General features: G+C 44.9%; 1 protein-coding gene across 1 annotated transcript; it reads right to left on the bottom strand.

Moving 5' to 3' along the window:
- Positions 1-82,776: 82,776 nt before the first annotated feature.
- dthd1 (death domain containing 1) lies at positions 82,777-133,975 on the bottom strand. The gene is made up of 13 exons (XM_041182825.1): positions 133,908-133,975; positions 120,110-120,440; positions 119,798-119,977; positions 113,708-113,949; positions 113,331-113,495; positions 111,985-112,274; positions 103,210-103,230; positions 99,602-99,816; positions 98,364-98,445; positions 97,446-97,601; positions 94,846-94,928; positions 93,074-93,185; positions 82,777-83,057 (listed from the first exon to the last, which is right to left on the bottom strand). The coding sequence occupies exons 1-13, from the start codon at positions 133,973-133,975 to the stop codon at positions 82,777-82,779; spliced, it is 2,226 nt and encodes a 741-aa protein (XP_041038759.1).
- Positions 133,976-144,179: the final 10,204 nt, after the last annotated feature.

Raw genomic sequence — 144,179 nt, 5'->3', positions numbered from 1 at the left:
GTCCAACATCAGTGGCAGCCTTTGGACAGCTGCCTGTGTCGTTTTTGAATAGGCCGCTGGGTCGCCATTGGCCTCCCACCGCCTCCTTCCCCTTCCCGCTGGTCTTGGGAGTCACGATTCATGTGGTTGGGCTTTAATTGGCCCACTGTGCTAAATGGCAGTGTGGAACTGATCACAGGTGGTGATGGGCTCTGCACCTGCCCATGTCCACTTCCACCCAGCTCACCCACCATAATTAAAATCCTGGCCCTGACCTCTGATCTCTCTGACTTGGTAAACCTAATGTGCTTACAGTCAAAGGCATCTTGTACCCAGAGATCTTTGTTCAACACAAGACTTTACATGGCAAAAAATGTACCTCAAGACCAGCCAACTACTCCCTATAATAATATTCAAACTTTAGCCAAGTACAGCACAGTTCTAAAAATGCAAACAATTACTCCAGCAGCCAAAAGTAATTAAGCAACTAACCTGTTAGCACTGTTATAAGGATGTGCTTCTTTTAAAAAAGAAGATACAATTTCTAATTGTTCTTTTTCCATCTGGATTTTAAAAGAAAACAATAAACTGTACTCCTATTAAGACAATGGAGGATAGCCAGCCAGCTACAATGTACAAACACCAAGTCGATGAAAAGGAATAGACACTCAAACCCACTGGAGAGCATGAAATATGCCATATCTGTTGGTTTTTACACTATCCTGAAACTTTTCAAAAGTTTCTGAGATAAGACATCAAAATGCAATTACCTGTTCTAAAATATAATGACACAGGCAAGCATGGATTAATCAAATTCCTCTGGAATAAACAGTCAGCAGGACTTTTAAAACTGTTTACAAGCCAGAGAGATCAGAGACCAGAGATCAGAATGCTGTACTGAGAGGCTGCAAAGATGCTGTTTCCTCTCTCTTTCTCTCTAGAAAGTACTGTGCCTGGGTTTGCAAAGTAACCATCCTGAGAAGAGAAATCTACTGCAAACCAAGATCTTTTGGGAATAAAATTTGGAAATCTGCTCCATACAACGACACCCAGGAAGACAACTGAACAAAATGACCACAACAAGGAATCACCACATCGAGCCAAAGGACAGCTAACCAAATATGGCTTTGTTTTATCTTCTTCACAAAATGTTTAAAGTCTTTAAGCATATTCTCTTATTTTACCATCAGTACTAGTTTGTGTATGTGTATGTGGGTCCAGTTTGTGATGTATGAACAGTGGTTATGATTTACCAAGTTTTTTTTAAATTTGGGGTATTAGTTTCAATAAACTTGTCTTATTCTTTGTTTAATCCCAGAAAACTTGTCTAACTCTTTACAATCTGAAACTGTAAGTAGTGGGATTTCTGCAGTATTGAAAAAGTACATCCTCTCTAAATTCACAAAAAAACCCTGTTACGGTTAGACCTGGAGTGGTACAATAGCGGAGTCATTTTTACCCTTTCTCATGTGATCAGAACAGTGTTTCAAGATTCTTCTAAACGTTCGTTGGGGTGCGGGGGGTGGTGGTGGGTGGGGGGGCGGCGGTGGTAGTGGTGGGCCTTCATTTGTATAACAGGCCAGAATATTACACTCATCGGGCAGGTGTTTGCCCGACCCGAACGAGCGTAAAATGGCGCATAATGATGTTGGACAAGCACCGCAAAGTCACGCACACTCACGTGATACTTCAGTCGGCAGGCGAGCATGGGAATCAGCAACGCACCTGCCAACAAAGAAAAGGCCTATTAAGGCCATTTAAATCATAGTTGAAAGAAATTTTTTCGCTGCCATCCAACCTTATGCGTGAAATCGCGGTCCAGCCCCAATCACAGGCCACAGCCAGCTTCCCAACTGCTTCCACCCACCGCCTGCTGAGCTCGCCCGACAAGAGCAAAATCCTGGCCATAGTGTTCAGCTGTATGAGGTTGGAATGTGGAGACCAAAAATAACATTACTGGCATCAAGTCAGCATTGCACACTGTTTCATGTAATCATCTTGATATTCTGCTTGATGCCAGTAGTTGTCAGGATGTACTCACACAGCCCCTTTACCAGGATGATACCCTGCATACTTTCCATCAGAAGTGTATCTGTGCATCTCAAACTCCACTCTCCTACTGTAAGCCCAGATGGGGCCCACTTACATCCCTGTAATGAATGAGAAGCTACTTTTTATAGAGGAGGTCCACCTCTATTGTCCTGCCAAGCTAGGGGTGAAGAAACTTTTGACCAGAGAGTATCTTAGAAGCTTTTTCCCAGGGTGGAAGAGCCAATTACTAGGGGACATAGATTTAAGGTGAGAGGAGAAAACTATAAAGGTGATGTGCGGGGCAAGTTTTTTACACAGAGGGTAGTGAGTGTCTGGAAAATCCGTTTTTAAGAGGAGCTGGTGGAAGCAGGTACGATAGTGGTGTTTAAGAGGCAGCTTGAGAAACACATGAATAGGATGGGAATAGAGGGATACGGACCCCGGAAGTGCAATATGATCGGCGCAAGCTTGGAGGGCCGAAGGGCCTGTTCCTGTGCTGTACTTTTCTTTGTTCTTTGTTCTTTGTTCTATCCTCCTTTATCCATGACTACTCTGACATGGGTGACCTTGTTTAGGGTTTTTGTGCATCCCTGATTTTAATCACTCTACTTTTGGTGATTGTGCCCTGAGCTGCTGAAGCCCTAATTTTTGGAATTTTCTCTCTAAACCTTTCTGCCTCTCAATCTCTTTTCCTTCATTTAAGATGCTCTTTAAAACCTGCATCTTAGACCAAGCTTTCAGTCACCTTCCCTAATATCTACTTATGCGGCTCAATGCCAAATTCTGTCTGATAACATTCCTGTGAAATGCCTTGGGACATTTTCATACATTAAAGGTGCTATATAAATAAAAAATTCTGTTGCTGTTGATGCACTCATTTTTCAGGCAAATATATCTGTGCATGATTTTGGGGCTCCTTTTCACTTTAGGCAGCTCAATTAAGTAAAGTAACCCCTAGCACCTATTAAAGAGCCCCATCAAGAAATTTGTTAGTGATGATCCCATCTCCAAGAGAGGAAGGGAGAGACTGGTAAGATGAAAGCTATGTTGGTGGATGTTAAACACAACTTTCAAAAATAAGTTATTTAAGTCATATTTTTTCTTCAAGAAAACATCATTGTTTAGTGGTTAATTTCTTTGCTAATAGATACTCCTAACATGACCGTCACTAACAGCATTATTAACGAAACACTTGAACAATCTTTAGATAAAGTGTTTTTCCTACTTAATTTTATTAAATCAGGAGTGAATTTTATAGTTTATGGAAAGATATCCATTTTTAAGTGCTGTAGCTTTGTAGCACGCATCAGAAAGTCAATCATATATAGTATGCTTGTCAAGGTGGCCATAACAACACCATGTAGAAAATAGAATTTCATGTTCAATTAGAACTCTCTACTTGAAAAGCAATGTACAGGAAATCTGCTTATTTATGTAAGCTTTTAGGTTTCATGCATTTCCCCATGGTATAGGATTCCCAGATGTGCTAAATATTTCACAGCATATGATACAATTTTACCGAGGACATAAAAAGCAGATTGTTAATTATCAGAACAACGTCCACAATTTGTCTTGTGAAAGTTATTTTGTTTCTGAAACCACTTAAAACTGAATCATTGGTATGTTTTGCATGCTTCCAAAATGTACAACTAAACAAATTGAGCTCAAGATTTGATTAGTGCAAAACTAACCAAATAGTCCTCATCAGGTTGGGTGTGTCTGTTCTTAATGATGTTACATAAATTAGTTAGCAGACATCTTGAAGTAAAAAAAGAAAAGAAAAAAATTCTGATCAAGGCTTCTGTCCACAGAAATCCGACCCTACTGGCTGTTTCCAACATTTTTTGCTTCTCCTGGTCCCACAAAAACAGTTTTGCACTTACCTTTTAGGAGCCTCATTCTCTTCACTACCTGGTACAACTGGGCAGAGTGTACATGGCACATTGGAATTCCATTTAAAACATAGGCCTGAATTTTTCAGTCGTTGAGCATATGCGATCGGCGGGCCCAAGAGCAGATGGGAAATGGACCATCGGCCGTGATCGGTCCCTGACCATGATTTCACGCTGGGTGACCAATTAACAGGCAGCCAGCATGAAATGTGCGTGGAAATGCTCAGTGCTGCTGCGGTGGGGGTGGGAAGAGGATGGACGCCGATGTAACCGAGGGTGTGGATGAGCGCTGCAAGCAAGTTCCCTGAAGGCAGACAGCTGCCTAGGTAGCTGCAGACCTCCACAGGCTAAAGGACACGACAAGGATGCTGCAAAATATGTCCATGCAGCACAATCAAGCACCTGAATGCAAACCTCATAAAAAAACCAGTACCCAGGTATCTCTTTTTATGTTATTTCCCGCCCTGGATTGAGGTTTGAGCAAAAATGTGAATGCCACATGAGAGAATGGCCCGTTTGCCAACAGTAAATGTGGACAGGCTATGTAAAATCACTGTTGATTGCATAGTTAATAGGCTTAATTGCCCGCTTTTTTGTCGGCGGGCACACTTTCAACTGCCACACAGACCCGCCGAGCGAAATAGCGTGTGAGCGCGTGATGATGTCAGGACGCTCGCCCAATGTCATCTTGCACTATTTCATGTCTATTTGGGTCAGCACACACTCGCCATGGGTCACAAAAATTCTGGCCATTGGACCCTGATTTGCAGAGTAATGAGACTCTCACCTGATTCAGGCCTGTGCCAGCTAGTGGAACACTTTCATTAATATGGAGGCGAAGTGGGAGCCGGCAGTACGTTTACTATGTCTAGCTAGTTAAAATTGGTCCTACAAAGCATGTTAAAGACCAAAATTATTAAAAAGTGTTGTAAAACTCTTCTAAAGTGAAATGTTTCCACAAAATCCTTGGAGGCTGAATTCTAGCCTAAGTGCTGGGATGTATCAATTTGGAACGGCTAGCATTGCAACTCTTGGAATGTGCAGGATCAGGAGAAGACTCTGTTATTGAAGTCTCAGGTCTTTAAATTACTGGGGACATATTTCAGGCATTTGCCAATTAAGGAAGGTGCAAGGCTATCTGCTCCGCCAAACCATATCTTCTTGTTGTAAAGGCTGGACACTGAAAGGAGAAGGGCACTTTCATCAAACACAAACATAGAAACGTAGAAACTAGGAGCAGGAGTAGGCCATTCGGCCCTTTGAGCCTGCTTTGCCATTCATTATGATCATGGCTGATCATCCAATTCAAAAGCCTGGTCCCGCTTTCTCCCCGTACCCTTTGATCCCTTTTGCCCCAATAGCTATATCTAACTTCTTCTTGAAAATATACAATGTTTTGGCCTCAACACTTTCTGTGGTAGCGAATTCAACAGGCTCATCACTCTCTGGTTGAAGAAATTTCTCCTAACCTCAGTTCTAAATGGTCTACCCTGTAACTTCAGACTGTGATCCCTGGTTCTGGACTCCCCCACCATTGGGAACATCCTTCCTGCATCTACCCTCTCTAGTCCTTTTAGAATTTTATAGGTTTCTATGAGATCCCCCCTCGTTCTTCTGATCTCCAGCGAGTATAATCCTAACCAACTAACTCTCTCATCATATGTCAAATGAGTTGGTCTGTGTGGATGAAATGTACAGAATCCAAAAGAAAAAAAATAGTTTCTCTTGGGTGAATTGTTCATTTGATGGGCAGATATAGAATTTGTACTGCACTGAACTGTCTGAGGGTTTTTTGTGAGGCAAAGCCTCTTTGAGGATTCCTACTTTTCTATTTTTCCAATTTTCTTTGCTACTCATTTGTTCCACTATGAACTGGAATAAGAGGAAATATGTTAAGGCAGAGATTAATCAAGTTAATTAAATGGGATAAATAAAAGAACAGAGCTGGAAATGCTGTAAATCTGAAATAAAATTGAATACACTTGAAGTTTATGGCAGTTGATAACTGTAATGAGAATAGACAGGTTCTCATGAAGGGTCGAAATGTAAAACGTGACACTTTGTAGATGCTGACTGGCCTACAGTGCCTTTCCAGAATTTTCCGTCTTTATTTTACATAAATGACTTACTGTTTGACTGAACACTGCAGGGAAGATTTTGATGCAAGGACCTTAATTACTCCCACCAGATGTTAACCATCAGATAATTTCCCCAGTGGTTATTAAGGAAGAAAAATTAATGAACTGAAGATAATTTTATGGGATTGATAAGATTCGGCAACATGGTGAGATATTCTTCATACAGAGAAGTGGACGCATGAAGTAAACTTAAGGCAAAATTATTGGGCAAGATTTTCTGGGCGTTGGATGGGCACGACAGGCAGGCCCAGGAGCAGCCGCAAAACGGCCCATCACCCGTGATCAGCCCCTGACTGCAATTTCACGCTAGCTGGCCAAGTAATGGCCAGCCAGCGTGAAAGGTTGTTGAGGAGCTCAGCACTGCTGGGGAGTCGAGAGGAGGGTGAGCACGAAGTCTGGACATGTGCAGGGGAGCGCACACCAAAAGCCCCCTGAAGGCAGGGAGCTGAAGATTTGTAAAAACAGAGATAAAGATTTTAAAAGTGAGAGAAACATGTCCCACATATGACTCAGTTACATGAACAAACACATATTAAAAGTGATGTCTAAAAATTTTTACTTTCTTCTAAATTACTGCTGGGAACCTCATCCCACCTTTGGATGAAGTTTCATAAAAAATCCAATGGCCGCCTGGCCGATTTGCCCTCCCGCCAAACAAAGGGTTGGACAGGCAGCAAAAAATTGCCTTTAATGAATTGATTAAGTGCCTTAACAGGCCTCTTAATTGTCAGGTGGCACGCTGCCCACTCTCGCACATGCCCGCCGACCAAAATATTGCATGTTATTTTATAACCAATCGTGTTGGGCACATGCCCACCCACGGGAGGTAAATCCTTCCCAATATTTCTGTTCTGATTTATCTTTTCAGCTCCACAACAAATGTCCTTGGCTACAGCTCAGATCTCTTTTCTGCAGAAGAGCAGGACTTGTCTGACAAATTGGGCAAATCGTGTCTGACTGACCTCCCTCACCCTGCCAACTGCCCAATTGCTCCCATAATGCCCACTGCTCCACTTTCCATGATGTCCGATGCCCATGTGATTTGCAATGCCTCCCACCACAATTTCAGTGTACCCCCCAACTCCAATCGCACCACACTGATGTTTGATTCCTCCACGATGTCTGATCACCACAGCCAGCAATGTCTGTGTTATGTCTTCTGATTCCCATAAGTTAGAAATAATCACTCTTTTAGACTCAAAATGTTGGAGCTTCATCAAGTGCAATTCTTGCAGCTCTCCAGGTGGCTGATGGACTGACACGTGGCTGCTCAGCACGTGGCTGCAGTGCGACATTGAACGTGGCACTCTGGACATTCATTTACACAACAATTACCATAGATATTGGCATATAAGTCGGCCTTTGAAGCCTCAAAAAATCATTCCAAAAAGCAGGCTGGTCGGGATGGGATGTGTCAACTTACATACAAGTATAATAACATAGGAACTTAGAAAATAGGGGCAGGAGTAGGTCATTCAGCCTCTCAAGCCTGCTCCACCATTTAATATGATCATGGCTGATCCTTTATCTCAACTCCGTACTCCCGCTCTCTCCCCATACCCCTTTATGCCTTTAGAGTTTAGAAATCTATTGACTTACTTCTTAAATATATTTAGTGACTTGGCCTCGACAACCCTCTGTGGAAGAGAATTTCAAAGGTTTGCCATCCTCTAAGTGAAGACATTTCTCCTCATCTCAGTCTTCAGTGGCCTACCCTGTATCCTGAGATTGTGACCTCTTGTTCTAGGCTCCCCAGCCAGAGGAAATATCATCCCTCCATCCAGTCTGTCCAGCCCTGTCAAAATTTTATACATTTCAATGAGATCCCCTCTCATTCTTCTAAACTCTAGTGAATATAGGCCTGGTTGACCCAACCTCTCCTCATACGATAATCCTGCCATCCCAGGAATCAGTCTGGTTAACCTTCACTGCACCTCCTCTATGGCAAATACATCCTTTCTTAGGTAAGGCAACCAAAACAGCATGCAATACTCCAGGTATGGTCTCACCAAGGCCCTGTACAGCTGCAGTAAGACATCCTTGCTTCTGTCCTCTTGCAATGAAGGCCAATATACCATTTGCCTTCTTAACTGCTTGCTGCTCCTGCATGCTTGCTTTCAGTGCTTGGTGTTCAAGGACAACCAGGTCCCTTTGTACATCAACATTTCCCATTCTATCACAATTTAAATAATACTCTGCCAATCTGTTTTTCCTATTGAAGTGGATAGCTTCACAATTATCCATGTTATACAGCATCTGCCACGTATTTCCCTCATTAAAAGGCACGTCATGCATCATGGTCGCCCTGGACACTAGAAGTTTCCCTGACTTCCCACATCGCACAGGAGGAGCATTTCATTTGGCTGAGCTGCCCTGCCATGACTTACCCTTAAACTATTTTTATTTCCTCTACTTTAGAGAATATTAAGGACAGAAGAAATTCTTGCCAGGTCCTACTTACCAATGCCAGTGCTCTTCTTTCTGAGGAAAGATGGAAAATGAAAGAATCACCTCCTTCTCTCTTCACCGAACTCCCTCTCTCACCAAGCTCTAACTTAAGCACTCTAAAGCAGCCCAAAGCAGTACTCCATGACAGACAAAAGCAGCACAGTAGATGGCCCACTTTTATGCTCTTTCAATCTAGGTTCTGAATACTTATTTAAATCAGTTATCTAATTAACTAGCTGCAGCTGCAAGCAGGTCCTGTATAACCCTTATTTTATAGCTGGACTAAAACTCACCTTCTCCCAACCCTAAAAGCAACTTTTAGTTAATAGCTAAATTAAAGAAAGACTAGACTTTATAAATAAATTAACCCTTAAAAGTCTGCCTCATACCAAATTCCAACTTAAGCACTCTAAGCAGCCCTGAGCAGTGCTCCAATGCAGAGGTCAGCACTCCAGTGCAGACTGTGAGCTAATAGTGTGGGTGATTGCATTTAGAACTGTGAACAAAGGCACTGTTAATGTTGCAATCCTGTCATAATGACGTGCATGCTCTAGTTGTAAGTGGAAGCAGCTGATCCTAATTGGGGAAGGTTAGGGTATTATTCTTAAGTATATATAAGAATCAGTTACGATGAAGGATTGCTAAATTAACTGATGTCAGAAAGGTAGGTAGTGTTTGTGTTTTGATATGCAATATTACTACATGTCCTATCTAACTTGTTGTAGGCATGTGACTGCTGCCATTTTACAATCAGTTCAGTGAAGACTTTCCTCTTAGAAGCACTGCAGTCTTTGAGCTCGAAACAGGTGTCAAAATAGAGCTAACTTAGAGTCTGAAAGCCTGGAAAAGCTGAAGAGAAGCCACAGCTACTAAAAAATGGAACACAGAGAGGCTCAAGTCTGCTAAAAGCTGCTGAAAAGGGATAGGGAAAAGCAAACAAAACCAAAGACTGCAAGTAAAATACTAGGTGAGTTAAAACAGCTGTAAACTTTCAACTCCCTGCTCCTGTAGAAGTGAAAGAGAATGTGTGACAGCACTGGCAGTTTTCCCACTTGCAATAGCAAAACTATAAGTTTGCAACTGATTTAATTAATAATCCAGAGCCAATACAATTAGCCATATTTCTGAAACTGCTGGGGAGAGGCTGTTACAAATTGTATTCCACTCTAAACCTATAAAACGAACATAGGAAATAGAAAACAGAAATTTTGAAAGCCTTGCACACATACTTTGAAAGTGAAAGTAACTTATGAATGCTATGTTTTAAATACTAGAGCTCAAGGTGAAAAGGAACCAATTGATCAATACACGACTGCCTCTGTTGGTTAGTCGATAAGTTTCTAATACTTGCTTATAGTCAATCAACTTCAATAATATTTACTGATGTGGTGTCTGAGTCTTTGCCTGATGGTTATATCTCTGTCAAATTCACATAGCTTGAAAGGGAAATTTGGGTTCCAGTGTTAGGCAGTGCACAGCTAAATTGGAACAGTCTGAAATAACAAAGATCCCTTTTATACTTGTAACCGTGTTTACAGGTTGGGACGTCTACCTGGGGAATATCATCTCGAAGTAGATGAGAGTGTAAGATCAATTCAGCATTTGCTGAGAAGAGTTCCAACTGCCCTCAAGTTAAGCCTATAAGACAAGATAGAAGAACTGGAAAAGAAGGGAATAATCAAGAAAGTGACAGCTCCTACAATCTGCATTAGTAGCATGGTAGCAGTGAAACAACCTGGGAAGCTGGGAGTATGCCTAGACCCAAAGGATCTAAATGAAGCTCTGAAGAGATCTTGCTACCCCATGCTAACCATTGAAGGAATTTTGCCACAACTTGCCAAGGCAACGATCTTAACTACCCTAGATGCAAACAATGGTTAATGGCAAGTGAAATTGGATGAAAACAGTAGTTTCCTAACTACATTCTGGATGCCGATTGGGAAATACAGATGTTTGCACCTGGCTTTTGCCATTTCCACATCTCCAGAAGAATATTAATGCAAACAGCATGAGATAGCCAGGGATCTTCTTGAAGTGTAAACCATTGTAGATGACCTAATAGTCTGTGGATATGGAGACATGATGGAAGAAGCCACAGCTGATCATGTTCAGAATTTAATATGACAGCTAGAGAGAGATTGAAGCTGAACAAGAATAACTTGCCGTTGAAAGTGCCTGAAGTCAAGAACATAGGTCATGTACTGACAGCAAATATCTTCACCTGGATCCTGACAAGGTGAGAGCTGTAGAAGCAATGCAGCAACCAAAAGATGCAAAAGCAGTGCAACGATTTGTTGGATTCGTGAACTATTTACCAAAATTTTTGCCTAATTTGTCATCTGATCATGAACTATTATGCAAGTTCACTGCCAAGGGTGTGCAGTGGCATTGGGGCACAGAACAAGAAGCAATGTTCACTAAAAGCAACAACTAATGACAACAACGCCAGTGCTGAAGTATTATGGTGTCAATGATGAAGTCACCTTGCACTGCGATAACAGTGAGACAGGTCTTGGAGTAACCCTAATGCAGCAAGGACAACCAGTCACATTTGTATCCAGGGCACTAATACAAATGGAACTTCACTACACTCAGATCGAGAAAGAGTGCCTGGCTATTGTTTTTGCTTGCGAGCATTTTCATCAATACCCGCTTGGGAGAGACAGAGTAACAGTGGAGTCCAACCACAAGCCGCTTCAAAGCATTTTTCTCAAGCCACTACTATCTGCTCCAAAACGTCTGTAAAGAATGCTACTTTGTTGACAAAGATATCATCTGGACATGACATATAAGCAAGAGAAACAGATGTATATCTGTCAAGAGAAGTGCTTCAAATGAAGAAAGTTGAGGATGCTACAACAGAATGTGAAATCTTCCAGATTCAAAGTGAAGCAGCAGCTTGCCATGATCTGAGAGTCAACAACCCAGCAGAAACATTGAATCTGACAGTCAAAACATTGTTTTAGCCTCTGGCTGCAATGGCAGATTTTCATGCTGTATCAACCCAAACTCCTCACATTAATTATACATTCGCGGGAAACGTTTCCATGGCACTCATTTGCCCACCACACCATCAACTCGCTGCTTCATCATGCCAGGTGCCATAATTAGGGTGCAGCCACACAACACCTCTCTGTGCTTCCAGCCCATGACTGTTGCATGGAAGACATAGCCCCAAAAGGCAAAAAGACTGCAGGAACTAGGTTCAATGACGCATCCCTCGAGCGCTTGTTGGACATAGTAGAGGCTCGTGGTGATGTCCTCTACCCCCACTCTGGCTGCAGGAGGGACAGCATCGTCACCAATCCAGCTTGGGAGGTGGTGGCAGTGGTGGTCAGAGCCAACATCATGAAAAAGAGGACAACCACCCAGTGCCGCTAGAGGATGAATGATCTCTGCTGTTCTGCCAGTGTAAGTCACTCTTCTCATCACTCTCAACTCACAAACTCACAAACCCATCACACATCCACATGGCTGTCACTCATTGCCAATGCAAGGGACATCACCATTCACTCTCTCATACACACATTCATTGTCCTCATCCCATCCATGGAACCATCACTACCCACACATGCCAGGCATACTTATCACTTGGCCTGGCAGGTGTCCTGCTTACACTTTCTCCATCTCTCTTTAAGCAGGATAAGCTGGCACACAACAAGAGGGAGAGGTTGCAGACTGGTGAAGGAATGCATGAAATCAAGGTCCTCACAGACTTTGAAAACAGAGCCATCCAGCTGGCTGGTGAGGATTTGGACTGTTCCTATGCTGATGGTGAAGTCGGCGGTACTGTACCAAGTGAGGATCCAGCAGTGTAACATCCATCAGACAACAATGCTATGAGTGATATGTCCTGTTTCACAGGCCACTGCCTTTGTTTTCGCAGGCACAGCTGGGAAACTGCCAAGACAGTGCATGACCTAGGACCTCCAATCAAGCCCTGAGGGAAGCTCAGAAGAGCAACCCACTAAAATCTTCCCTGAAGACCCATCACTGTGCTCATCCACACCCTCCACCAATGCGAAGACACACACTTCGGTGGGACCTAGCTTTAGAGTAGCCTCAAGATCACAATCTGGTGAGCATGTTGCACGTTCTGATACACAACAGGCGACAGCAGGAACCTTCCAGTTATCCGGTGCTTGGAGGACTGCTGGAGACCAGGAATTTGCTGAGTCTGAGTCAGAAGATGAGCCTCTGGACTTGGTCATGTCACAGTTGCTGGAGCTGCAAAGGCAAGCTCGGGAAAAGCAGGAAGGGGTGTCCACTGCACTTCTCAGATTGCAAGGCACAGTGGAGGAGTCCATCAGCCTTCAGCCTGAGGTGATAGCACCGGCATGCCAACCCACCAAGGTCAACGCTGGCAGGATGGCGGCTGCCATGCAGACCTTGGTCCAGGACGTCACTCCTGCACTGCTGCATGAGCTGAACTCCATTGCCAGTGCCATAGTTGGCCTCCAACAGTGAGTATGAAAAAGTGGGTCCAGGGCAGCTTGATCTCACTCCAGCTACCCCTTCTACTCAAGGAGCCAGCCAGGAGCCCTTGGGCATCCATAGAGAGGAGGATCAGCAGGTGCACACCCAGCAGCCATCTTTCCAGGTGATTCAGGAAGTAACTGGTGTGTCCCCTCTTCCTGTGACCTCAGCAGCTCCAGCTTCACAGTTCAAGGAGGGTGCCACTACCACATAGCAGGATCCCAAAAGCAGGCCGGGGCCCTCCAGGTCTCAGCCCTCCAGAGGACACCAGCCAAGGTCATCACAGACAACAGGACGTAGCAGTCAGCAGGCTGCCTCCCACCTCCGCTGTGGATGTCCAGGGAACACCAAGACATGGCAGCAGGGTTAGGAAAGTTAAGAAGATGTAGTTACACAGCCTGGGCATGGATCTTAATCACATGTAGATAATGTTCACTATTGGAAATAAACTCCCAAGAATGTCTCCCTGCCTAAGGCTCCTTGTTTTGATGAGCAGTGTTCATGTCACTCAGATGAGAAACCTTTCTGCACAAGATTAAGACAGGTATCTCAGTCCAGGGCCTCTTCCCTGTGCTTTGTGCAGCCTTCAGACTAAAGTGGTGGTCCAGCCTCACACTCCCTGGAGATATTAGAGACGCCTGCACCTTAATGATGCTTGTCATTGCTGCCAGGATGTAATGGGCAGGCGCCACAGAGTTCCGTCATTCTCTCTGTGTGCTCTCAGCACCTTTAAGGTGGGGCTAGCACCCAACTCTCTTCAGCATCTGTGACCAGTGATGCTGTGCTCCAGAAGGGGTCAGGTGCTGAAGATGACAAAGGATCAGATGATTTAAAGTTTCATGGCTGCGTCCCCATGATATTACCCTGACCACACAGAGCACAAGCCAGCTGCCCTTGGCCAAACAGAAGCCAGACATTCAGACAATGTGAAGATCTATGGAGTCTCCCCAATGCATGTTGTCATTCTCCTCCTGCAACTGAGTGACTATTAGGCCCTCAACTGCATCTCTATGACAGGAACATTAACATAGAGGGTACGTGCTCTGCCAGAAGCCAGACTGGAGTAAAACATTCACAGATGCAATGTGAGGGTCTACAGTGTCTCCTCACTGCATGTCGTCATCATCCTCCACATATCTAGCAGCTATAAGGGCCTTCCGAGCGCACCTGCCTGGTCTAGCCAATACAAGAGCCTCATCACCATCATCATCGCCTTCGAGGACCTCCTCACCCTCATCACCATCGACATCCTCCTCATCAGAGGAGACGTACAACTCCTCTATCACCTCCTCAGCCAGCTCCTCTCCCCTTTGCAATGCCAGGTTGTAAAGGGCGCAGCAATCGATGACAATGCGTGACACCCTCTGTGGACTGTATTGCAGGACTCCACCAGCATCGGAACCTCAGTTCCAGCATCTCGATGGTCTGCTCCACCAAGTTACGAGTTGCTGCATGAGCCTTGTTATACCATCTCTCTGCTGCAGTCTGAGGCCGCCGCATGGGCATCAGCCACACCCTCTGCGGGTAGCCCCTGTCCCCTTGGAGCCAACCCTGCAGCCTCCACTGACCCTGGAAGATGTCAGGGATCTGTGAGTGACTGAGAATGTAGAAGTCATGGAGACTCCCTGGAAACCATGTGCAGGCCTGCAGGTTGCGTTTGTGGTCACACACCAGCTGCACATTCAGAGAACAGAAGCCTTTGCAGTTGACATAGTTGATCCCTTGCTGAGACAGAGATTTGAATGCCACGTGAGTGCGGTCGCACACACCCTGCACCTGTGGGAAACCCGAGATCTGGGCGAACCTAATCGCTCTTGCTTCCTGGCTGTCCCAGTCCCGGGCGAAATGCACAAAGTTGTGAGCCCTCGCAAAGATGTCATCTGTGACCTCAAGGATGCATTTGTGGATAGTGGTTTGTGAGATCCCACAGAGGCTACCTGTGGAGCCCAGAAAGGAGCCACTGGCGTAAAAAGTGAGCGCCACTGTCACTTTCACAGCCACGTGCAGTTGATGCGCTCCATGTCCCATGGCACTAAATCCCACAGGTGTGACCAACTAGTTCTCCAGATATGCGCAGCCTTTGGCGACACTGGTTCTTGGTCATCTGCAGGAAAAAAGGTGGCATCTGTAGATCCTGAGTCCAGCTAGGTGTCGACCAATAATGGGCTCATTGTGGCTCTTCGGTGGCATGTGTGTGAGCCCTAGCCGCCCCTTCTTCCTGAGGGTGCTGCTCCTCCCTCTGCTCAGCCAGGTGCCTCCATTGCTCTCTTTCTTTGTCATCTCCGCTTTCTGTACACCACAAGGCATGCAGCTAATTCACCAGCCTCCATGCTCCTGATGTATTCCTCCTGCAGGACCCCTGGGATTGATAGTAGCTCTGTACATGTGGGTTAGCTTGGGTGTATTAAGAACCTCTCTTGGGTAAGGCCTCTTAACACATCCTGGAGAGTGCTAGCCACCACTTGGATGGCCAGAGTTTAATGCACTGCATGGCTGCGTGAAACGCCAACCACCTCCACCCGACTCCACCTGACCAACTGGCAGCAGATTTGCCCACTGGACTACATGCTGTGCTCTCAGCTCAGGCACAGGCATTCTCCTAACCCGCACTGCAAGGCTGCACTGTTAGCTTGAACCATGGGGGAGACTGGTTCAAACAGGGATGGTGACATTGCAAGGGGCAGTGAGCGCCTCCAGCAGTGACTGCTCCATGGCCAACTTTAACAAGGAGATTGTATAACATGCTCAGTCATCCAACTGTACTCCACTAAAACAGTCATTAGTTCGCAGTCTGTGCCAAAGGGGTGAAAAGTTCTGGAGCACTTGGTGGTACTTTCATGCCTGTCCGTTACTCGAGGAGGCAGGTAGAGGCCTGACTCCATACATGTCAATCTGGCTGTGCCTGAACTGTCTCAGCTGCAAAGGAATGGTCACTTTATACAAGGTTTCCCTAATGTGTGGCCACCTCCCCCAACCACCCATATACTTGTGCACTACTTTCAACTGCAGTGCAGTCCTTGCCTCCACCCCCAAGTCGCCTCAACTACAGGGCAGCCCCTGTCTTCACTCCTCTATATATATATATATGCTATTGTGAAACACGTCAGCATGCTGACTTGGGTGGACGACCCAGCGTGGGGAGATGATCCCGGCAGGCTGGCCTTATAATAATATGCAGATGTATTACAATGAGGTTCCCAATGTCCAATGGCAGGAAACGCAATCCACCATGAAACCGATTCTTGGCCTTCTTGCCATATTGTTCACTCACGCCACCAAGCACGCCCAACTCCAGCAAGCATGGATAATTCCACCCTATGTGTGCAGTGCAGGCACAGATATTGAATAGTAGAACAAACTGTTCTTAATGCATGAGAAGAGTTAGTGTATAGTGGGTAACTTGTGTAACTCACAGTTATACATGATCGTGCATGCAAATATGTCTGTGTTCATTAGGAAAAGGGATGCTTGGATCTTTTGTTTATTAGAAAAAAAGGGACATTTGTGTATTTTATTCATTATGAAAAGGGGGATGTTTAGGTGTTGAAATGCAACATTACTACATGTCCTAGCAGGCTTGCTGTAGTCATGTGACCTCTGCTATGAGAAAATCTCTGTAAGCAGCCAGTTTACAGTCAGTTGAATGAAGACTTTCCTCTGAGAAGCACTGTAGTCTTTGAGCTCGAAACAGGTAGGATAAAAAGGTGTGAAGAGCACACAAGTAGGCTACAAAGGGATATAAGTAAGTTAAGTGAGTGGGAAAAGATCTGACAAATGGAGTATATTGTGGAAAAATGCAAAATTAGCCATGTTGGCAGGAAAAATAAGAAAAAAGCATGTTATCTAAATGATGAGAGATTGTGAAGCTGTGAGATGCAGAGGGACTAGATGTCCTTGTGCATGAATCGCAAAAGGCTTGTCTGCAGGTACAGCAAGTGTTTAGGAAAGCTACTGGAATGTTATCATTTATTGTGAGAGGAATTTAATACAAAAGTAGAGAGATTATGCTTCAGTTATACAGGACATTGGGGAGAACACATCTGGAGCATTGTGTACATTATCGGTCACCTTATTTAAGGAAGAATGTAGATGTGTTGGAAACAGTGTAGAGAAGGTTTAGAGCCATAGAGCCATAGAAAAGTTACAGCACAGAAGGAAGCCATTCAGCCCATCTTGTTAATGCCAGCCCAAGGACATCAGGTGCCCTTTCTAATCCCACCTTCCTGCAGCCTGCCCATAGCCCTGCAGTTTACAGCACTTTAGGTGCAGATCCAGGTACTTTTTAAAAGAGTTTAAAGTTTCTGCCTCCACCACCAACGTGGGCAGCGAATTCCAGACAACCACTACCCTCTGCGTAAAAATGTTTTTCCTCATGTCCCCCCTACACCTTCTGCCATTTATCTTGAATCTATGTTCCCTGGTTCTAGAATTCTCCATCAAGGGAAACAATTTTATCCTGTCCACTCTATCTATCCCCCTCATAATTGTGTGCACCTCAATCAAGTCACCTCTCAGCCTTCTTTGTTCTAAGGAAAATAACCCCAACCTATCCAATCTCTCCTTGTAGCTACACTTTTCTAACCTTGGCAACATTCTTGTAAACCTCCTCTGCACTCTCTACAGAGTTATTACGTCCTTCCTGTAATGTGGCGACCAGAACTGCACACAATACTCCAGTTGTGGCCTCACCAGTGTTTTATACAATTCTAACATTATATCCTTACTTTTATATTCTATACCTCTGCCAATGAAGGAGAGCATTCCATATGCCCTCTTTACAACCTTGTCCACTTGAACTGCTGCCTTCAGGGACCTGTGTACTTGTACGCCAAGATCCCTCACTTCATCTACCCCTGTTGGTATATTCCCATTTATTGTGTAATCCCTGTAACTGACCTCCCTAAATGTATGACCTCACACTTCTCTATGTTACAATCGATCTGCCACTTTACCAACCCATCTATATTGTTTTGGAGATTATGGCTATCCTCTACACTATCCAATACTCGGCCCATCTTTGTGTCATCTGCAAATTTCTCAATTGTGCCCCCCACATTCACATCCCAATGGTTAATATATAACACAAACAGCAAGGGTCCCAACACCAAGGCCTGTGGAACGCTACTTGAGACAACATTCCATTCCAAAGGGCATCCACCGACCATTACCCTTTGTTTCCTGTTACAAAGCCAAACTTTTATCCAGTTTGCCACATTACCTTGAATCCCATGGGCTTTTACTTTCCTGACCAATCTGCCACGTGGGACTTTGTCAAATGCCTTGCTAAAATCCATGTACACAACATCCACTGCACTACCTTCATCAATCCTTCTTGTCACTTCCTCAAAGAATTCAATCAAATTTGTGAGGCAAGACCTTCCTTTACTAGGCTATTACCTAGAATGGTGGGTTGTCTTATGAGGAAAGTTTGGACAGGCTAGGCTTGTATTCACAGACGTTTAGAAGAGTAAGATGTGACTTGATTGAAACATATAAAGTCCTGAAGTGTCTTTATAGGGTGAATGTGGAGAGGATGTTTCCTATTGTAGGAGAACCTAGTACTGAGGCCACTGTTTAAAAATAAGGGGTTGCCCATTTCGGACAAAGATGAGGAGAATATTTTTCTCTCAGAGGGTCATGAGCATTTGGAACTCTCTTCCTCAAAAGGTGTTGGAAACAGAGCCTTTGAATATTAATCAGGCAGAGGCAGATAGATTCTTAATAAGCAAGGGGGTAAAATGTAAGCGGGGGTTGGGCAGGAGTGTAGGGTTGAGGTTACAGTCAGATCAGCGATGATCTTGTTGAATAGTTGAACAGGCTTGAAGCACTGAGTGGCCTACTCCTGCTCCTAACTCGTATCTTCATATGTGTGCTGGTTTCCACCTGTGTGGAGAGAGGGAAAGGAGGTCTGTGTCTGCGTTCTCTGGGTTTTGTGAATAAACTTATGTTAAGGGAAAACTGGTTCCAGATTCTTTGTTGTTCTGCGAATAAGCAGCAAATTATAACATTAGTAATTCATATTGAAATAATGTGGCACGAATAAATAAATTATAGAAAGATATTTCTAACCATAGTGAAAATGTTATAAAACCTGTCAAATTCATTGTCTTTGGCACCCGACGCAGAGTTCATCAAATTCATTCTAATTCACTTTGGCTGTGGTGGGATTGTAAAGATCCCACTCTGGTTCAGATGCAGGGCTTTCGGTTTCAGAATCATCCCTCTACAATAAGTCATCTTCCTCTCCATCCATTGAACTGGATATTCCATATTTTTGAGTGATTTGTTGATATTTGATGCGCTAATAGCATCCCACAATTTGATAATGAAAGCACACAAAACATTGAATGGGGCAGCGCACATATGTCCACTTTTTGTGAAGGCTTTTTTTTCCATCAATCATCCACCTATTCCATCTGGCATGAACATGATCTTTGATTGGCTTGTTGAGGCACACAGCCAAAGTTTGAACTACAGTTGTTAGACCCCCTGTATAACTGCAATGTGGTGTAAACAATTGAGGGGTTTTGAGGTATAAAACCATTTTAGTTCAAATATCTAGGTTCCAAATTCTTAATTTATAACAATGGGATCCTCAGTTGTGCCTGATCTAGTACAGTACAATTGGTCATTATTCATAAATCTAGTAGAATTTATTAAGCAAGTTATTATATATACTTAACAAAAGCAATGAAAACAGCATGTAAATTTCTTATCCCTCAATGTCCAGGCTTCCTTGTATTCTCCCAATATAGATTGTGTCTTTCTTCTTTTCTGAAGTGACGCTACATTGAACTGTGCCACTGAAGAATTACACCAGAGAAACAATGGTGAAATGTGCTGAAGAAGACTCTGGGTTTTTAACTTTTATCTCTAATTCTGAATGTTCCTCTTTCCTAAATAGGAAATAATCTGAAGGAACCCCTTTCATTGGGTAAGGATGAGGGCCACTAGTGCCAACCCACCTCTGTAACAAAAGTCATGCAGGTAAAAGTCAAATATCCATCTCTTATTTCCTGGGGCCCAAGAGTTGCATTCCATTATGAACAAATGATACTCCTTTTTAGATATAGATTGCTGTTAAATAAATAATCTTTTTATCATTAATACAAACAGTTGTAAACAATTCACATAAACATATTAACCCCTTCCCACAGCTACTAAGAAAAATAGGAACAAATGCTAGTAGTGACTCCTAGCAAGATATGTTCATGAAATATATGTATTCTCAAACTGTAGATATGGTTAATAGATCAAGGTGTTAGCAAACCTAAGTCTAATTCAAAAAAGGGTTTTGTCTAACAAATATCAAGATAACGAAGCCACGTTGAGTTTAAACTGTTGAGTTCAAAATGTACTTATTTCTTTAAGGCTTTAAATTTCCTAGACATTTTGGCACCTTTTAAGATCATTAAGTTATCAAGAAAAATAGCAATTCTCACATACACAGCTGCTTTCTTGTTCTCAGTATGCTCTTAACTGTTTAATTATCTTACTCAGCAGACAGAAATTCAAACTGAACTATTTAAAAGGTGGTTAAAATAAATTCCATAGAATTTTTATGACTGTTACTTCAAATCAATATAAAACTTCTAAGAATTGAATGTTATTATCAAAGTCTTACAGGAGGTGTTATTTCTTCACAGGTACCTCTTGATCTCATCAGTTGTATAGGATATGATCGTGTCCAACACTAATAAGCTGCATTCTTTGGGCAGGTCACACATTATCGATCCAGAACATCACTCCAACTTCATCCATCCAACCATTGTCATGGACATGCACAAAAACTGCTGCAGGCAACTTGATTTTTGGCATGGTTTACTTTCATTCCATTGACCATGCAGGGCTAGCGCCACTGTGACCCTTGTCTGCTCATGTCCTGGGATTTTCACAAGAACTGTTTTCAAATCTTTCCACTCCTCAATTTGGTTGCTAGGCATATTGAAATTCATGGGCGTTTTACCCATATTGCTGATGTGGGATAATGGATACTTGTATTTATACCACTGGCCGCTGTCTGATAATGAATCACTGGAAACCAGGAATTTTGACATCAAGGTATTTTGGCAGTCTGAGCAATCTTGCCCTTCTGCCACAACCAGCCAATTTTGGTCCATAAAGTAGCTACATCAATTAGCAGTTGAATCTGCTGGAATCGCTTAAATCTTTGCTGGTCTCAGGTTTTGATTTGACTCACTTTAATAGATATATATGCCTAGCTTTTCTTGCGACTAAGTAACCTTTCAGAGATTTTTGAGGACACACTCCTATACACGCTTCTCAAGATCAGGCCAGTGGCTGGTCCCTGTTCTCATGGTGCATTTGGTCTTGAGCATCTTCTTCAGGGCATATTCTTTCTTCAACCATTCTTGCACCCGTTTTTCACTGACATCAAATTTCCTTGCCGTAGCACAGTTATTTGACAATTTAGCAAATGTTACAACATTTAACTTGAAACCAGTTCATTTGTTTAGTTGGAAGGCTTAGTTCTATTTGTTCACCATATGGGGTCTGCTCTGTGTGGGTAAAGCTTAAACTCCCACCCATCTTGCAACACAAGTTATATTGTAGTATAAAGGAATAACAGATGGGGTATGCTAATATATGATGTAGATAATAATGTACTACTGACACTACTCAGTCATATGTTAGACTCTTGACAGAGATGTTGGAGTCATGCCTAAGATGTATGTGCCTACTCTGTAACCTACTTAAAAGTAGTGCTAATAAACAAGTGTTAAGCAGATACTAGAGTGCGTCTACTGCCGGTCTAAGAACCAAGGCCCATGCCATGAGTCCAAGACAAGAAGGACCAATCTAAGAAACATATCGCTTGCTTGATTCTTTGCACCCAGTTATAAGGTAAGTAAAATATGCATTTATGAAGCAAAAAATTGAGGCTGACTACTAATGAGAGTGTAGCATGTTGTGGTTCAAAAGGGGTAGGAGTGTTGACATATATGTCAAGTATATGCAAAAACACGATATTTGGGACTGGAAAAATAAAGATATCTTATACATTGCAATCCATGGCACTTCCTATCTCTTTATGAATGTGACAATATAACATTCTTCTTTCTTTAAAAAATATAATGTCTCTATGTCAACATAACTATTCCAATTGTTAAGTTTTTTTTAATATCTAAACTAAATTTAACAATTGACTTTTATAATTAAACTGTAAACATTAACATTCTTTTGTAGCATGTTCTCTTTTTTCAAAAACATTATCCGCTGTATTACTTAGGAGGCAGGATGTTGTGCCTCCATCTTGTAAATTTGGCATTCAGTGCTCTCAGTGATGAGTTGGCATGCTGCACAGATAATGTGTGTATTGTTCCACAATTCTGTCTAACTATTAGTATATTTTAAACCTCTCTAAATTCACCAAGTTTGTTCTTACCCACCTACATATTTATTTCTAACAGTCAATCCCTCTGCACGTATTCACATTCCAGCTTCCACTCTGCCCAATGCACTGAAACGGCCTAATTCAAAGTCACCAATGACAACCTTTGTGTCTGCGACCATAATGTGCCACCCTTTCCCAATTCACTTTGCCTGATGATGGTTATTAAGGTAATTGATCCATTAAAAAGCTACCACATTAAATTACATGTCCAATTCATCTGTGAGAAATTAAACAACCCTACTTAAACTAATTGACCTTCAGAAAAAACAAATGATGCATTTACTATGAAAAAGTTGTATTTTCATTTTAGACAAATTTACTCAGACAAGATGCTCAGAATTCAATTTAACTGATTAAGATCTAATAGAGCAGATGTGTAATAATTGGTCATGACTCTTGCAAACTGAGTTGAGACATATAGTGGAGTCTGCTTAATGGGGTAATGTCCAATCTTCCTGATAAGCTGCACACGTGTGCTGCTGTGCAGCAACCAGGAAGGTACTGCGCAGGCCATGTTCTGTGTTCAACACCATGGTTCATGGGCATGCAAAAACATTTAAAGGTACCATGCATTTTAAAATTGATTGTGCACAACAACAACATTTGAAAGGGAACATTGGTAATGGCTGAATGAAAAGGTATTTGGTAAACATTTTTCTGTGTATGTAAACATAATCTACATAATTTGTGTTAGAATACATGACAACATAGTTCACATTATAGTGATATCATACTGTGTTGACCACCACCTGCAATTTATCAGCTCATTGCAGGAAGATATCACAATACCCTTCACAAAGGCCTGCACTGGAGACTCCTGAAGCTGGTAGGGCGATTGGGATTGAAGGAAAACCCCTCTGCAGGATTGGATGTGGCTGGAATTGCGGCCTTTCACCCAAGCTGTTCTATCCACGGGGCATGGATCTTCTGCTTCCATTATCCCTGAGGCCTGATGCATAGAGGCTGCATCCAATGAGCTGGCAGTCAGTGCACATAGCAGACAGCTGCTCCACCAGTGAGAAAGTTTATAGGCCTCTGGTCACGGATGGAATGACAGGCCCACCACTGTTGACAGTCCCTCAGTCAACCTCAACTTTTCCTCAATCATTTTCCGCCCTCCGTCAGTCACCGTTGACCTTCCCTCATCACCCTTAGCGCTACATCGGTCACCTTAGACCTTCCCTCAATCACCTGGCCTTCCATTGGATGCTTCTCAGTCTCCTCTCCCCTCTTCCAACAAACTCTCCCAGTGATGACTGACAGCTCCAGATTTCTCACCTTCTGACTTGGAGATTGCCTCATCTGCTTCACACCAGCTTTAACCAATGATCAAAGTGAAGGCCCAAGTTTCCCGTGTGCCTCCAACTTAATCACAAATCACAAAAACTTGTGCTTAATGAGCATTCATTGCATGCAAATCTATGGCAATTAGTTTCCCACTGTGTGCCACTGGCACTGCCATTCCGCTTCCCACCCGCCACCGGGAGAATTCCAAGCTTTTATCCTGACATCTGGAACTTGAATCTTTGCTTCCTGCCTTTCCTATGTACCCTTAGCCAGCATTACATTTTGCCCAATATCTCTTGTTATGATCTCCAGCTGAGGTTACCACTGGACAAGCCTGATCCCAGGGTGGAACCCATCTTGATAGATCCTAAAAAGTTAGGATCTAACTTTTATTTGTTTGTTTAGATACGTGGAGAGGGGCTACTGAACAGAGGCACAGGGGTCAGCTAATAAACTTTTAACAAATATGTTAAACATTTATTAAACAAGAAAGGATGAATTATATTACAATATACCACAACTATACCTTTACAGTTATATATAAATTTGTAAGGATAGTACAAGTTACAAAAATTATCGTATACTCTAATGTTCACTGTAAGTACACAGACTGTGTAAACCAATTACGATCTGTGGTCAGACACACCACACTCTGAAACCAAGCGACAGATGCTACTCCACACAGATGCTATGGATATCTCCTCAACTCACCCCAGACGCTTGTCACACCATGATCCAACCAGTCTCACTGCACTCTGTCTTTCACACAAGGGTTTTCAATCACCACTTTCCAAGAACTCACCTTGGAATCTTATCCCAAATTGACACTTTCTCGCAGATGCCTTCCGCAAGGGTTCACCTCCAGGGTTCTGAACTCTCCTTCTGATGTTCCTCTTCTCTGAGCCACCACTAGTATTCAAGCTGTCTTCCATATACTTTCTCTCACCAACTCAGCCATCAACAGTACCACTACTTTGTCCATAGCAAAGAGTTACAGACCTTCAACCATCTCTTTGGACATTCTAGCCTCTTGCAAGCTGTTCTCACTTTAAATCTGCTTTCTGCAGCTTTTGTCTCTTTAAGTATGAAGCTTGGAGCCTTTCTCTCTACCCCTCACTCTTAACTTCATTTACAGAATCTTTTCCAGGTTCCTGTTCTTCCTTTGACTAGAAGGTCTGCTTGGGGCTTTCCCCTGTTTCTGTCTCACTCCTTTGGCCTTGGGGCCTTCTGGTTCTTTTGGGAAATCTGCTCTCACTCTGCAGTTCCCTCTCTCAGTGTCCATTCTCTCTGGAGAGTTGGCTTCAAACTGAACTCAAAACTGTTGTTTCTTTAGTTTTTCTGTCTGTGGGAGGTACCTGCCACTCTGGGCCCCTTAGGCAACAGCCTGGTTTCTCTACTCTTGTTTAGCTGCAACAGTCATAAACCTCTCATTAGAAATGCTGGCACCTTTTAAAGTGAAATTAAACTCAATCTGACCTTTTCTTAACACACAAATACCGTAATACAAATCAAGCTTAAATTTTAAAACTAAAACTCATTCCTAACACCCATAAAAATACAAATATAGCTTAGGCAAATTGTCTCTATTTCCAAACACCACATTTCTGCCCCACAGATGCTGCCTTCAGCATTTTCTGTTGGTGTTTCACATTTCCAGCATCTGCAGTAGCTATGTCTTCTGTCTCCATGGTTTTATTTTGGTATACAGTATCATGAACTGACCTCTGCAAACCCTAATGAGCTTTGGGACACAACTGACACAATTTATCCTAACATACAAGGACTCTGTTGGCTTGCCTTGGGCTGAATTTGATGACCGCAATAATGGCTCCACCCAACAACTGGAAAGCCAGCAGCAAAACTGCAGCAGCATTTTCAGCACCAGGAGCAGTGGCCACCCCACCCCACCACCCCACCCCACCCCCCAACTTCCCCAATGAGCCCACAGGAAGGCCGTAAGCATTTACTAAGTGGCCTCCTATCATGGTGAACACATCCCACACCACCCACCTCACCCACCCGCAGCTGATACAATGCCACTGTCAGCGGAATGATGCCTCTAAGGGAGTCTGGGCCTTAATTTGCTAACATGCAGGAAGGCCATCCTTAACCTTCACCAGCCCTGACTTAATCGGAGGGAGCTGGGAAGGCGAAGGGCACTCCACCTCACTCTTCTCTTTCGATTCTTTGTGCCCTTCCTGTCTCCCAACCTGCTCCTAGAAAATTATATTCATCCTTTTACAATTAGTCAAGCGAGTTCAGAAATTTTGGTTTTGCACCTTTTTTGAATCTGGTTGAACTATTGTAAGTTATAAACTTACATGCCTTGCTGACAAGCAAAACCATTACTTTGTCCCATTGTTCCTATTAAATGTTAAATGTAAAGAAAATGAAATAGTTTGTGAGGAAAATGCTGCTCTCAAACAAACATGCTAATTTTCAGAGAATTTATTGGATGGCAAACATTGTGCAACTGGATGCCTACTGGGCCATTCAGTCAAAATATATATGACATGCAAACGATTCTGGCACTCAACAAATGCAAAGATTATTAACTCCCCACTGATGATGTTTTTTTCTCTCTATGTTGGAAGTGTACGTGACATTTTATTCAAAGGAATTTTTCTTTTTTCCTCACCACTCTCTTGGCCTCTGAATTGCACTCCCTGCTATCTACAAATGCAAGCAGGTGAATAGCCACACATAGGCTGCTATTCAGAGATAATCCTTCTTCAAATTTCACTTCCTCACATTCAGTTGTGCATACCAGCTCATAATTTCTCCTTGACACTGTAATAATTTTTCTTTAGGTCCCTTATGACTAATCTTCCTATCAGCTTATCTTGCATTTCACAATGACAGCACATAATCATGATAAAGATACATTTTGGGCAGGAAAAATGGGTCATTTGAGGCAATTTAACTTCTTAATTCTGGCTAGTTGATAATAATGGTGAGTTTGTATTTCTACTTACTATTAATTATTCCTGGTATATCTTCATTGTCCATTTTATAACCTGCAGCTGAATTTTTGTGGGGATACAGAGGCAGGACTGGACGCAGGCTTGCTAGCAATTTCCTGCTTCTGGCTTGAGGTAATTAAGGCTTTATTCAGTGTGCAATGTACTTTTAAGAATAATACTTGTTATGGAAGATCATATGATTTGTCGTAACCAATAGGAGAGTAGCGGGGGCTACGTCAGCAGTCAGTGTAGAGACAGAGTTGGAGTTGAAAGCACACATGTAGTTGCTGCTGTGTCTTTTGTAAATAAACTTAATGTTTCCACCCAAGAAGTGTCTGCAGTTCAACTCTATCATTAATAGTACAACTTGGCCACCCTACCACATGGCTGGTGTGCCAGTCTGTCACCATGGTCCCGTCTCAGGCTATTTGTAAGAGGTTGATTCCAGAGGCAGGCAGCTACCCACTACAAGGAGCAGGTGGTCAATTAGGTCACGTAAAGGGCTTATCCAGGCTACTCTCCTGACAGGGCCATTGCTGGGGCTACAAACTGGCCAATGAATGAGGTGGCCCACCCAGTGACAAAATGGGAGGCCAACACTGCAGCATACACCTTAATGCCCACCACCACCCCAATGCCCCCCACAGCCACAATTGCCAGAGAACTATAGCTGCAACCACAGGCCCTCCAGTGCAAAGGCTCCCTCTCCACAATGATGGCGTGACAGCTGTTGACTCTTGTTGTAAGCTTTGAAAAATCATCAGAGGGAGTCTCCATCTTGGCCTTCTGGCCTTAATTGGACAGTGATAATTGTCCATCTTCATGAAAATTATTTCAGGCGTGACTCAATGCAGGGTCAGGACAGGAAAATGCTACCCACATCAAAGCCATGACCCAAAAACAAAACTTCAGTCCCCTGGTCTCAAACTATTGTCCTCCACCATCACACTTTTAGTTTTTCAATGGCTCTAACCAGAGGCTGTTGCTTTGATGCTATCCCTTGTAGGCAGGTGACCCCTCACTGCCCCTCTTATACTCCAACTCTAATGTTCAGCTTGAACCCATCTAGGTGGAGAGAATGGTCAAGGCTCACAATTCTACTTTTTAATAGTTCATTTTAAGATTACCTGGACCAGCCATATAAATACTGTGGCTCAAGAGCTGGTCAGAGGCTAGAGATCCTAAGGTGAGGAACTCACTTACTGATTCCTCAAAGCCTGTCCACTATCTACAAGGCAGAAGTCAGGAGTGTGATGAAATACTCTCCACTTGCCTGGATGAGTATAGCTCTAAAAACATTCAAGAAGCTCAACGCCATCCAGGACAATGCAGCCACTTGATTGGTACCCCACCCACAAACATTCACTCCCTCCACTACTGGTGCACAGTAGCAGCAGTGTGTACCATCTACAAGTTGCACTGCAGAAACTCACCAAGGCTCCTTCAACAGCACCTTCCAAACCAGCAACCTCTACCACCTGGAAGGATAAGGGTAGAAGATATGTGGGAACATCAGCACCTGGAAGTTCCCCTCTAAGCCACACACCATCCTATCTTGGAACTATATCACCATTCCTTCATGGTCACTCAGTCTAACGGCATTGGTGATGAGTCATATTCAGCTCAAAATATTGGGCAGGATTTTACGACTGGGCGAGCGGGGGGGACATGGGATGATGTCGGGGGGAACTCCCGACATCACCGCGCCCGATTTAAATTTTCTGGTAGGTGGAGGCGCAGCAAAATCAGCTGCGCACCCGCCAACCTGTCAATGGCCATTGAGGCCATTGACAGGGTTAATTAAGTAATTAAAGGACCTGCCCATCCAACCTTAAGGTTGTCAGGCAGGCCAGGAGCCCAGGCAGGAACTAGAAAAAACATCCACGGGCAGGATGAGGTGTCATGTAGGCTTTAAAAAATTTTAATAAAGTTTTTGTGAAAATTATGGACATGTCCCAACTCATGTGACATTGTTACATGAGGGGACATGTAAGAAAAGTTTTATTTTTCCATTTTTATCTTTTTTACATGTACAGCCAATCTCCCTGAGGCAACACTTAGCCTCAGGGAGATGAGAGTGCTCTCTCGTGCGCGAAAGAGCGCACTCTCAATTTTGGGATTCCCCCCACCCACACAGGGAGCATGTAGTGCTTCTGTGCAGAAGTCATGCTGAGTGAACCTTAATTGGCCCACCCATGTAAAATGGCAGCACACCTCCGATCGGGGTTGCCGATTGGAAGCGCACCTCTACATGCCCACCCATCAACTTCCCCCCCCCACCAACGGGGGGAAAATTCAGCCCATTAACTTTTGTTTCTCTCTTCACAAATGGTGCCAGTCCTGCTGCGTTTTCCCAGCATTTCCTGTTTTTATTTCAGATTCACAGCATCAGCAGTATTTTGCTTTTATTACAACATCAGTTAAGCTTGCTTATGCACTGATGGCACTATGGATGAGTTATTTATGGGAATATTACTGATGGAATTAATCTGCCTTTTGTCTTTCAGTATGCTAACTAAACTGCTGTGTATTTGCTAGCATTTTCAAATTTCAGATTTCTAGTATTTGTTTTGTTTCCTTGTTTTATTTGTTTGGTCACTGATGGTGTGTGGATGGAAATATCACAGAGATCTATTTTCTTAGAAATTTACCTGTAATGGGTAACGTCCTTCAAAAGGTTGAATGTGTTGTATCTCATCCTTCAACTGATTCTGCTGTGACAGGAGGTCCATATGCAGTCAGTATCCTCAGCTAATAAACAACAGGTAAGGGAATTTTGTACAATTAGCAAAGTAAAACAAAATAGACATATGCAAATGTTAGTGTTAGCGTAGATCATAGAATTAAAATGGAGCTACCACAAAAACATGCAAATATGCTTCATTAAAGAAAAAGTACTCTCAGTAGGAATGTAGCAGAAATTTTGGGCAGAATTTTATGACAGCTGGATTTTACTTTCCCGCTGTCGTCAATGGCATTTATAATGGCCCGCCGCATTTTACGACCCTGTCCATGCCGAAATGGGCTGTAAAATTCTGCCCTTTAAGTTTTAGCTGTGGCTCTTGTCTCTGAGTAACCAGTTCCTTGTTCAATCCCCACACCAACGATTTAAGCACATAAACCAGGCTGAATCTCCAGTGCATAACTGAGGGAGCAATGTACTGTTGGGGATTCCATCTTGCATCTAAAACATTAAAACGAGCTCCCGGCTGCTCCATCAGATGCGTATTGGCCCATCAGCAGTGGTCTGCAAGCAATGTCCTCGAGGCCCTATGGGGAAAAGGAAATGGCAGCTCCTTCAGATAGTTCCCTGAACAGACCGTAAAAGTCATTTGGCAGAATGCCTCATTGCCAGAGCTTTCCTACAGCACCAAGATGTAGTTTGGCTTGAGGTGAGAAAGGCCCTCCCCATCAGATCCTTCCTACATATCCAAAATCTCACCCCCCCTGCATATTTCCCTCAAGGTGCCTGTCATGGGGAAGAGACCATTGTTCACTTCCTTCTGGAATGTGCCTCTGAATAGAAATTTTGAAAAAAAGATGCAATGATTTTTGTCGAGTTTCACCCCAAGCAGTTCTGTGATGGAGGATTCTGTGCTCTGTGGGCTGTTCCCAAGGACGCACACTGAGACAAATATCAGCCATGGCTGGAGGATCATCAACTCAGTGAAAGACAGTCTTTGGCCTGCCCGAAGCTTGCTGGTCTTCCAGTGCAAAGAGATGTCCTCAACCGAGTGTTGCAGACTGGCACATAATGAGGTTGAGGGCTACGTGCTGAGGGATGCACTGAAGGTTTGGGGAAGCGCCACAGAGGCACAATGGGGAAATGTCACTGTTTCATGCCTTTCAGCCATAGAACACTGAGGGGCTGGAAAATTTGTAGAGCCCTTTGGGCTGTATGCCTAACTCTGAATGTGAATACAGAAGTATTGAAATTGTATTGAGGCACCCCAGAGTGGAGGATGTTGTATAAAGAAAAGTTGAATTCTATTGCACTTTTTGCAATTTGTCATTTTGAAATGCTTTGCCCCCAGGCTGTATGCCTGACCTGGATGTTTATTGAAAATATCAAAAGAATTACAATTGTATAGAAGCACCTAAGAGTGGAACAGACTGTATGGAAACAAGTTGAATTTTATGGCACTTTCTGTAATTTTTATGTTGAAAAATTTTGTAATGCATTTTCACAAGTTTTATGAATAAAATATATTTTAAAGATCAGGTGAGCATTAAATATCCTTTGACACATTCAAAGAAGAACAGGGAAGTTGTCCCAGTGTTTGGACAATCTCTCAACAAACACCAAAAATAATTTAATTAATTTAATAGCTATTTAGAGGACCTTCCTGTGCATAAGTTGACTGCCATATTCTATACATTTTTACATTGGCGAGACTTCAGAAGTACTCAGTTGACAAAAGCATTTTGGGACATTTGACATTGTGAAAAGTGGTCTATAAATGAAAGATTTTTGTTAAAGTGAGATTGATTTATACATAAGGCTCATAACATAATTTGTATAGTAAAAGTTAAACATATCTAAATTGATCTTAAATGCTCTAGCTTGTGTACAATATGATCAACCCAGTAACAAGCTGTGGCGAGAAAGAACAAAAGGAGTCTAGCATTTCTTATCTACCATTAATGTTGCTCACTCTTTTCATATTTTGTGATGCAGCCATTTGGCCAAGGATGGATCTTGGCGAAATTTATATGACAGCAATTAAGTTAAATTTATTTTAGAATGGAATTTTGGTTTAAGCCAAAATACTCATGTAAAATGTCTTGAAGGCACTGGTGTTGCCAGAAAGGACTTAATGACAGCTAGCTGCACTTTAACAAAGGGGGGAATTTTCTGTACCCTTTGGTGTTGGGTATCATGGTGGGCATGAGTGCAAAATATGACAGGAAGACCAAAAATCAGTTTCACGACGTCGCGAAACCAGTTTGCGCTCATCGGCTCCACCAATGGGCATCAGGAACTTCATTTTAATATGCCTGCATATCATTATAAGTTCTCCTCATTGGAATTGTTCCCCCACAATGGATAATCCAGGAACGTCATTGTGACTGCATGCTGATATGTTTCACAACTGTACATAAGCAACGTGCACCTGATGAGATGCATTTTGCTGAGGACTTTGAGGTTTATTTGTCTACCTTGCTTCAGGCAGCACCCACAGTAATCAGCACCAGGCTTCGCAGGCAGCACCACATCACTTTTAGGGAGATCACAGGCAGGTGCCATAAGGTGGGGGTGGTTTTTCAATGGCTGCAGGGCTAGGGCTTGCTTGGGGAAGGGGGAGAAGTGGCTTCAGGCAAGGGAAGGGGCTGCAGGGTTAGGGCATTACTGGGAAAGGGGAATATCCCAGGGTCTGCATGGGGACACATGTTGATTTGTACAAGTGGCCTCAAGATGGTGAGGGCTGAGGGGGCAGTCTCCAGAGAAGGTGAGGCCAGGTGGACATGTGAGGGTGTGTATGAGAGAGTGAGCGGTGATGTCCCTTAAGCTGGCAGTGAGTGAAGTGCCAGTGAATGTGTGATGGGCTTGTGGGTGTGTGCATTTAGAATGATGAGATGGTTGCTTTACCATGGTGGCATGGATGAGATCATTCGTCCTCTTTTTGCACTGGATGGCCAACCTCTTCTGTGCAACATTGGCACTGACCATCAGTGCCACTGCATCCCAGCCAGGGTGGTGACACTGATGGACTTCCTGTGGCCAAAGCAGGTGTAGAGGACGTTGCAGTGGGCTCCAATGGTGTACTAAAGGCATTCCAGTGATGTGTCACTGCATCAGGGGGCTACAGTCTTCTTGCGTTTTGGGGCCATGTCTTCTGTGCAGCAGTTCTTGGGCTGGAAACACTGAGAGGTGTGCGTGGGGCTGGACTTTAAATATGGCGCCCGGCATGAGGAAGCGGTGAGGTGACGGCATGGTGGGCAAATCGGAGGCTGCCCACCAGTGAAATGGCATGATCCCTGGGAATGCATAATTAATGAGGCAGGATTGGGACGATACAGCACAAAAACCTGCCATTGTGGCTGTCGGATACAATGTCCTTTTTCCCATCCGCTACCACACTTAATGAAAATCTGGGATCATTCTGCCCAAAGTGTGAACAACTCCTAAATTGTCCAAGATAGCTGGCCTACAACAACAGTTTAAACACTGCCTCTGTATTTGACTTCTCAGAAAATGGCAAACAGTTGGCACCATTTACCTGTATAGCTGACTGTTGAGGATAAACTGAGATAGCATGATTGGTGGAGACTGTAATTCTATACCAGATGGTTTGCTGAGAGGCAAAGTCAAGCAATCCCTAAGATAGAGCTGTTCAAAGAGGGATAGTGTGGTACTTCTGTTATTTTCAATGCTATGAGGAAGTGTACTGAAATAATTCAAAATGAGATAGGATTTAATATTCAACTGTATTTTTCAGTTAATGGGAAGAAATTTATGTTGAAGACATGGTCTGAGGCTCACTGCATGTTGGTTCTCGGGCCTCTTTTCCATAATAGCAACCAGGCACCCTGATGGAGCTCAACAGTTGAGTTCTTGAAAAGATAAACTGATTTGAACTCTGAGCCAGCAATCAAGTAAATTTTCAGTATGGAGTGGTAGAGGTGGGTTGTAGAGAGGTGGGTAGGTACATTGTCATTTGAGTGGGAGGGTGGCAAGTGTGACAATTATTGGTCACCTTTTTTTAAGAAAGATGTAAATGTGTTGGAAGCAGTTCCGAGAATGTTTACCAGACCAATACCTGGAATGGGCAGGTTGTCTTTCGAGGAAAGGTTGGACAGGCTAAACTTGTACCACTGGAGTTTAGAAGAATAAGAGGCGATTTGATTGAAACTTAGGGGAAAATTTTCCCCCTGTCGGAGGGGAGTTGTGTGGTGGCGGGTCGGGGTGGGCATGATCCCGATTGTTGCTCCTGATCAGGGCTGGGCAGCCATTTTATGTGGGCGGGCCAATTAAGGCCCACCCATCGTGATGCTCATCGGGAAGTGCTGAGTGCTCCCTGTGCAGGTGGGGGAGGGGGGATTCCCTGAGTGGTTCCCTGTGCTCTTTCGTGCATGCACGCAAAAGAGCGCAGAAATCTCCCTGAGGCACAATGGTGCCACAGGGAGATCAGTTTGATATTTAAAAACTGAAATAAAGTAATTAAAAACTTTTAAAACATGTCCTCTCATTTGACATGGCCACATGATCCGGGACATGTCAAAGAATTATTTTTAAAAATTTTATTGAATTTTAAAATACTTCATGAAACCTCATCCTGCCCGCAGATGAGGTTTCATGAAAAATGTGAAGGCCGCCTGGGCTCTTTGCCTGCCCGACAACCTTAAGGTTATTTAATTGCTTAAATGAGTTTTTAACAGGTCTTAATAGGCCTTTGACAATTTGCTCGCCGACGTCACCACACGTCATTTTACACATTGGCGAGCGGGCCCCGCCTCCGCTCGCCAACCAAAGAATTCAGCCCATATAAGATCCAGAGGGATTTTGACAGGGTGGATGCTTCTTCTTGTGTAAAAATCTAGGACTAGGAGTCACTGTTAAAAAATAAGGCATCGCCCATTTAAAACAGGGATGAGGTGAATTTTTTTCCCTCAGAGGGTCATGAATCTTTGGAACTCTCTTCCTGAAATGCCATTGGAAGCAGAGCCTTTGAATATTTTTAAGGCAGAGCTGGATAAATTCTTGATAAGCAAGGGGGTGATTGGTTATGGGGGTAAGCTGGATACAGATTTGAGGTTATTATCAGAGCAGCCTTGATCTTATTAAATGGTGGAGCAGGCTTGAGGGGCCGAATGGTGTACTTCTGCTCTTTGTTTGGATGTTCGTATTAGGGCTGGGTATCAAATGCTGGCCTTTCCAGCAACACTCATGTCCCATGAAAGAATGAAAAAAACATATCCAAAGAACCTAACTGCAGCTTTAGACTGGAATATCAGTAGCTTCCAAGTTAAGAGTTAAAGGGTTCTCAAAATTCCCACATTTTTCATATCATCAACAAGGATATGACTTTTGGACTTTTATAGCAGAGGACCCAACTGCTGAATTAAGTGTAGAATCCTACAGACAGGAGGCTGGGCCCATGAAGGCCTGGGACTGGACATGGCCGGGCTTATTGAGTGCAGTTTGGATTGTTGCCTAAACCAGACAATGAGAGGAGACAGAATACGCATTCTTCCCTTTAAAACAATGAACCCAGAGAAAGACTTCATCTTACATGAAACTGAAGCCCATCAAAATCTTGCATAAATCATGGCTACTCACTACTAAGGCAGGAAGGCAGTAATCAATGCAATTATGCGAACCTATCAATATTCCACATATACAATAGCTTGCAGTTCAAGACTAGTTACGGGGGTAGGAAGACAACAATACACATCATGCAAGCCCATTAAAACCAATGAGACAACAATCACCTGAAGAAGCCCACCAAAATCAGACAAAGAACTAACCTTGATCAGATAAGAAATTTGAAAAACAGTATAACTGGGCCACCAGTTACAAAGGAGGAGGGTGAGCAGTTTTGGGGCGGTTGAAGCAGAGTTTAAGCAGGGAGAGGCAGCTGAGCCAAGCGGAGGGAGGAGATCTGGAGGTTTGCAGGTCCGCAGGCGACATCACGGCGAGTGGCATGGGGTCGCAGGCTCAACCGAAGACAACAAGGCCCCAACCTCAGCCCTCCACGAAGATCGACCATCCACATCTGCGCCCTCCACCGAACTGATGAACCTTCACAGATTCCACTGACCAGGACCACATGGGGACAGCAGGCCCCAGAGGACACAAAGAGCATACCCCAAAAGTGCAACCAGCTTACCTGGTTGGATTTCGAACTGTCAAGAAAGCTTTGTTGCTGAGCATGATCCCTGACCTCTCCTAGTTCAATTTAGTTAGGTTTTGGTGGTGGGACAAGGGTAAGGGGATTAGTAGCATGATTTTCCCTCATTATGCCATGTGTTCCCCATTCTTAACTAAGTGTACTTTGTAGGTCTGTATAATCTCAGCGTAATCCTAATGTTATAAGTTCATTTGTGACTTCAATAAACCCAGTTTTTTTTTCTTGTATCAAAACCAGTTGTCTGCTGCACCTAGTCACAACCCCCAAATAAGTCCAAGGTCTAGAACCCAGGGAGTGGGAGCGATTCGGACCGCTCAGAAGTCAGAGGTGAAGCTGGCACACACCACCATCCCCTACAGAGTGGAAGGATTGGATTTAAGGATATCATGCTTGGAAACTGGTCTCTTCAAAATGAATTTCATACTCCATCAGTGCTGCTATGTCATGATCGGTAATTTTCTTGAGCTCATTATTTTCCTTGTATTCTATCCTTTTATGGTATAAATATTTTTATATGCACAAAAGACTAAACCTGTGATAATTTTGCAGGACAGAAAAGAGACAGTGCACCACAGGGAAAGTCAAGTGCCAACTAAAACCACTTTAATCTGGTTTTGGCTATATATACATACATACACACCTGGCCACATGAAGGTGCTATTACACTCCATCCTCCTTAATGAAAAAGTTACACAAAAGTTCAATTTCCATACAAATTCTATATATTTCTTGTTTTTCATTTATTTACAAATCCAGCTTAACTACTGTTTCCTATTCCTAAGGGGAAACATCCTTTCATAACCCAAGCTTTCAGAACTTGGGGAAGGGCCTTGACCCATCTGGGCCTGAGTCTGAGCGGAAATGTTCCGCAACAATGACTGATTTTACCCTTGAACGTCAATTGAAATTTCCATTTTATCAGACATGCCTGTCGGACTCTGATTCAGATCTAACCTAGGTTCAGGAGCAGCTTATGTTGGAGTAACTATTGGTACTCAATTCATATCCCAACTATCCAATTCACCAGACTCATTTGATTCTTCCCAACTCCCTTCTTCTTTGTTAACTTCTGAAGGTAAAACATGATCTATATGTACAAACTTAACCTTTCCACCCCCAAATATCTTCACCAAATATGTGTGATGACAGCATAGGTTCACAACTGTTCCTGGTAGTCACTTCAACCACTTATTATAATGTTCTTCCACCTTATCTTTCTGTTTCAACTTCAGACCCTTTCTCTCACCTCACCCCTATCATGACTCTCTTTCTGCCTGAACTATTTCTCTTCTACTGACTGTGCTAAACCTGGCTTCAGCAATGAAAACCTCATTCTAGGTTGTCTTCAAAGAAACAATTCAGGTGGCAGTCTCCGGAAGTAGTGGAAGGTGTGTTATAATAAATAAACAAGAAAATCGCCAGTTTGTGATTCAAAGACAGATGATATTTCTTCCAATTTATATCCAGCATTTGTTTAACAAAATCATGGCCTGAATTTTTTGGATGGCAGATTCTTACTTCCCACCATCCAAAGAGTCAACTTCGAATGCCCTCCAGTCATGCCACGCTCGAATGACCGTTATGTGGCTGCAGGCGGGACTTTCACCCTCATTCAGGAGGAAGTCCCGCCTTAGAGAGCTGCAAGCCAATCTGATTGGCCGGCAGCTCTCCAGTCCCCGCAGTAGCAAAAGCTGCAGTGGACTGAAGAGGAAGTGCATGAGGATGCCTGAGGCTAAGTCCGGACACCGGAGACCCAGGTAAGTTTACAGTGTTCCAGTGTGGGGAGGGGAGGGAAGACCTGGGTGTTGGGGGGGAGGGGTGCGCGAAGGGGGAATCAGTATCTCAGGGAGAGACAATGGTGGGGAGGGAGGTCCGGAGGTCACTGGACCTTAAAGGGTTGGGCGGCCGACTTCAGAAGGGGCCATCTGATGGAGGCACCCTCCCACCCACCCACCCCCTTCCCAGCCGAGATCTAAGTTAGTTGATTTTCAGGCATGCCCCACGCAAGGTCAATCCTCCTGCCAGCCTAAAAATTGAGACTGGGTGGGAAAGAGTCCTTCAGTGGCCAATAATTGCCCACTTAAGGGCCTCAACTGGGGCAAGAGCAGACTTCCTGTCCAAAGCCTTGACCGGCTCAGCATAAAATCACTGCATGGTCGGGACACACGGGAACGCGGAGGGAATCCCGTTTCTTCAATTTCACACTTCCCCTCGCCTAAAAATCCGCCGACAGGGGAGTGTAAAACTCAGGCCCGTTCTTAATCATTCGTACGGTACATTCTGCTGCTCTATTTGAAGCAATACGATACGGTGGAACTCTAATCAACAAAAATGAGGATCATTGTTAGACACAATTTCCTCAGGAAGCCCATAAGCAGCAAACAAACCAAGCAAAATATAAAGAGCTTTGTTAATCGTTGTTCAATTCATTGGAATCCCCTTGATCCGTTTTTCATGGCAATCTGTCACAATGAACAGCCTCTGCCCATCAAATTCTGAAAAATCTTCGCACAGGCTCTGCCAGACTCTAGCTGGTCACTTCCATTGTTGCAAAGATACTGATGGTGGCTTCTTTTTACAGCTTGACACATTCTACACTGCTTCACTGTATCTTCTATGTCCTTATCTTAACCTGGGTACCAAAGATAGCTTTTCGCTAGACTCTTAGTCAAGCTCATACCTAAGTGTTGATCATGAAGGTCACTGCCTTTCAGGACTTATAACTCTGGCTCCACACATAACACAACATTTATCAATGGACAGCTCATTCTTACGCATAAAAATGGCCTGATTTCTCAATCCTGTATCTGTGTTAGCCACCCATTTGTGATATACTCGTATACCCTTGCCAATACAGGATCCCTACGAGTTGTTCTACTGATGTCATCTGTTGTGAGTGGCAACTCATCTATGTGTGAAAAGAAACATACTTCTTCCCTGTGGGGATCTATCTCTGACGGGGATGATTATCCAGGCATTGTATCGGCATTACAATGATCTTCTGAGCATCTGTACTTAATGTCGTATTGATAAGCAGGCAAAATTGAAGCCCATCTCTGCATTCAGGCTTAAGTAGGTATTGGAAGCTTTGGATTCAATATAGCCGTCAGTGGCTTATAATCAGTTTCGATCATGGAACTACGACCATACGAGTATTTATGAAATCTTCTTGCTCCAAAAATCAAAGGCAATGCTTCACATTCTATCTGAGCATAATTCCTCTCACAGGCACTGAGCGTGTGTGAGCAAATGCAATTGGTCTCGCCTCACAATTACCCAACACATGAGTTATCGCAGCACTTGCTCCATATGGACAGGCATCATGCTAACTTAATCTTTTTGTGCACAGCACAGTGTGCAAGCATTGTACCATCTACGAAATTACTTTTACACAACTGGAATGCCCTGTCTAACTCTCTTGTCCAATTCCACAGAACACACTTCCTGAAGAGCTCATTCAAGGGATGCACAGTAAGATTGCCAGATTGGATATGAATTTATAAATTCACGAAACCCAAAAAGGATCTAAGCTCAGAAATATTCTGAGGGCATGGCATATTTCTTATTGTTTGAACCTTACTCTTGATAGGATGTAACCCATCTTTGTCTGCTCTGTGATCCAAATACTCTATAGAGATTTGCAACATTTTACATTTGTGTGCCTTCTTCTGAACTCCATGCCTCTCCAAATGTTGGAGCACCTTTATCAGCCTTTCATCATGGGTCTGCCCATTTGGAGCTGAAATAAGTATGTCATCCAAATAGCACACTGCTCCCAGAATTCCTTGCAAAATTTGGTTTACTACCCTTTGGAATTTTTTGAGGGCTAAAAAAACACCAAATGGCAGCCCATGAAACTGAAATAGACCCATTGATGCATTAATGGTCAAATATGACTTTGTCTCATGATCTAACTTAGGCATTCGTCAAATCTAACTTTAAAAAAAAATCTGGCCTCCTGACAACACTGTGACCAGATCATCCATATTTGGCAAAGTATCGGCTGGATTACATTCCAGTACATGATGTACAGTTACCTTATAACCCCCCACATATTCTTGTTCCACCTTTTGACTTCGGCGCCACCACTGTGGGAATTACTCTGTTCTAATTTAAAGATAATGTTCTCAGTCTCAAAGTCTTTTCAGTTCTTGTTCTACTTTCTCTGTTATAGTATAAGCTACTGGACGAGGCCTGTAATGTACTGGTCTTACATTCCTCTGAACCCATACATTGGCCTTTGAATTGGTTTGATGGTTTCACTAATCACCTGAAGGTGCTTAGTGATCATGTTGTCTTGCGTTGCTTCTACATGATAAAGCTTGTTCCAATTGAACTTAAGCACTGTTAACCAGTTTCTTACGAACAAGGTTGGTCATCCTTCACCACAATGATGGGTTATTTTGCACATTGCTCCTTGTATGTCACTGGAACTGAAACATAGTCCATTAAGGGAATTTTTTGCATCCATAACTTCATAATTCTATGTCTAATTTCTTCAGTTGATGTTGACTCAACTTTTCACAGTATAGCAATTCAGGAATCATGCTGACTGATGCACCCATGTTAGCCTCCATATTTACCGAAGCTGCATCCAACGCTATTTGGACTACGATGTCTTGCGAATTTCCAATAAACGTTCTTGTGCTTTGGATCATTTGGGTCTCAACTGAGCCCTCATCGACCTGGCGCTATTTAACAATTGTATGCAGTGCCGTTTCCTCCAACTAGCACATTCTTTCCTTGGCAAGATGACCCTTCTTGCAGCTGTAGCACACTGTCTTCACAAATGGACAATTCTTTTCTTATTATTCATTCATGGGACATTGGGCTTTGCTGGCTGGGCCAGCATTTATTGTCCACTCCTACTTGCTCTTGAGAATATGATGGTGAACTGCCTTCTTGAACCGCTGCAGTCCATGTGGTGTAGGTACACTCACAGTGCTGTTAGGAAGGGAGTTCCAGCATTTTGATCCAGTGACAGTAAAGGAACAATGATATTTTTCCAAGTCAGGATGGTGAGTAATTGGAGGGGAACCTCCAGGTAGTGGTGATCCCATCTATCTACTGCCCTTGTCCTTCTAGATGGCAGTGGTCATGGGTTTGGAAGATGTTGTCTAAGGAGCCTTGGTGAATCCCTGCAGTGCATCTTGTAGATGGTGCACACTACTGCCACTGTGTCGGTGCTGGAGGGAGTGAATGTTTGTGCATGTGGTGCCAATCAAGGGGGCTGCTTTGTCCTGGATGGTGTCAAGTTTCTTGAGTGTTGTGGGAGCTGCACTCATCCAGGCAGGTGGGGAGCATTCCATCACACTCCTGACTTGTGCCTTGTGGATGGTGGACAGGCTTGGGGAGTCAGGAGGTGAGTTACACATCACAGGATTCCTAGCCTCTCACCTGCTTTGAGCCACAGTATTTATATGATTAGTCCAGTTCAGTTTCTGGTCAATGTTAACGTCCAGGATGTTGATAGTGGGTGATTTGGTGATGGTGGTGCCATTGAATGTCAAGAGGTGATGGTTAGATTCTCTTTTGTTGTAGATGGCCATTGCCGGCCCTTGTGTGGCATGAATATTACTTGTCACTTGTCAGTTCACTTTTTAAACCGCACACAAATCTGTTCCACAATGTTCTCGAAATTCTTCAAAATTACAATCAATGGACAGCATTTTCAAGGCCACGATAACTTTTCCAATGTCCTCACTGAGCAACTGATTCTTTGTTCCAAACCGATAGCTTTCAGCAATCTCCAATGGCTTGGGATTGTAGTGCTGCTCAAGCTTACACAAAATGTCCAACAGCAGCATGTCTTTTGGCTATACTGGGACAAGCAAATTCTTGAGCATTTCATACATTTCTGGGCCTACTTCCATCACCATATCTCCAAGTTCCTTTCTTCCACTTGCATGATTAACAGCTGGATTATCAGGATCATCAAGGGTATTATTAGCCATGAGATACATCTCTAGTCACTTCACATATGCACCAAAAGACTCTCCATCATGGCTATACTCTTCCAGACACCCAAAAATACGTGTTGATGTAGCCATCTTTGAAGGTCAGCACCCACTTGTACAAACAGCATTTTCTCTAAAGCCAGATTTATAAGCCTAATTCTCAGCAAAAAAAAATCTCAAAATTCCTCTATTGGCTTGCCCGAACCTTCTCCAACCAAATTTGTTTTGCTAGAGAATCCAAAATCCTATTCTCATTGCCAGACTGTGATACCTTTGCAGGACAGAAAAGAGACAGTGTGCCATGTAAAAATAAAGTACCAGCTGAAACTAGTTTAATCCAGCTTTGGCTATATATGCACACATACACAAATGGCCTTAAAGGGTGCTATGACACTTTTAGAAAATCCTCTGAGAAATAATATAGAGATAATTTAACTACTGTACATCCAAACATTTATTTATGTACTCTCAGATGTGTGTGCATTAGACAGTAATTATTTAACAACTTTTACCATTACTTATTACTTCAATATAATACAAATGTGTCTCAGCCTGCGTCCTCCAATGTAACCAATGATTCAAGATGATTTTGGAATCACTGTTATAGAATGATTTCAACAGTGCTCACAACAGCAATGCTAAAAGAGCTGTCTATTATGTAGTTTAGAAGCCAACATGGTTTGTTTCCTGTAAAGTTAAATTATGCTCTCCCCAATCAATATGATAATCCTTTCGGATTTACTTGGCTGTTCTATAAAAGAAACAAAAAAAGAAATGTAACTTTGGGCTAACAAGCTGTTGTGTGAACACAAAGCTAAAACCAGTCTGACAGAAGGCTCATTTGAAACCTCACAGACTGAGAATAGCACTACTCTCAAGGACTAAACCAAATCCAATTTGTTATCTGCAGACTCTGTACACCTTTCATTTGTTTGATTTGCTTTGTCATCCTGCCAGGTATATTTATCTTCTGTGTTTCCAATATTAATGTGCTATGCCTCCTAACACCATAATTCATAATTCATAATCACTTATGGAGGAAATGCACGTTTGACGTTAATGATTTCCAATAAGTTTGCTAATAAGAGTTCAGTATTCATTTTGCTCTACTTTCATGCCTTGTATATACTTGGTGGGCAAGAAGAATATTCTCACAGGAGGTGTTGTTGATAAGTATATCATATTACAAACAGTGCAGCAGTGTTAAGAACAGCACATGATCCTATTGGGGAAAAATGACAGTTTTCTACATCTCACACGAGAGGAAAGGGACCAAAGAGATACAAATGTTATCTATCTACCACCACCAGCTATTAGTTATGAGTTAATGAGTAGGAGAACTTAAAATATCACCAAGTACCTGTCAAAATGCATCAGAGGGACCTATAATAGTAGCATTGCAATAAAATCCAAAGAAGACAATGGGAGCTTTTTTTAAAAAAATAAGAACTGCAAAAAATACCAGAGAGGAAAACAATGCAAAGTGCTTTCAGGATTCTTATACAAATCAGATGCATTTCTTCCTACATTTTGTCATACTCCTCCACCCCTTCAACCCATTTCTTACACTGCAGTTTGAGTTTTCAGGATTGTTCCACTACAAGTACCACTTTGAGGTCAGTGCCTGCTAATAGCTGACTCAAGTTCTACTGCTGGCTTTGTAATTTTCTGTGGCCAGGGAGAATGGATGTCTGTTCTCTGCTAACCTAAAAAAAGATTAATGATTAAATCTGAAAAGCCATGAATCAAAAACAAACTTACATACTACAAACGTATGAATTAGGAGCAGGATTAGAACACTCGGCCCCTCGAGCCTGCTCCATCTTTTAATAAGATCATAACTGATCTGATTGTAACCTCAACACCACATTCCCACTTACCCCCAATAGCCTTTCATCCCCTTGATTATCTAGAATCCATCTATCTATGCCTTAAAGATATTCAAAGACACTGCTTCCACCCCTTTTGAGGAAGAGAGTTCCAAAGACTCACGACCCCCTGAGAGAAAAAAAAATTCTCCTCATCTCTGCCTTAAATGGACAACCCCTTGGACAGAAATTTTCTATTGGCGGGCGGGTGCATGCCTGACCTGCTCGAGTATGAAATGACACTCGTTGATGTCGACCGATTGTGCCGACGTCAATGCGCAGTCGTGTGATAGTTTGGTTGGAAGGCATGCGCCGGAATCAGCAGCGCACCCACCAACAACTCAAAGGCCTATTTAGGCCATTAAGTAATCAATTAACTTAAATTTTTCACTGCCTGTCCAACCTAATAGCTGGCGGGCAGGCGGAAAGGCCAAGCGGCCTTTGCATTTTTTTGGAAACCTCATCCACTGGTGGGATGAGGTTTCCGAGAGCAAATAAAAATAAACTTCAAAAACTTTGATCTTTTATTAAGAAGACAGAGACACTTGAGGGGACATGTTTCCTTACAATTTTATTTATTTTATTATTTTTTTCATATTTCTTCATCTCCCTGAGGTAGCACCGTGCCTCAGGGAGATTATGAAGTACCTCACTCGCATGCATGCACAAAGCCCAAACTTGGCCCGCTTGCACTCCTCTCCCTACCTGCACAGACAGCGCTCAGTGCTTCCACTCCTGTTTCACGCTGGGCAAGCCTTAATTGGCCTACCAGCAAGAAATCGTGGTCCAGTCCCATTCGCTGGTGATGGTCGGCTTCCCACCCACCCTCAGCCACCCCCGCCGAGCCTGCCTGCCAAGGGCAAAACTCTGCCCCTTATTTTTAAACAGTGACCCCAAGTTCTGGGTTCTCTCACAAGATGAAACATCCTCTTCACATCCACCTTGTCATGGCCCCTCAGGATCTTATATGTTTCAATCAAGTCGCATATGGTGCATGTAAGCACTGCCTTCAAATTGGGAACAATATAGTTGTAATTATGCATCTATAGTCAGTACGGGAACTTCTTTGACTACTCCATACAATCAGAAAAGCACATCTTCCTCACAAAAATCCAGCAGTGAAACCAGATCTAGGCTGTACCAAAAGCTCCATCGCTGACCCTGCCAAAGCATGGGGATTATTGACAGATTCCTTCATTTGGAAACCATTGTTGGACCCATTGTTGGTTCTCATGACAGGAGGGACACAACATGGGAACTGAATTTGTTCCTCAAGTGGTGGTATAGATTCCTATACAAAGAAACATAGAAAGATTTTCAGCACAGAAGGAGACCATTGGGACCCTTGAGACCTGCTGGCCAAAAAAGCACTATCCAGCTTAATCCCACTTTCCAGTTCCTGGTTCATAGCTCTGTAGGTCAGGCACCTCAAGTGACTAATTAATTCTTTTTTAAATGTGATGAGAGTTTTTACTTCAACCATCCTTTCAGGCACCGGATTCCAAATTCTCACCACCCTCTGCTTGAAAGAAATTCTCCTCAATTCCTCTCTAAAGCTTGAACCAATTGTGTTAAATTTAAGCCCCTTGGTTATTAACCTCTCAGCTAACAGAAATAGGTCCTTCCTATCCACTTTATCCAGGTTCCTCATAGGTTTATAGACCTCAATTAAACCACCCCTCAGCCTCCTCTGTTCCAAAGAAAACAAAACCATCCTCTTCAATCTTCTCTCAGAGACAGAAGTCTCCATTCCTGGCAGCATCATTGTAATTCTCTTTTGTACCCTTTCTAGTGTGATCTCATTCTTCCTGTAATGTGGTGACCAGTACTGTACGCAGAACTCTATCTGCGTTCTTGTTTATCCTCACCAAATGCATTGCTTCACACTTCACACATTTGCCACTTCTCTGCTGACATGACCAGTCCATTGATATCTTGCTGCAGTCCACAGCTTTCTTCCTCATTATCCACCGCACAGCTAAATTTTGCATCTGTAAAATTCTTAATCTTGCCCTCAATGTTGAAGTCTAAATCATTGTTATGCCATGTACAAGCAAGGGACAAAATACTGAGCCCTGCAGAACCCCATTAGCCAGTCACAAAAATACCCATCAACCATTACCCTTTCTTCCATACCTCTGAGCCAATTTTGGATCCTACTTGCCAATTTCTCTTGAATCCCAAGAGCTTTAAATTTACTGATCAGTATGCCATGTGGGGCCTTGCCCAAAGCCTTGCTAAATTCCATGTAGAATACAGCAGTGACCCTGATCAATCCTCCTTGTTGCCTCCTTAAAATATTTAAGCAAGTTGGTCAGACACGACCTTCCCTTAACAAATCCATGTTGACTGTCCTTGATTAATTGGTGCCTCACTAAATGATACTTTATGCCATCTCTCAGAACCTTTTCCAATAATTTATTCACCAAGGTGAGATTGACTAGCTTGTAATTACTTGGAGCATCCCTTGTTCCCTTTATAAATAACAATAGAATGTCAGCAATCCTCCTGTCCTTGGACACCAGCTTTAAAGCCAGAGAGGATTGGAAAAAAGATGGTCAGAGCCTCTGCTTTTTATTTTTCCAAGCCTCTCCTAGCAGCCTGGGATACATTTCATTTGGGCCTGGTGAATTATCTATTTCCAAGGATGATAAACAACTTAATTGTTAAAATGTATTCATTGGATGTGGGCATCGCTGGCTAGGTTGCATTTATTGTCTATCCCTAGTTGCCCTTGAGAACGTGGTGGTGAGCTGCCTTCTCGAACCGCTGCAGTCCATGTGGTGTAGGTACATCCACAGTCCTGTTAGGGAGGGATTTCCAGGGTTTTGACCCAGCGACAGTGAAGAAACAGCGATATAGTTACAAGTCAAGATGGTGAGTGACTTGGAGGGGAACATCCAGTTGGTCGTGTTCCCATGCCTCTGCTGCCCTTATCTTTCTAGATGGTGGAGGTTGTGGGTTTGGAAGGTGTTGTCCTAGGGGGCTTGATGTGTTCCTGCAGTGCATTTTGTAGATGGCACACATTGCTGCTACTGTGCATCGGTGGTGGAGGGGGTGAATGTTTGTCGATGGGGTGCCAATAAAGTGAGCTGCTTTGTCCTGGATAGTGTCAAGCTTCTTGAGTGTTGTTGGAGCTGCACTCATCCAGGCAAGTGGGGAGTATCCCATCACACCCCTGACTTGTGCCTTGGAGATTGTGGACAGTCTTTAGGGAGTCAGGAGGGAGTTACTCGCCGCAGGGTTCCTAGCCTCTGACCTGTTCTTATAACTCAGTATTTATCTTGTCAGTCCAGTTCACATTCTGGTCAATAGTAAACCACCCCACCCCCGCCACCGCTCCCCAGGATGTTGATAGTGCGAGATTCAAAAGGTAAGGCTGAAGCATTTGCTATAATCTTCATCCAGAAGTGCTGAGTGGATGATCCATCTTGGCCTCCACCTGAGTTCCCCAGCATCCTAGATGCCAATCTTCAGCCATTTCGATTCAGTCCACATGATATCAAGAAATGGCTGGAGGCACTGGATGTAGAACCCAAACTTTTTGTTCTATGGCCAAATTTGGCAAATCTTTACCTGCACGTCAGTCACGTATATTCTTCATCTGCTCCTGTTCTTAAAAGAGCTCATCTCGTACAAATGGAATCTTGGATAGGTGATGGCTTGGATGAGTCATTCAGACTTGCCCCAAACATAAGTTCAACTGGTGAGGGTACACTTGCACTCAATGGTCTTACCCTTAGATGTAACATTACAATCTGGAAATCCTGCTCTGTTTTGTCCAGTTCAAATTTTAATTTGTTTTGGATATGAATGCTACATTTTGTGGAGGGTCTTTAGGGATTGGTGGTTGGTGTATATTGCACTAACCGTTCAAGTTTAAAACAGGCACAATGCTCACAAATTTGGCTCTGGGATAGCCTGTGCTCAGCCTACACATGCATTTGGGCTAAGGCTAAATTGTGCATTTTCACTTTTTTTAGGCATCACAGGTAGCTGCTGAAAACAGGCATTAGGCCTCTTATATGTATTCATTAGGACACAACACCTATTATTGTGTTTCTCGAGATAACTTATTTCAAACTGGTGGTGTAACGTTCCTTTTTTCACCTTGCTCTCTTTTGAAAGAACTTCCTGTGCTACCCAAATTCACAATCATCCCTCCCCCACTCTAACCATCCTCCTAGTACTTACCTTCATGCCTCTGCTGGTGAGGTAAGTGGTCCAACACTTGTAATCTTCAATGAGTAAGCTGCCTATGGAGGCACAATGGGTTCCAGCAGCTCAGTTGTAACATATTAATGAGGCACAAGGACCATTTTGAGGTCAGCCTCAGGCCTCTCATTTAAGGATGTGCACTGCCTGTGCAGAGCCAAGTCTGCTGAACTTCTACTCTAGTATGTTTTAATCAGATAAGATAAAAACACTCTGACCCTGGTAAAATAACACAATTATCTTTGCTACTGGAAAACGAATGCACTTTATGTTCTAAAAAAACACTTGGTTTGATTTTCCAGTGAGGAACAACCCCCAAAGAGAGTGCTGACCAGGAAATGGGAGACTACAGGAATTGATTTTCCGTTAATTAATTGAAATGGATGGAATATCAGTGTTTACATGCCCACAATTTTTCAAACAATCTTCCCAATTAACTCTTTCATTATGGTGAGGAGTATCCCATTGACAAATCAGCTACATAACGGAACGTAACTGCATTACTTTGCTAGAAAAGTAATCAAGAGTGAAATAATACTCTCAAACTGATTGTACTATGTCTCCTAATGAAGGTTCCTTGGACTGGAAAAGTTGCCCAAATACTAATAGCCTTTGATGAGCATGCTGAAAAGATAGGCAGAGCTTTACAATAGCTACCTACCCATGTCCTTGGGCTGAGAAAATCCAGGAAAACTTTCATATGAATATCCTGCCACCCTGTGTCAACTGTGAAGTATTACACATGAGCAACACATTATTGTTAAATTTTTCAAATATTTCATGGTGGACCGCAAAACTCCCCTCCTGCCAAAATAAGCCTATCACAGTAGTTTGAAATTTTCAATATCTTAGATTTGACAACAGTGCTTAAAAGTAACATTGAATGCCTAAAATTCCAATTTGACTCATGACAATCAATACTTCAGTGACCACTTTTGCCTCCCCCAAACCTCGAATAAGTTCCCATGCTTGAAATAGAAATTTTGTCTTTCTACATTTGTATGTGTAAATCTAAGAAGAACTCTAAGTTTTCTAAAATCAAAAGGGTCTGCTCAGAAAACTCAGTTGCACAATCATCACTAGCCCAACCTCTGGCTCGGTGCCCCCTCCATGTGGCCGCCGTGTGGAGTGCAACAAATGGAGAAAAAAAATCAAACACGCAGAAACCCCCGTTTAAACGAAAGCCTGAGTTCCTCACAAAATTTTCCACCTCCCGGCCTGCAAAATGTCTGCCCCCCACCACCCCCCCCCACCAACCTGGATGCAGCCCACAGCAGGTCACTGCCATCCAACTGACCCACTGGTACAACATGACCCACAGCCATTTTGCAGTTTCTTTCTCCTCCCAGCCTGTCACTGCCATTTTAAAGGTCGTGCAAAAAGCCTGAAACGCGCAAAATTCTTTTCTTCGGCAATACCGGCAGCGCAATGTTGAAATCCTTCAATCTCTTAGAGGGACACCCACACTTGAAAATTTTTTCAACCATGATCACAATTGTTCACAATGTGCCTTACCCATAGCCCGGACCAATCTCATATTTGGGGTTATTGGAGGGAAAGGTTCCTCAGATATAGCACAGCAACACAATTAAATAAAACATTGGCAGAACAAGTTAGCATATTACGTCATTCAATTTGGCTGACTGCAGACAATATCATCATCAGGCAAGCCATAGATGCTAAGATTGAAGATTTTCAAAAAATCTTTAGACCTCTTTTTAAACCCGCGATCCAACAAAATCTTAGCATGCATTAAATCTAACAGAAGAACCCAACAGCCTGGAGAGCCTGTCAATTCCTTTATCAATGATCTTTACCGCATGGCAGAAGGATGCGAAAACAGAGATCTGGAATCAGAACTCATTCAAGACAAAATCATCGTGGATGTCACGGACGATTCATTCCCTGGCTTTCCCCAAGTCAACGAAGGCCTCATTCCTGACAAGGCTGTCCAACTCGTCAGGCTGCCTGAGCTGCAAGACCAACAGCAGACCATTCTTAGAGGTGAGGGCACTTCATAGGGCAGAAACCACACCTTGGTCCACAACATCCAGCCACAGAAGCACAGAGACCATCTGGACCAGGGTAAGCCGACCTCCAGCCACCCTGCTAAACGTGCCAGCACTGCAGGGCAAAGTCCTGGAAGGACCAATGTTCGGCCAATGTTGCTTAATGCTTCCACTCTCACAAACGGGGCGGGGCAGTTCAGCAGGCTATGCCAGTCATGCTCCCCGCACCTCACAGACAACCTGAGAGCCATCCATGAAGTCAAGGCCACTGGCCGAGGGACACACAGAAGTTCTTCCTGGGTGACATCAGACAATGTGGCTCCTTCTTCTGGAGTGTGGACATCTCATTAATGGCCACCTGACCAATTTTAAGTTAGGTTCCAGCACTGGAGTGATTGTCTTATTGGATGCAGAACCGCAGCTCCGACGCCGCTGGGTCTGAACCATGGACTCCCCACTTTACAGTGCAAGGGGAGTTCAAATCCTTGTTATTGGAATGATTCAAGAGCTATTATGGTATGGCAACAAACAGATCACCGGAGTTATATACATTGTACAAAATCAGCCCTTTCCACTCCTCAGTAGAGACGCCTACATAGCTCTCGACCAACTTCAACAAGCAGAAGATGTGAAGACAGCCATGGTCCTGTAGGGGGTGGTGGTGTGTGCCAGTTTCACCTCTGACTTCTAAGTGGTCCAAATCGCTCCCACTCCCTTGGTTCTAGACCTTGGACTTATTTGGGGGTTGTGACAAAATGCAGCAGACAACTGGTTTTGGTGCAAGAAACAAAAGTCAGTTTATTGAAGTCACAAATGAACTTATAACATTAGGATTACACTGAGATTATACAGAACAAAAACCTTAAGCCAGCTTATGTTTCAAGTCTTTCTTGGACTCGAACTCAAGTTTTGTCGAAGGGTCATGAGGACTCGAAACGTCAACTCTTTTCTTCTCCGCCGATGCTGCCAGACGTGCTGAGTTTTTCCAGGTAATTCTGTTTTTGTTTTGGATTTCCAGCATCCGCAGTTTTTTGTTTTTATCTCTGAGATTATACAGACCTACTGTAGTTAAGAATAGGGAACACATGGCATAATGAGGGAAAATCACGCTACTAATTCCCTTACCCTTGGCCCACCCCCAAAACCTAACTAAATTGAACAAAGAGGGGTCAGGGATCATGTTCACCAACTAGGGTTCCTTGACCGTTGCAGTTTTGGGGTATGCTCTTTGGGTCCTCTGGGGCCTGCCGTCCCCACATGGTCCTGGTCTGTGGAATCTACGAAGGTTCTTCAGTTGGGTGGAGGGCGCGATGGTGGGTGCTCGATCTTCATGGAGGGCTGCAGTTGTGGCCTTGTTGTCTTCGGTTGAGCCTGCCACCCCCTGTCCCTCGCCGTGATGTTGCCTGCGGGCCTGAAAACCTCCAGATCTCCTTCCTCCGCTTGGCTCAGCTCCCTGCTTAAACTCTGCTTCAACCGTTCCCAACTGCTCACTGCCCAAAAAACAACTGCTCACTTCAGATCTGCTCCCTTTCGTAACTGGTGGCCCAGATATACTGTTTTTTTTCAAATTTCTTATTTCAATCCAAATCAAGGTTAGTTCTTTGTTTGATTTTGGTGGGCTTCCCTAGGTGATTGTTGTCTCGTTGTTTTTAATGGGATTGCATGATGTTTATCGCTGTCCCCATAACTAGTTTTGAAATGAAAGCCATTGTAAATGTGGAGTATTGATGGGTTTGCATAAGTGCATTGATTTTGGCCTTCCTGCCTTAGTAGTTAGTAGCAATTATTTATGCAAGGTTTTGATGGGCTTTAGTTTCATGTAAGATGAAGTCTTTCTCTGGGTTGATTGTTTTAAAGGGAAGAATGCGTATTCTGTCTCCTCTCATCCTAGCCTCCTGTCTGCAGGGTTCTACACTTAACCCAGCAGTTGGGTCCTCTGCCATAGAAGTCCAAAAGTCATATCCTTGTTGATGATATGAAAAATGTGGGAATTTTGAGAACCCTTCAGTGCCCCCTTGTGCTACTTAAGCCTTGCTTCAAGTATCATATGGAAAAAGAGAAACAAAATTCCCGACCCTCCATAGTCAATCTTTCCCTGTAATTATCTATCTAAGACCCCATGACACATACATTCCCCATTCTTTAAAATGTGGTGTATGTAAGCATGCATAGGCAAAGTACAGTTATTTACATACATCCAAACATTTAGGGGGTCCAACACGTAAAAGTCTTTCTCAAAAATAACCGAACACAAAAAAAAGCAACAATCTTTATTCAGGAACATAAAAAAAAATGAAAGGTTCAAACTCTCTCCACCTTAGCATAATGCTTCTTCCAGGTCCTTTTGTTTTGGAACTGTAGGATTTTGCCATTTCACTTGTATTGAGAGCACAACAGGTACAACACTATTCCCAGCTGGCAAACCACGAGGATGTGGGAAGCCATTCTGACCCATGAAGGGACCTCTATGTTTTTGAAAATATCCCACCAGGGTGGAACTGTGATGCCTTGAATCTTTCCTTCTATCTCGTGTGTTTTCTGTTCCAAAGTATAGAAATATTTTTGTGATAACTCTACAGCTTTTATTAGTTTAGTAAGATGTTCTGGTAGAGGAGGAATTTCGTTACCGAAATGTGTGACAGAGCTCTGCAGGTTGGTAATGTTTTCCCTAACAGTGAGGTGAACAGTGGAGGGTACAGGAATGGGGACAATCCGTTCCTGGGACTCTTGAACTTCTGCCTTGGGTTTAAAACAAAAACTGCTGTCACTTACTGGACACCGGATGTGCTGTCCAAGCTGGTAGTGGGGCGCACTTGTGGTGACACAATATGTCCCACCCCCTATAAATGCTACCTGTGGGGGAACATGGCCTTGTGCCATTACCTCCATAGTACAGTTTATAGGCCATGCACCAGCAGTTTTAAACCCGCACTGTGGTCTGGAATAGGCGTTCAAGTGCTGGGGACACAGAACTATGTGTGCACACCGGCTCCGATACCCAGAGTGGTCTGTACCTGTCACCATGTGCTCTCACTTTATGACGTAAGGTGGGACTGTTGAGAAACGGACGTGTGCACCCCTTTGAATGACTCCAATGTTCTCCACCCTATATACCGGTGCAGGTCGGGCTGTCCCACCCATGACCAGCATCCTCACTACTATACCCATGATGGTGTGGTTGGAGAGCCCACAATCTATTGGGATAGGGTAGCTTCAGAGGCTAGGTGGAACTGACACGGGCTTAGTGAATTCTCAAATGGGCGGAGGGCTGCGAGGTGCTTGTTGCTGATCCAGGAGGGAACTAAACTTTGCTTTAAATCCTCCACGTTGCTGCGGCCCTCGCCCACCAACTATGCCCCTTACAGCACGCAAACCTCATTCTGTGCAGCCTGGTCTGATGCATTCCTATCCTCTCGAATGAGTGCATTCAGTGTTTTGGTGTGCCTTTCCAACTCAGCAATAATCTCCTTTAAATGGACAGTCATGGCCTGGTCCTCGTGTAGCTCTGAGCCTATCACTGTGTTCTCCTCTGTTAAGATTTTTCGTAATTGTGTTTTTAAACCGTTTATTTGTGTCTGCAATTCTATGTCATCCAGACTGTTTATCACAGAGGATCCTGTATTATATGCTGTGAAAACATGATTCCAGGTTCCCCTTCTTTGTCTCCCCACATTGCGAAAGTACTCAGTGTGGGGAGTGTACTGTTCTGTTTTGTCTACATTGGCAAAATCGAACTCGTAGAATTCCCTGAACATTTCTCTTAACAGGGCCTGATATAGCTGTTCTGTCTCCTTGGGGCACCACTCAGGTAAGTGTACCTCTGTGAGGTTTAGGATCACAGAAGTTACCGCATAGTGTACCCCCTGGTACAGCACCATTTCGTTCGGCACTAGTACCAGCCCATTCCCTGGTCCCTTGGTGGTGGGAGGGCACTTCTCCATATATGTCCTTACTGTCGGGGCTGTGGGCGGGGGCTTTTGGGCACGTGCCACGAGTTCAGTGGCCTTAACTGAGCTGGAGAGGGTGGGGTTATGCAAGTGTGTAGGTGGGAATCCCATTCCACCCCCTTCCCCTTGTCCAGCCATGCTGCGGAAAAGATAATGGACACACCCGTGGGGCAGGTCTTCCGCGATCTCCACATGAAGACTAGATTCCCTGTTCCGATTTCTACCACTTGTCCCAGCACACACTCACCCTGCCATGGTTCTCGGTAATGGTCCAATGGGTGTCGTTCCCCAGTCGCTCCCAATTGGCTGTACCATCCCCCGTGTCTCTGTTCAGCTTCCTGAGCCACCACCACCTTCCCAGGGGAATCTGTCCTCTGCAGGTCAGGCACACGCGTTTCCCCTCAGTGACCCCGACCCGTGTGGCCACAACCTGTATGCTGGGGCAGGGGAGGGAGGCCTCCCCATAGGGGAACCCGGTCTGACTGGATTATCGGGTGGAGTTAGATCCCAGCCACCCCGGCCATCTTCCCACATGGGAATAGGTAGTGATCTCTTCCACGTTACCTTTGCTACCCCTCGCAGTCACAACCGGTGCTCTCTCCCCTGAGCACCCAAAAATGTGGGAGTCCTCCACGTCACCTCACCTCCCAGTGGCCATTCCTATCAGGGCGAGTAGGAGATTGCCCCCCCATCCTATCGAAGTCCTTTCTGTAGGGAGACATAAGAGCATATAGCCAAGTCCCAAACAGATTCGCTGGCTTGGGTAAAGCATAGTCGAGTCTTGCGACCTCGACTCAATATAAACACTCTTAAACAATAATACTTAAACTACCAACCACCTTATTTAAAATTTAACAAAAACACCCAAAATTAACAATCTCAAAATTAAATAACAGAAGCTACGTACATCCACCTCCCGTCCCCGGGCGGCCAGGTTAATCCCTGTCCGGGCTACAGCACACTACTCCCTTCGGTGTGGCCGCCCTGTCCTGTACCTTTGGTCCCTCGCAGCCTGCAGCTGCTGGCTGGGAACCTCTGTCCTCACATCGATCCCTGACTTGAGGGGCAGCCCTTTTAAACTGAGGAGCCGGTGACCACAGTTTCTTTGGCCGTGGCGATAGCGGGGACCTTCGAGGGACTCTGGCTGGTGGGGGTTTTCTGGCTGGTGAGTCTTCAACCCGAGCCACTGTCCCCTCTTGTCCGGTCTGTGGAATCTCCACTGCCGCTGGCTGGGGATTTCTATCCTCAGGCTGTACCTCTTCTCAACCTGTGTCAGGGGCAGGTAACTCTCTGCCCTCAGGTCCCACCTCGTCTGAGTCCCAGATGAGCGGGGAAGTGTTCCAAATGCTGGGTGGGATGGCCCTTCCCTTAAAACAAGCCACTGCATCTGCTTGTGCAGTCTGTGAGTTTGCTCCTGCTGCAGGCTGAGGATTTTTATCCTCACACCTTGCCCCAACTGGCTGTTCCTTTCTCTCGGTTTTAAACAACTTCCACATTGGTTAATGTGGAACCATTTGGTGCACCGAGGCAGCTTTATGGTGTATACCATGGGACTTGCCTTATCTACAATGCTGTAGGGCCCCATGTATGATGGTTCTAGACTGCCTACCCGAGCAAAATTCCTAACCATAACCTGATCCCCTATCTCCCACTCGTGGTGCGTACGGGGTTCTAGCAGCAGTCGGTTACTCTGATGCTGTTTTTCCATGTTGCCAGCAGCCTGCCACTGAACCTGTGTAAGGTGTTCAAACAGATTCCTGATGAAGCTGCCCCAGTTCACCTCTCTGAGCTGACCCTCCGTGAGCACCGGGGCTGGCACATGGGTGGGGGTCCGCATAACCCTACCAGTCATGAGCTTATGTGGGGAATACACCGTGCTTTTTGATTGGCTGGCTCGGATCCCCATTAGGACCAACGGTAAGACTTCTACCCACTTTCTAGGTGAGTCTACCGTCTCTTTCCTCAGCCTTTCTTTCAAGGTTCTGTTCATCCTCTCAACAATTCCTGAGGACTGTGGGTTGTGTGTAACGTGCCATTTCCCCTCTATGCCTAGTACCATAAGGGTATTCTGCATGACCTGCCCGGTAAAGTGGCTCCCTTGGTCGGACTCCACGTACTGTGGTAGCCCCCATCGTGAGAACACCTCCCTGACCAGGATCTTGGCTGTACTCAGAGCCATGGCTGTTCAGCAGGGGAAGGCTTCTACCTACCTTGTGAACACATCCACCAGGACTAGGCCGTACTTATAGCCTCCCTGGGCGGTGGGTAGGGGCCCGATGTAGTCGACCTGGATTGACTACCATGGTCCATCTACCCTCCTGATGTGTCCCTTACCTTACTTTTGTGCGGGTCAGAATTGTCAGCAGCACACACCAGACAGCTGGCACAAAACTCGCGGACATCTTCCCTGAGCCCTGGCCACCATCCTGCCTGTTCCACCCTCTGCCAGGTGGTCTCAGGCCCGGGGTGCCCCGCTCCTGGACCCTCATGGGCCAGCTGAAGGAATTCCCTCCTGTGCTACTGCGGTACTACCCATTGCTCTCTCTTAAACAGCATGCCTCCCTTTACAGAGAGGTCTGCTGTGCTGTAAGGGCCCTCTACCCTTTTCCCTTCTGCCACTGCACTGAGGACTGCCTTGAGGATGGGGTCTTAGGTTTGGGCCGTCTTAAGGTCTGGGATTAAAGCTACACCTTCACTCCCCTATGTCCCATTCCTACCCGTGACTGCTGCTATAGGATGGGACCCATTTGGGTCCCAGAAGATGCCTGTGCGGACACCCTCCTTAGCTAGCACGTGGGCCTGCCAGTTGCCCTCACTCAGGGGTTCTGCGGAGGAATGGGCTTTCACCTTATGGATGAAAATCTCCCCTTCCTCCCCCACTGCTGCTAAGATTTTCTCCAGCAGGGGTTTCACTGTGAGAGGTCTCCCGTCAGCAGAGGTGTGCCCGCGGCAGGATCAGATGGCCAGGTACTCTGTACACGAATTGCATGTGAACATGCTGTCCGAGCAAATCGTGTATGGGGTGGGGAAGATCTCGGGATGTGTAACCACGTACACTACTGCGGACAGTTCAGCCTGCTGGTCGCTCATGGTGCTGGGGAGCTTAATTGCCAGGGCAAGGTTTGCTGCTGGGTCATAAACTCCACACCCTGTGCTTTGCTCACCAGCAGATACTGTGCTGGAGCCATCCACATAGATTTCACGGCCTGTGGGGTGTATCCCGGCCCATAAACCTATATCTACTTCCCAAGCCCCTTCTATGGAACACCAGTGGGCTGTTCCAGGATATACCAGGTTAGCTGCGAGCTTTGGCTCACAAAGCCCTTTTACTTTTAGGTCCATCTGTGAGAGAAGCAGGGTCCAGCGAGCAATGCGGGCACTACTCACTGTCCCATCCTTGATTCTCCCGTCCAGGAGCATCTGGGTGGCCATGTGATGGGTGAGGAGGGTGATGGGAGAGGTGCCTGTGAAGATCAGCGATCTTTTCACAGCCCAGTGTGTGGCCAAAAGGTGCCTTTCACAATTGGAGTAGCTCTTCTCCACATCTGTGAGTATCCTGGAGGAGTAGACCACCGGTCTCAGCTTGCCATGCCGCTCTTGGAGAAGCACAGCACTCAGGCTGTCCGGCTGGCTGCTGCCTCCAGGAAGAACTCTTTCCCTCTATCTATGGCCCCTAGAGCTGGTGTGGTCTGCAGATCTTTCTTGAGCCTGACAAATGCTGCCTGGCACCCCTCATCCCAAACCCACTCCACCCCCTTATGCTGGAGTCGGAGCCAAGGGGCTGCTGTGGCTGCATAGTCCTCAATGAAGTCTCTGCAGTACCTGGTTAGCCCTAGAAATGATCTCAATCCCATGGCTGTGTTGGGGACTGGCAACTCCTGTACTGCTTCCCATCTAGCTTTATCTATGACCCTTTCCCCAGCGCGTATTGTCAGGCCCAGAAGTTTCACCTCCTGCTGGCCGATCTGCGCTTTCTTTGGGTTCACTTTAAAACCTTCCTGCCCGGGCAGTTCCAGCAGTTCGGCCAGAAGTGGACCATGCTCCTCTCTCGAATCAGTGAATAGGAGCAGGTCATCCATGTATAGTACCAGACGCCTGGGCTGGCTGAAGCCCTTTAAACTGTTTGCCATGCATTGGTGGAAAATGCTGGGGCTATTTTGGAAGTCCTGAGGCAGACAGTTCCAGGTGCCCTGTTGCCCTTTAAAGGTAAAGGCAAACTTGTACTGATCTTCTCTCCTTAAAGGGGTGGACCAAAACCATTGCAAGTATCCAGCACCGTGAAAGTGGTCGTGGATGCTGAGATACTTCCTATAGGTCGGCAACTGCTGCCACCATGTGTGCACAGGCTGGGATGTTACTGTTGAGCACCCAATAGTCCACTGTGGCCCTCCCGGAGATGTCCGGTTTTCTAACCGGCCACAATGAAGTGTTCATGTGAATGGCTATCGTTCTCAGGACCCCCTGTTGCACTAAGGAGGACATGGCTGCTTCCATGTCTGGCTCCGCTTCCCTGGAGAAGTTATATTGCTTTTGTGGTCGGGCCATAGGGTCCCCATCTACACTGACTTCGAACCCTTTGACCCTCCCACAGTCCTGTTTGTGCGTGCAAGGTGGACTCACACAAATGCCTGGAACTCCCTTCGGGTATTACTGACCATGAGTTCGAGGTTATAACCCTCTTTAGGCTTCATGGTACACAAGGTCCCCTTCCCCTGTTTCCCTGGGATAACTACTACTCTGCCTTCCTTTCCTGTTTTTGCCCCCAATGGGCAGTGATTCCTCAAATCCACTAGGATCCCGTGGCCCACAATAAAGTCAGCTCCCAGGATCCCTTTTCCACCCTCCACTTCCCACTTCATTAGGATACAGGTCCACTTAGAGTGGGGTGTTCCTAAATGAATGGTCAGCGGGATGGAAAATAAGCCAGCCTGTTCTTTACCTGAGAATCCCGACAGACTGTATGGGATCCCGTTAGATAGAGGTGAGTTGGTGGTGTTAGCTGAATGGATCAAGGTATATGATGCCCCCCTGTCCAACAGATAGGTCCCCTTTACCTCTTCTACCTCCATCTCAATGAGGTATCCCTTCCATAAGTCGTAGGTAAGGGAACACAGGTAAACAGGCTGCGCTGGCTCTAGTCAGGCTGTGGGTTAGATGGGGCTGATGGGGTCAGCGCGTCGGTGATGGCTGCTACCTTCCCTGGGCCAGTCAATAGGGTTCTCATGGCATCCAAAAATGACTCAGGAGGGATTCCTGTCTCCGCCTTTTGGGCTGGGGTTGAGGAATTCTTTCCCTTGTTATCTTTCCAAGGATTCTTACACTCTTTCCTCCAGTGTCCATTCTTCCCACACCCATAGCAGTTGAGCTTAGTGCTGGAAGGGTTATTCCCGTCCTGATGCCACTCCTTCCTACCTGGCCAGATTTCATTTCATGCACTTTCCCTTTAGGTGGGTGTGCATCGGTTCCTTTACCATTACGGTAAGCTATGATTAATTGTCTGCTCACTGTGAGTTCGGTAGTCAGGGGATTCTTTGGGTCAAACCAGATTCCTGCCGGGGCCCTGACCTGTGACAAGCTGTTTGCCACCAGGCAACGGAGCCAGTGGGCCCGCTGATCCTGGTCCAGGTTAGCCCAGTTAGGCGTCCCACTGCATGCGCTCCTATACATCGGCCACAACCTGTCTGCAAAAGCCTGAAGGGGTTCTCCTACGAGCTGCACTGCTTTTTCCACCCAGGAGAAAGGACTTCCCTCATTCATCCCCTTGGCTCAAGAATGTCCTCCTTGAGCTCCCCATAATCACGCTGTCCCATCTTATATTGGTCAGAGAGGGACTGGAAGAGCTTACTCTCTAGGGAGAATAGCAGCATTTTGGCCTGTTCAGCATCATTGCACACGTTGATGCTTGCTGCTTGTTCCACTTCCCTGAAGTGGACTGAGGGATCCCCATTTGCCGCAAGTTTAGGTAAATGGCTTACCATGGCCCTAAGCTGTTGGGTGCCGTGGGGAACTACGAACTGGTTTTGGAGGGGTCCCTCATCCCCGTTATCAGTGGGCGGGCCGAACCATTGCTGCCGGGCCGGGCACATCGGCCCCAGTCCCAGCCTCTCTTTCTGGAGGTTTTCCTCCTCAGCTTCTGCCCCTAATTCCACCCCCAACTCCCCCACCCCTGCCAGATTTCGCTAAAGCTTGGTGCTACAGTTGGTGGTCATGGGCCCTCCTGCTCCTCAACCGGGTAGACCCTTGGCACGATCTGTGATATCTGAACCGTCCTCCCCAGTTTCCCTGTGAAGTGATCTGGGCTGCCCTAGGGCTTATGAGGCACACCATGCCTTTTGCCGACCTTAGAGCAAGGTTCAGACTCTCTATCTGCTTCTGCCATGGGCCATGGTCTGCATTCTCAAACCCCTGTGCTCTCACTATCTTATAGGCTGCCTGTAAGCCTTTTACTTCCTCCTGCTGCTCTCTTACTTGTCTTGCTAGGTGGCATTCCTTTCCCGCAACCCCAGCTCATTGTTCTTATCCTCAGTGACCTGACAGTATAAATATTCCTGCTGGGTCTTATGCTCCCTCACTAACTGCACCCTTTCCTGGTTCAGACCTGCAATGCTAACAGTAACTTCTCCCCTGCTGGGGCCTTTGTTTGGATTTCCAGGGCTGACTCCTGAATCTCAGCTGCCTGGGCTTCAACAAGCCTGTCCAAAAGCTGCATCTGTTTCTTGAAGCACATCAGCCAGACGGCCTTTTCTATGGATTTTTTATGATCCTTCCCTTCTGTCCATTTAGCTGCAGCATCTACCAGGCGCCCAGATTTTAACAGATTAGTGGTCCATTTTTTTTCCATATTCACCTTACTGAACACATGATTTGAAATAAAAACAAAAAAACTGCGGATGCTGGAAATCCAAAACAAAAACAGAATTACCTGGAAAAACTCAGCAGGTCTGGCAGCATCGGCGGAGAAGAAAAGAGTTGACGTTTCGAGTCCTCATGACCCTTCGACAGAACTTGAGTTCGAGTCCAAGAAAGAGTTGAAATATAAGCTGGTTTAAGGTGTGTGTGTGGGGGGCGGAGAGATAGAGAGACAAAGAGGTGGGGGGGTGGGGGGGGGCGGTGTGGTTGTAGGGACAAACAAGCAGTGATAGAAGCAGATCATCAAAAGATGTCAACGACAATAGTACAATAGAACACATAGGTGTTAAAGTTAAAGTTGGTGATATTATCTAAACGAATGTGCTAATTAAGAATGGATGGTAGGGCACTCAAGGTATAGCTCTAGTGGGTTTTTTTTTATATAATGGAAATAGGTGGGAAAAGGAAAATCTTTATAACTTATTGGAAAAAAAAGGGAAGGGGGAAACAGAAAGGGGGTGGGGATGGGGGAGGGAGCTTACGACCTAAAGTTGTTGAATTCAATATTCAGTCCGGAAGGCTGTAAAGTCCCTAGTCGGAAGATGAGGTGTTGTTCCTCCAGTTTGCGTTGGGCTTCACTGGAACAATGCAGCAAGCCAAGGACAGACATGTGGGCAAGAGAGCAGGGTGGAGTGTTGAAATGGCAAGCGACAGGGAGGTTTGGGTCATTCTTGCGGACAGACCGCAGGTGTTCTGCAAAGCGGTCGCCCAGTTTACGTTTGGTCTCTCCAATGTAGAGGAGACCACATTGGGAGCAACGAATGCAGTAGACTAAGTTGGGGGAAATGCAAGTGAAATGCTGCTTCACTTGAAAGGAGTGTTTGGGTCCTTGGACGGTGAGGAGAGAGGAAGTGAAGGGGCAGGTGTTGCATCTTTTGCGTGGGCATGGGGTGGTGCCATAGGAGGAGGTTGAGGAGTAGGGGGTGATGGAGGAGTGGACCAGGGTGTCCCGGAGGGAGCGATCCCTACGGAATGCCGATAAGGGGGGTGAAGGGAAGATGTGTTTGGTGGTGGCATCATGCTGGAGTTGGCGGAAATGGCGGAGGATGATCCTTTGAATGCGGAGGCTGGTGGGGTGATAAGTGAGGACAAGGGGGACCCTATCATGTTTCTGGGAGGGAGGAGAAGGCGTGAGGGCGGATGCGCGGGAGATGGGCCGGACACGGTTGAGGGCCCTGTCAACGACCGTGGGTGGAAAACCTCGGTTAAGGAAGAAGGAGGACATGTCAGAGGAACTGTTTTTGAATGTAGCATCATCGGAACAGATGCGACGGAGGCGAAGGAACTGAGAAAATGGGATGGAGTCCTTACAGGAAGCGGGGTGTGAGGAGCTGTAGTCGAGATAGCTGTGGGAGTCGGTGGGTTTGTAATGGATATTGGTGGACAGTCTATCACCAGAGATTGAGACAGAGAGGTCAAGGAAGGGAAGGGAAGTGTCAGAGATGGACCACGTGAAAATGATGGAGGGGTGGAGATTGGAAGCAAAATTAATAAATTTTTCCAAGTCCTGACGAGAGCATGAAGCGGCACCGAAGTAATCATCGATGTACCGGAGAAAGAGTTGTGGAAGGGGGCCGGAGTAGGACTGCAACAAGGAATGTTCCACATACCCCATAAAGAGACAGGCATAGCTGGGGCCCATGCGGGTACCCATAGCCACACCTTTTATTTGGAGGAAGTGAGAGGAGTTGAAGGAGAAATTGTTCAGTGTGAGAACAAGTTCAGCCAGACGGAGGAGAGTAGTGGTGGATGGGGATTGTTCGGGCCTCTGTTCGAGGAAGAAGCTAAGGGCCCTCAGACCATCCTGGTGGGGGATGGAGGTGTAGAGGGATTGGACGTCCATGGTGAAGAGGAAGCGGTTGGGGCCAGGGAACTGGAAATTGTTGATGTGACGTAAGGTGTCAGAGGAATCACGGATGTAGGTGGGAAGGGACTGGACAAGGGGAGAGAGAAGGGAGTCAAGATAACGAGAAATGAGTTCTGTGGGGCAGGAACAAGCTGAGACGATCGATCTACCGGGGCAGTTCTGTTTGTGGATTTTGGGTAGGAGATAGAAGCGGGCCATCCGAGGTTGGGAGACTATCAGGTTGGAAGCTGTGGGAGGGAGATCCCCAGAGGAGATGAGGTCAGTGACAGTCCTGGAAACAATGGCTTGATGTTCAGTGGTGGGGTCATGGTCCAGGGAGAGGTAGGAGGAAGTGTCTGCGAGTTGACGCTCAGCCTCCGCGAGGTAGAGGTCAGTGCGCCAGACAACAGCACCACCCTTGTCAGCGGGTTTGATGACAATGTCAGGGTTGGACCTGAGAGAATGGAGTGCAGTAAGTTCAGAGAGAGACAGGTTAGAATGGGTGAGAGGAGCAGAGAAATTGAGACGACTAATGTCGCGCCGACAGTTCTCAATGAAAAGATCAAGAGAAGGTAAGAATCCAGAGGGAGGGGTCCAGGTGGAGGGAGAATATTGGAGATGGGTAAAAGGATCCGTTGAACTGGGAGAGGACTCCTGCCCAAAGAAGTGAGCCCGGAGACGAAGACGGCGGAAGAAGAGTTCAGCATCATGCCGAGCCCGAAATTCATTGAGGTGAGGGCGTAAGGGTATGAAACTATGTCCTTTGCTGAGCACTGAACGTTCAGCATCGGAGAGGGGAAGGTCAGGGGGTATAGTGAATACACGGCTGGGGTTGGGATTGGAAGAAAGGGTGGGGACGGAGGAACAGGCAGGGGTGGAGGGTCCTAGATGGGTGTTGGTGTCAATGAGTTGTTGCAGCTTGCGTTCCTTAGCACTTGAGAGAAAGAGAAAAAGTTTCTTGTTGAGGCGTCGGATGAGCCGAAGGATAAAATGAAACTGGGGGCACGCGCAGCTTTGAAAAAGGGTACGGCGGTGCTGCTGGAGGGAGAGGTCGAGTGTGTTCATATGGCGGCGCATGACACTGAGTGTGGATTTCAGAATGTGACGGGAACAGCAGTCCGAGAAACGTTTTATGTCCCGGAGATACCTGTAATCCTGGGTGGGTTCGAAACATGAGGAGTGGAATTTCAGTTGAAATCCACGTGGGGTAAGTCGGAGACGGAGACAGTCACTGAGAAAGGAGATATGGCTGTGAAAGCGGGTTTGGTGCTGTTGTTGTCTGGCGCACTGACCTCTACCTCGCGGAGGCTGAGCGTCAACTCGCAGACACTTCCTCCTACCTCTCCCTGGACCATGACCCCACCACTGAACATCAAGCCATTGTTTCCAGGACTGTCACTGACCTCATCTCCTCTGGGGATCTCCCTCCCACAGCTTCCAACCTGATAGTCTCCCAACCTCGGATGGCCCGCTTCTATCTCCTACCCAAAATCCACAAACAGAACTGCCCCGGTAGACCGATCGTCTCAGCTTGTTCCTGCCCCACAGAACTCATTTCTCGTTATCTTGACTCCCTTCTCTCTCCCCTTGTCCAGTCCCTTCCCACCTACATCCGTGATTCCTCTGACACCTTACGTCACATCAACAATTTCCAGTTCCCTGGCCCCAACCGCTTCCTCTTCACCATGGACGTCCAATCCCTCTACACCTCCATCCCCCACCAGGATGGTCTGAGGGCCCTTAGCTTCTTCCTTGAACAGAGGCCCGAACAATCCCCATCCACCACTACTCTCCTCCGTCTGGCTGAACTTGTTCTCACACTGAACAATTTCTCCTTCAACTCCTCTCACTTCCTCCAAATAAAAGGTGTGGCTATGGGTACCCGCATGGGCCCCAGCTATGCCTGTCTCTTTATGGGGTATGTGGAACATTCCTTGTTGCAGTCCTACTCCGGCCCCCTTCCACAACTCTTTCTCCGGTACATCGATGATTACTTCGGTGCCGCTTCATGCTCTCGTCAGGACTTGGAAAAATTTATTAATTTTGCTTCCAATCTCCACCCCTCCATCATTTTCACGTGGTCCATCTCTGACACTTCCCTTCCCTTCCTTGACCTCTCTGTCTCAATCTCTGGTGATAGACTGTCCACCAATATCCATTACAAACCCACCGACTCCCACAGCTATCTCGACTACAGCTCCTCACACCCCGCTTCCTGTAAGGACTCCATCCCATTTTCTCAGTTCCTTCGCCTCCGTCGCATCTGTTCCGATGATGCTACATTCAAAAACAGTTCCTCTGACATGTCCTCCTTCTTCCTTAACCGAGGTTTTCCACCCACGGTCGTTGACAGGGCCCTCAACCGTGTCCGGCCCATCTCCCGCGCATCCGCCCTCACGCCTTCTCCTCCCTCCCAGAAACATGATAGGGTCCCCCTTGTCCTCACTTATCACCCCACCAGCCTCCGCATTCAAAGGATCATCCTCCGCCATTTCCGCCAACTCCAGCATGATGCCACCACCAAACACATCTTCCCTTCACCCCCCTTATCGGCATTCCGTAGGGATCGCTCCCTCCGGGACACCCTAGTCCACTCCTCCATCACCCCCTACTCCTCAACCCCCTCCTATGGCACCACCCCATGCCCACGCAAAAGATGCAACACCTGCCCCTTCACTTCCTCTCTCCTCACCGTCCAAGGACCCAAACACTCCTTTCAAGTGAAGCAGCATTTCACTTGCATTTCCCCCAACTTAGTCTACTGCATTCGTTGCTCCCAATGTGGTCTCCTCTACATTGGAGAGACCAAACGTAAACTGGGCGACCGCTTTGCAGAACACCTGCGGTCTGTCCGCAAGAATGACCCAAACCTCCCTGTCGCTTGCCATTTCAACACTCCACCCTGCTCTCTTGCCCACATGTCTGTCCTTGGCTTGCTGCATTGTTCCAGTGAAGCCCAACGCAAACTGGAGGAACAACACCTCATCTTCCGACTAGGGACTTTACAGCCTTCCGGACTGAATATTGAATTCAACAACTTTAGGTCGTAAGCTCCCTCCCCCATCCCCACCGCCTTTCTGTTTCCCCCTTCCCTTTTTTTTCCAATAAGTTATAAAGATTTTCCTTTTCCCACCTATTTCCATTATATAAAAAAAAACCCACTAGAGCTATACCTTGAGTGCCCTACCATCCATTCTTAATTAGCACATTCGTTTAGATAATATCACCAACTTTAATTTCAACACCTATGTGTTCTATTGTACTACTGTCGTTGACATCTTTTGATGATCTGCTTCTATCACTGCTTGTTTGTCCCTACAACCACACCGCCCCCCACCCCCCCACCTCTTTGTCTCTCTATCTCTCCGCCCCCCACACACACACCTTAAACCAGCTTATACTTCAACTCTTTCTTGGACTCGAACGCAAGTTCTGTCGAAGGGTCATGAGGACTCGAAACGTCAACTCTTTTCTTCTCCGCCGATGCTGCCAGACCTGCTGAGTTTTTCCAGGTAATTCTGTTTTTGTACATGATTTGAAATCCTCTCTTCCATTACAGTCCTCTCTTCCAAATCGGTGTCCACGGCATCGCATCCCTTTTGCCAAGGTCCTGCTGCGGTCGCCATTATGTAGGGGGTGGTGTGTGTGTCAGCTTCACCTCTGACTTCTGAATTGCTCCCATTCCCTGGGTTCTAATTGGACTAATTTGGGGGTTGTGACAAAGTGCAGCGGATAACTGGTTTTGGTGCAAGGAACAAAACTGCGTTTATTGAAGTCACAAATGAACTTATAACATTAGGATTACACTGAGATTATACAGACTTACAAAGCACACTTAGTTAAGAAAGGGGAACACATGGCATAACGAGGAAAAATCATGCTACTAATCCCCTTACCCTTGTCCCACCCCCAAAACCAAACTAAATTGAACAAGGAGAGGTCAGGGTTCATGCTCACCAACCAGGGTTCCTTGACAGTTTGAAATCCAGCCAGGTAAGCTGGTTGCAGTTTGGGGGTACGCTTTTTGTGTCTTCTGGGGCCTGCCGTCCCCACGTGGTCCTGGTCTGTGGAATCTGCAAAGGTTCTTCAGTTGGGTGCAGGGCGCGATTGTGGCTGGTCGATCTTCATGGAGGGCTGCAGTTGTGGCCTTGTTGTCTTCGGTTAAGCCTGCCACCCCGTGCCCCTCACCATGATGTTGCCTGCAGGCCTGCAAACCTCCAGATCTCCTTCCTCCGCTTGGCTCAGCTTCCAGCTTAAACTCTGCTTCAACCGCTCCCAACTGCTCACTGCCCCAAAAAAAACTGCTCACTTTAGATCTGCTCCCTTTATGTAAATGGTGGCCCAGTTATACTGTTTGTTTCAAATTTCTTATTTCATTCCAAATCAAGGTTAGTTCTTTGTTTGATTTTGGTGGGCTTCCCCAGGTTATTGTTGTCTCGTTGTTTTTAATGGGCTCACATGATGTTTATTGTTGCCTTCCTGTCCCCGTAACTAGTTTTGAATTGAAAGCCATTGTATATGTGGAGTATTAATGGCTTTGCATCATTGCATTGATTGCAGCCTTTCTGCCTTAGTAGTTACTAGCAATTATTTATGCAAGGTTTTGATGGGCTTTAGTTTCGTGTAAGATGAAGTCTTTCTCTGGGTTGATTGTTTTAAAGGGAAGAATGCGTATTCTGTCTCCTCTCATCCTAGCCTCCTGTCTGCAGGGTTCTACACTTAACTTAGCAGTTGGGTCCTCTGCCATAAAAGTCCAAAAGTCATATCCTTGTTGATGATATGAAAAATGTGGGAATTTTGAGAACCCTTCAGTCCCCATGCAGCCAGAACCCCATCCTCCCGAAAAGCCAACTACAAAGCAGCAACCCAATGTTGAATTTGTTTATTGCCTCTCTTCCCTGTTCACGGAGCAGGTCTATTCTCCTTTTCAGGTCCCTGAACTGAACCAAGGACCAGACCAACCATAGCTCAGGACATCACCACAGCACCCCCAGTGGAGGTGACACCAGAGCCAGAATGACTTCCAGAGAGCCTCTGCCTCCAGCTGCGACCACGGTGCAGTTGGTCAAGGTGACGACCTATTTCCAGCCCCAGCAACTACCAGCCAGTGTGATAAAACCACAGAGTCCACTGGAACCAGGTAGCAGCTTGACACATACACTATTCAATAAAGGTGTGCTGCCTCCACGCTCTTCTTCCATCCACAGGAAGGCTTCCCCTCAAGTCCAGAAGGCTTCCAGACACCAGATATGGAGGAAGAAAAAGGATATAACTAACAGCTGGACAGATACCACTCCCATCCTCCCAGACCACCACTCACAGTGCCAAACCACTACCGCAGCACCCTGACCGACCTGATGTGGTGCAACACTCACCAGTGGAAAAGTTCATGAAGCCATGCCTGCTCCAACCCAGCTCCAACCAACGATCCACCACCAAGATCAACAGCCCCTATATCCCACCACTCTCCCGACCAGACAGCAAATGAGACGTGGCAGAGGTCCAGGACCTCCATACCACCTCAAACCCTGATTCAAAGACTTGAAGAGGGGAGATGTGGTAGCATCAACTCTGTTAAAGCACGTTGTTAATGTTGTAATGTTAATCAGGAAATAGTTTAGAGTTAGAGTAGTTCTGGTTGCAACACTGAAGTTAAGTACACAAGCCTTATGACAACACAAGATTTGAATCAAACTGTAACTATTGTCAGTCTATATCCAGGGAATAAAGACTTGTGAAAAAGTGCCATTAAAGTTCATTAGGGGTGAGCCTGACACTGAGTACAGTGCCACCCACTGCTGATGCAAGAAGGCACATGCCCTAGAGCTTAGGTCAACAGTGTACAGCTAGGTAGCAACATATAAGTACATTCCATGGTGTCCTCCCAATACCTATACCCTCTATTGTAAATATGTACATAGTTCAGTAGTGTTAATAAAGGCTTCTTAGTAACTTCTACAAGACTGCTTAAGCAGTATCTAAGCAGTACACATCAAGGGTAGTGACAACCCAACAAAACATGGTGATACCTGGAGATCAAAATCTACACCCTCTATAAGAACATAAGAACATAAGAAATAGGAACAGGAGTAGACCATTCGGCCCCTCAAGCCTGCTCTGTCATTCAAAGATCATGGCTGATCTTCTTGCGCTTTGATTTCCACATCCCCATCTAACCCCGATAACCTTTGATTCCCTTGCCTAACAAGAATCTATCTAGCTCTGCCTTCTGAGGCAGAGAGTTCCAAAGTCACACAACCCTCTGAGAGAAAAAAATTCTCCTGACCTCTGCCCTAAAAGGGCGACCCCTAATTTTAAAACAGTTCCACCTTGTTCTGAACTCACCCACAAGAGGATATATCTTTCGACGTCCATCTTGTCAAGGCCGTTCAGTATCTTGTACACTTCAATCAAATTACTCCACGCTCTTCTAAACTCCAGTAAAAACAAACCCAGTCTGTCCAACTTTTCCTCATAAAACAACCGACTCATTCCAGGTATCAATCTAGTAAACCTCTTCTGAACCGCCTCCAACACATTTACATCCTTCCTTAAATAAGGAGAGCAAAACTGCACAAAATACTCGAGGTGCGGTCTCACCAATGCCCTGTATAACTGAAGCCTAACATCCCTACTTTTATGTTCAATCCCTCTCATAATAAAGGATAGCATTCCATTAGCTTTCTTAATTTCTTGCAGTATCTGTATACTAACTTTTTGTGACTCATGCACTAGAACATCTAGATCCCTCTGCGCCTCAGAATTAATAAGTAATAAGTAATGCTCTGCTTTTTTGTTCTTTCTGCCAAAATGAAGAATTTCACATTTTCCCATATTAAAACTCTATTTGCTTGATCTTTGCCCACTCACTATGCCTATCAATACCCATCTGCAACCTCCTTATGTCCTCTTCACAACACACTTTGCTACCTATCTTTGTGTCATCTGCAAATTTAGCTACCATGTCTTCACTCCCCTCATCTAAGTTATTGATGTAAATTGTAAAAAGTTGAGGCTCCAGTACAGACCCCTGTGAGATTCCACTCGTCACATCCTGCCAATCCAAAAAAAGACCCATTTATGCATACTCTCTGCTTTCTGCCAGCCAGCCAATCTTCTACCATGCTAATATGTTACCCCCTGCAATATGCGCTTTTATTTTTCATAATAACCTTTGATGTGGCACCTTATCAAATGCCTTCTGGAACTCTAGGTACCATACATCCACAGGCTTCTCTTTATCCACCGCGTAAGTTACTCCTTTAAAAAAAACCCAATAAATTAGTTAAATATGATTTTCTTTTCACAAAACTATGCTGACTCTTCCCGATTGCCTTGAGCTCTTCTGAGAGCCCAGCTAACAACTCCTTAATGACCCATTCTAATAACAGACATCAAGCTAACTGACCTATAGTTTCCTGTTTTCTGCCTCCCTCCCTTCTTGAATAGAGGGGCTATATTTGCTACTTTCCAGTCTGATGGAACCTTTGCACAATCTAGTGAACTTTGGAAAATTAACACCAGCATATCGACCAGCTCATTGGCCATCTCTTGTAAGACCCTAGGGGGAGAATATTCTCCCCATCCGGGAAGGAGGAGGGGCTGAGCGGGAGCAGGTGCGGGTGAGCACGCAGCCGGTCGCTGCCTGCGATTGGCTGCGTGCTGCCATTTTACGTGGATGGCCCAATTAAAGCCCGCCCGGAAACACTGAGCACTCCCTGTGCAGGGTGGGGGGGGAGGGGGTGTTGCTGGAGTTGGGACCTGCAGGCGAAAGAGTGCAGAAATCTCCCTGAGGCACAGAGCCGCCTTAGGAAGATTAGTTTGGTTTTAAGGAATTTCAATAAAGAAAAAAAAATTTAAGTCATGTCACCTCATGTGACAGCGTCACCACGCATCACTTTACACATTGGCGAGTGGGGGCCCCCCCATACGCCAAAGATTCTGGCCTAGGATGTAGTCCATCAGGACGTGGAGACTTGCCAGCCTGCAGCTCCATCAATTTCCTCAGTACCATTTCCCCAGTGATTTCAATTTCACCAAGTTCCTCTCTCCATTTCACCTCCTGATTTGCAGCTATTACAGGAATGTTTTTTGTATCCTCTATCGTGAACACAGAAGCAAAATATTTGTTCATTTCTTCCACCATTTCCTTATTATCTACAATCAACTCCCCACTGTCACTAGAGGACCAACACTCACTTGACTTTTTTTTTCCTTTTTAAATATCTGTAGAAACTCTTGCTATCCGTGTTTACATTTCTAGCTAGCTTCCTCTTTGTTCTTCTAAATTCTAATGATATAAAAAGACTGAAGAAATCAAGAGTACAAATTGGGAAAATGTTTATGTTTTTTTAAGAAAATAGCTTTCACCTATGTACTCAATTACCATATATTCAATTGAGCAGGCTTGTTAACAGCAGGATTGCCTGGCATCAGTGAGACACAAACAATGCAAAATTGCCTGGCGTGGAGCTGCTTGTAGCAGCTTGTAGCAGTGCAACGGAGACGTTGCACCACTTTTCATGTATTGTTCACCCTGCAGCCACTTGCTACATGGGCTGCGTGGTGCTCTTTGAGGATAAGGGTGCACACAGGCACTTCCTGTGTACGAACCAGAAGGCATTCATTTGGTACTTTCCTGATGTCACTCAGCCTGATCGGCTGATGTAACAGCAGGGACAGAATTTTCCTGTTGACGTGTGGGGGCGGGCCCCACACGCTGGTGCATAAAATGACACGCGGTGACGTTGGGCGAGTGTCCCGATGTCACCGCGCGCCATCGCGATATTTTGGTGGGCAGGCACGCGATGATCTCCGATGCGCGCCCACCATTAATTAACGGGCCACTTAAGGCCCTTGGGGCACCAATTGATGGTGATTTTTTGGGGCCCGTGCGATCTTCAGGTCGTCGCACGGGCACAAATGGCAGGCAGGTAGGACACATTTGTATAAACTTCACCTACAGGCGGGACAAGAGGGGTCAGTGGGATTGCAAATGTGCTCAGTCAGATATTTAATTTGGGAAGTTACTGATACTTGCCTGTATGAGCAGAAATACTTCAAAACTCATAAAAGCTCCTTGGATAGGACTCACAACCATCAGGTCAGCTCGCGACAGTGAAGATCTTTTCTGGGGCAGGTATCAGGAAGCCTTCCCTTCCCCTGGGAATGTGAGTTGTGCTCTCTACTGGAGGCACCTCCTCTGAGGAGAAAGAGAAGGCTAGAAGGGAGAGGAGGCCAGGAGTACACATTCAACCTCCAGGTGAGCCACTTTTGGGAGGAGAGGTGCAGGTACAAGGGGTGCAGGGCCAACAAGGCCAAGGAGGAAGGGGCTGCAGAAGGTGCCACTATCCTGCTGCCATGGTATACAGGTGATGAAGCAGCTACCTCAATATGTCTGAAGTGCAGTGCTGAAGGAGGTTCTGTCTCTCAAGGGAGACAGTCAACTCTATCTGTCAGATGATAGGCCCCGAGATCTCCGCAAACTGTATGGGTGGATACCCCATGCCAGTCAAGGTCATAGCTGCCCTCAACTTCTATGCCTCCAGCTTTATCCAGGGTCTGGTGGGTGATCTTTGCGGTGTTTCCCAATTTGCTGACTACATTTGTGTCAAGCAGGTGATAGACGCTCTGTTCAGGCATGCATTGACATTCATTCACTATGGCTAGGACCAGGCAAGCCAGACACAATGAGCCAGAGGCTTTGTGGCTATTTCTGGCTTCCCCCGCGTCCAGGGTGCAATAGACTGCACACATGTGGCCATCAAGGCTCCAGCAGGCGAGCCCGGTGCCTTCGTCAACAGGAAGGGCTTCCACTCCATGAACATGCAGATAGTGTGTGATCACAGGATGCAGATTCTACAAGTCTGTGCAAGGTACCCAGGCAGCCCCCATGACACCTACATCCTCAGACACTCCCAGGAGCCGGGGCTCTTCAGTGCTCCAGCCCAGCTTGATGGATGGCTGCTGGGTGACAAGGGCTATCCCCTCAGCAGATGGCTCATGATGCCTCTCCGCCATCCAAGAACAGAGGTTGAGCAGCGATACAATAGGAGAAACAGCACCACAAGGGCTGTGGTGGAGAGAATTATCGGTCTTCTCAAGATGTGCTTCTGATGCCTGGACCATTCGGGGGTGCACTCCAGTACCCCCCAGGTCATGTGTCACTGATAGTGCTTACATACTGCGCTCTCCACAATCTGGCGCTGGAAAGGGGCGACGCTATGGACGAAGAAGATGTAGACGCAGTGGCTGCAGCTGCACACGATGAGTCCAGCAGTGAGTCCGAGGATGAGCATGCACAGGAAAATTCTGAGGGGGTAAATGCTGAACCGGGCATACTCCAGGGATGCAGGGACCCAGGAGGCTTTAACCCAACAAACCTTTAGCTAGCCCACCACAGATGGACCTTCAACAAAAGCCAGGGCTGCAGGCTCCATACTTGATGCCTGAGTGCTAAATCTGCCTGGATAGGAACATTAACTAAGGGACTTGTTAATAAAGCTCAGTGTGACTCATAACATCATGGCTAACCATCCACCTGCAGAGGAAAAGAGGCTCCCCCAGCAATGGTCGCATGTCTAAATTTAATGATATAATAAATGAACTTAAGGAAACAAAATGACAAAGGTGTCAAACGGCACACCAAATAATCATGACCTCACTGCTGAGTAACACAAAGGCACCAGTGAGAAATCCATGGTGTGCCTAAGGTGCCTTAAACTTACGCTTTCAGGTGCTACATCTAGGTGCTGTTCCCTCACTCGTACCGGTATCTGAGACAGCCTGCTCAATGTGCTGTCCTGTTGGCCACGATGACCTTGGCGGCGGTCCGCTGGCCCGTGGAGCCTTTGGTGGTCCCGCCTGGGATGGAGCAGCTGGTTCCACAGCTGGCATCTCCACAATCATCGCAGCCTCATTCCCAAAAATCAGAGGATTCCAATTTTATGTCCATGGTGCTTTACGTCCATAAAACACACCCATATTTGGGCAAATACTTTATGTTGCCAATGTCATAGTAAAGATACCAGAAGTAGCAGGAGCCAGAGCAGGTCCCAAAGAATTTTTACCTCCATTCCATTTGTGTTATATGCCAGGGAGCTGATATAATAAAAGAAGAAATCTAGGCTGTTTAATCTTGATCCAAATTGGTCAGACAAATGCCAGCTTAGGCTTGAGGGGCTGACTGGCCTACTCCTGTTCCTATGAGCATCTTCCAAGACTGAATGCAAAGAAAGATAGGATTTGGATTGTATCCTTAAATAACTTTGAGCTGGAAAGAAGATAGATCAGCAAAGTCCTACAGCAATTAAAATTGCAGGTCATAGGGCTGATATTCCAATTTCTTGGTTCAGGTGCAGAATGCCTCACACTGGGAGAAAATATTCAAAAATTAGGCACTAATTTGTTTCAATTAACTCCCTCAATTGTGATTTTAAGTTGTGGAGGGCACAATATTTGCATCATTAAATTTGTTTTTATTCCTGAGACGCCTAGATAGGTTAGACAGGAAAGACCTGGTTCCCCTACCTGTCAATTAACAGGAGGCATAGATTTAAGGTCAGTGGTAGAAGGATTAGATGGAATATGAGAAAACTTTTTCACCCAGAGGGTGGTGAGCATTTGAAATTCACTGCCTAAGTTGCTGGTTGAGGCTGAAACACTCAACTCATTTAAAAGGTATCTGGATCTGCACCTGAAGTGCTGTAACCTGCAAGGATACAGGTCAAGTTCTGGAAAGTGGGATAAAAATGAGTGGCTAGTTTCTTTTTTTCTCTTTTTTTTTGGCTGGTGTGGACAGAATGGGCTGAAGTGCCTCTTTCTGTGCTATAACTGTCAATGGTTCTATGGCTTCAGATTTATGCAAGATTTGTCATTGCTGCTGCAAAGGAAACTGCAGCAAATTGCTGAGGACTGGCATTCCTTTGGGGTTTCTATTGTGCTCCATGATTTAGATGAGGAAAAGATGATGTGGGTACAGAAAGGCACAAAACTAGTGAGGTGTTATATTTGTGTCAGTCATTGCCTCAGGACTACAACGTCATACATTCGTAACTAGGTTTTGCCATATCTGCCTCACAGAGAGGCTGTCACTGAACTTTGTCATCTGCTGCAGGCTGATATGCAGACAAATCGAAGAAGATGGAGGATGTTTCCCATGGCTGTGAAGGTTCCCACAGCTTTCAGATTTTATACTGCCGCATCTTTCCAGACTATCGTACATCAGCCATTTATGGCATATCTCCGGGATTTCTGCTGAAGCAAGACCACGTGATCGGTGAGCCCCCACAGAAATCCCAGCATGGCAGTGTTCGCTAAGGGCAACACGTTCACCCACTTTCCATTTGGAATGGAAGCATCAACTTGAAAGGGCACTGAGGTACAGTATCCCAAAAGAAATCGGGATGCATTCTCAATCAACTGTGTTCTCAATGAAGGCCCAGTCGGGTAACCCTTACCTATGAAGCTAAGGGATGCCACAGGCTGAAGGCCTTAGGCCAGTGCATGCTGTTCATCCAGAACCACCTCTTATCAGCTCCTCCTCACTTGTGATTTCTGCTTTACCCATTGCTCCCATTAGTTTGTTAAAAGCATTTGCTTGGCTGCAACTGGCAGGGCATTCGTTTTAAGCCATAGACTATATTCGATAGAGACAGTTAAATAGAGGAAAATGTAATTGTTTTTCCTCATCTTTGATGTTTTCCAGAACTGATTTTACAAACCCTGCTGCACTGTGTAGATAATCAAGGTGCTTCAATTACATGAGGGCACATTTATTAATTTGACACAGCGCAGGCACCAGTAATTAGACAGATAGCATTGTTAATTGTCAAAGCTGAAACAGTGCACACAGCAGGAACTGATCATCTCTCATTGTTTGTTATATTTCCCAAAAGTTTTCATAAATTTCTCTTAAATATGGTGCTTGATCATTTTCCTTTTTTAAAATTTTGCCCGAAGTATATAGTTAGATATAAAAAACTTACCTTTTATTTACAAATTAAAAGAATCTGGTAATAAAGCATAATTGAGCTGCTTTAGCAGAGTTGTTTAACTTATAGAATGGCAGAAATTTCAAATGCATGCAAACCCAGTATTGAAATGGAATCGGACCACTAGAAATCACTGCATGAATATCCACAGTTAATTATCCAGGAAAAATACAACACTTGACTGCATAAGCTGTGTAAATAGATTAACACAATTTGGTGAATTTTATGACATTCCTGAATATTTACAAGATGCTTACATATCTAATTCAAATCTGTGGGTGGAAAACAAGCACATAATATATCAATTTAGCAAACAACCTGCACCCAATCTGTGCAGGTGCTGGTTACACTTCTAGTGTCCAGGGCAATGGCAGTTGGAGGACGGTTAGAGATCAGGGCCATACTGAGTCCAAGGCAGATGCTGAGCCTCTGGAGTCATCCATCAGGCGGCAGATGCTGGATGTCCAGCGGAATGCATGGGAAGATCTGTTAGAGACTCCTGAGGGTCTTTGTGTGATAATTATAGTTTTGGTAAAAATAGCACTGTAGCTTTAAGAATAATGCTGAATTGTATGATCATATGATCTGTGTAAACCAATGGGTGAAAGGCACGGGGAACGTCTACAGGAGAGTTTTTCTTTAGTTATAGAGTTTGATGCACACACGTAGTTCCTGCTGCTGTCTTGTAAATAAAGTTCAATGCTTCCACCAAGAAAAGTTGCCTGGGAAATCAACCATATAACAAACTGGCGATGAGGATAGATCATATTCAATGCTATACCTTGCCCTGCAATTATGAGTACCTAAGTTCATTAAGAATAAAAGATACACTCATACGAAATGCCATAGTTTGAGCCAGCCACAGACAATTGGTATCAATATATAGAACATCTTTAAAGCAAACAAAATCATGGGGAATGAAAAGAGGGGAGCGATTTTCCTGAGTATTTGTGGGAACAAGATCTACATTAGAAGCTTGATGGCCCCTAGTGCCCAGATTCCAAGACTTTCAGTGAATTAGTAAACCTTGTTAAGGGACATCTACAACCCATGCCTTTAGTCACGGAATAGAGCCACAGGGGATACAATTGCTACCTACGTGGTGAAATTAAAACAACTAATGGAATATTGTGATTTCAGTGAAGCCCTGAATGATATGCACAGAGATCATTTAGTAGGTGGCGTGCAGGAAGACAGGACTTAGCAAAGTTTACTGGCTGAAGTGAATCTTGATTTTAAGGAAGTGCGGGTAATGGAAAGCACTGTAGGGGATTCACAAATAACTCAAAGGGTATAAAATGCACTGTTCTCCTCGTCAGGCAGGAACAGTCAGCCGAATGTGGTGCGAAAAGCCGGGACTCCACCACGGAGAGGGAAACTACACCTGTTAACTGAAAAATGAAAGGAAACAGCTTAACAAATAAATCGAAAAATAATTTTCAACAAGGTGGAATTAATCAGTTTCCTAGCGAATGACAATTTTACAAAGTAGGGTGTTATTTTTGCCACAGAAGGAATACTTGGCTAACCAAGAGGAAGGCCTGAAACAAATTTTAAAAGCAGGAGTGCACCCGAAGAAGGAAGAATGCACTTTTCAAGGAAATGAAGTCATTTATTTTGGCCACTGGGTAGATGCCCAAGGGTTACACCTGGTTAAAAAGAAGGTTAAAGCAAGAAGAGAGGCATCTGCACCCAAGAAAACCTTTGAATTTAAATCATTTTTAGGAATGATAAATTATTATGGGCAATTTCTACCAAATTTATCCACAGTTCTATCCCCTCTACATTTATTGCTAAGAAAAAAAATGTTGGTTTTGGGAGGCACCCCAAAAAGAAGTTTTCATGAAAGTAAGACAGCTCTTACACTCTTCCAATCTGTTAATGCATTATGACCAGATGAAGGAATTAGTGCAAACCTGTGATGCATACCCATATGGAGTAGGAGCGGTACTATCTCACAAAATGAACAACGGCACAGAGAGGCCATTAGCCTATGTATCCAGGACACTTACCACAGCTGAAAAAGGATATTCTCAGATCGAAAAGGAAGGCCTGTTGATTATTTTTGGTGTAAAACCCTTCACCAATACGTGCATGGGTGACATTTCACAATAGCATCAGACCACAAATCACTTTTGAGTCTGTTTAGCAAAGAAAAGGCTTCTGCAAGAATACAAAGATGATCCCTAATTTTGGCAGCATATGAATATACCTTTGCGCATAGACCAGGGATTCATTTAGCAAATGCCGATGCCCTAAGTCACGTTCCTTTGCAAGAGAACAATGAACATGTCCCAATCCCACAAGAACGCGTATTAATGATGAATTTTCTAGATTCCTCACCAGCATGTGCCAGGCAAATAAGCAAGTGGACAAATTGTGATCCAGTCCCATCTTGAGTGAGACATTGTTGGTTGCGAGAAACAGTCTCTGATGAATTGAAGCCTAAGGCAAGAGATGAGCAGTCAAGATGGTATTCTATTATGGGGTGCAGGGATAGTAGTCCCTGTACAAGGAAGGAAACCACTGTTAGTAGAGCTGCACAGTGCCCATTCAGGGATCTCCCAAATGAAGTCAATAGCGCAAAGTTATCTATGGTGGCCATGGATGGATGGCGATATTGAAAAGGTGGCCAAATGCTATGTGCAGTGTCAGCAGCTACAAAAGTTGCCGATGGCAACCTCATTACACTCATAGGATGGCCTTGTAGACCCTGGGTGTGATTGCACATTGATTACATCGGTCCTTTCCTTAGAACCATGTTTCTACTGAATTTAGATGCTCATTCCAAGTGATTAAGTGTTTATGAGGTAAAGTCGACAACGTCAGGCGCTACTGTAGAAAAACCACGCCACAGATTCGTCATTCACGGATTGCCAGAGGTAATCATCTCAGATAATGGTGCTACATTTACAAGCACTGGGTTCCAACAATTTATCAGCCTCAACTATATCAATCACATGAAGACTGCGCCAAACCATCCGTCATCAAATGGGCTGGCGGAAAGGGCAGTGCTAACTTCTAAGGCAGGAATGAAAAGTTAACAGGTGATTCATTGGAGACCAAACTTGCTCGTTTTCTATTTCCCAACATAGCAACCCCACCACCATCCGCCCCCCCAACCGCCACTACGACAAGAGCAACGCCTGCTGAATTATTGACGAGATGCCATCTACAGACAAGACTAAGCCTAATACTTCCCAATTTGGAGAACGTGGAGAAAAGCCATGGGAGCCAAAAAGTGGCTCATGATTTGCATAGTCGTGAGTGACAACTTACTTTTGGAGAAGCAACATATGTAAAGAATTTCAGTGGAGGGTCGAAGTGGTCGCTTGGTAAAGCGAGGTCTGTGGCTGGGCCATTGTCATAAAACATGGAAATGGACAGCGGTATCACAGAATCACAGAACCACAAAGTGCAGAAGAGGCTCTTCGGCCCTTCAAGTCTGCACTGACATGTGAGAAACACCTGGCCTACCTTCCTAATCTCATTTAGCAACACTTGGCCCATAGCCTTAAATGTTATGAGATGACAAGTGCTCATCCAGGTACTTTTTAAAGGATGTGAGGCAACCCACCTCCACCACCCTCCCAGACAGCGCATTCCAGACCATCACCACCCTCTGGGTAAAAAGGGTTTTCCTCACATCCCCCCTAAACCTCCTGCCCCTCACCTTGAACTTATGCCCCCTTATGAGTGACCCTTCAACTAAGGGGAACAGCTGTTCCCTATCCACCCTGTCCATGCCCCTCATAATCTTGTACACCTTGATCGGGTCTCCCCTCAGTCTTCTCTGCTCCAACGAAAACAACCCAAGTCTATCCAACCTCTTTTCATAACTTAAATGTTTCATCCCAGGCAACATCCTGGGGAATCTCCTCTGCACCCCCTCCAGTGCAATCACATCCTTCCTATAATGTGGTGACCAGAACTGCACACAGTACGACAGCTGTGGCCTCACCAAGGTTCTATACAACTCCAACATGACCTCCCTACTTTTGTAATCTATGCCTCGATTGATAAAGGCAAGTGTCCCGTATGCCTTGTTCACCACCCCACTAACATGCCCCCTCCACCTTCAAAGGTCTATGGACACATGTGCCAAGGTCCCTTTGTTCCTCAGAACTTTCTAATGCCCTTGTGGAGGCATGAATCCTATTGGTACTCTCCTCTGCCTCTTTCCTAGGGGGCCAGTGTGGCATCTTGAGCCATCTTTACAAGGGATATCCTTTGTCACCCAATAGCCAACCACCCAGCTGAGCTAGAGCCACAAAGAGCCTCAGTATCTGTGAGTATCTGAGGATGTATGCATCATGGGAGTTGCCAGGGCACCTTGCACAGACTTGCAGAATCTGGGTCTCGTGGTCACAAACTACCTGGATGTTCACGGAGTGGTAACCCTTTCTATTCATAAAGACACTCGGCTGACCCTCTGGTGCCTTGATGGCCACCTGAGTGCAGTCTATGGCACCTTGGATGCAGGGAAACCCAGCAGGAGCTGCTAAGCCTGTGGCTCGCTGAACCTGGCTGTCTTGGTGGACCAGTAATGAATGAATGTCATGACCTATCTGAACTGAGTGTCTGTAACAATACTGACACAACTGTGAACAGCTGATTGGGACAATCCACACAATTCGTCCACTGACCCTTGGAAATATCCCGATGCATATATATTGAGGGCTATTGTGACCTTCAGAGCCACTAGCATTGCGTGCCCACCTGAACAGTTGGAGGCAATCTCTGGTCCAATCAAAAGGCCTAATGATGTCACGTCTGGTGAGGCATAGCTTACTGCGGCACTGGACCTCAGATATGTTGAGGTAGCTGGATCACTCCCTGTCCAATCTGCTGGCCCTGCACCCCCTGTGCCTGCGCATCTCCTCCCACAGATCTCTCCCTGCGATGCTGCCGGTGGACACCTGGCTTTCTCTCCTCTCTGTTCCTCTTTTCCTCCTCAGAGGGGGTGCCCTCAGCCGAGTACACAGTCCCCATCTGCTGAGATATAAATGGCACTGCCTCATGCACTGATGGCTGCACTGGGCAGAAAAGCTTCAACAGATCTGACAAAACAAAAGAGCCCTCAAAATAAGGCTAACAAAGCAATTACTTCACAAGAAGCCAGGGGAAAAGGTCAGAAGTCTCAACAATAAAGCAACAGCAAACTCTAACCTGAACTCCTAACAACTCACACAGGCAATGTTCTTGCTCCCTTTTATCCTGACCTTGGATGGAATAAATGAGAAAATGGGATGGCAGGCTGCCCGTGTTGCTCGTGTGCCAAATGAAAAATCGCACAGGTAATGTAATATTCCAGTCAATTGTCCTTTTAATTGACTTAAGTGGCTTATTAGTTGCTCACTGCCGACTCCTGTGCATGCCTGCCAACTGTAATGTCATGTGGCTGCATGATGATGTCAGGACACATGCGCAACGTCATCACAAACAATTGAGCATTCTTCTGGGTTGGCTGCACACCTGAAAGTAACATGTAAAATTCTGGCCTGTGTCTTGGAGAATTGATCCTGCATTGTAGATTGTCAATCCATGATCCTCACTGAAGAATGGCAATAAGTGCTCTGCTATCCTTCATCTCCCTATGGATAAATGGAATTTCCAGAAGAATGCCATGCTTTTGACATGATGATGTTGCCTAGTTCAAGTAAATTATCTTGAACAATGGGAGAGGAAGAATTCAATTCAAATTAAACAAATAATGAGAAATTATAAGTGCAAAGCAAAGAAAGCAAAAACACATAAAAAATAAGTTCCAGAAATCACAGCAAAAAGTCAGCTTTGAGAACATTTTCATTGGCTGTGGGGGTGCACCATTCCCACTTTGGGGTTAAAAGCATCACCATTGGCCTCTACCCTTGGCTTTTCACTCCCTCTTCATACCAATGGTGAATAGGAACAGAATATCAGGCCCCTAACCATTGATAATACTTGTTTTTGCATTTATCAGAAATTGCATTCAGAGAGAATTGTCCTTCAGACTTAACTAAACATTCCCTAGTTTCCTTCAATCATGTGTAAGTAATATACCACATGATATGCTTTTAGGTACAGTTCACACTTGATGATTCTGGACCTTGTATGACATTTCCATTAAATACTATTGGGACTATTTAGAGTGCTTGTATTCCTGAGTCTCACCCTCTTTTCTGTGTCTGAGTCTTTCTTACTGACTGCCATCCTTTATAATCCTCATTTCATCATTTCTATTCAAAGCCCACAGCACAAATAAATGAAGATGCAAAGCACTCTACCTAATAAAATAAAACAACTTTAGTATTGAGGAAGAAACAGAATTGCATTTGTGACTAAATGTGGAATGACATGGGCTAATGTACTGAACAGAAAATACATATTAGGTGATGAGGATTACAGAAATTTATGCGATATGATTACTGCTTCCAATTGCTTATGATCCCAACACTAATCTATGGTTTATCTTTATATAGATATGTATCTTTATTATATATATTGACAATTATATATTTTCTAGAAATCAAATCCAGAAGTCTGTGTAAAAACAAGAGAGGAACAAAGCAAGCATTTCAGGTCAAGGACCTTTTATCAGAACTCATCAGAGCCCAGTTATACTGATGGCCTCTGTGAACAGTGGGGCGGGGGGCAGGGGGTGGTCCTCTGCCAATGGCAAATGCCAGGGAGGCCCCAAATTATCCCTAATGAGGGTGACAATGACCTTAATCAGTTGCCTGCTTTTGGGTTGCATGCTGTTAATCCTCTTCCCAACGCACCTCTGGGAAACTTCCTCAGTGACAGGGCTTATGACCTAACATAGCTCTCCTCTACTTTCCCGGCTCCCGCTCCCTGTCTCCAAACACTCTCCACGGGGCTAGGAATATCCAGCCCTTTAACTCTGTTTCTCTCTCCGCAGATGCTGCCAGACCTATTGAGCATTTCAAGCATTTTCAGTTTTCATTTCAGAATTTCAGCAGCCACAGTATTTTGCCTTTGTCTGGAGCTGCATGTCAGTGTACCAAAGAACCCGTATTACAATCGAAAATAATTCAATCTAGTCGCTGATTAACACATTACTGATTCCTTAAAGTTGTCATGGACAGCTACACTAAGTATTGTGGAAGAAATATCAAAGAAACAATTCTAGAATAATAAACAATTTTGTTTGGTTAGGTATATTTTCTTTGGAAAGGTGACCCACTCTCTTGGGTTCATCAAAAACATTGTTAAACACTATATTTTTATCACTATTTATCTAATGCATTGCTTTCATAATGCCAAGGAGGTTAACTCTGGGGAGGCATCACCAATTTAGTTTGAACACCAGGATATGTTTTCTGACTTGGCACTTTTGGCATGTGGCTTCATCTATGAGGAGCTCTATCAGGAAATCACACTTATGGTGCACCATGTTTTTCCATCCATTCATTTTAATGGATAGGAAATCATGGACAGTATGCACAATTTTTACTGATTATACAGTAAAGACAGCTGAGGGTTCATATTGGGAGCTTACGACTAGCAAGTTTAACTTATAAAGTTTTCATTATGCCTCCCTGCTATTTTCTCATCCAGAATCCTGTTTTGACCATAACTGTTCTGCTAAATCTTCCCTTCCGCACCTTTTCAAATGTCGGGATAGGATCTGTATTTTATTTGTCGATGTTGGTAGATTCTTTTTCCACATGTTGAGAAGTTTGAAAATCTGATCTGTTAAATCATCAGGGTTGGTCAGCTTAACAAGCTGAATGGTGCTTCGCCGAATGCAAAGGGATGTCACAAGCGTTATGGCATCTTCTTCAGAAAGTTCTGAAGCCAGCCAATAAAACATATTCTCAGGTGTTGTTTCTGTAAGTGAAAGAGTTCAGACATGATTAACGATCAGGATTTTATTTTTATTCATTTGTATTATTTGAATGTTGGTGGTAAGGCCAGCAATTATTGGACAAATCCAATCTGGCCATGTATCACCCATCAGTGTACTCTTGACTATCAGCAAAGTGATGGAAGGTGGCTTCGACAGTGGCACTTACACAGCAATGACCTGCTCACACTTTCTCAATTTGGGCTTTGCCAAGGACACCAAGGTCCTGACTCAGTACAGCTTTGGTACAAACGTGGACAAAAGAGCTGAACTCAAGCAGTGAGGTGAGAATGACTGCTCTTGGCATAAATGTGGCATTTGACCAAGTGTGATATCAAGGAGCTTTAGCAAAACTGGAATTAATATGAATCAGGACTAAAACTCTCCACTAGTTGGAATCATATCGAGCACAAAGGAAGATGGTTGTGGTCGTTGGAGGTCAATCATCTTAGCCCCGGAACATCACTTCAGGCTAAAAGCAAAAAACTGCAGATGCTAGAAATCCAAAACAAAAATAAAAATACCTGGAAAAACTCAGCAGGACTGGCAGCATCTGCGGAGAGGAACACAGTTAACGTTTCGAGTCCGTATGACTCTTCAACATAGTTATGTAACTATAGAAAGTAACACTAGAAAAGAGGTGAAATATAAGCTGGTTTAAGGGGGGGTTGGGTGCTACAGGTAGAGATGGATAGAGGGCCAGTGAAAGGTGGAGATTGCCAAAAGATGTCATAGACAAAAGGACAAAGAGGTGTTGACGGTGGTGATATTATCTAAGCTATGTGATATTAAGGGTAGAAAGCAGGACAAGCAAGGTACTGATAGCCCTAGTGGGGGTGGGGTGAAGGGAAGAGATCGAAATAGGCTAAAAGGTAGAGATAAAACAATGGATGGAAATACATTTAAAAATAACGGAAATAGGTGGGAAATGAAAAATCTATATAAATTATTGGAAAAAAAGCGGGGATCAGAAAGGGGTGGGGATGGAGGAGAGAGTTCATGATCTAAAATTGTTGACTCAATATTCAGTCTGGAAGGCTGTAAAGTGCCTAGTTGCCCTTGAGAAGGTGGAGCTGTCTTCTTGAATTGCTGAAGTCCCTGTGGTGTAGGTGCACCCACAGTACTGTTCGGGAGGAGGTTCCAGAATTTTGACCCAGCGATAGTGATGGAAAATTGATATATTTTCAAGTCAGGATGGTGAGTGACTTGGAGGGGAACTTCCAGGTGGTGATGTTCCCATGAGTCTGCTGCCCTTGTCCTTCTAGGTGGTAGAGATCGCAGCTTTGGAAGGTGCTGTTGAAGGAGCCTTAGTGAGTTCCTGCAGTGCCTCTTGTAGCTGGTATACACTGCCGCCACTGTGTGTCACTGGTGGGGAATTGAATGTTTAAAGTGGTGGAATGGGTGCCAATTAAACAGGCTGCTTTGTCTTATATGGTGTCAAGCTTCTTGAGTGTAGTTGGAGCTGCACTCATCCAGGCAAGGGGAGAGTATTCCATCACACTCCTGACTTCTGCCTTGCAGATGGTGGGCAGGCTTTGGGGGGTCAGGAGGTGAATTACTCACCGCAGGATTCCTATCCTCTGACCTGTCCTTGTCGCCACAATTTTTATATGGCTGGTCCAGTTCAGCTTCTGGTCAATGGTAACTCCCAGGGTGTTGATAGTGGGGGATTCAGCAATGGTGATGCCCTTGTCAAAGGGAGATGGTTAGATTTGCTCTTGTTGGAGATGGTCATTGCCTGACACTTGTGTGGCATGAATGTTACTTGCCACTTGTCAACCCAAGTCTGAATGCTGTGCGGGTCTTCCTGCATATGAACGCTGGCTGTTTCAGTATCTGAGGAGTCACAAATGGTGCTGAGCACTATGCAATCATCAGTGAATATCCCCACTTCTCACCTTCTGATGGAAGGAAGGTCATTGATGAAGCAGCTGACGATGGTTGGGCCTAGGACACTATCCTGAGGAACTCCTAAAGTGATGTTCCGTGAGTCTCTCACATCTCCCTCCAGCAGCACTGCCACACCCTATTTCTAAGTTGCCCATGCTCCCAGTTTCATTTTATTCTTCGTCTCATCCGACGCCTCAACAAGAAACTTTGTCTCTTTCTTTCAGGTGCAAAGGAACGCAAGCTCCAATAACTCATCGACACCAACACCCATCCAGGACCCTCCACCCCTGCCTGTCCCTCTGTCCCCATCCCGTCTTCCAAACCCAGCCCCGGCTGTGTATTCACCTTACCCCCTGACCTTCCCCTCTCTGATGCTGAACGTTCAGTGGTCAGCAAAGGACTCAGTTTCATACTGTTATGCCCTCATCTCAATTAATTTTGGGCTCGGCACGATGCTAAACTGTTCTTCCGCCACCTTCGTCTCCGTGCTCATTTCATTGGGCAGGAGTCTTCGCCCCGTTCAACAGATCCTTTTACCCGCCTCCAATATTCTGCCTCCACCTGGACCCCTCCCTCTGGATTCTTACCTTCTCTTGATCTTTTCATTGAGAACTGTCGGCATGACATTAGTCCTCTCAATTTCTCTGCTCCTCTCACCCATTCTAATCTCTCTCTCTCTGAACTTGCTGCACTCCATTCTCTCAGGTCCAACCCTGACATTTTCATCAAACCTGCTGACAAGGGTGGTGCTGTTGTTGTCTGGCGCACTGACGTCTACCTCGCAGAGGCTGAGAGCCAACTCGTAGACACTTCCTCCTACCTCCACCCTAGACCATGACCTCACCACTGAACAACAAGTCATTGTTTCCAGGACTGTTACTGACCTCATCTCCTCTGGAGATCTTCCTTCCACAGCTTCCAACCTGATAGTCTCCCAACCTCGGACGGCCCGCTTCTACCTCCTACCCAAAATCCACAAACAGGACTGTCCCGGCAGACCGATCGTGTCAGCCTGTTCCTGCCCCATGGAACTTATTTCTCGCTACCTTGACTCCATTCTCTCTCCCCTTGTCCAGTCCCTTCCCACCTACATCCGTGATTCCTCTGACATCCTACATCATATCAAAAATTTCCAGTTCCCTGGCCCCAACTGCCTCCTCTTCACCATGGACGTCCAATCCCTCTACGCCTCCATCCCCCACCGGGATGGTCTGATGGCTCTCCGCTTCTTCCTCGAACAGAGACCTGAACAATCCCCATCCACCACTACTCTCCTCCATCTGGCTGAACTTGTTCTCACACTGAACGCTTTCTCCTTAAACTCCTCTCACTTCCTCCAAATAAAAGGTGTGGCTATGGGTACCCACATGGGCCCCAGTTATGCCTGTATCTTTATGGGGTATGTGGAACATTCCTTGTTCCAGTCCTATTCCGGCCCCCTCCCACAACTATTTCTCCAGTACATCGATGATTACTTCGGTGCTGCTTCATGCTTTCGTCTGGACCTGGAAACATTTATTAATTTTGTTTCCAATTTCCACCCCTCCATCATTTTCACATGGTCCATCTCTGACACTTCCCTTCCTTGACCTCTCTGTCTCAATTTCTGGTGATAGACTGTCCAACAATATTCATTACAAGCCTAGCGACTCCCACAGCTACCTCAACTACAGATCCTCACACCCCGCTTCCTGTAAGGACTCCATCCCATTCTCTCAGTTCCTTTGCCTCCGTTGCATCTGTTCTGAAGATGCCACTTTCAAAAACAATTCCTCTGACATGTCTTCCTTAACCGAGGTTTTCCAGGGCCCTCAACAATGTCCGGCCCATCTCCCATGCATCCGCCATCACACCTTCCTCTCCCTCCCAGAACCATGATAGGGTCCCCCTTGTCCTCACTTATCACCCCACCAGCCTCCGCATTCAAAAGATCATCCTCTGCCATCACCAAACACATCATCACTTCACACCCCCCGGCAGCATTCCACAGAGAATGTCCCCTCCGGGACATCCTGGTCCCTTCCTCCATCACCCCCTACACCTCAACCCCCTCCCACGGCACCTTCCCATGCAACCCCTGCTCCTTTACTTCCCCTATCCTCACCATCCAAGGGCCCAAACACTCCTTTTAAGTGAAGCAACATTTCGCTTGCACTTCCCTCAATTTATTCTACTGCATTCATTGCTCCCAATGCGGTTTCCTCTACATTGGAGAGACCAAATGCAGACTGGGTGACCATTTTGGAGAACACCTTCGGTCTGTCTGCAAGCATGACCCAGACCTCCTTGTCGCTTGCCATTTCAACATTCCACCCTGCTCTCATGCCCACATGTGCATCCTTGGCCTGCTGTATTATTCCAGTGAAGCTCAACGCAATAACCAAAAAAGAAAGGTACAGCAACTAATTAGGAAGGCAAATGGAATGCTGGCCTTTATGCAAGGATGATGGAATGGGGAAGACTTGCTGCAGTGGTACAGAACATTGGTGAGACTTCATTTGGAGTACTGTGGACAGTTCTGGTCTCCTCACTTTAGAATGGATATACATGCACTGGGAGAAGTTAAGAGAAGGTTCACTAGGCTGATTCATGCAATAAAGAGGTTGAACAGATTTGGCCCATAATCAGTGGTGCTTCGAAGAATGAGAGGCAATCTAACTGAAACATATAGGGCAGAATTTTGCCCTCATTGGCTGACTCGGCGGAGGCAAGTGGGAGCGGTCACATGAGCAGAGACATGTTAGAAATTAGCTTGAAAAATTTTTGTTGTTTTAAAATCACTGAACAGAACCTCATCCCACCCGTGGCCACTTGGCCTTTTCGCCTGCCCACCAACCATAAGGTCGGACGAGCAGCAAAAAATTTAATTCAGTTGGTACTTTAATGGCTTTAATAGGCCTGTTAATTGTCAGCAGGTGTGCTGCCAATTCCGGCACGCCCCACCGACCGAAATATCGCATATCATTTTACATTCATTTGAGTCGGGAGTGCACCCAACCGACGAGCAGAAAATTCTGCCAATAAGATTCTGAGGGGGCTTGACATAGTAGATGCTGGGAGCATGTTTCCTCTTGTGGGGGAATGTAGAAATAGGGGGCACAGTTTACAAATAAGGGGCTTCCCATTTAAGACCAAGATGAGGTGGAATTTCTTCTCTCAAAAAGTTGTTAGTCTCAGGAATTCTTTTATCCAGAGAGCAGTGGAGGCTGGGTCATTGAATATATTCAAGGCTGAGTCAGACAGATTTTGATCAACAAGGAAGTTAAGGGTTATGGGGAACAGGCAGGAAAATGGATTTAAGGTCACATTCAAATCAACCATGATCTTATTGAATGGTGGAGCAGCCTCAGTGGGTTGAATGGCCTATTCCAGCTCCTTTCTCTTATGATCTTATGATTTATAAGTAAAACCAGATCCTACTTCTGTACACCTAGGGTAGTAGAACTATAGAAATCTGTTTTACAAATGGTGATTGATGCTAGGTCAATTGTGAATTTTAAATCTGAGATTGATAGATTTTTGTTATATGTGGAGTTAGGCTGCTGAACATCCATGATCTCATTGAATAGTGGACAGGCTTGAGGGGCTGAATGGCCTTTCCTATGTTGCTATGTTCTCTGCTTCCTGTGTCCTATCTCACATGAAGTCTTGTTGCCCATAACCCCTGTGATCACTGACCAATATTGGCTCCCATTTGAGCAACAGGTCAGTTTTAAAATGATCATTCCTTGTTTACAAATCCTCTCGTGGTCCTCCACACTGCAGTACCCTCCAAACCCCCAAGATATGTGACCCAAAACCCCCCAAGATATGTGGCCTCTTGATCATCCCCATTTCAATTGCTTTACCATTGGCTACCAAGGCTCTAAACCCTGGAATATCTTCCCTAAACCTTTCTGCCTCTCTGTCTCTCTTTCCTCCTTTAAGATGTCCCTAAAACCTATGTCTTTCACCAAGATTTTGGTCATCTGCCCTAATATTCTCTTATATGGTTCAGAGTCAAACTGTGTTTGCTTACACTCTTGAGAATTGCTTTGCAACATTTTACCACATTTAAGGCAATATATGAATGCAAGTTGTTGTTGTTTTTGTTTCTGAATGTGACACTCTGCAGCACTAAGAGCGGTTTTGCCTTTCCTAGTCATTAATGCAAAGTGCTCCAGAACTGAACCCCTTTGTGACTCAGAACTCAGGGTCCAAGCAACCTATCAGACTAAAGGGTGAAGGTAAAGCTATGACATTGGCTGCAGCCACAAAGAGAGGAAGAGGCCTGAGTGCATATTTGGCATAAAAGGCAGCCAGTAGAAGTGGAAATGTAAGGGACAGCACCATCATGCCAATCAACAGCTGAAAGAACATGAGAATAAAAGTGTGGAAAAGTGGAACAATGGTGTGAAAATTGAAAGAGGTTTGAATGTGAGAGTTCTATTTTTATTTAATTTAGCATGGTAAGAGAATCCATCAATAGCCCAGGTGATGACCAGGTAAAGGTTTTCAGCAGCTGCCAAGGCAGGTTATTCTTGCTCCTCCATCGACCTCCAACACATCACAAGATGGTAGGGGGGAAGCACACTACTGAACACAGCCTCCCTCCTTAAATCTAAAGAACTAGCAGTGTTCTGCAAAAAGCAAACCACTTTCTATCCAAAAGTCAGAAATAAAGAACCATCTTGATGATACCAATCTGTCCACTTAAAACCTAAACAGCAGATCAGGAAGCATAAATGCCAGCGTTTTTTTTCTGGCAGCAGTTTATCCCTGAGCCACACTTAGTGTTATTAGAGAAATTAATGTACACTCTGACAATCAGTTTCATACAATTTACATTTCAGCATCCTCATCAGGTGTAGAAAATACAAAAGAAAAGGGAAAATTGGGATGCTGTGTTATTCAAAAGCAGAATGGAAGTATTTTAAGTCAGTATTGCACTGAGATTTTGGGTGTAATTCAAGAGCAGGGCTGAGATAGTTTTGTTTTCCTGCAAGACCTTGTGACAAACTGAAGTGGTACTGGCCAACAAAGCAGGGAATTAGAATAAATGCATTGGCAAAAGGAAATGTATTGTAATGCACAATAGCCACGGGTTCTTTTAGGGAAGAACCAGGATGATTAGCGATTAACAGCCCAATTTAGATTTGAATTTGTTTCAGAACATTTCAATTTGCAGTGTGTCAGAGGTCCTAACATATACTGTATGTATCAGTAATATATATATATATATATATACATATATAAACATATTGATTTTATTTTGAATTATATAGCATACAATGTATGAGTTTTTTTAATGTCACATTTATGTTAGGGTAACAATTTAAAAATCCAATTCCGTACTTTGGAGCCTGCTGCACATTATGGTATTATTTTTGTAATGATATATGGCTCAAGTACCCATGTAGTTACAAAATTCTGCACAAGCCCTTTCACTTCTTTCCACATATTCCTGTTACTTGTTCCTTATTTTTCTTGTTCTCTCCTTTCCTTCACTTCTACTTTCTTTTGAATTCCTCATCTCCAGAAATTATAGCCATCAATCTAAGGGGAGGATCCCTCAGACTTTGGAGAAAGGATAGAGTTGGCAGGCTCAAGTGCTGGAAAGGAAATCTGAGCTAAAGACAGAAAATGTTGGCAATAGTCAGCTGGTCAGGAAGCATCTGTGGATGGAGAGAGAATCAGAGTTACTGTTCCAGGTCATTGGCCTTAGAGCCGGAACTGGAAAAGTTAGAGATGTAACAAATTGTAAACAAACACCAAAACAGGGAAAGTGGGCTGGGGGGGAGAGGCGCAGAACAAAAGAGGAGAACTGTGATAATCTGGAAGGCAGGAGAGATAAAACGACAAAAGGGGTGATGGCGAAAGACAAAAGGCGATATTAATGGAATAAGTAAACGAACAAATGACAGGTCTGGAGGTGTAAATGTCACTAACAGAATCATCACCAACAGAAGCCATCCAAAAAGAAAATAGGGATGGAGATATGATCTAAAGTTGTTGAACACAGTGCTAAATCAAATAGGAAGTAAAGTGCCTAAATAAGAGATGAGGCGCTGGTTCTCAAGCTTTGGATGAGTTTCACTGGAACAGTGTAAGAAGCTGGGGATAGAGATCAGATCGGGAACGAGGTGGAGAGTTAAAATAACAGGTGACTAGAAGCTTGGGGCCACAATTACGGACTGACTGACGTGTTCCACAAAGCGGTCACCCAATCTAAATTCAGTCTTCCCAGTGTAGAGGAAGTTGCAATGTGAAAAAGAATGCAGCATATTAAATTGAAAGAAGTACAATCCCACAAGGAACCCTGAAAGTGGGTTCAGGAGAATGGACATTATCATTAAGGTATCATTTGATTAAGGAAATAAAATATATTTTGTATTAGAGGATTAGGGAACAGATTTGCTCAGGAGAATGGGATGATGAGAAAAAATGGGGAGCCTGACAATAAGCACAAGAATAAAGGAAATGACTTAAATTTTGGAATGGGAAAAAAGCATGTGCATTTTGATTTTCTGGCTACATCGGGGGCAAGTTTGAGAACCCTCAGGGAAAAAAAAACTTTTTACCATGTCAAGTTTATGAATAATTCACAGAAATATTTTCTTTACCTTTAAACTTTCTTGAGGCCCATTCCTTTTAGACTGTGACAGGACTTTGAAACAAAGGGCTAGGTATTTACTGAGGCAAGTTATATAGATAATGAAAAAAAACAAAAACAGAATTACCTGGAAAAACTCAGCAGGTCTGGCAGCATCAGCGGAGAAGAAAAGAGTCGACGTTTCGAGTCCTCATGACCCTTCGACCGAACAAGGTCGTGAGGACTCGAAACGTCAACTCTTTTCTTCTCTGCTGATGCTGCCAGACCTGCTGAGTTTTTCCAGGTATTTCTGTTTTTGTTTTGGATTTCCAGCATCCGCCGTTTTTTTGTTTTTATATAGATAATGAAGGTGGATGGGAGCAGTTTTAGATGGGAAACCCAGAGGTCCTTTTTGCCCCACATGCATTTTTCATCATTGACAGGTTCAGGGCAGAAATCGGCCTGAGTGACAGGCTTCACTTCCACTGGGTGGGGAGGAATCTAGAGAAGTTGCATGTGGGTAAGGCGCCCAAACTGGAGCAGGTTGGCTGCCTATCCCTTATCCTGTCTCAGTAAAACCCAGAGGTTTGCAAGTTGGAGCCAGCTTCCTGACACCCTTGGAATTTTTCCCCCTTTATCGTCCACCCACACCCAAACCCACACCCTCACCTACGCTAAAATTCCCATGACTCAGGTACTGCCATTATGTTTAATAAATAATAGCCAATAATTTCCTCAGAGATGCTCCTATAATGCCGGCCAAATTGGAGATGGCTGTGAGGAAATTCCAAGCCAGTAACACCACTCCTTTTCCTTACCCGGTGAAGTAACTTTGTTCACAGCTGTTGAATGACTAAGAAGCTTTTCTCTCTGTAATACAAATAGAGTATAATGGAATAACATGAACAAAAGTCAAAATAAAACAAGTGAAACTAAATTGCCGCAGAAAATGTCTTTTGAAGAATTTCCCTTTACTCTTCCTCTTCTGAAGGCAATTTTCCTGTCCTGCATGCTGCATCTCTCTACACTTCAGCAGTCACTGCACTTCAAAAATAGTTCACTAGCTGTGAAATGCTTGGGTGCTGCCTGAGTCCCTGAAGGATGTTTTATAAATGCATGTTCTTTCTTTTTTTCCCTTTCCTTTTTGCTTTTCTGATCATTTTTTTTTTGTGTGATCCTAACTAAGATACTTGGTGAAGTAGAGAAGGACACAGTCAAGCTGCCCAGCCATTAGTGCACACACAGCCATACCTGCAAATAAATCTTGTGGCCACAGGTCTGATGGAACAGGTGTGTGGAGGCCTGGCTATTTTGTTGAGTGATTCTTTATAATATTCATAATATTCGATCATAATATTTGAATATTTTGTATTGCATGAAAGACGACATATCGGGGTGAATTCCATCCAGTAAAGCTTGATTGGCTGAACTGCCCATGATGCCATAAACAATGGCCCAGATTTTCCGATCTCTGGATTGTCGGGGACCAGACGCAGGGCGTGTGCCTCGGGATCCCACGGAAGTCCACAAGGGAATTACCTGGGCAGTTTGAATTTCCAATGAGCAATTTCCCCTGCTCCCTGGAGCCCCCAGCAAATGTCTTTGACCCTGAGCTAGAGTTCAAGACTTCAGGCAGGTCCGCAGCAATTGCCTGGGTAGTTACCCAGGAAACATTAGACAGATTAAAAATTAGTCAACTCCTGGGTAACTCTAGAACTGACTGCTCAATCACTCTCACTGATAAACTGACTCCCCCCTCAACCCCCTGACTGCCCCCTGACCAGGCCCAACTATGCCCCCTGACTGCCAGATTACCTCCTTGAACCATAGGTATCCCGATCATAACGTTCCATGTTTTACTTGGTATTGCATGAAAGACGACATGTCAAGGTGTGAACCTACAACTACTCACCTGATCCCCGACTACCACCACCTGATCCGACCCAACTACTCCCCAACCTGACCTGACTAGCCAACGACCTGACTACCCCTCCCAACCTGACTACCCACAACACACCTACACACTCACCCACCTACCCTACCCACCTACCTCCCATCTGCCTCTTCCCTCACCTGCCATCTCACCTACCCGCCACACTACCCAACTGCCAACCTGCACAACAACCAACCAGCCCACCTACGAGCCAGCCTGCCTACTACTCTTCTCATCTGCCACCTCACCCACCTGCCACTCTATTCACTTAGCTCACCCATCCTAGCTACTTACCTCACCCACTTAGACACCTGATGGTCCTACCCACACTCTCATTCATCTACTCACCCATTCATCCATTCACTAATATTCATACTAGACATATAAATTTACCTTACTGAAGCTCGTGCTGTAAAAAGGGGGCATGCCCTATCTTCCCCCCGCCCCCAAATGCAAACACTACAGTGGAGTTGTTTGAGGGGCGCCGCACTCTGTATTTCCATAGAAGCTGGGCTTGGAAGATCTGGCAAAAAATGCAGAGCAGCGTTAGGGCATGGAAAAGTTTGATTGCTTTGGCAATCGGGCAATAATTGCTGCTCTGCAGATGACCAGGCCAATATTTACAGGCAGCTTTGTGCCATCCAGGAAATGACACAATTGTGTTCACATGTTCCAGCTCAGCAGCAAGGCAGCTGCAGATCTGTGCCATTTGGTGTAGGGATTGGTTCACCATAGGACAACTGCAGGTCGACCGCAACCTCAAGGCAGTCTCTGCTTCCTTCCAGGCTTGTTTCAATGAAGAATTATAGAGATTGTCACGGAGCAGACCAAAGGATGATTATCTTCACAATAATCCAATGCAGCACCATCTCGATATCATTAGCCCTCAAGTAGGGTGTCAATTGCTGAATTGATCCCTTACTTGCCTGCAGACTATGGGCAGAATCGCCTGGTCCTGTTGGCGGCAGGTATCATGGTGGGGTGGGGGGAGGGGGGAGAATTTGGCGTGAGGAGCAGAAATCGGTTTCACGCCAGGGTAAAATCACAGTGGGGTCATCCTATGGTGTCCACCATGGTGGAAAGCGAATCCCGCTGGAGGCCGGTGCGAACCCAATTTGCATCCCACTAATGAGATGCAAGGTAAGGCCCACCCGGAATTCTCCCCCCACACCCGATTCACTGTTACACCTGCAGGAAAACAAGCCGGCCCAGAATATGTCTGGACGAACATGACATGCAGAAGCCAAGACTTACCTTTAGGGATTTGCTGAGGTTGCAGGCATCTGAGAAGGTGATGATGCTGGATACCTACAGCTACCAGACCCTGGAAGAGCACATGCATCGCATGCTGGGTGGATCCTCATGCATGTGGCTCCACCACGAAACAGCTCCCGGGAAGTGGGAGGTTTCCGTTGATGCTTCGGGCCTGCTTCGGAATGTCACAGTCTTGGCCATGGGCTGCTACGGATAATTGATGAAGCAGTGGGAGAGGAAGCTCTAGGTGTGAGTGAGAATAGAAGGTGTATGGGGAGGGTGGCGAAGTTGGGAGACACAAAAGGTTTTAGTGGGAGTAAGGTTGGGGGGGGATAATGAAAAGTGTCGAGGGGTGAGGTTGGCGTGGGGAACGAAAATATTGGGGGGGGTCAGGTGGGAGGGAATGAAGGTGTCAGAGGGTAAGGTTGGAGGGGGATGGAGGGTGTCAGTGGGGTCGAGAAAGTACTGGGGAAGAGGATGTAATGGGGGAGAATGCTGCAACTGGGGTGTTAGGTGTAAAGGGGGAGGTTAAGGGAGTGGGTTCATGGTGGGGGGAAGTGTAAGGGGGAGGAGGGAATTCAGAGAGGAGAAGTGTTCAATGAGAGGAGGGAGTTCAGAGAGGGGAAGGTGTCTGGGGAGGAGGGAGCTCAGAGATGGGAAGGTGTTCAGGGGGGAGGGAGTCCAGAAAGGGGAAAGTGTCCGGGTGGAGGGGGGAGTAAGGGTAGAGGAGGGAGTAAGGGGAGGGGGATGTCCAGGTAAATGTGCAAGGGAGGAGTTTGTGAAGTCAATGACTGCCTCCTGGGGAGCAAACTGAGGGTGGGTATGGTAGGAAGGAATTGGAAGTGTGAGAGGGGGCAGAGGGAGCTGGTTGAGTGGGAGGGTGAGGGTACACTAGAAGAGGTGGTGAGGGTCACTGTTGGGGACACAGATGCAGACACACAGACACTGGGAGTGGGAAGGAGGAGGTCGGGGAAGTTAATGTGGACGGGCTGGGGTTCTCCGGGAGGTAGAGAACATGCACGTTCACCTGGATATCATGGAATGACAGGGGTTTGGGTTGGTAGGTGATGGTGGGGAGGTGGAAGGTGATGCGGGGGGGGGGGTGTCCACAGTGATGGGGGAAAGGGCATGGGTGACTGCACGAGGGGAAAGGTCGGCGGAGCTAATCAAGAACTTTACCACAACCATGTTTGTCAAATCCAAAGTGAGCGGAGCCCTGTGTTGGATGGACACAGGTGCTGCATGGGTAGGTAGAGATGCAGGTCAGCTCAGATAGACAAATGAAAGAGAGCCCCAGCAGGCAGCATTGAAAATTCTCAGCACAGTGAGATGAGTGTGAAGGATGAAGGCTCTACGTGCATGGGAGAATGTGTGCACAAAACCACAAAAGGCCCTGCCACACAAACGCACACACCTCTCCCTCCAGAATCACTCATGGTCCTGCTGTGTGCAACTGAACTGCTGGTCAGGGTGGGGATGCAAGGGGAGGACTCATGAAGCCTGTCAACAAAGCTGAAATACATTACGTTACAAAAACATTACACGTTATTCAGTGAAAGTGAATATATTTTCTGATTAGAAAGTGAAAAATGTGTTTGCCCGTGCAACCACTTATGATCAGAATTTCTTAACTTTTCTAGGCCTACCACTTCTTCTAGGTGCTGCCCTGACATCCGCAGCAGAGGTGGAGACAGCCTGTACAATGGTTGGCCCTATTGCCTCTGATGACTTTGGCATACTTTCCCTGGACAGCCAAGTCCTTGAGGGTCTCAGTTTGCTTTGTCTGTCCTCCTGTGGGCCAGCTGCTCCCTCTCCAGTGACAGAGGACAAGGCTGAGGGGGTCACAGGCAAAAGATACTCAGAGGATGAGGACAGCTTTTGAGATTCCTGAGTAAACGACCCAGGGGTGTCCAGCTGCTGCTCTTCCTTCCTTCAGGTGCCTGAGGGCCCCAGCCTGACTCCTTGAGAGGAAGGAACAGCTGGAGGGATATCAAGGTGCTCCATTTCCCTCTTGCATTGCCATTGCAGGAACTCACCCATAACTACTGAGATGGAGTGCAGGTCTATGCACATCATCACATTCTGCAGGACCAGGGTCTCTATGGCGTACACTATCCTTCCCATGGAGTCCTCCATACATTCAGATGTGGGTGCTACTTCATCAAATAGCAGGCGGACACATTCCTCTGATTCACAATCCCGTCTGTTAAAGGCTTCCAACAGCTCTGCATGATGTTCCCTAGCCTTTGGCTGACTCTCCACGATGAGTTGGAAGGCCGAATCCAGAGGCTCTTCATCTGACTCGGACCTCACAGATACCTGATGTCCATCAGTCCTCCGAGGGCTGGGGAGCTCAGATGAACCTGCCTCCTCCTGCTGCAAATGCATGTCCATGTGGTGACCACAAGATTGTGAACCTGAGGCTGCTCTAGATCTAGGTCCCACTGAGGTGTGTGTCTCTGCATTGGTGGAGGGTGTGGGTAAGCACTGTGATAGGTCTTCCAGGCTGCTTTTTTCCAGCTCTTCAATGGAGGAGGTGTCCTCTTGGCAGGAGGTGAGGACCTGAATGGAGCTGAGGGACTGGTTAGCTGAAGGCATCAGTCATTTGGCAGAGCTCCCTGTGAACCAATGTAGAGATAATTGGTGCATGTCAGCAGAGTGAAAAATAGGAAAGAGAACACTCACAGTTGTGTTGAGAGGGATGATCTGGTGCAGGACACTCACATGGGTGTTCGCCACCATCCTCATCATCATCACAGTCACAGTCCACATCCTTACCAATCAGCGCGATGGCACAATCCACAAAGTGAGTGAAGGGCCTCATGTAGGCCACTCCACGCCTGATCTGGGACTTCCCCTTTTGCTTTGAGCCATCTTCTCCTGCATGAAAACAAACGGAGATAGAGTGAGAAGGACACGTGGCACTGTGTGGAATGTTTGTGTGGTGAGCGGAGCCATGGACGGGATGAGGAAGCAAGCTCCAGAGATTATGAGCCTGATGGAGATGTGACGGTGTGTGTGAGAGTTAGCAGTGCTGTCCCTTGACATGTGAGACCCCTATGGATATGTGATGGGTTTGTGAGTATGAGTTGAGAGTGATGAGAAGAGTGACTTACCCTGGTGGAATGAATGAGGCCATTCATCCCCTCCCTGCACTAAGCCTCCTCTGTGCTCCGGTGGTGCTGACCGCCACCACCACCATCTCTCAGGCCAGATTGATGACTCAGGTGGACCTCCTGTAGCCAAGCAGGTGTAGGGGACATCGTGGCAGCCCTCGCACTGTGTCCTGCAGGCACCCCAGAGAGGCATCACTAAATTTGGGGGTTGCCATCTTCCTAGCTTTCGGGGCCATCTGTTGCTTGGAGCAATCCTGGTTTGTAGGCATGAAGTAGGCTGTGCTTTCATACACTTTAAATATGGCACCCGGAGCAAGGAAGCACTGAGGTCATGGCGTGGCAGGCAAATCCGAGCCCGCCCGCCAGCGAGCTGGCATGTTTCTCATGAAAGCATTATTAGTGAGGCAGGATGCACCAGGAAGGGAAAAAAATGGCGTGAAAGCCTGCCAATACGGCCGGTGGGTAAAACGTATTTTTATTCATGCCTGTTACCACACTCATTGCAAATCTGAGACGATTCCTTCACCTTCGTTTTTGCATGTAACTTCGGCCTCTTCCGCATTGACAATTGCAACTAATAGGTCTTCCAACTTATGTCCCTCAAAAGGCTTTCAAAATTCAATGCCTTTGAAAAGACTTTCAGGAACAATATTGTGATACTGATTTCTGATTGTTTCACTCAATTAAAAATGCATTTACAAAAACTTTTATTTATATAGCACCTGTATCTTAACACAATGTCCCAAGGCACTTGAAGTGTTATCAGACAATTGTCCAACCCCGTCACTCGCTTAGTTTCTATAGCTGCCCAAATCTGCACCCAGATCTGTAACTAATTACACAAACAGTTAATCTGGGAAATTTGAGTATATTTTACCATCCTGACAGGACTAGGGTCAGTTTTTAAGTATTCACTCCTGCCATAAACTATTGCAGGAAAATCAGGCCTGATGGCTTATGTCAAAAAAGAAAGAAACCTCACACTAATGATTTAAAGGAATAGCTGAAGTGATTCTCATGGTGCCAGATGAGTGCTAGGGCATTGGGAGAGCTGTCTTGATAGAGTACACTTCTTTAGTGCTTCACCTAAATGGCCATTCTCATGTGGGAGTCCAATTTATGAGCGCTAGTATCCTGTGTCTGTTGGATCCTACTTGACGACGGTACATATTACGACTGAACCTGATCCTGTCCTCTTACTACCTCAGCAAGCAAATATTTTCCAGCAGGGATTGCTTGAACTCAATCAGCATTGGACACCCTGGCTGTTATCTTCCTTTTGATTATAGCACCCCACTGCTTTCCGAACTGACATCAGTTAATGCAGCACCGTGCAGGGATCAAACCTGAGAATTTCCTCATTGTGACTGACAAATGGAGATCCAGATCTCTTTTTCATACTAACATGTGAACTATCTAACAGAGACCTTGAAAAGTGCTTGCAAAGACTATTTGCCTTGATATGTGTTGTGTGTTGCGTAGAGTACTGAATTATCTGTACACACAGCTCTCTTAAAAAACAGAAGGAAGAATAACAATAACAGTAGAAAAAAAACAGAAGTAAAGATGATGGGAAAAAGAATGATGAACAAAAGAGTATGAAAATGAACAAGTTCTTTATTCTGACATTATCATAAATAATGGCTATGTTCCCACTTGCGTACCTGACTTAGCTGAAAGTTTTTATCAATTTATCACCCAGTATCACAGTCCTACTGCATAAATCAGTTCAATGAACATTATGTGTAACTTATTGTGCCTTACCTTGGGCAATGTTAGTGCCAGTTTGCACACAGGATTGTACTGCTGGTTATCCACCATGTGATAGACTCCATGCTGGGTTAGCTCTTCTTTGGTTATTTTGTAAAATATTGCCATCCCTTTGTAGTGAGGAGAGCAGTAGTTGCCAAACTCATCTACTTCAGTTAGATCAAGTTCCAGTCTGGCTTTCCGCTGAGAGTGAAATATTAATGGGTATCCTTGAATCATGTCTTGATCATTACCTAAATCAAGATGTAAAGAAAACATTACATGTTTTTTTCTGATTATTATTGATCTTACCAATGCTCAATTTGGGATCCACCAAGATAACTTGACTTCTGACCTCATGGTACACACATTGAAAAGAAAGCCTACCTTATCAGCTGTAACCAAGTTCTCATGTCAAACAACCAAATACAAATAATGGTGGCTCTAATTTTTGGACCCAACTACAAATGATTTAACCCTCAGATGCAATCTCTGTTCACGAGATCTCATAAATGCTAGTATTGAAATTTAGTATCTGCATTTCTAAAATCTGCAATTTGATTAAAATACGTTAATTAAGTCATGTTTATAAAATATAGTGGCTGTACTTACTATATTTCATGCTTTAGGAAATAAAATATGTAAAGGTTATCAGGGATAGGTGAATGTAGAGCTGAGGCTCCAATCACAGCAGCTATGATTTTATTGAATGGTGGAGCAGGCTCTAGGGCCGAATGGCCTACTGCTGTTCCTAATTTGTATGGGCATCACAGCCTTAGTTCAAACATGGACAAAATAGCTGAATTCGAGAGGTGAGGTGACAGTGACTGTCCTTCACATCAAGCCAGCATTTGACTGAATGTGGCATCAAGGAGCCCAGGAACAGAACTGAAGCCAGAGGAAAACTCATCACTGCGGGGAATGCCTAGCACAAAGGAAGATGGTTCTGATTGTTGGAGGCCAATCATCTCAACCTCAGGACATCACTGCAGGAGTTCTTCAGGCTTGTGTCCTAGGCCCAACCATCTTCAGCGGCTTCATCAATGACCTTCCCTCCAACATAGGGTCAGAAGCGGGGATGTTCACTGATGATTGCACAATGTTCAGCACTATTCATGATTCCTCAGCCACTGATACAGTCCAGGTCCAAATGCAGCAAGATTTGGGAAACAGTCAGGCTTGGGATAATAGGTGGAAAGTAATATTTGTGCCAAACAAGTGTCAGGTAATGATCCCCCCTTTACAATTAACACCAACTTTAACATCCTATGGGTCACCATCAATCAGAAACTTAACTGGATCATCCACATAAATACTGTGACTGCAAGAGCAGGTCAGAGGCTGGGAATTCTGTGGCCAGTAACTCACCTCCTGACTCCCCAAAGCCTGTCCACCATCTACAAGGCACAAGTCAGGAGTGTGATGGAAAACTCTCCATTTGCCAGGATGAGTGCAGCTCCAGCAACACTTAAGAAGCTTGACAGTATTCAGGACAAAGCAGTATGCTTGACTGATAACCTAACCAGCACCTTAAAAATACATTGCCTTCAATACAAGCACAGCATCATCTAGAAGATGCACAGCAGCAACTTGCCAAGGATGGCAAGTGATGCCCACATTCCATGAATGAATAAATAAAAATTGCGAGCTCTAACTCTGACCATGCTGGTACACAATGGAAAACAAATTTTCACTGAAACATTCAATTTCTTTGCAGCAATCAGTCCAAATTGTTCTGAAAAGACATTTTGAACTTATTCTTTAATGAATTGAATTAGAAGGTATTGTACAAATAACTACAGAGCTACCTCCCTGTGGTTTGATGGCATTGTTGTTTTTTGCAGAACATTCAGTTATGAGCCAGAGAAGTTTGAGTGCTCATGTTTTCACTATCGCTGTACTTCTGGTGTTTCCTTCAGTTATTAACACAATCTATTTAGAATTTGCACATTACACACAGTCAAATTCCACTCCATCTGTATTTCTATAAATTCAATTATGTCCAATGGAATTTACTTGAAGTATTTTTCCTATCACAATGATCAAGGTTAAGAAAACAGGCAGGTGCAAAACATTGGTGGGAGTATTTCACTGACCTTCTGTCTGTGAAGGCTTAATGGAATGTCTGTCTCTGCCGATCTGAGAGGCTTATCAAAATAAAAAATGTGATAATAAATAAAATTTATAATTTGCATAGAGATAGGAAGCTAAGAAGCAAGCCAAGTAGAAAAGAAAACGGATTTATCAAACGTATTTAATTCAAATCGGTCTGGTCTGCCAACTGAAGGGAAACAGGCTGTAAGTCGACCAAAGTCGCAGGTGATCTGGCTGGGACAATCTTCATATTTAGAGGAGACTGCCCATTCCAGTAAGAGGGCATCAGCAGAGCCGGCTTGAAACTGGCAGGACAACGTCAAAGCTACTTGCCTCTCCAACAGGGGAAAGGCAACCCAGGAAAGCTCCAGCAAAAAGGGCCATTTATTGTATCATCTCCCAACAGTGCCTTTTGGAAATGAAGGACACTTTCTACAATCCTTTAACCAAAAGAATTTTGTGCCTTTCCTGAACCTCAGTGGGACCGATGCCAGCTTTCCACAAGCTTGAGTTTCACTGAGGTCTTAAAAGGGCATGTTGGGAACAACTCCATAGTGAGTCTAACCTTCCCCAAGACATGCACCCCTGACATAAGAGGAGCAGGCAGAAGCTTTGTCTTTGCTCCACACCAGATTTTTTCTTGAGGGTGGAGTCTCAGTTAAACCACGTTTTGTTTCAACTTCTAGTTCCAGATTAGAGATTCTTAAACAAAAACAAAAATACCTGGGAAAACTCAGCAGGTCTGACAGCATCTGCAGAGAGGGATACAGTTGATGTTTTGAGTCCATATGACCCTTCATCAAAACCAAGACATATAGAAATGAGAAGAAATATAAGCTGGTAGAGGGGGGTGGGTGGGACAGGTAGAGCTCCCACCCCATCCCCATTAGGGTCATCTGTCACCTGCTCATCCTGCTTTCTACCCTTAATGTCCCCATTAGCACATCCTTTAAATTATATCACCACCGTCAACACCCTTTTGTCTATGACATCTTTGGCAGTCTCTTCTTGGCCTCCACCTATCACTAGACCAGGGTGTCCCAGAGGGAACGATCCCTGTGGAAACCCTGGTCCACTCCTCCATCACCCCCTACACCTCAACCCCCTCTCACGGCACCTTCGCATGCAACCGCAGAAGGTGCAACACCTGTTCCTTTACTTCCCCCCTCCTGACCGTCCAAGGGCCCAAACACTCATTTCAAGTGAAACAGCACTTGCACTTCCCTCAATTTAGCCTACTGCATTCGCTGCTCCCAATGCGGTCTCCTCTACATTGTAGAGACAAAACGCAGACTGGGTGAGCACTTTGCGGAACATCTTTGGCCTGTCCGCAAGCATGACCCAGACCTCCCTGTCGCTCACCATTTCAACTCACCACCCTGCTCTCATGCCCACATGTCCATCCTTGACCTGCTGCAATGTTCCAGTGAAGCTCAACACAAACTGGGGGGACAGCACCTCATCTTCTGACTAGGCACTTCACAGTCTTCCGGACTTAATATTGAGTTCAACAATTTCAGATAATGAACTTTGTCCTCCATCCCCACCCCCTTTCTCTAATAATTTATATATTTTTTTACAAATATATTTTTCTCTTCCCTCCTATTTTTAAAGTTATTTCGATCAATGGTTTCATCTCTACCTTTTAGCCTATTTCGATCCCTTCCCCCACCCCACCCCCACTAGGGCCATCTGTTACTTGCTCATCCTGCTTTCTACCCTTAATGTCTCCATTAGCATATCCTTTAGATAATATCACCACCATCAACACCCCTTTGTCCTTTTGTCTATGGCATCTTTGACAGTCTCTTCTTGGCCTCCACCTATCACTGGCCACCGTATCGAGCTCCACCTGTCCCACCCACCCCCCTCTACCAGCTTATATTTCATCTCATTTCTATATGTCTTAGTTCTGATGAAGTGTCATACAGACTGGAAACATCAACTGTATCCCTCTCCACAGATGCTGTCAGACCTGCTGAGTTTTTCCAGGTATTTTTGTTTTTGTTCTAGATTTCCAGCATCTGCAGTATTTTGCTTTTCTCTAGAGATTCTTAATTTTGATTGAAATTTTGGGGTCAATATCTTCAACTTGACAAAGGGAGGATTCTTGGCACAATGATGAGAAAAGACATTTTGTTGAAGATTTTCATTTTGCACTCATCAGGACAATCATACGAATACCTGTGTCAGGGGGAGCAACAACTTTATACTTTATGAGAAGAGAGTGCTGATTGGTTAACAGGTGGATGCTGATTGGTAGAGCCATTGCCATGGAGAATCCACCAGCTAATGGTGGCTTTTTTTTTTTAGCAATACTCAAGTTCTGTACTACCAAATGGCTATTTACAATAATGAGTCACTCAGAAATTGTTATATACCTGCGAGTAATTGAGGCTTGAAGGTGAAAAAAAACGTTATGACGTGATTACAAATCAAGATTTTGGGCTTAAACAAGGATAATTCCGACATAACAAGGAAAAGATTGACTGATTGCTAAAACACATAACACTGCTGCTTCACTATCAATGGACACTGCTTGAAATGTTAACAGATCCTTTCTCCACAAATGCTGAGTAACGTGTTGCAAATTTTCAGCATTTTTTGCTTTTGTTTGTATAAAATTTGTAATCAATGGAGTAACAGAATCCATTTCAGAAATTAATTCACAGATTATAAAGCAAATGGATAATGTTGAAAGACAAAAGTGGTACTTTCAGGTTGGAACCACCACTGTCTACAAAATGCTTAAGACCAGTATCAAAGAAAAGAAGAAAGCTTTATGTAAGGAAAGAAAAATATAGGAAAAACCTTCCAACTGATGTCAACTATAATAGTAAATGTACATTAAGATAACAGCGATAATGCAGATCCTATTAAAATAGATTTAGGTGTGAAAAAACTAGAAAAAAAGTACTTGCAGAATGGTGTGAAAGAATGATTTGATAACCAGGATTCAGGGCAATGCTGCCCAAAATCATCATTAATGTTGATAAATTATTGCACACTCTGAGTGGAACTTTAAGCTCTTTGAAAAGTTTCAGCCATCAGGTCCATTTTAAGGTCCTCCCAACACCCCACGGACCAGAGGTGCACCGACAGTTGGAATCTTCTGCAATGCAGCCAATTAACAGGCAGCCTCCATGTTCACCCAATTAAGGGTGGCAGGTGGCAGGTGGCAGGTGGCAGGCCCAATCAGAGGACCAGTAGCACTGAATGGATGGGCAGCCCTACTAGCGGAGGTAGGTGCAGCTGAGGCAGGTAGGTACACGCAAAGATGCCTCAAAATGGAGCTATTCCTGGAAACCTAATTAATATTTGAAAACTGGAAAGCTCACAACTCACAGGGCAGTCAGTGTGAAGGAGGAAACCCCTCCACATGACAGGTTATGGCCAATGCTGTGGCTTTTGAACTTCTGTGATGTATTCATGGAGCAGTGATAAAAGGTATCAATGGTTGTCTCGCCTGCAGCCTCCAAGTTGCTGCTGACCTCCTGACTGAGTGGGAGCCTTGTCAGACACTGGGGAGGTCCCAGTGGCATCATTAACTTGCACTGGTTGGCCCCTTAAATAGCCTATTTGGCAACCTGCCACTGTTGGTCATTAACTCCATCTCCAACGAGATCATTCAAAAGCAGGAACACCTCAGGAAGACAACCCAATGCACAAGTTTCAAATTTTGCTCCCATCTCACCTCCCAACGCACTTCCACATGGCAGAGAAGATTTTGACCTTTATGTTGGAACAATCTGCAAACTAAAAGCAGAATCTTCCCAGTGCAACAGTGGATGAAGAAAGAAGTCTTACCCACTGGCCGCAATGGCAGGTTTCGCATCATATTATCCCCTTTCCTGCCTCATAAATAATGCAGTCACGGGAAACACGCCGGGTTTGCTGGCGGGTGGCCTTCATTTAACCCACCATGCCGTTACCTCACTGCTTCCTCACGCCGAGCACCAGATTTAAAATGCAACCGCACGCATAATCCTCAATGCTTGCAGTCCAGTGAAGACATGGCCCCAAAACCAAGAAGAGTGCAGCCTCCAATTCAGTGATGCATCCCTGGGTTCCTTCTGACCACCATGGAGGCCCACCATGATGTCCTCTTCACCCACTCCAGCCATAGCAGGCCCATCAGTCTCACCACTCCGGCTTGGCAGGCAGTGGCAGAGGTGGTTAGTGCCAATGCTGCACACAAGAGATCAGCCATCCATTGCAGAAAGTGGATCAATGATCTCATCCGTGCCACCAGGGTAAGTCAAACATCTCATTAATCTCAGTTCACACACTTACAAGCCCATCACATGTTCTCTGGTATCTCACTCACTGCTAGCTCAAGGGACATCACCACCCATTCTCTCACACACACACCCTCACATCTCCACCTGGCCTCACCTCCTCTGGAGACTGCCTCCTCATCCTGCCCATGGCTTAACTCAGCACACATGCACGCCTGGCATCCTTCTCATTTGGCCTGGCATGCGCCTTGCTCACACTCTCCATCTGTTTTTATGCAGGACAAGGTCACGCACAATCAACAATCTGTTGAGTCCGAATCAGATGATGAGCCTCTGCACTCAATCAGTTGGTGGAGTTGCAAAGGCACTAACAGGAACATCAGTAAGGGATGTTTAGTGTACTTGTCAAATTGCAAGGCATGATGGAGGAGACTGTCCACTTTCAGGGCGAGGTGATAGCGCCAGCACACCAACGCACCGAGGTCAACACTGGCAGGATGGTGGCCGTCATGGAGAACTTGCCCTAGGACATTGTTCCTGCACTGCTGCATGGGCTGAACTCCATCGCTGATGCCATACTTGGCTTCCAACAGTGTGTAAACGAGAGGTGTGTGGGTGAATGGTGTGGGCGAATTCAATCTCACTCCAACTTCCCTTTCTCCTCAAGCAGTCAGCCAGGCGTTGTCAGGCACTCATAGGGAGGAGGGTCAGCAGCTAGCCATCTTGGAGCTATCCACCCAGATGACTCTGGGAATGTCTAGCTGATCCAAATTCCCTCTTCCTGTGACCCCCGCAGCTCCATCTCCACATGCCGAGGAGGATGCAGCTAGTCCACAGCAGGACACCAAAGCAGGCCGGTGTGCTGCAGGTCTCAGTTTTCCAGAGGACGCCAGATGAAGTCATCATAGACAGGGCATAGCAATCTGCAGGCTACTTCCACCTCTACTGTGGATGTCGGGGGAGCACCAAGATGTAGCGGCAGGTTAGGAAGCTTAAGAAGATGTAATTGCACAGCCTGGGCACGGGTGTTAATAACTGGTGCATAATGTTCATTACTGTAAATAAACTCCCAAGAATGTCTCCTTGCCTATGGCTCCTTGTTATGATGAGCAGTGTTTGTGTCACTCAGATGTGAAACTTTGGTTCCTGCACAAGATAAAGGCAGGTGTCTCAGTCCAGGGCCTCTTCCCTGTGCAGTGTGTAACCTTCAGACCAAAGTGATGGTTTGGCTTCACACTCACTGGACACATTAGTGATGCCTGCACCTCGATGGTGCTGGTGATTGTTCCAGAATGTTGTGGACAGGCATCACGGAGTTCCATCATTCTCTCTGTTTGCTCTCAGCATCTTTGAGGTGGGGCTGGCTTCCCATTTTTTCAGCATCTGTGACTGATGACGCTGTGCTCCTGAAGGGGTCAGGCGCTGAAGGCTGACAAAGGATGAGGTGCATTTAATGTTTCACAGCCTCATCTCCATGATATGACTCTGATCACAGAACACAAGCGAGCTGCCCTCACAGACAGGAGTCAAATATTCACAGAGGCAATCTGAATATCTATGGAGTGTCCTCACTGCATGTCATCACCATCGGCCAGGAATCTAGTGACTATGAGGGCCTCCACTGCATCTCCATGACATGAGCCTGAGCACTGAGGGCGTGTGACCTGCCATCAGTCACACAGCAGTCAAACGTTCATAGATGCATGTTGAGGATGTCAGGACTGTCCTCACTGCTTCTCCACAATTCTAGCATCTATGAGGGCCTCCCAAGCGTGCCTGCCTCACCTTGCCAGTGTGATAGCCTCATGACTGGCATCCTCACTTTCGAGGACCTCATCCCCTTCGACGCCCTCATCACTGGAGGAGACATGCAGGTCTTCCATCTCCTTCTCAGCTAGGGCCTCCAGTTGTTGCAGCATCAGGTTGTGGAGCACGCAGCAAGTGGCGATGAGGCGCGACAACCTCCAGGGACTGTATTGCATTGCTCCATCGGACCTGTCGAGGCACCAGAGCCTCATTTTCAAAATTCCTGTTGTTTGCTCCACCAAAGTCTGGGTTGCTGCATGAGCCTCATTATAGCAAAGCTCTGCTGCAGTCTGAGGCTACTGCACGGGTATCATCAGCCACCTCCTCTGTGGGTAGCCCTTGTCCCCACAGAGCCATCCGTGCAGCCTCTCTCAATTCTCGAAGATATCAGGGATCTGAGGCCTGCTAAGGATGTAGCAATCATGGATGCACCCTGGGAATCGTGCGCAGACCTGTAGGATGTGTTTGTGGTGGTCGCGCACTAACTGAACATGCAGCGAGTGGAAGTACTTACGGTTGACATAGTTGACTACTTGTTGCCGTGGAGATCTAAGCGCCACTGCTGAGTGCAGTCGATGGCACACTGCACTGGTAGAAAACCAGAGATCTGTGCAAATCCCAGCGCTCTTGCTTCCTAGCTTTCCTGATCCTGGGCCAAAGTTCTGTACCTTCGTGAAGATGGCGCCCAAGACTTCCTGGATACACCTGTACATGGAGGTTTGTGAGATTCCACACACTTCACCTGTGGAGCCCTGATGAAGCCGCTGGCATAAAAATTGAGTGCTGCAATCACTTTCATGGCCACTGGCAGTGAATGACCTCCATGTCCCCATGACGCCAAATCCTTAAACAGGTGGCGGATGTGACCAACCAGTTCCCTAGACATGCGCTGTCTTTGGTGACACTGGTTCTCAGTCATCTGCAGGAATGACTATAGACCTGTCTATAGACCCTGGGCCTAGTGAAGTGCCAATGAACGATGGTTCTCTGTGGATCTTCAGTTGCATGTGCAGCAGGCCCTGCTGCCCCTCCCTGTGCTGAGCCAGGTGCCTACATCACACTCTTCTTCTTTTTACTTTCTTCTCTGCTCTCTGTAGGCCATGAGACATACTGCTAATCATCAGGCTCCATGATCCTGATGTTCTCCTCCTGCAGGATCAAAGAGAGAGATGTGTGGGTTAGCATAAGTGTCCTAAGGACCTGCCTTGGTTACAACTGAGGCCCCTTCACACATGCAGGAGACTGTTGGCCATCACTTGGATGGCTAGTGTGTAGAGCACTCACTGGCTTTCCAAAACCCCATCAACCTCCTCTCTACTCCACTCAACTGATTGGTGACAGCTTCAGCCACTGGGCTGCATGCTGTGCTCCCAGCTCAGGCACAGGCATTCTCCTACCCTGCACTGCAAGGCTGCGCTGTTAGCTTGAACAATAAGTGATTCTTGACCAAACCTTAATAAAGACATTGCAAGGGGCTGTGACTGTCTCCACCAGTGACTGCATCATGGCCACTTTTCACAAGGGGGTTCTATAACTTCCCCAGTCCGCCAATTGTTGTGCTGCCCCTTAAAATGCACATTGATTTGTAGCCTGCACCCGAGGGGTGAAAAGTTCTGGAGCATTTGGTGCTTGAGTGGGCACAAAAGTTTCAGAGGCCCAACTCCAAGCACATCAATAGAGCTGCAGCTGAATGGTCTCAGCTACGGAAGAATGCTCACTTTTGACATGCTTTTCCAAATGCACAGCTGCTTCCCTCACCCCTTTTCCCCTCACTACCCCCCCAACTCCCGGCATATGGTTTTGTTCTCCCTTCTGCCTGTTCAACCTTGTCCCCATCACTTCCCCAGCCACATCCCCATTGGAGCCCATGCCCTGGCACCTCACTGAAAGCCAGCTGGGAAAAAACAACTTGTCTATGCCCCCACAACTGCATGTCGCCTCTTCCTTGATGTCCTACAAGTGATGTTCGCAAGCGTTACAGAAGGTTGCCTGCACTCACCTCCGAGTTCCTCTCAAAGTTCAGCTCACCAGGTGCACACCTTTAAAAGGCAGTTATGAAGCACACCATTCTGAAGTGACGCCGACGTGGGTGGTAAATTTGATGTGGGGGGATCATTCCAGCGAGCAAAGCTTATAATGAGATGCTAAAGTATTGAAATTAGGTTCCAGATGTACAGTGATGGGAAACATGGCCCACCATTGACAGGTGGATCAGGTGATCGTAAACTGGTTTCACAATGTCGTAAAACTGATTTTTTGTCTTCTTGCCATATCTGGCTCATGCCCACCAAGACGCCCGTGCCAATGGGACCAGATGATTCTGCTCTATGAGTAAAATGTTGGACGGTAGCAATGGGAGTTTTTGATGATGGCTGGAGAGTTGGCGGGACCACCCTGTCGCCTCTTTTAGGGAAAGCTCGCTGCATCTTGTGCAACTCAGGCACGTGACAAGCCAGAAGCGGTCCTTCCCACAGCAACAAGGACCCAGGGTAGAAGTCCCATCTGCCGAGTGCCAATCAGAGGCCAGCAGCTCTGCACTCAGCAGCACCACTGGGGAGGTGGTGGCTGCTGCCAGCATGGCACCCACCTGAGACCTCAAACTGTGGCTGGATCCCAGTCATAGGTGAGTGATGACAAGGGGGGGGTCACGGAAAGGGGGTTGCAAGGGCAAGAGCAGAGTGTAGCTCTAAGCTGGCCCGCCATGCCCCCCCCCACCTTCCCGATGCCTGGTCCATCAATCAGACACAGAGTGCCTTTGAACAAGGTCTCTCCCTGAAGCCTGCAAGCAAACACGCCAAGGTTTGCTCGTCATTGTCCCTGCAAGCACCCCACCTGTCACTGGGTTAATAACAGTGGCAGCGGGACGAGGTCATTAAAGTGGGCATTAATTGCTCTCTTAAAGTGCCTCAATTGGTGGCGGGGGTGAAGGCTGTCCACAGGCCTTCTCACTACAGACTTAATCAGGGTTGAGGAGAGAAGGTTGCAAGGTCTCCAGCTGGAACTTCCCACCCGATTAAATACCCACCCACCACCAAACTTGCCATGGGGAGAGCACGAGATTCTGCCTGTTACTGCAAAATTACCATTTCAAATCACTGACCAAATATTCAAAGAGGAATTCAAGTCGATCTAATGTGCTCTGGCATTTGTCAAGAAATTTCATGGAATGGAGGAGCCACTGTTATCTATGGAAAATAACCAATAAGACATAAAAGCTTTCTGAATACTTTATTAGAACAATTAAGTGCTAAAAGGAGGCAAAAAAACTGAAGGCTCTAAACTCCAAACATTACCCAATATGTCCTCCTTTGATACAGTCAGCCACTGTGGCCAGAATTTTCCAATCCCTCGCACTAGCGGGGTCTTCCAGTCCCGCTGATGTGCACGGAGATTTCCATGGCTTGCCGCCCTGCCATGGGGGAACCCACCATGGTGCGGGAGGGGGGTGGGGGGGAGTAGGCTAGAAAAGTCCAGCCTCTGCATCTGAAGAAGGGTTGAAACAGCACAGCAAGATAAAGACAAAACAAAAAAAAAAAGGCACTTGTCAGGAGTGTGATGAAATACTCCCCACTTGCCTGGATGAGTGCAGCTCCTACAACACTAAAGAAGCTTGACACCATCCAGGACAAAGCAGGCTGCTTGATTGGCACCCCATCCACAAACATTCATTCCCTCCACCACCGAAGCACAGTAGCAGCAGTGTTTATCATCTACAAGACGCACTGCAGGAATTCACCAAGCCTCCTGAGACAGCGCCTTCCAAACCCACGACCACTATCACCTAGAAGTTCAAGGGCAGGAGATAGATGGGAACACCACCACCTCCAAAGTCCCTCAACATCCTGACTTAGAACTATTTCGCCATTCCTTCACTGTTGCTGGGTCAGAATCCTGGAACTCCCTTCCAACAGCACTGTGGGTGTACCTACACCACATGGACTGCAGTGGTTCAAGAAGGCAGCTCACCACCACCTTCTCGAGGGGACCTCAGGATGGACAATAAATGCTGGCCCAGCCAGCAAGGCCCACATCCCGTGAATGAATAAAAAAAAAATACAAAATACCTTCCCCACAGCAGTGCTTTAATTTAATATTTGGAGTTTGGGAGAGAGCTGCCAGTATCTTTGAAACTGTTTCCAGCATGAGACAATGGATTCATGATTGATGGGGAGAAATTTGGGAGAAATAGAGATACAAAGATTAACTAAATATCCATACCTGGAAACCAGGCATTTAAAGGTAAAATTACTGGTAACTTACCTAATGATTTAATGTTGCCACTAAGCTTGAGGCTGAGCTGCTCACCCTCTCTCATTGGGAACTCTTCAGATGGCTCTGGCGGGCCTCTGTATCCCTCTTCACGAAGCTTCACTAGTTCCCATTGTAGATCTTTGGAAGGCACCATCTGGACTACAATGTGGTGGAAATTGTCTCTTTTGTGATACATAATAACATTAACCATAGTGAATTGGATTGCTTCTTCCAGATCATGTATAAAAGGAATCAAACAGCTATTATCCACTGAAGATGAAAAGCGAAGGACTATAAATCTGTTTAAGGAAAAGAAAACTAAATCAAATTTACAAGACAGTATAATATTACTAATTTTATAGGAGCAAATGTTTTTTTTTATATACATCCCTAATCCACCCTGTCACGTAATGTTATACAGTTTCATTGCTGTCTTAACTCCTTTCTGACAGAAATCGTAAAGATTATCATAGCAGACCACAGCAGATGCTACAGCATTCAAACTATTGAGAAGCACCAGAGCAAACTTACTGCTCTATAATACATACTGTCTTGAAATAAGTTACAGACTGTTGAACAACTTTTGTAGCTCATGCTTATTTTATCATAAAACTAAATCATTTTACACAGTATCTGATTTCACCTACATTTTTAGTCTATCTATATTAACTTGTAGGGTTGCAGGTCAGTAATTTCCTCATAAGTGCTTACTGTGACTTACTTTTTGAGAGGATTTGGGGATTCAGAGCTCATATTTCATCGCACAACTCATTCTTTCCCAAGATCTCAAAAGGATAGAACTCCTGACTTCTCTCAGTCATCCATCTACAACCATCAGCCTTTCAAAATCTAACCTTAACATCATTTAAAAGCTTTTTCTCAGTTACCTCAGCTTCTCACACTTTTTATATTTGGTGCTATCCTGCATGATTCTCGCCACTAGTTTCCCAACTTAAACAACACCTTTATATCATGGAATCACTTCAACATTGTCGTACTAGTTCAGGATAACTGAGAATTCACAAAAGCTGGAGACAATGCATAGAAACAATTATGGAAGAATCCAAAAGAATCTCAAACTGGACTTAATAAGATAAACCACAAGTAAGCAAAATCTGAAACAGAATCGGAGAATGTCAGAAACGCAGAACAGGTTAAGTAGCATTTGAAAGAGAAAGACAAATGAAAGTCACTGGTGGCATTTTCACTGAATCTTCTAATTTAGAGCCACCTGCAAAGTGTTAGTCTGCAGTTAAACTGCTGCACATTTCTAGCAGATTGAATTTTTATTGGAGTCTTGTTTAAAAAAGTTATGCATAGTGTGGCATCAGAGTCAAACGAGAGCAGTTTCATACCTGTCTAGATGTTCAGCAATTTCAAATGCGACCAGCCCATTTTGCACATCTTTCACAGCTATGTTGTCCATCACCAGCCATTCCTCATCCTTGGAGTTAAAACCTAACAGTTTTAAAGATTCATTGATTGCCTCTCCATGTTTTTTTACAGGGGCACTCATTAATCTAGAAAGGGACAAGTGACAAAGTAAATATATAAAATAGCATTACTGGTATCAAATGTACTTATTTTGCAGTTGTTAATATTATTTTGATGTGCAAAAGTAATTTAAACAAAGCTCTATTTCTTTGGTCTGTTTTGCAGCTGTGGAATTAAGTACGTGTAAAGCTTTTACAGCTGTTAATACCAGGGTATCGCAGTTAATCTCTCAATTTACCGAATGCGATGGCTGAGGCCTCTCTGTACCATGGCCGTGGCTGCTCGAGCATGGTCTGTTTCGTCACCTAATCTCTTCTTGTCTGGGTTTGGTGGACAGGGCAAAGTGACTGTAATTGATTTCCGAAACTGCTGAGTTGATGGATGTTTGATATGAACAAGGGGGCTGGTGGAGATTATGGGATGATATATATCTTGTCTTGATTTCATTCCAGACAACAGTGTTGAATCAATTGGCTGAACCTATGAAAACAAATAAGTAGTGCACAAGTAAATAACCTGGCACATTTTCAACCTGTTTCATTTCTGAGGGGGTGAAGAAGACAGTTGCTGATCAATTTAGCTAAATTAACATGGTGTAAGATAAACAGAGTCAATTGGAAAAATGGGTGAAGATTCATTACATCAGATTAACACTTATTAAGTGACCCAACCAATTTTTCAGCCAATTACTTTCATGGCTCAGAATCATCAAGCTGTTTTCAATTATTTATACATGCCAGTAATTTCTGTGAGATTTCTTCTGATCTTCCTCCCTAACATAGTGATAATGGATTGCAAAAAACCCAGAGAGACACATAAGCAGAGATGTGGTCGGAGATATGGAACCCCCATTGAAATTCTACCCCATTAAATTTTACACTCCAATGTCATTAATTAAACTTCCACATAACCATATTTATAACTGTAGATTAGTCATCTGCTCACTCATATAAGATGGGCAGCCAGGCTGCTGCATATGGAAGTACAGTAAAACAGTCCAAATTAAGATTTGTTAGCAGTATTTTGTTGCTGTTTCTGAAGGTATTTACAATATTAGGCCTCCTCAAAGATCATAAAGTGTGGTGGAAAGGGAATATCCTGATGGTGGAGGGTGGACAACATGGGCTGGTAGATTAAATTTGTGGGCCAGAGGTGATCTCTAAGACAGCTAAGTTCCCAGCCCTTCTGATGCAATCCTACTGGAATTGTGGTGCTCATGTATGGGAACATCCACAGTTTTAGGTCCCAGCTACTCCAGTTGGACTCTGAGTCTGTTTGATGATACTTTTTAAAAACTATAAAGAACAGAAAATTTACCTAACTGCTCACATCTTCAAAAAAATTCTTACATCCCCTCAAGGCCAAACCATATGGGAGGTAGTAAGTTGGTCACTTGGAGCAGTTTAGTCCTGGATGAGGTCCAATGAAGTTCCTAAATGTAATCCAGGTAATGGATCATTTAGCTTCAAACAAATTCTTGACTTAAGAATTTCATATTTTACCTTTTGTTGTGGTTTTTCTTGCATTGGAGAAGCAAATTAAGTCAAAGTACTGGAAGGTTTCTGGTATCCATAAAACCATCTAACAGCATATTTCACAGGGGTAAATGTTTGTCTTCATCAGCTGGATGAGAATCTGACAGAGCAAATCATTGAACTTTTATGGGTGTCACTTTATTATCATTCCATTTAAATCAGTGAAATGAAGATCAGTCAGGCTCTATAAAGTGCTGGTGATTTGCTCCATCAAATTGCTCTCCAGACCATGGGCCAGAATTTTCCCGCTGGCATGCAGGGGCGGGCCCCCCAAGCCCGCATGTAAAATGACGCTCGATGAGGTCTGGCGAGTGTCCCGACATCACTGCGCGCCATCGCGATATTTGGGAAGGTGGGCACGCTATAAGTTCGGATGCGCGCCTGCCATCAATTAACAGGCCAGTTAAGGCCCTTGAGATAGCAATTGAATTTGATTTTTCGGGGCCCATGTGATCTTCAGGATGTCGCATAGGCGCAACAGGCAGGCAGGTAGGAGACATTTGTATAAACCTCATCCATGGGCGGGGTAAGAGGGTTGAGTGGGGTCACGAATGTGACCTTTCAGGTATTTCAGCGTGAAAGTAACTTTTACTTGCCTGAGCAAGCAGGAAGTCTTCAAAACTCATGCCAGCTGCTTGGACAGGAGTGAAAGCCTTGGTCAGGGCTCTACAGTAGAAATCATTTCTGGAGCCTGCAGCTTTCAGGAAGCCTTCCCTTAGCCTGGGACTGGGAGTTGTGCTCTCCACTGGAGGCACCCCCTCTGAGGAGGAAGGCAGGGCCAGAAGGGGGAGTAGGCCAGGAGTCCACATTCAACCTCCAGGGGAGCCACCTTTGGGAGGACAGGCGCAGGCACAAGGGGCGGAGGGCCAAGAGGTAGTCTAAGGCAGAAGGGGCCACAGAAGACACCACTACCCTGCTGCCAGGGTATACAGGTGGCAAAGCAGCTACCTCAATATGTCTGAGGTGCAAAGCTGAAGGAGGGTCCATCTCTCAAGGGAGTCAGTCAACTTCATCTGTCAGATGTTAGCCCTGAGATCTCTACAAACTGTGTGGGTGGGCACACCACGCCAGTGGCTCTAAAGGTCACAGCTGTTCTCAACTTCTATGCCTCCAGCTCTTTCCAGGGATTGGTGGAGTCTCCCAATCAGCTGTCTACACTTGTGTCAAGCAGGTGACAGGCGTGCATTGACTTTCATCCACTACCACTGGGACCAGGCCAGCCAGGCAGAGCAAGCCAGAGGCTTCACAGTGATTGCTGGCTTCCCCCGCGTCCAGGGTGCAATTGACTGCACACATGTGGCCATCAAGGCACCAGTGGGTGAGCCGGGTGCCTTTGTCAACAGGAAGGGCTTCCACACCTTGAACGTGCAGATAGTGTGTGACCACAGGATGCAGATTCTGCAAGTCTGTGCAAGGTACCCAGGCAGCTCCCACGATGCTTACACACTCAGACACTCCCAGGTGCCAAGGCTCTTCAGTGCTCAAGCCCAGCTGGATGGATGGCTGTTGGGTGACAAGGGCTATCCCCTCAGAAGGTGGCTCATGACGCCTTACCGCCATCCAAGAACAGAAGCTGAGCAGCAGTACAATAGTAGCCATGGCACCACAAGGGCTGTGGTGGAGAGAGCCATCGGTTTTCTCAAGATGCGATTCTGATGCCTGGACTGCTCAGGGGGCGCACTCCAATATCCTCCAGATTGTGTGTTGCTGATAGTGGTTGCATGCTGCACTCTCCACAATCTGGTGCTGGAAAGGGGCAACGCAGTGGGCGAGGAAGACATAGACGCAGTTGCTCCGGATACACATGATGAGTCCAGCAGTGAGTCCGAGGATGAGCACGCACAGAAGAATGCTGAGGGGGTAGATGCTGACCCAGACATACTCCAGGGAGGTAGGGTCACCCAGGAGGCTTTAATCTAAAGAACCTTCAGTTAGCCCACCACAAATGGACCTTCAGCACATACCAGGACTGCAAGCTCCATACTCAATATCTGAGTGCTAAATCAGTCAGGATACTATCATTAACTAATGCCCTTGACAATAAAGCTCAATGTCCAACAACTCACTCATAACATCATGGCTTCCCATATGCCAGTAGAAGTAAGGAATCACCCTGAGGCATGGCAACATGTCAAAATTTATTGAGCAAAAAAAGGTAAATTCATAAAGCAAAGCAAAAATGGTGCTGGACGTCACACTGAGCCTTCGACTAAGTACTATAAGCCAACATAAAAGCATCTGTGAGAAACCCGTGGTGTGCTTAAGATGCCTTAAATTTATGCTTATGGGTGCTACATCTAGGTGCTGTCCCCTCACTGGCACTGGCATCTGAGACAGCCTGCCCACTCTGCTGTCCTGTTGGCCTCGATGACCTTGGTGGGCATCCTTTGGCCCACAGAGCATCTGATGGCCCTGCTGGGAGGGAGTGGCCAGCTCCACTGCTGGCATCTCTCCAGTCACCACAGCTTCATCGGATGCCACAGTCACTGGCAAAGTGGCGGAGGGGAGCTGCTGCCCTCATCCAGAGCGCCCTGAGAGGAGCCCGCAGAGACTACAAGCAGCTGCTCCGTCGACCTGAGGTCGCTTCGGACCTCCCTGCTCACTATAGATGGATGGGCACCAAGCTGGGATACTTGGTGCCCAGACCATCTCCCACACTGGCACTGACCAGCTGTGCCCAATGCCGCTGAGGGCTTGCAGGCGCAACCCCAGGAGGACCTGATTGTTCTCCTGGAGGTGCCTCTCCACGAGAGTGGCCAGTCGCTCCATGGAGGAAGCATGTCACTCAGCTATGAGGCTCATTGGATCGGTGATGCTTCGCGTGGACTCCTGCAGCGTGGGCACCATGCCACACATAGCCTAATGTATCTCCACCAGATTGTCCCGCATACCCTGCTGCACTTCCAGCATTTGCTGCCTCATGGACAACTCCAGAGGCACATCATCAGCCATTGACCGTGCAAGTGCCTGGTCCCCAGCAGTCCTCAGATACCATGAGCTCTGCCCACACCTCAAGCGAGTGTGAAGTGCCCTCACCGCCGTGTCCTGGGACACTAGCCGAAGATCTAATTCCCACCAAGGTCCTAGTATCTGCACTGGTGCCTGCCTGGCTGAGATGGTGTGAAGCTGGAGAGTGTATTTGCTCTGGGACTTCAGGGGTGAGAGGTGGGCCCTCTGCCTCCTCCTCCCAGCCCTGCCCTAGTGATGCTGAAAGGAAGAAAAAGAATATTTGATTAGTTACAGTGCAGACAATGTCAATGTGCATGCCGCTCCCCCGGATCATTATGTGCTCATCCTTCAATAATCAAGGGTAAATCCTTGTTGCTAACTTCAATCCCTGAGCATTCAGCAATGCCATGGCTTCTGTGACACACCTCATTACTTGACTGCTCGCCAAATATACCTCCCCGTGGCACCCCAGCCTCACCGCCACCAGTGGACATGGAGCCATGGGTCCATGGCCTGCTGCTCGAAAGGAGTAAGAATGGCCAACTGGGCCTGCCCTCTGCCAGTCCGCATTTACTCCGACACATTGTGTGCAGTCTTTTCCTGAAAAGGAAAGAGGAGCATTGATTAGTCCAGATTGCACCTGGATTCCCATCGTATCCCAGCCAACCCAGCCAGAGTGGGACATTGCAGGACTCCAGTTCTTCATCACCCCGCAGCTGCCACACACTGACCCAAACAAGCCAGGGCTAAGCCACCCCTCCCCCTCCCCCACTCCATTAGCCAAATGCTGCCTCCTTCACATGTGGCACCACAAGGTGTCACTTTGCTAAGCAAGGAGAGACAAGCACGTGGAACACAAAGACCAGCAGATGGATTGGTGCCCCACCAACTGGAAGCTCCCCTCCCAGCATGTTAGCACCCTGACCTTGACATGCTTCCCAGTTCCAGCACTCTGCCTAGGTGCAGATCCTTGACTTTCACCTCTATTCTATACTCTGGGTGTCAGTGTCACACATGCTGCAGATGCAAAACATCCTAGCTCAACCCTCTCAGGGTGAACTGGGCATGAGCAATATCTGCTGGCCCACCCAGCGAGGGATACATGCCGTGAAGGATTAATGCCGTTAGTATGCTCAGAGTTGGCGGAGGTGTGGGGGTGGGTGGCTTGGGGGGAAGGGTGACGGCTGCATTAAGTGACTTGAGGCAACATGGTAGTCACCCTTCCCAAACGCAGGAGATCAGTGAATCTTTTGCGGCACTGAACCCATGTACGTCGCATCATGGGAGCTGACATTCCCGGCCACCTCCTCCCAGGCACATTTGGTCAGGTGGGAGGGCCTCCGCCTCCTGTCCCTCAGAAGAAGCGACTCCCACCGCGCTGCCACCTCCTCCAGGAGGGCATCTAAGCATTCATTTGAAAAACAAGGTGCACACTGCCCCAGTGGCCTACCCTCAGGACTTGCGTCACCTTCATTGCCCCTCTGCAGAGCCCTTTGCCCAGCCATTGTGAACAGCCTTTCCAAGGCTGCCAGGCCTTCCTTTATACAGGCTGCCGGGTTGCCATTGGACCCGGCGGGCTGAGCGCGCCCGCCACTGCTCGCTCACTCCCGCTATGCACAGAAGTCATGAAGTATGCTGGGCGGGCCTTAATTGGTCCACCCACGTAAAATGGCGGCGCAGACCCAAACACAGGCAGCGATCTGGTCTGCCCGCCCATGCCCAATCCCACTCATGGGGAAAATTCTCCCCATGGAAACAAAAACCACCCACTATCATCAGGAGAGAAGCAGCGTAAAGAGGAAAGAAGTGGGAGAAGAAAACTCGATTGGATAATTCTTCCATACCTTTGACTGAACTACCACAGGGACACTGAATGATCCAGGGAGGTAAGTCAGTGCAATTCTTGAATCCATGCTCAGCTTCAAGGTTAAACCTTTTCTAGGTATCGTAAATGTCTCTTTTCTTAAACAAGACACAACTGAAAAGATGCCAAGTTTATATATCTTAACCTCTGCACACGATCCCTAAAAAAAAAGTGGTGATTAGTTGAAGTAAAACTTAATTTACATTTTTAAAGAGAAAGATATTTTAAGAGTGGACAGTAGAGAAGATACTGAATACTTGACTAACATGTGTACTGATGTCACTTTACCAACCTTATGTCCATTGGACATTCTCTCTAAGGAGATAGGACTCATATAGCTTGAATGTGGTGTGGCATCTGACACCTTTACCATAATGTCACGATAATGCCCCTGGTAGCGTGCAGTGAATGGTATAGCAACTCTGACAGGAAATGGGATCTTTATCCTGGAGTCTGTACACCCAATGCTGATCACATTACTAACCAGTTCTTCACCATCACTTACAACCATTGAGCTCCTATCATTGATTATTCTGCACGACAATTTCTGGGCTATGATAAAAGGTGCTGTGACATAACAGGCAATTTGAGGATCATCTTCATCATCCAATTCTGCAAAGAGTCTTAAAAACAAACAGAAACAAAAGCTTGTTATCCTATGATCTGAATTGTCTAAAGTGAGATATATAGAAAAAAACTTTTCATCTTCCCCAGGGCTAACACTAATTTATGTATAAATTATATTACAGTTGTCCCTTTATCTAACTTTCAAAAGGCCATTCATAATGTACAATGCTAGACTTATAACAAAGTTTAGGGCCTGTGGAGTTAGGGGACAAATTAGTGGAATGAATATTAAATTCGTTAAAAAAAGACAGCAGAGAATAAGGGTAACAGGTAGCTATTCAAGATTGAGGAAGGTAGAAAGTAGTGTGCCATAAGAATCAATGCTGGAATCACTGTTATTCATAATTTGCATTACTGATTTGGACTTTGGAATAAGTAACTCAATATCAAAATCTTAAGATGCTGTCAAATTTCAAACTTGGGGATATCGCTAACAATGAGGAAATATGCCGCACAATATAAGAAGATATCAGAAAACTTACAGACTAGGCAATTAATTGTCAAATGAACATTAACTTAGTCAAATATGAGATGATGCAGTTTGTTGGAAAAACAGAAACATCACCCACACCTGAATGGGAAAACAGATCTAGGGATATAGGTGAACAAAACATTAAAAGCAATTAAAATTAACAAAACACTGGGATTTATTTCTGTGGTGATAGAACTCCAAGGGAGTGAAGATATGTTAAATTTGTATAGGACCCTGGTCTGGCTGCACTTAAAGTAAGTGTTGTGCACGGTCCTGGTCTCCATATTATAAAAAGGGGCTAGAAGCACTGAAGCAAATACAAATAAGATTTGTATCAGAACTGAAATCACAGTATTTAGGAAAGATCGAACAATTTGAGGCCTTTTTCTTGGAAAAGTGGAGATTTGCAGGTGACTAGATAGAGGAATGGACAGGGTAGATATGGAGAGAATGCTTCAACCAGAATCTGCACCTCCCTTGTGGAGTGGGCGGGGTTAGAATTGCCCCAGTGTCACGCCAGACAAGTTCATTCCCATAGCAGTGAATTGAGCAGAGTGACTGTATTCACAAACTGCTTAGTGATGGAATGTCAAAAACTGTTCTGTAAGGGTCTTTACACTTGAAAAGAAGGAGTTTGCCAGGCTTGGGCAAAGTTCAGGGGAATGGGACTAATTTTATGAGAACATAACAACATAAGAACTAAGAGCAGGAAGAATACAAAAATAGAATCCATAAATACAAGGTAGCTACCAATAAATTAAATAGGTTAATGAGGAGAAATTTCTTTACTCATAGTGTGGTTAGAATGTGGAACTTGCTACTGCAAGAAGTGGTTGAGGCAACTAACCTAGATGCTTTCAAAAAAACACTAAACAAATATGTGACAGAAAAAGGAATCAAAAGGCATGCTGAAAGGCTGAAATGAGCACGTGGAATGGAAGGAGACTGCATTGGAGTTTGAACTTCAACACACATCGTTTGGGCCAAATGGCCTGTTTCTGTCCATTTGTAGCTCCATTTAATGTAATTCAATATTTTATAGATTGCTAATGGTTGAATAACTATCTCACAACCATACTGTGCATGAAGGCAGAGAAGGTACAATTGACGGAAGCAGGATTTGTTTGGGGTGGAGGTTCATTTTACATCAGATCTGATTTTATGCCCCACTGACTTCAATGGGGATTAACATTAGACAAGTATTAAAACAAGATTTCAACCAGAATCTGCACCTCCTCTGTTGAGTGGGCGGGGTTAGAATTGCCCCAGTGTCAAGCCAAAGAAGTTCATTCCCATAGCAGTGAATTGAGCAGAGTGGCTGTATTCACAAACTACTTAGTGATGGAATGTCAAAAACTGTTTAGTAAGGGTCTTTACACTTCTGCTGGGGAGATTTCAGATTTGTAACAGCAGGAAAATATACCGGTAAAATGATTGCAATTTGCATTAAACAGAACAGAATTGGATGCATACTTGAAAAGAAGGAGTTTGCCAGGCTTGGGCAAAGTTCAGGGGAATGGGACTAATTTTATGAGAACATAACAACATAAGAACTAAGAGCAGGAGTAGGCAATTCAGCCCTCGAGCCTGCCCCACCATTCAATACGATCATGGCTGATCTCATTTCGGCCTCAACTCCAATTTCCCACCCTCTCCCCATAACCTTTCAACCCATTGCTAATTAAAAATCTGTCTATCTTCTCCTTAAATTTATTCAGCGTACCGGCATCCACTGCATTCTGAGGTAGTGAATTCCACAGATTCACGACCCTTAGAGAAAAGTAATTCCTCCTCATCTCTGATTTAAATCTGCCACCCCTTAGCCTAAAACTATAGCCTCTCATTCTAGAATGCCCCACAAGGGGAAACATCTGCTCCATGTCTATTTTGTCTATCCCCTTTAGCTTCTTATGCAGCTCAATTAGATCTCCTCTCATCCTTCTAAATTCTAGCAAGTATAGGCCTAAACTGCTCAATCTCTCCTCATAAGACAAGCCCTGCATCTCTGGAATCAATCTAGTGAACCTCCTCTGAACCGCCTCCAATGCAACTACATCCTCCCTCAAGTAAGGGGACCAAAATTGTGCATAGTACTCCAGGTGCAGTCTCACCAATGCCTTGTACAGTTGCAACAACACTTCTCTATTTTTACACTCTATTCCTTTAAATGCCAAAATTCCATTTGCCTTTCTTATTACCCACTGTACCTGTATGCAAGCTTTCAATAATTCATGCATGAGGACACCCAGATCCCTCTGCACTGAAGCATTCTGAAGTTTCTCTCCTTTTAAATAATAAGTCGCCTTTTTATTCTTCCAACCAAAATGGACAACCTCACACTTATCCACATTAAACTCCATCTGCCAAATTTTGGCCCATTCACCTAACCTGTCCATATCCATTTGTAAACTTTTATTTCTTCATTTCAACTTAATTTCCCCCCTATTTAGGTGTCATCTGCAAATTTAGCTACAGTACCTTCTATCCCTGAATCCAAGTCATTAATTTAGATTGTAAATAGGACCAAACCCTGTGGCACCCCACTAGTTACAGCTTGCCATCCAGAAAAAGACCCATTTATCCCAAATCTCTGCTTTCTGTTAGTTAGCCAATCCTCTACCCGAGCTAATATTTTACCCCTAACTCCATGTCATCTTATCTTGTGTATTAATCTTTTGTGCGACACCTTATCAAAAGCCTTCTGGAAGTCCTGATATACTATATCTACAGGATCCCCATTATCCACTTTGCTTGTCACATCTTCAAAGAACTCTAGCAAAGTAGTCAAACATGATTTACTCTTCATAAAACTATGCTGACTCTGATGGATTACATTTTGACTTTCCAAATGCCCCATTACTACTTCCCTAATAATGGATTCCAACAACTTCCCAATGACAGACTTTAAACTAACTGGTCTATAGTTTCCTACTTTCTGCCTCCCCCTTTTTTGAATAAGCATTTTTCCAATTAACTGGAGCCTTTCCAGAATCCAGGGAATTTTGGAATATTATTACCAATGTATCCACTATCTCCGCTGTCACTTCCTTTAAGACTCTGGGACGTAAGCCATCAGGTCCTGGGGACTTATCACCTTTTAATCCCAATAGTTTGCTCAGTACTTTTCTCCAGTGATGGTGATTGTTCTAAGTTCCTCCTTCTCTATACCCTCTGCTCTACCTGTTACTATTGGGTTGGTACAAGTGCCCACCACTGTGAAAACTGAGGCAAAATATTGATTAAGCATGTCTGCCCTTTCTGCATTCCCCACTATTAACTCCTCAGTCTCAGGGACCAACATTCACTTTAGCTACTCTCTTTGCTTTTATATACTTGTAGAAGCTTTTGCTATCAATTTTTACATTTTGCGCAGTTTTCTTTCATAATTTGCCTTTGCTCTTTTTTTCATTTTTTTAGTAACCCTTTGTTGATCTTTAAAAGTTTCCTAATCTTCCAGCCTGCCACTGACCTTTGCAATTTGGTATGCCTTAGTTTTTGCCTTTATGTTATCTATAACTTCCTTGCTTAGCCATGGATACTTTTTCTCCCTCTTACCATCTTTCTTCCTCTTTGGAAAATATTTTACTTGGGAGGAACTGAATATCCTCTTAAATATCTGCCACTCTTCATCAACTGTCCTACCTTGTAGTCTTCCTGCCTAGTCCGCTAGGGCCAAATCTGCCCTCATACCTATGTAGTTAGCTTTGTTTAACTCCAAAACACTAGTGTGGGACTCAAGTTTCTCGCTCTCAAACTGAACTTGAAATTCTAGTATACATTGATCACTCTTCCCTAGAGGATCCTTTACTCTGAGATCATTAATTAATCCCATCTCATTACACAAAACCAAATCCAGAATAGCCTGCTCCCTGGTTGGTTCCACAACATATTGCTCCAAGAAACAATCTCTAATACACTCTATGAACTCTCCCTTGAGGCTACCCTTACCAATTTGATTAGTCCAGTCTATATGCATATTAAAATCACTCATGATTATTGCCATGGCTTTCTTACATGCTCCCAGTATTTCCTGGTTTATACTGTGCCCTACTGCTGAACTATTGTTTGAAGACCTATAGATTACTTCCACCAAGGACTTCTTTCCCTTGCTGTTTTTTATTTCTACTCAGACTGACTCTATGTCTTGCTCTCCAGTACCTATATCATTCCTCACTATAGCACTGATCTCTTCCTTTATTAACAAAGCTACACCACCTCCTTTTCTTTCCTGACTATCTTCTGAAACACTGAGTACCCTTGGATATTCAACTCCCAGACCTGTTCTCCCTGTAACCATGTCTCAGTATTCACCACCAAATCATACCTATTTATCTCTATTTGCACTGTTAACTCATTAGTTTTATTCTGAATGCTATGCGCATTCAGATACAAAGCCTTTAAGTTTGCCCTATTGTCAGTTTTCTCTACTCTTAAATGATTCTTTGGTGCAATATGGCATTCAAACACTCTGTCCCTTCCTTTCACTTTTTGGCAACAATCAGCCTCGTCACCAACCTGCATTCTTACCCTCTCCTTAAACTTTGATTTTTTTATATCTCCATGCAACTGAACCCTTCCCCTCACTATTTATTTTAAAGCCCTATCTACAACCCATATGTGCACTTCCTCACTTTGCATGCCATATTTAAAACACAACAGAGTGCAGTCTACTTTATGTCTACAGACCAGGACTGCTCCAGGCGATAAATGGCCCCGAAAGCAAACGTGATGGTAGCCCTTTAGTGACGCCTCTCTCGGGCACGTGGTGGATGCAGTGGAAGGCTGCCACAAACTCCTCTACCCCTGCCTTGGCCACAGAGAATCCACCAGAGTCATCACTTCAGCCTGTGATGCGGCGGCAGCAGCAGTCAGCACCAACAGAGCACAGAGGATGTCAGCCATGCAGTGCAGGAAGAGGATGAATGATCTCATCCGTTCCACCAGGGTAAGTCAACCACCTCATCACTCTCAACACACAATCCCAAAACCATCACACATACACAGGAATCTCACACCTCATGGGACAACACCACTAACTCTCACACACATCCTCACATCTCCATCAGGCTCATATCCTCTGGAGCTCATGTCCTCATCCTGTCCATGGCTCCATTCAGCACACAAACATTCCACGCATCCTTATCATCTGCTGTGGCATGCTTCCTGCTCACACTCTCGTCATCTGTTTTCATGCAGGAGGAGCTGGCTCAGAACAAGGAAGACAGGTCCCAAACCGGGGATGGAAAGGCCCACTTTAAGCTCTTCACTCACTTTGAGGAGTGTGCCAACACACTGACTGGTGAGAACGTGGACCATGACTGAGGCGACGATGAAGTCAGCGGTGAACACCAACGTGAGGATCCTGCAGCAGATCATCCCTCTCTCAGTTCAACTGTGAGTGCTCTCTTCTGCTTTGACTCTTCTGTCTCGCACTAATTATCTCTACTTGGAGCTTTGCCAAGCGACTGATGCCCTTGGCCAGCCAGTCCCTCAGCTCCATCCACGTCCTCACCTCCATTGAACAAGGGCAGCAGATGTGTGAGAACATCCAAGCCACACACCATACTGATTCGGAAATATATCACTATTCCTTCACTGTCACTGGGTCAAAATCCTGGAACACTCTTCCTAACAGCACTGTGGGTGTACCTACACCACATGGATTGCAGCGGTTCAAGAAGACAGCTCACCACCACCTTCTCAAGGGCAATTAGGGATGGGCAATAAATGCTGGTTTAGTCAGAGACAGCCACATCACATGAATGAAAAAAAGAGTGGAAATAAGCAGCCTAGAAGACCGGTCACAGCGCTTACCCACACCCTGCACCAACACAGAGACACACATCTCGGTGGGACCTAGATCTACAGCAGGCTCAGATTCACAATCTGGTGGCCACTGCATGAACATGTGTCCACAACAGGAAAAGGCAAGCTCAACCATGCTCCCCGGTACTCGGAGAAGTGCTGGGCAAGAGTCAGCTGTCAGGTCCGAGTCAGATGAAGAGCTTCTGGATTCCCTTCCAACTCATCGTGGAGAGCCAGCCCGGAAGGCAGGAGAACATCACGCAGAGCTGGTGGAAGCCCTCAACAGGGTGGCAAACAAGGCAGAGGAGTGCGTTCACCTGCTCTCTGATGAAGTAGTGCCCGTATGGAGGTCCCCATGTGGAGGATGGCAGACGCCATGGAGATCCTGGTCCAGCAAAACACGGAGATGCACACAGACCTGCACTCCATTGTGGTAGCCATGGGTGAGTTCCTACAGTGGCAACTTGAGGTGGATATGGGGCACCTCGATGTCCCTCCTGGTTCTCCTTCCCCATACGGAGTCAGGCCAGGGCCCTTGGGCACCCAAAGGGAGGTGGACACCCCTGGGTCACCCACTCAGGAATCTCAGAGGCTGTCCGCTCCCTCTGGCTCCCCTTTGCCTGTCACCCCCTTCAAGCTCATCCGCTGTCACTGCAGACAGAGCAGCTGGCCCACAAGAGGACATCCAAAGCAAGCTGGGGCCCTCAAGGCCTTGGTTCTCCAGAGGACAGATGCCAAAGTCATCAGAGGCAACAGGGCCAACCATTGCACAGGCTGTCTCCGCCCCTACTGCAGATGTCAAGACATCACCCAGAAGAAGTAATAAGCCTAGAAAAGTTAAGAAATCCTGATCGCAAGTGGCTGCACAGGTGAACACATTTGTCACTTTTTAATCTGAAAGTATATTCACTTTCACTGAATAACGTGTAATGCTATCTTTCAGCTTCATTTATAGGCTTCACAAGTCCTCCCCCTGCGTTCGCCACCCCCCCACCACCACCACTAACAGTTCAGATGCACGCAGTCGGGCCTCGAGTGATTCTGGAGGGACGAGTGCGTGTGTGGCAGGGCCTTTCGGAGCCTCATGCAAGCACTCTCCCAAGCATGTGGAGCCTTTATCCAACACACATCTTCTCACTGTCCCGAGCATTTTCAATGCTGCCTGCTGGGGTTCACTTTTAGTTGTCCATCTGAGCTGACCTGCATCTCCACCACTGAGCACACTCCCATGCAGCATCTCTGCCCGTCCAACAGGAGGCTCCACTCACTTTCGATTTCAGCGAAATGGCAGTTGTCAAGTTTGAGATAATCTCCCCCATCCTTCCCCCTCCCCCAGCCACTCCCCTTCCCCCATCACAGTCTGCCTCATGGCATTACCTTCAACCTCCTCACCATTACCCTACAGCCCAAACCCTTCTACTACAAGATGAGGTGAACATGTACAATCACTACCTCCCTGAAAATCCCACCCACATCCACACTGACCTCCCCGACCTCCTCCTTCCCACCCCTAGGGTCCATGTTTGGCTTTGTGTCCTCACCAACCACCCTCGCTGTCCCTTCTACCAGTACTGATGCACCCTTACCCTCCCACCCTACCAGCTCCCTCTGCGCCCTCTCACGCTCACCATCCATCCTACTACACCCATCCTGAATTCACTCCCCAGGAAGCTCATATTGACTGCACAGCCCCCTCCCTTGCATGTTCACCTAGATATTTCAACCCTCAAACACCTCCCTCCACACTTACACCTTCCTCCACATTTCACCTACCTCCCCACTTGTACCAATCTCCCCCATTATGCCCTTCTCCCCTTGTAATCCCTCCACCCCATAGATACCCTCCTTCCCCCTCCCAAACTCACACTCCCCAGCACCTTCACCACCGCATCCCCCCTCCCCACACCCTCACCTCCCTGACACATTCGGCGCCCCTTCAACCTCAGCTCCCGCTGACAGTTTCATTCCCCCTGCAAATTGCCCCCTTGCAACACCTTCTCGCCCCCCCCACAACTTTACAACCTCAACTGCCCCCCAGTACACTTTCCTCTCGCACTCACACCTAAACTTTCTTCTCCTCCGCCTCCCCTTGCCAATCATCCATCGCAGCCCATGGCAGAGCCTGTGAAGTTCCAAAGCAGGTTCAAAGCATTAGCAGAGACCAAGAAGGATGGTGCAAGGCCATATCAAACTCCGTGAAGCTCCGAAGCCTCTGCAAAGTCGAAGCTGCTGTGTAAAGATGACACGCCTTCCAAGAGCAGATTCACTGCAGAGCCATGTGCATGAGGATCCACTCACCATGCGATGCATGTGTTCCTCCAGGGTCTAGTAGCTGTAGGTCTCCAGCATCTTCCCCTCAGATGTCCACGATCTGAGAAAGGCTCGAAAGGTAAGTCTCGGCTTCTGCATGTCACGCTTGTCCGATGTATTCTGAGCTGGTGTGTTTTCCTGCTGGTGTAACGGTAAATCGGGCAAGGGGGGGACAATTCCAGTCAGGCCTTACTTTGCTTCCCATCAGCAGGTTGCAAATCGGATTCACGCCGGCCTCCAGCGCGGTTCGCAATTCGTCATGGTGGACATGGATAATCCCGCTGTGATTTCACATCAGCGTGAAACTGATCTCTGCCCCTCCCGCTGAATTCTCCCCACCCCACCCACCATGTTGCCCATTGCAAATGGGAGCGGATGATTGCGCCCTATGATTTTATTAGCGTCCTCCTCCGATTCCCAACCTGACATCCTTGCAACGAACATAGGAAATAGGAGCAGGATTAAGCCATTTGGCCCCTTGAGCGTGCTCTGCCATTTAACTTGATTATGGCTGATTTCTACCTCAGCATCATTTTCCAGCACTATCCCAGTACACCTTGCTGCTTTTAATATCAAAAAATCTGTCAATCTCTGTCTTGAATATAGTCAATGATTGGGCCTCCACAGCCTAATGGGGTAGAGAATTCCAAAGGTTCACCACCCTCTGAATGAAGAAACTCCTCCTCAACTCAGTACTAAATGGCCTACCCCTAATGAAAACAACTTGCCAGTAGGTGCTCTGTCTATTACTTTTAGTCATTCAACCTCGGAGACTGTGTGAAAAGCCTTATGGCCTGTTTTTGTTTGGACATATCTCTAATTAGATATTTCTTGGCAACATAACAGGATAATGAGTTAATGAATGGCTGTTTGATCTGAAGCTATTAAAGGTACATAGGCCCCGTCTCCTACCCCCTAAGCCCATCAACAAAAAGCACCATAGAACACCAATGGGGAAGAAAGACGGGATTGCACCCCTATTTCTTGTAGTTAACAGTCAGTGAGTAATCATTCTCCTGTAGTTAAGCAGTTAGAACTGTATTTTTTTAATTGAGGCAGTCACACCAGCTCATGCTGTCTTCCAGTTATTCCCCCATTTCATCTTCTTTTCTGTTCTCTGCACAGCCACTCAAGAATTAAACATCATAAACACAGGAAACAGTATCAACCAAATGCTCGATAGATTACCAAGGAGCAGTGTTTGTGCATCACAAGGTTATGTAACCAATTTTCAGGACTGGTTTTCAGAGCTGACCTTTGGGAGCTCAACAAGGCAGGAACTGTTGTTATTATAAAGATATAATACTTTGGGTTTATTTATTGCACAAGACACAAAGCATCAATCACTCATAAGGCTTTAGGTAAATACGTTGTGGGTTCATTTATTAAGACCAGGCACATGAGAACAGTTACACATAGGTATAAACCTTGCAGGAATCAGAGCTGTGTGTGTGCTCTTCTCAAGCAAAAGTGAAACTAAGACTGGATTACATGACACATTTCCCTTCTAGTGATGTCAGGCTGATATCCTTTAAAGACATATTACAGCATCCGCCTCTCTTTTTAAGGATACTTCCCCCCACTCCCAACAAAGAAATATAACTATTTACAATAAATGTTCATGTTTAGTTATCATTACATAAGTGCATAGAACTGATGAATCTATGAGTCTCTGAAGTGTAAAAATAATCTGCTGGTATGCCCAGATCTTGTGATGGTAGCTGTTATGATCCCAGATAATTTTAATACTGGAAAAGTTAGATCCCAGAGTGAAACCTGGCTTGATAGATCCTAACTATTTTTTAGAAGCTGTGGAGAAAGGTTACTGAACAAATTCACAGGAAGCTGCTGATGAAATTTTAGCATAAAGAATAAAACATTTATTAAACAAGAACAACTTAACTGTATTACACCAGATATAAAGGTTGGAAATATCTCAATGCAAACACAAGACACTTAAAATTCCTGCTATCCCTTTACTCCAGCAATTTATTTCCAGGCACATAAACCAGTGAAGAGTCCCCACTAGCTTGACACAAAGGCTTCTTGATTGGGACTGGCACAGTGGCAGACGTTTTTTTCTGGAGAATTCCTAAACATTCACTTGATGCTTTTCACCCAACTCAGATCTCTCCCTGAGAGACACCCAAACCACACTCCAAACTCATTGTTTCTTCAACTGCAGAGCAAACAAATAAGTTCCCTAAACTCAGTCTTGAAGCAGCGCCTCTGCTAAATTTTACTGAGTTCTATAACTGACCACAGTCAATTACTGTCCCCAATAGGCTTGTCACTTGGCTACTGTCCCTAGGCAACAGTAAAGTTTTATCAACATTGTGTTTGTCATGAAGATATTAATATATATTATTGTAAATTATTTTTCTTTTAAAATAGAGGTTTAGTCTGTGGGTGTGTCTTAATTGGATTAAAGACAGCTAATCTGGGTGCTTTGATGTATACTAGTTTGAGATTTGCATTTGCATTTTGTTGAACACAGCATTCAAGAAAAGGAGTGAAATCTGGCATCTAGCTAGCAGAGACCAAGCAATCTGTATATTACTAATAAAATTGGTACTATGAAAGAGGTTTTATTGTTAGAAGAGGTGGAGTTCAAGGGGATTGGCGATATAATGAGAATTTTCATTCAATGAGATGTGTTGGGTATAACAAATAGCAGTTTTGTGTGTGTAGGGCAGAAGCAATGTAAGATCAAAGCCTGTAAGCCTACCACTGTGTCTGCAAAGGAACCAAAGTGAAAGGGACCTCATTTTGAACTTGTAAGATGAAAATGCTTTGCCTGGTGTCTGCTTAAAGCCTATGGGTTGCTATTGCCTTAGTGGGGATTAGTCTGGGAATTTGTTAAAAGTTACGATAATAGTAATTTGTAGTTGTGTGTATACATCTAACTTGTGTAAATTAATAAATGTCTCATGTAGTTTGATATAAAAACCTCTCGAGATCTGCTGGTCTGATTCCTGAATTTGGAGCTGTATCTCAAACATGCCACTTAAACTATAGGTTATGAAGTTATTTAAAGTTTCCTTCTGGGATTTTTCAATAACTCAGCTTTACCAACTGCTGGGTCATAACAATGTTTTACTCCCCACATTCAGTATACTTTTATCCCATCACTTTAACTTAAGGGGCTGTAAAATCTTACTAAAAATATATATATATGCAAACCCAAAAGACCTGACCTGTTAGCCTGGAGCCTATCCAGACTCCCAAGCACCAAGGCTCACAAATAACTTAAATGCAACAAACCATTTTACCTTTCTTAACACGCAAATTTTATATTATTCATAACAGTAACCTTGTCTGGAGGTTTCTTTAATTGCTCACAGTGATCTGTAGGATTATCATTCTTGGATGTTGTTCCTGGCTGCAGTTGGAAACTTGTCTGAGATGCAACAGGATGCTATGGCAGAGGAGTTGGAATGGATCTGATTTGTCCTTGGTTATGCCTCACCATTGCGCCTTTGTGTGTAATAACTTCATAGGACTTTGATTCTGAACAAATCCTTGTCACCTTGGCTTGTTGCCATGAATCTTCTTTGGGATCCTGGACACAAATTTGTTATCCCAACTTTAAACTTGGCAATTTTGTATCCGCATTTTTATCCAGCATATTGGTCATCGTCCCTTGTAGCTTTAAAAGTTGCTCTCTGGTTTCTGAGAGAATTGAATAGGTAAGACTAAGTAAATTTGTAAGCACTGGTCTGCCAAATATGAGCTCTGCCACTGATAAAATAGTTGCACTTAAAGGTGTTACTCTCAGCTGTAACAGTGCAGTGTGCAAGTCCTGTTTGGTCTGTCCATATTTGAGAATCAGGGATTTCACAGTGTGTATCATCCATTCAGCTTGTCCATTAGACCTACGGTAATGGAGAGAAGATATAGTGTGATCGATATTCCATTTCTCACACAAATCCCGAAATGGCTTACCAATAAATTGTGGACTGCTCTTCATAATGATCTCCCTAGGCACACCAAAATAAACTGAAAATAGCACTTAAAACAGTTGTGCTTGACGCATTGTGCAATTTTCAAATAATGGGTTACTTGGTAAAATAGTCGATCTTGATCATGAAGTCAGTGCCATGGACATGAAAGAGGTTGGATGCTATTTTGGACCAAGGATAGTTTTGAACCTCATGTAGAATCAATGGTGCTCTGTGCTTTTTTTATGATCCATTCAAGGGATGTGGGCTTTGCTGGCTGGGCCAGCATATTATTGCCCATCCCTAGTTGTCCTTGAGAAGGCGGTGGTGTGCTGCCTTCTTGAACTGCTGCAGTCCATGTGGTGTAGGTACACCCACAGTGCTGTTTAAGAAGGGAGTTCCAGGATTTTGATCCAGCGACAGTGAAGGAACGACGATATATTTCCAAGTCAGGATGGTAAGTGACTTGGAGGGAAACTTCTAGGTTGTAGTATTCCCATCTACCTGCTGCCCTTGTCCTTCTAGATCGTAGTGGTCATGGGTTTGGAAGGTGCTGTCTCAGGAGCCTTGGTGAATCCCGGCAGTGCATCTTGTAGATGGTACACACTGCTGCTACTGTTGCCTTGGCACATGCTCTTAACATGCCTCGCACTTCTTGATGTCAGGTATTTTTCATACCCGGCCAATAGACTGTCTCTTTTGTGAGTCTTCTTGTTCGATGTATGTACATGTGTGAGTGATGAAATTGTTGAAGAATATCGGGTCGCAAAGATTCCAGTATGATGACCTGCCTGCCTTTAAAAAAGACTCCCTGGGAGATGCATAGCTCAACCCAATAAGGCCAAAGTGGGCTTCTGGTCATGGACATGTTGTATTGAATCAGGCCATCCTTCAATGATGGTTTTCTACAGTTTCTGTGATGTGGAATCATTTACCGATTCTTCTTGCAGCTGCTGACATTTGCATTGCACAACATGTGCCAGATCAATTGACGGACTCGCATTGTCTTGCAAGTGTAATGTTGCGGCTCCCTTGAAACTGGCGAGTTTGTCTAAACATTATGGATATTTCAATGTTAGGTCATGAACTGAGGTGATGGGAGCAGCTTCTGAGGTTGATCTGCCTTATGATGTCTGACTGATTCCATTGATTTGTCAATAGCGTGAGGTCTCAACATGCCAGTAGACCTATAATCATTGGATCTTTAGTTTCCACAATGTGACAACCAGGAGGATTGATTGTACCTGTGCTCCAGGACTATGGATCCTGCACCTGGAATTAGTGAACCATTGTAAGCTGAGAATTTCACGGCTTCTCCATGGCTTTCCATGTCTATGGATTCATGTCTTTTAGAATCGCAGAGGTCTGATGTTGGCACTTGGCCATGTATCAATCTTAGCCAATAGCAAATAGTTACCAACTTTCTTGGAACAGATAAGTTGAAACTTGGCAAACACTTCAGACGGCGTGACTGCAAATATGTTTTCCACGAGGTTGACGATCTTCATCTCATCGTGCACATCATCACCATTTTCTGACTTATCAGTCACGTCATGTATATGTTTCTGATGGGATACCGGATGGTTATTCTCATTACGTGAAGGTAGCTGTTGTGTATGGTCTGTGTGGATCAGTGCACGGCTCTTTGTAGCTGCATCTGCCTTTGTTCTACCGCACTGCCACTGCCAATCACACTTTCTGCCGCATGCCTTATAGTATTGATGAAGTGTTCAGCATTTCCTTGGTGCATACAGAAGCTACACCTTCCACATGTCTTGCTAGGTGTTCTATATCTTATTAATATATATATGTAGGGCATCATCAATACAGGTTGCTAAGGCCCCAGAATTGATCATCGTGGCACTCCTTTAGTGACAATCTGCCAACTTGACAATGTTCCATTTATTCCTTCTCTCTAATTCCTGCCCTTTATCCATGCTAATATATTAGCGCCAACTCCATAATCCCTCATCTTGCATAATAACCTTTTATGTGGCACCTTATCAAATGTCTTTTGGAAAACCAAATATACTATATCTATTGGTTCCCCTTTACCTACCCTATTAATTACATCCTCAAAAATCTTTTAACACATTTGTCAAACACAATTTCCTATTTCACAATAGTCTGAACATACTATGATTTTTTAAGTGCCTTGTTAAGAATTCCTTAATAATAGATTCCAGCACTTTCCCAACAGTTGATATCAGGATAACTGTAGTTAGTAGTCTGTAATTTCAGGTTTTTTTCTATTCCTCTTTTCATGTATAGCAGTGTTACACTTGCTAACTTCTAGTCTGCTGGGACTGTTGTGGAACCTAGGGAACTTTGGGAAATCACAAGCAGTGCATTCACTTTCGCTGCATGCACCTCTTTTAGGACTGCACTTGTAGTCCATCAGGTCCTGTGGATTTGTTAGAGTTTAGTCCCATTAGTTCTAATTTTTTATCTCTGCTGATAACATTAGTTTAAGTTCCTCACCCCTTTAAACTCCTTGGTTACCTTCTACTTCAGGTACTTAAGGTACTTTGTCTCTTGTACAGTGAAGACAGACACAAAATATTTGTTCAATATCTCTGCCATTGCCTCATTCCCCAGGATAATTTCTCCTGTGCTCTGTCTCTAAGGTTGAAATGTTTACTTTAGCTACCCCCTTCCATTTTATATACTTGTGAAAGTTCTTACATCTACTTTTTATATTCCTGGCTATTTTACTCTCATGCTTTATCTATTCCCTTTTATCACCCTTTTGGTGGCGCTTTGCTGGTTTCTAAAACACTCTCAATCTTCAAGATACTACTATTCTTGGCAACATTATGAGCCTCTTCTTCTAATCTAATATGATCTTCAACTTGCACTGGGTGTTATAAGACTGTCATGTTTTAAACTATTTCCTCTAATTCAAGGTATAATGCAATAGTGGGGAGGGGCGTATGACCTCATATGAAGCCTGCCTGGATACAAGCCCATGCAACCTGGTTGCCATGGGGACAGAGGCCCAAGTCAAATCTTATTGAGCGTAAGGTGCCAGCTTTAATACCTTAATACAGAAGAGAAGGCAGTTGTTCTTGCTGCTTACAGACTCCCAGACTCCCAGAGGCAGTCAAAGCTTTGGAGAAGAGGTCTCACAGAGGTTTTACAATGTCAAGCAGAAGTAAAGGGCTACATTTAGGTTAACCACCAAGCAGACAGTTGTTGTGGATGGAACCCATGTTCAAGAAACAATGATTTTGAAGAGTATAAGACCACAAATTCACCAAAGGATACCTTGCAATGGAAAGTCCATTCAAGTATGCTAAAAGAGTTGAGGGAAGGGGATTTTATTTTAAAGGACACTAAGAAAAGAGAATAAACTCAGCACGGGGTTTTGAGTTGTGTTAAGAAGTTACTAAGAAATACTTCCTGTCGAAGGGTCATGAGGACTCGAAACGTCAACTCTTTTCTTCTCCGCCGATGCTGCCAGACCTGCTGAGTTTTTCCAGGTAATTCTGTTTTTGTTTTATACTTTTTCTGTAGTTTAGTGTATTAATTACCTCCTATATAATGTTTAGTCGATGTCGATTTGAGTTTGTTTGTCACAGTGAAAATCTTACAACTTGAAATCTTCTTGTGTGATCGTTGCCTACATCATTAGGAAAATCATATCTCTTTTTGAAGTTATTGGTCTCTATGAGATCATGACAAGTAAGCGTTTGTTGAGTTTTTTTAATGAAATGTATTTTTGTTGAATATTTTAAATTGTTTCTTTAAATGTTTCCCTCTGTTTATTTATTGCCATACCTTTTAGTCTAGTACCCAATCAAACTTAGTCATCTTTCCCCTCATATATAAGAAATTGTCCCTGTTTAAGTTTAAGATTCTTAATTAAAAAAGAAAGAAAATTCCAGAACAACAAAGCACAACAATCAAAATGTTAAAATGAAAAACAAATCAGAAAGAAAAATGCCTTTATGTAGCACCTTCCATAACTTCAGGCTTTTCCAAAGAGTTTTACAACCAATGAAGTATTTTTTGAAGTGTAGTCACTGTTGTCATGTGGGAAGCACAGCAGCCCGTTTGCATATAGCATGCACCCACAATCAGCAATCTGATAATGACCTGATAATCCGTGCTTTAATGATTAGTGAAGGGATATATTCTGGCAGGGCACCTCTATGCTACTTCAAAATTGCCCTGAGATCTTTTACTTCCACTTGAAAAGGCAGGTGGGTCTTCAGTTTAACATATTTGAAAGACAGCACCTTTGACAGTGCCAGACTCCCCAAGTACTGTTATGTCAGACTAGATTTTATAGTCAAGTCTTGAGATTTGAACCTATTCTAACTCAGGGGTGAGAGTGCTCCTACTGTCACCACAAAGGTGATGCATGATGTGTCAGGTATACCTTTCATATTATAATGATACTTGAGTTGGAAAATTCTGGAAAGAGAGTTGAGGTCAAATTTCTGGTGGGTGAGAGTGAACATTATGGCAGCTCTTTTTTGCCTGAACTTTTTTCAGCCTGTCATGATTTGTGGGCTACTTGTGAGCAGGCAGCCTCAAGTTTGGAAGTGATGGCATGTGATGTTATTTCTGAATTTATATCCATAGCAATGCTGGGCACAATGAACACCATTGCTTCCCCAGCATTCAGTGTAGCTTGAGTCAGAGGCTCAACATGCAGGCAGAGCAGTCAACTGCACTGGGGAAACTGGCCCATTAAAATAAGGGTTTTGGAGGTTTCTTTGGGACTACAATTATTTCATTAGAAAGTACGATGCAGAGATTATTTAATAATATCGTGTGCCTTGAGATTTTATCAGTAAATTTCATTTTGAAATTTCATCCCCATCTTAATTAAATAAAAGTGTGTAAATCTTTGATGAAATAGAAGATGGTATTCATTTTTATAGTAATGTAGGCAAGCCAAAGGCTATGTGAAATGCTTAAGCAGCCAGAAACACTCATTACTTCTACAGTGCCAATGAAATGTAATTGAACTGGATTGAATGATGCTTACTCTCTTTGGGACCAGCCTCTTGGGTCTTCGATTTTCACAGCTTCAGCTGGACATTCAGTAATCTCGTTTTTATCATTTAATTTGTTCAATATTTTTTCATCGGCTCCATTAGTTTCTGACAGAGCAGTGAGATTAATTTCCTTACTTGCACATTTATTACCTACTGACCCAGATTTTAAAATTTCATCAGTGTCCTTGACTTCAGTGCTGCAATTCATTTTCTTTGTTACTCTACGCTGATCTTTCATTTCATCTGATGACTGAATTCCTGGCTGGTTCTTCACTCCCTTTTGGCTTTGAGAGCACACATCTGCTGCCTGAAAATAATCATCTTTAATTCCTATATTGCGTCCTTTCTCAGTTCCTTCATCTTGGACTGGTTGAAAATTGCTACAGCTGGAGACTTGAAGACAGCTTCCCTTTTCTCTTCCTAAGCTGCAATTCTTAACCTCAACAATTAGTTGATTATTTTTGGAATTACTAGGAGGTGTTTGAAGGTTTCCTTCAACTTTCCTACTTTCCTCTCCTTTTGCATTTCCATTTTGCTGGACAAGTTCTGAGTTGGATAATCCCCAATTTTGTTCCGAGGCACGGGGTGTTTGTACATCCTCATTTGTGCGGCAGTTGATATTATACAGATTGTTTTCTGCACTTTTAAAACTTATGATAACATGGTTTAGAAAGTTATTAGTCCTTTCCAGGTAATTGAAATGAGCGGCACTTACTGTAAAAAGATAATTGGAAAAGCAAGAATTAATTAGACAATTGATATTTGTTTCCCATAATTAGAACATAAACCATCGATTTCCATTTAGCTGTTCCTGCTCTTCCACTGTAATTTCACTGGAAGTGTAATGGAATAGGATCAGCTGTCAGGAAATTTCTGGCCACACTTCCTTTTGAACAGGAAAGATCTATTTTCTCTGGCAATCCTATTTCACTTTCATCAATCAAAACTTAATTGCACATTCTCATTATATCTTTTCTCCATTAAGAAACATAAACATTAAATTTACTTATATTGTTCCTCTTAACCATCTTCTGGGTAACTAATCCTGCAAATCTATTACCACATGCATAAAAAGTAGTAAACTATCCTTATATCCCACTCCTGATATTCAGTCTAGCATTTCTATATTTGTGGCAGAAGTTCATAAAGTTAAATCCCATTTCAAAGACTTGATTACAAAATCAAGGCTGACACTCCAGCGTAGTACTGACGGTGTGATGCCCTGTCCGAGGCACTGGTTTCTGGACGAGATGTTAAACCAAGGCCTTCTCAGGTTAGCATAATAGATCCCATGATATGCTTTTGAAGAAGGGTAGTGTCTGGACTTGAATATTGCTGAAAAGGGAGACATTTTGATGGAGATTTTCATCTTGCACTCATCAGGACAAATACAAGAATGCCAAATTTCAAACAACCATAACAATTTATATTACAGAAGAAGGGTGCTGATTGATTGGCAAGTCGACTCTTGATTGGCCGAGGCTTTGCCATGGAGAAAGCAATGGGGAGCTATTGGCTCCCAATCTGAATATGTTCAAGCCTTGCAACTTTTTTGAATTATTTGGGAACTTTGGGAGTCTATCATCTAAACAGATTATCTAGTTAATACTGTACTGTTGTTTGTGGGAGCTCCTTTTGCAAATTGGCCATTGTGTTTCCTATCTGATTTCAGTGACTACACTTCAAAAGTACTTCCTTGGCTGAGGTTAAAGCAGAAAAAGATTAAAAACAAACCACGACTATTATGAGTAGAATTCTGTTATTTGAATAATGATCATTGTTTGGCGCATGTTGTGGAATAGTGGATTGTCGCACCTAGAAGGCCCTGTTATTATCATCTGTTAGTCACAGAAGAGGGCTCAAATAAGGAGTATATGTGTCAGGCTTTGTTAGGCCAATACTGAGTAGTGTTATTTGCCCAAGTCTACTCTATTTATATGTTTGCGGTCAGTTTTACAAGGTTGTTTGTGAGTCATCTCCTGTCAGCGAGGTTTATGTTATCAGGCTGTTTACAGGCACAGTGAGTAAGTTGCCATAGTTGCACCGAACACTCCCTAATGTTATGACTGAGTCAGACACCTGTTTGATTTAAATAATCAGTAGCTGAAGGACAGCAGTTTTGGGCAATTTTGCCTGGAATTTTCTGCATAATTATGACATAAGAGTAATCCTATGCCATATTTTTCCAAGGGACATTTGTGAATAACTGAGTAATGCCAAAACAGTGGTATATGAAAACTTCCTCATTAGCTTGCATGCTTCCAAGGTAAGAGCAGTGAAATATCTCCTTCACCATCACTTCACCCCATGTTAAAGACCTGCACTTATATCAATAATGCACAGGTATATGTCTATGTTTGGGCATAGACATTAGGCAAATCAAGGCTCAAGGTCATTTGGTATCAGTGCAACTGAGATTTGGCAGCGATATTCCTTGTGATTTAAAAAATTTCTTGCTGAGATCTGCACTAAAATTGACGAAAGGTGTTCAAGTGAAGTTTCTTAACTCAGAGTAGAATGATTTGCTGACCGGGTTAGATGCAGTAAGCTGGGAGGATCATAAACACCAGCATTGATCTGTTGGTTCTGTTTCTGTGCTGTAAACACTATGTAATGTAAAGTGCTATCAGTCTCAGAGCACCCAAAATGTTTTGTGCTGCTGCTACCCACCCTCCACAAAATATTTAGGACTAAGCAGCTGGAATGTCCTCATTAGGTAGAAACCTAATAATGGAGGAGGAAGGAGAGTAGGGGAAACAAGAGGCTCTGAAGAGTGGCTCAATGGCAGGAGGCACTCACTGACAGAGTGAAAACACCAGTGCAGCAGCACGCTGACTGGGAACTTTTTCAGAGCAGGAATCAACGGTGGAACTACATCTGGTTGAGTTGCTAACCTCAAAAGCTAACACTGAATAATTCAGGCTTTGGCTTTTTGGTTTAATTCTGTTGGAATGAACACCACAAAGGCGAATGTAGGCAAAAGCAGAAGAAGCCCAGTAAGGTAAGTTTTATTTCAGTTTCCTTGTAGCAAGGGAGACCAGAGTGCTGCTGCAGATTGTGAAAGGAAACCAAGGCCTCCGCCTCCCAACCAAGACATTTCCAATTGCCTCCCCAACCATTCACGCACATCCATTTACATTAATACTGGCATGATTTTAATGGGTGGACTGCCTTGTGTGGAAAGTCATTAAAATATCTGCACCTGCTTGCTGCTGCTTCTAGGCAGATAAGCCACTCACGTTGCTGTGTTTCCATCCAGGACTAAAGATAGAGGCCAATTTTTTTAAAAATTTTCTGAGTGGAATAAACCACTTAAAAATTGCTTATCAAGTATCTACAAGTGAATCACAAATAATGGTGATGCTCAGGTTGCAATAGGTAAATGATATGCAGGAAATTTCAGCATAAGTTCCCACAGGCAAGATTGGTGCAGAAACCAGCTTAAATTTCAGTGTAATCTTTGCATAAGTATGATACAGGAAATTTCATGCCATTATCTCACATGCCTGGAGTAAACCTTCTATCATACATCATGAGATGGAATATATGTGCCAGCTTGGCTCTGAGTGAGAAGGTTTGTAGGTTCAAGCCCCACTGCAGGTCTTGAGTGCATAATCCTGGCTGATACTGAGGGACTACTGCATTACCAGAGGTCCTATCTTTTGGTTGAAATGTAAAATCAAAACTCCAACTACCCTTTCAGGTGATTATGTATGCTCATATGACAATATTCAAAGAGGAGAGGAATTCTCTTGATGTGCTCATCAGCATCTATCCTTCAACCAACATCACAAAAACAATGTACTTGGTCATGTATCACATTGCTCTTTAGACATCTTACTATATGCAATTGGCTGCTGTATTTCCCTACATTATAACAGCACTGATGCATCAAAGAGTAATTAATTGGTTGCAAAGCATCTGTGATTGAGAAAGTCACCATATAAGTGAAAATTACTTATTTCTTTCTATGTATTGCAATCTGCTCCGGCCACCTAAACAAAGCATTGTGATTGGCCAGGTGTGCTGGAGCCCTGCCTTTACATTTTATGGTAGGTGGTAAACAGATACTGCAATTTATTACCATGATTAAGAGCTTCCAAAACAAAATCTCTATGAGTAAACTCTAGCTATCCAGATCACTCACTTACCTAAATTCAAAGAACTTAGACATCAGTTGGTAAGAGCCAAAATTAGATTTCCTTGAGCGTGCATATGTGCACTGTTAATGTTTAACAGGCTAAACTGTAATAATTTGTCAGTACAGAGCATTGTTAAGTCATAAAGTCATAGAGTCATAGAGTTATACAGCACAGTAACAGGCCCTTCAGCTCATCGTATCTGTGCCAACCATCAAGTACCTATATATTCTAATCCCATTTTCCAGCACTTGGCCCGCAGCCCTATATGCTATGGCGTTTCAAGTGCTTATCTAAATGTTGTGAGGGTTCCTGCCTCTACCATCCTTTCAGGCAGTGAGTTCCAGATACCCCCGATCCTTTGGGTGAAAAAGATTTTCCTCAAATCCCCTCTAAACCTCCTGCCCCTTACCTTAAATCCCTGGTTATTGACACCTCTGCTAAGGGGAGTCTGCTAAGTTTCTTCCTATCTATCTTATCTACGCTCCTCAAAATTTTGTATACCTCTATCAAGTCCCCCCTCAGCCTTCTCTGCTCTAAGAAAAACAACCATAGCCTATCCAGTCTCTTCAGAGCTGAAATGCTCCAGCCCAGGCAATATCCTGGTGAATTTCGTCTGCACCCGCTCCAGTGTAATCACATCCTTCCTATAGTGTGGCGACCAGAACTGCACACATTACTCAAGCTGTGGCCTAACTAGCGTTTTTTAGAGCTCCAACATAACCTCCCTACTCTTATATTCTATGCCTCGGCTAATAAAGGCAAGCATCCCACATGCTTTCTTAACCACCTTTACTACCTACGCTGCTAATTTCAGGGATCTATGGACATGTACTCCAAGGTTCCTCTGATCCTTTGTACTTCCTTGGGTCCTACCATTCATTGTGTATTCACTTGCTATGTTAGTCCTCCCAAATTGCATCACCTCACTTTTCTCAGGGTTAAATTCCATTTGCCACTTCTCTGCCCATCTTACCAGCCCATCTATATCGTCCTGTAATCCAAGGCTTTCCTCCTCAATATTTACGACCCCACCAATTTTCATGTCATCTACGAACTTACTGATCATACCTCCTATATTCACAGTTAAATCATTAATGTACACTACAAACAGGAAGTTTCCTGCTGCTTGTTCAGCCAGGAATGTTTGTGACAGCGTTGGCTATCTGGGTTCAAGTTTGAAGAATCCTAACCTCCAGTGGCAGTCCCATCTCTCTGGGTGCTTCATTGAAACTACTTGGCAACAGCACTACAGGACAATGTGAATCTGCCTTTCTCAGGTATCAGGTTACCAGGTCTGGCAATTAATGTCCAACTGGCTCCAACCTTCCATTGCCAAAATGCTATCTTGGAATCAAATAGGCAACAAAGTAGCTTATTTACCTCCTCCATGACAAGGAATATGTGCATACATGGCACAAGTGCAAGTGCAAATAAAAACTTAATGCAATAAAACCCTGCACTTACACATCCCACTTTTGCCCTTCATGGTCTATACTATGCAGGATAAATCAAATGTAGAGATGATGGGAGATCTGCGGGGTTATCCCAAAGGTCAAAGAAGGTCATACAAATGGCCCGAGGCAGGAAAATAGTATGAACCTTTCTTGTCATTGACGTGAGATACTTGAGGAGCAGTCAATTGGTAAGGGACCAATCAGGGGCCTCAGAATAGAAAAGCAAAATATACAGATGCAGGAAATCTGAAACAAGAACAAAAAGAAGCTGGAGAATTTCAGCAGGTCAGGCAATATCTGTGGAGACAAACAGAGTTAACGTTTCAGGTCAATAACCTTTCATCAAAATTCTTTTCATCAGAAGAGTACTGATGAAAAGTCCTGAAACATTGAGTGGAATTTTCCGTGCCCGCTGGTATTGGGCATTTTTGGCAGCATGAGCGGACACTATAGTGATAAGGCCAGAAATCGGTTTCACGACGTCTTGAAACCAGTTTGCAATTGTCTGCTCACCCATCAATGGAGGGCCACGGTTCCTGCCATCAGATGTCAGGAACTTTATTGCAAGACATCTGCACATCATTATAACCCCAGTCCATCGG

Source organism: Carcharodon carcharias, chromosome 1 (assembly GCF_017639515.1).
Source record: "Carcharodon carcharias isolate sCarCar2 chromosome 1, sCarCar2.pri, whole genome shotgun sequence".
Taxonomy (NCBI): domain Eukaryota; kingdom Metazoa; phylum Chordata; class Chondrichthyes; order Lamniformes; family Lamnidae; genus Carcharodon; species Carcharodon carcharias.
This window is presented reverse-complemented; position numbering and strand designations above follow the sequence as displayed.

Bases quoted from the DNA above. Each gene is read 5' to 3' on its own strand.
- dthd1 (XM_041182825.1), bottom strand. From the start codon at position 133,975: ATGCGAGTCCGTCAATTGATCTGGCACATGTTGTGCAATGCAAATGTC. The intron at 113,496-113,707 runs GTAAATTGAGAG...GTCCCTTTCTAG, and splicing joins GGCCTCAGCCATCGCATTCG to ATTAATGAGTGCCCCTGTAA. The intron at 103,231-111,984 runs GTAAGTTACCAG...TATTAGAGAAAG, and splicing joins TGGCAACATTAAATCATTAG to GGGGTGGGGATGGAGGACAA.